General features: G+C 35.9%; 3 protein-coding genes and 2 pseudogenes across 4 annotated transcripts; 2 read left to right on the forward strand and 3 right to left on the reverse strand.

Moving 5' to 3' along the window:
* Positions 1–24,467: 24,467 nt before the first annotated feature.
* LOC120171138 lies at positions 24,468–25,780 on the reverse strand. The gene is made up of 2 exons (XM_039178919.1): positions 25,703–25,780; positions 24,468–25,181 (listed from the first exon to the last, which is right to left on the reverse strand). The coding sequence occupies exons 1-2, from the start codon at positions 25,778–25,780 to the stop codon at positions 24,468–24,470; spliced, it is 792 nt and encodes a 263-aa protein (XP_039034850.1).
* Positions 25,781–28,467: 2,687 nt separating this feature from the next.
* On the forward strand, positions 28,468–33,276 carry LOC120171139 (annotated as a pseudogene).
* A 15,266-nt stretch (positions 33,277–48,542) lies between these two features.
* LOC120171203 (chromatin modification-related protein EAF1 B-like) lies at positions 48,543–50,738 on the forward strand. Of its 2 annotated transcripts, XR_005520858.1 has the most exons (3): positions 48,543–49,048; positions 49,085–50,294; positions 50,677–50,738. XR_005520858.1 is itself a non-coding variant. In XM_039178953.1 (2 exons), exons 1-2 carry the CDS (start codon positions 48,545–48,547, stop codon positions 49,598–49,600), a joined length of 1,020 nt encoding a protein of 339 aa, XP_039034884.1. In that variant the 5' UTR covers positions 48,543–48,544; the 3' UTR covers positions 49,601–50,606. The 2 variants fall into 2 exon arrangements, 1 of the variants encoding a protein (XP_039034884.1); XM_039178953.1 differs by lacking the exon at positions 50,677–50,738 and having other exon boundaries at positions 49,085–50,606.
* Positions 50,739–57,405: 6,667 nt separating this feature from the next.
* Positions 57,406–61,897, reverse strand: LOC120171178 (probable LRR receptor-like serine/threonine-protein kinase At5g48740). The gene is made up of 15 exons (XM_039178944.1): positions 61,692–61,897; positions 61,003–61,549; positions 60,351–60,920; positions 60,195–60,263; positions 60,055–60,123; positions 59,902–59,970; positions 59,709–59,780; positions 59,567–59,635; positions 59,241–59,476; positions 58,955–59,166; positions 58,622–58,748; positions 58,441–58,509; positions 58,059–58,248; positions 57,831–57,963; positions 57,406–57,733 (listed from the first exon to the last, which is right to left on the reverse strand). Exons 1-15 carry the CDS (start codon positions 61,762–61,764, stop codon positions 57,515–57,517), a joined length of 2,724 nt encoding a protein of 907 aa, XP_039034875.1. The 5' UTR covers positions 61,765–61,897; the 3' UTR covers positions 57,406–57,514.
* Positions 61,898–74,158: 12,261 nt separating this feature from the next.
* On the reverse strand, positions 74,159–83,657 carry LOC120171140 (annotated as a pseudogene).
* Between the last annotated feature and the right edge of the window lie 60,522 nt (positions 83,658–144,179).

Consider the following 144,179-nt stretch of genomic DNA (forward strand, 5'->3'; position numbering starts at 1 on the left):
GGTCCCTTTTCCCAGTTGTTTTTTTGCTTGCTTTTCTTGTTCAAACTTTGTGAGGCAATTTCATTGAAACATTTAAATTATATTTAATTACATGAACTTCATAAAAATAACAAATCAATCTATATATTATATAAGGATTATATTTGCATATCAATAAATTGTCCATCTAACTCAGTTGATAGAGCGCAAAGCTCTTAACCTTTTGGTCGTGGGATTTAGTCCCACTGAGGGCAATTCATAAACGGATGTCTTCCACGGAAGCTGCTCTCAACCTGGCGTTGGGGGCAGTCTACTACCCTACCTCCCCTTACCCCCATTAAATATGAGAATATGGTCAGTTGTTTTATATTTGCATATCAACATTCAAGTTTGACTAACAAATCAATTTTCATTATAAAATTGATTAATTTTTTTAATATGATTAAGGGAAGCATAATGAAGAAACATACTCTTGCATATATAAAAACCACAACAAAGCAACATGAGGACCATTGAAAATTAAGAAAATTTCCCGAATTATAATAATGATCATACAAGGAAATATTAAATCTAACCAAGAAACTCGAATAAAGATATATACAATCAGATCTAATCACATCGACAAACGAGCCACAAAAGGGAATCAAACTATTGAAAGACCACCGTAAATCAGACTCAATCGACATGAAAAGTTATCCACGACCAAAGCAGGAAGATAAAAAAGATATCAGATAAGCGCCATATTGATCAGTCGTGGCGATATCAAATCATCCCTTAAAAAAAATAAGGGCCAAAAAACATGTCAAAAAATAAAAGAAAACGTGTCAAAAAGACAGATGAAAATGTGTAACACATGCAGACTTATTGAAAAATATTTAAAAAAACAGAAAATAAATATACAATATGGAAAAGAAAAAGACAATAAAAAATAGCGGCGATCGACAACCAACATTAAAATTAATGTCGTCGTCGATCAACAAAGATAAAAAAAGAGATGAATGATACACCGAAAGAAAACTAGATTTTTTTCACTTTTTGGTTCAATTTTTAGAAAAATTATTTTAATCATTGTAAAATTATTATTTTGATTCCTAAAATATAGAAAAATATAATCAGTTGTGGATGACTTTAGAGATTATTATAACATTCACCATATATAGCTAAATAATTTCTCAAAACACCATTTCTTTTTTTTCCTCCACATTTCCTTCCTAAAATTGCCTACATATAGTGTGATAATTTATCTAAAAACACAAACACACACACACACACACACACACATATATATATATATATATATATATATATATATATATATATAAAATTAACTGCTTATAAAGTAATATATATTTTAAATATTTTCAATTATTTAATAATAAATATTAAATAACTCTATTATAATTACTGATACTCAAATTTATAATATTTAAAAACAACAATAATTTATTTAACAGGTAAATTTATTCCTAACATGCAATATATTAAATGCTGCTCAACAGAAACCAATAATCAATGATCCATAAGTTCAAAATGGGGAAAAATCAATGATCCATAACTACAAGGCCCAAAGTGCGTTTGCTTCGTCGTCTTCCTTGGGCAAAACCCAAGCCTACTACTCACTGAGAGGGGCCGTATAGTAACCCGGAGATGCACCCGAGCCGAACAGAACCTACAAATCGCCATTTTTGAGAGCTAAAACTGAATTCCTTTTACAGAGAGGGACTCGATTCGACTACGTGCTTATGGCAAGCATTTGAAGGGCGGTGTCGTATTATATGGCTAATTCATGTCGTTTTGATTGAGGGCAATACGTTGTGGGAAGGTTCGAAGTTTCTAAACCCTAAGATATAGATCGAGAAAAGTATTCAAAAGAGTGGGAACGTTTCAGTTGCACCTCGGTGCTTTGCCCTAGCTCCCAATTATTCGACTGCATATCTCAATTCAGATTATTTTCGCGCTTAATTTTTGTTTCAAAAACCCTAGAATTTGAGTAACGTCTCAAATTAGGGATTAATTTCCTTGGTTCAATGCGTTTAGGGTTTCCATTTGTTTCTCTTTTCTATGCGCATTTCGATTGAATGCTTATGGATTTACGTGGGACGTTGTTTTATGTGTTTCTTTACACTAATGTGAAGTTACATGTTGGGGAAGCTAATTAGGTTATAATTTCCATTGCTTAGCTTCTGATTTTTGACTACTAGCGGTAGTTTACTTTGAAGAGAATTGCTGGTCCCAAGCATCTTAGATGCTATAATTTGCTTCTACGTGCATGCATATTTATAATTTGAAGTATGGTTATCTGGTTAAGTGATAGAATTGTTTATTTTCACCATAATTCGGCTTTGCTTTTTGCGTTTGGACTAGTGATGACCTATACATTTCCTTCATCAAGCTTTTAACTTTTTAGAGGATGGTGGCAACCTCTGTCAAAGCAAGTTTAATACTGCTTTGTGCGTTTTTCAATAGATATAAAGATGTGAGTGAACTTTAATTTATTTTTGAGATATTTTTGTTATCTTCAGTTGCTGTGAAACTACTGTGTAGAATTCGGAAATAAGTGGTGAAAGATATGCAATTAATGTGCTATTAATAATATGGAAAACATTGTTTCCCCTTTTGGAAACTCATTGCTGAAACGAACAGAAAAAGTATGAATCACCTTTATTTACCAGTATATCACTCAGTTGGAGTAATATTGCTGCTTCTTAATCTAGTTAAAGTATTTTATGAGTACTGTTTGTTCTTTTCTGGTTTGAAAGGTTGGAGCCTGTGATGGAGGAGAAGTGTGTTCCATTACCTTATTGTGTAGTATCCATGATCGGTGTTCCATTAAATTGTTGGTCAGTTTCATTCTTTTCCAGTTTGGCGTCGAGATGGGGCAAATTAGTTAAGATTCAGGAGCAAACGGCTCAAAGAGTAGATTGCAGGGTGGCTAAGATGTTGTTAAGGGTTGAGAGTCCGTTTGACATTCCTCCTCATGTCATCATTAATACTTATGGAAGGTCTTTTATTATTAAGATTAAGGTGGAAAGTAACGATGATTTCTTTCCTGAGCTTGAAGATGGGGTTGAGGAAGACGGTTCTGGAGGAGGAACAGTGGATCCTTGGGAGGAGACCATGTTGGAAGGGAGCAAAGGGGATGATCGAGGAGGTCTGCAAGGGCAGTTGAATACCCAGCCGATGTCAGAATCTCTTAATAGGGTTGAGGAGTGGGTTAGAGGTACTTCACAGGGGAGTGGTTCACTTAACGAGGGGAATTTGAAAAATAATGATAAAGCCAATAAGAGCTTTAGTGTTGACATTGGGAGTGAGGGGACAGAACTAGGGGAAGGTTACAATAATCAGAAAATGTCAGGGGCTTTTTTTGAAGGGAGAAAAAGAGTGTTCAACTTAGAAGGAGGCACCTCGGGGCAAGATAAAGTTGTCCAAGATGATGGGCTAATTTCCAGCAAGGGTGGGTTACAGGTGATTGGGCCTGAGTAGGAAAGTACAACATCAAATATAAATGGGAATAAGACTGCAGATTCTAAAAATGTTACATAGGAAGAATATGGTATGCAGACTGGCCATGTTCCTTCGACTCAGCGACGTTCTTCTGGGAGGAGTGCGTCGGTTAGTAAAGCTGATAGAGGTTTTTATAACAAGGTTTATGCTAGGAGGTGGGATGTTAAAAGTTGTGGTGGTAAGGATGCTGATTTTGATTCTGAAAATGAGAAACAGGGGGTGGCAGAAGCATTGGAATGTTGGAATGTCTCGAAATTGTTGGGGGTTAAATTTAAAGGAGGAGAAAAAGATTGTGTCCAAAGTTGCTTCTATGGTGAAGGATAGAGATGATTAAGAGGAGGTGGTAGGATCATGGGATTATGGTAATAAAATAAGTAAGATGGTAGAGTGGCTTGTTATGTGTTGGAACGTTAGGGGTTTAGGTAGGAATGTTAAAGCACGAGCTATTAGGATATTTGTTGAGGAGAAAAAACCTACATTTTTATTTCTTCAAGAATCCAAATTGGAAAAGGGCAGTCTTTTGTTAGTAAGGAAAATGGGAGGCAAAATTCTTACTGGTTCGGTGTTATACCTGCTGTAGGTTCTGTTGGTGGCTTAATAACTTTGTGGAACTAGAAGGTATTTGTGGTCAAGGAAGAGGTTATCCATAGTATATTTGTGGTAATAAAGGGATGGATGGATGGATGGGGGACCATACATTTGTTGTTTTGTAAATGTTTATGGTCAAGTGTAGAGGCTGATAAGGAGATATTTTTTAAGGAATTAACTTCCTTTCTGGATCAGGTAGAATGTCCAGTGTGCTTAGGTGGAGATTTCAATGCCATTTTGAATCAGGAAGAGAAACTAGGAGGTGTTGTGAATTCGGTATCAATGAGTCTTTTTCGAGATTTTGTTTCAAGGGTGAATTTAATTGATTTGCCTTTAGTCGGAGGATAGTTTACGTGGTGTGATAATAGGGAAATTCCCACTTTTGAGAGGTTGGATCAGTGTTTGGTTGATCAGAATCATTTTTCTTATTTTCCCAAGATTAGTCAAAATTTGCAACCAAGGTTCGTTTCTGACCATAATATTTTTGTGTTGGAGAATAAAGAATGTAATTGGGGGCCAAAGCCGTTTCATTTGTTTAATTATATGTTGGAGGAGGAAGGTTTTAGTGAGATGGTGAAGAAGGAGCTGCTCAAATTTGGTACAGAGGAGAATGCAATGTCCATTTTCAAAATTCTTAACCAGGTGAAGGACGAGGCAAAGAAATGGTCTAGTAAGGGTTATCTTCAGCTACCAGGACAAATCAGAATGTTGGAGAAAGCTATCCAAGAAATGGAAATGGATTTGCAACAAGGGATTTCCAGGGGGTCAATGAATGCTATTGTGGAAGCAAAGAGAGAATTATGGGAGCTACAAAAGAAGGAAGAATCAATTTGGCTGCAAAAGTCTAGGTTGAAATGGAGTTTGGAGGGTGATAAGAACACTAGATTTTTTTATTACAGTGCAGCAGTTAGAGGGAGGATAAATTGTATTAAATTCCTCAAAGTCGATAATGAAGTCATAGAAGATCCTAGTTCAATTAAAGCCGAAGTGGTGGAATTATTAAAGGGGTTGTTTAGTCAAAAAAACACATTGGGGGCAGAGGATTTAAATCTAGAATTTCTTAAAATTTCGGAAGGTCAGTGTTCAGCATTGGAGAAGCCATTTACTGAAGAGGAAGTTTGGGAAGTTATTGTTCATGCAGATAGTAATAAAACTCCGGGTTTGGATGGTCTGAATTTATGGTTTTTTAAGAAGTTCTGGAATCTCTTGAAGGAAGATGTGATGCTGTTTTTAAGGATTTTTTTGTGGGGAAGGAGTGGGAGTCGGAGGTGAATTATTCCTTCATTTCCCTTATTCCTAAGAAAGCAAATTCGGAGGGTTGGAAGATTTTAGGCCAATTAGCCTAGTGGGGGGATTATATAAAGTTCTAAGGTCTCAGCTAGAAGATTGAGTTTGTGTATTAATGATATTATTAGTCCGTCTCAATTCGCTTTTATTCCGGGGAGGAACATATTGGACTACTCGTTTATTGCAAATGAAAGTATTGACTTTTGGAGAAAGAAAGGGTTAAAGGGAGTAGTTTTCAAGGTGGATTTTAGGAGAGTATACGATTCGGTTGATTAGTCAATTTTGATGCAAGTAATGAGCAAAATGGGGTTTGGAGACAAGTGGAGGTCTTGGATGTTTCAATGTATGTCAACAACTTTGATTTCGGTTTTGGTAAATGGGTCACCTACGGAGAAATTTAAAACAGCTAGGGGACTAAGAAAGGGATGTTCGCTTTCGCCTTTTCTGTTCAATTTGGTTGCGGAGTTGTTGCATTTGTTGTTAACTAAAGTCGTGGAAATGGGACTATTTTCGGGTTTTGATTTAGGAGTTCATGACAGGGCATTTAAGTTATCACATCTACAATCTTCTGTCTCTAATCCAGGCTAAAATGTATCCAACAACAACATCAGTTCAATCCATTGATCAGTTTCACTACTCATCAGATTTCTCCTCAGATGAATGTCCCAAATCCACCTCCCATTACTAGCATTTCTAAATTCTACAATGAAACCATCCTTTTTAACCGACAAAGCAAATATTCTTGAAAATTTGGTCTTCAAAGGGATGTTGCTTAACCAACTATCATGCCAAAACCTAATTGAATCTCCCTGTCCCACCTGTAAAATTAGGTGATTATGAAAGCATAACCTGAAAGTGTCATTCGACCAATAGTTATTAATGATTCCTTTCCAAATCCAAGAAGCATTGGAAGGCAATTTCTTGTTCAAAACAATAGATTTCCTATCAACATTATATTTGCAGCATAAAACCTTTTTCCACCAAGAGTCTTTCTCAGTCCCAAACTTACAAACCCATTTTCCCAAGAAAGACTTATTCCTCGGTTTTAAATCTGAGATACTCAAACCCCCAAATTCTTTCTTTTTACAAACTAAAGACCAATTAACCCAGTGTATTCTTTTCTTCGGTGTTGTCCCTCACAAAAAATTGGCCATCATAGATTCCAGCTTTCTCCGAACACCCAGAGGCATTTTAAAAAAGGACATGTAATAATTTGGGAGCGTGTCCAGTACTGATTTTACAAGAACTGCTCTTCCCGCAAGGGATAATGACCCGATTTTCCACCCTGCAAGCTTCTGATAGAAATTATTCACTATCAGTTCCCACAGAGACAGAATTTCGCATTGCACCCAAAGGAAGCCCCAGATAATCCGTTGGAAATTCTCCACGAATACACCCAATTGAATTTGCCCAATCCTCAACTATTTGATCTTCTATATTAATCCCAAAAATTTTACTCTTTAACAGATTCAGCTGCAAACCTGTACACGATTCAAAGACCACCAAAACCCTCTTAATATTCTTCAATTGACCTTTTGAGGCTCTACAGAAAATTATAAGATCGTCAGCAAATTGCAAATGAGAAAGCGTAAAAGATGAAGTGTCGTGTCCTATCTGAAAACCATCAAACAACCCCAGCTCGTCTGCTTTAGATAGCAAAAGGTTTAGGAATTCTCCCACAAGATTAAAGAGAAGTGGAGATAAGGAACATCCTTGACGAAGCCCCCGAGAAATGTTGAAACTATCTGTTGGAGAACCATTCACAAGAATTGAAGTTGAAGTTGAAGTAAAACACTAAAAAATCCAAGACCGCCATCTTTCTCTGAACCCCATTAACTTCATGATTTTGATCAAGATATCCTAGTCCACAGTATCGTATGCTTTCCTAAAATCCACTTTGAACACAATTCCTTTCCTCCATTTCCTTCAATAATCAATACCTTCATTGGCTATGAATGAATAATCACATATATGTCTCCCTGGGATGAAAGGAAACTGTGAAGGGCCAATCAACACATCTATACGCATCCTTAACCTTCTTGATAGGACCTTGGATAAAATTTTGTACAAACCACCAACCAAACTAATGGGTCTATAATCGTCAATAAGAATCGGATTCGGCTTTTTCGGAATTAGTGTGATAAAAGAATGATTCACACCTCTCCCTAACTTTTTCCCATCATAGAAACCCTTGAAAAAAATCATAATGTCTTCCTTCAAAACTGACCAAAATTTCTTGAAAAACCCCATGTTCAATCCAACCGGTCCCGGTTGTCATAACCATTTTTTTATTAAGCATTTTTAAATTTGTTTAAAAACGATTATGATTTTAATTTTGAAAAAATTGATAATCCTGAATTAATTTAGGAATTAAATTAAAAAAGGGAGTCGCCATCGACCTTTGAATTAGGTAGGTCGAATACCAAAATACATGTTTTCTAAAAAAAACAATTTTAAGGAAAATCGTTTTTTATTATTTTTTTAAAAAAAGTACAAGTTTGCGTTATCAGAAAATATTTAGGGGTTCGGAAGTCGGTTACGCATGTGAAAAAAGATAAACATCCACAACGCCCAAAAATCGGTACTTAGTCGTTTATATATCGTCGTAATTGTAGAACTTAAAGTTTAAATTAAAAGTAAAATTACGATCTATTTATTGAATATTAATTAAGATAAAAGAAATCCTTCACTTGATAAGAAATCCCAAGATTTGTAATCCTCCATCGGGAAAGCTATCTCACCTATTTCTCATCTGTAAAGAATATTCTATCTTTTGAATTACTACCAAATAATATCGGAATGGATATAAAATAAAATATACTTTATTCATCTAAAACATATATATAATTAATATTAACATAAAAACGTTAACACATTAAACATTATAAAAAAAGAATAATAAATAAATATAAAAAATGAAATAAAATTTTAAGGTACATAATAAGTAAAGTGAATATCTAATGCATAACTAAGTCTAACCACAATATCACAAACATATATATAATCAATATATAGACATTTATATATATATATTCTAATATTAACTCATACTAGACAAATATTTAAAGAAAATAAAATAAATAAATAAATAATAATAAAAAACAGCAAAAGTAATAAAATATGACACATATATTTAATAAAGGATCTACACAAACCTAAACAAAAATAATAGTGACCAAGCAAGCAAATAACCCAAACAAGTCTTAAACAGTGACTACAAATTACACTAGGAAAAACTTAGGTATCAAATGCGTAAATTACCACTTTCTCTATACTATGAACAAAGGACTAAAATAAAAAAAAGAAAAACATACAGTGTAAATTCAATATTTAAACCAAACAGCAAAACTGTGATCAAAATGTAAACTTTATAAACACAGAGTACAATGTTAAAATTTACAAAATATTACTGCAAGGTGACCAATATATAAACATTACAAATATGTGGTATAAAATACAAAAATAAATAAAATACAATAAATGGCCATATCATAAACATACATAACACAGGAGCCTCGGTTACATAGTTTACCCATGTTGAAATTACAACCCGACCCTCGACCTAAACGGTGCCGTTTTGGACTCGGTTCATAAGGCCAAACCTAAGGCCCTTACTCGGTGAACCTCTCATTTCTCATTTGTCTCCCTCTCTCGAAATCCAAAGAACCACAGAAGCTCTCAACCCTCACCCCTCTGCCCGTCCTCAGCCGAGGATTAAGACCCCAAAACTCCCCGACCACCGTAAATCGGTGGCCATGGGGAGTAACATCATCATCCTCTCACCTTCTAAACAACCCCACCCCAGGCGAGTCGTGACCCAAAACCCCACTATGCTCCAAACCCTAACGACCCTAGAAGAGAAAAAAAATTACCTTTGGGATGGTTCTTCCCAGTTCCGATGAGATGAGTAAGGGCTAGGTTTAGCAGGTATTTTCTTTTCTCTCTTTTCCTTCTTTTCTACCTTCTCTCCTTTTTTTTTAAGACCCGAATCCCCTCTCTGACTCCAAATCTCCTCTTTTTACTTAGATAGGATAATGATATCCTATTTCCATTGATGGACTAGATAGGATTTTACTTAGATATTTTTTCTGATTTTTGTTTGTTCTTTATGCAATTTGATGGATGGCCATCACTGTTTGGCGCAGGACTGTCTACGGCGGCATCAGAGGCTACCGGGGTATGGCTCGGCTGGGTAGCTGCAACATCGGCGCGCGACAGTTAGAAGGTTGAAAGGTTGGTGGCTGGAGCTGGAAGGCCAAACGGTTTGAGCTGATGATATTTTAGGGTTTCAAACCTTAGGCTCTGTACGATCTGGACCGTTGGATGGGTCCAGATCTAACGGCCAGAAGTGAGGCGGCTGGAGCAGAGAAGAAGAAACCCTAGATTAGGGTTTTGTTGGGCTTGGTTTGTAACCGGGAATGGGTTGAGTGATCCAGCTTCAAGGTTGGGTTGCTGGTTTTGTTCTTTGGGCTCCAGAATAGGGCCTGCAAAAAATGTAATTTATAATAATAATAATAATAAATAAAAATAGATAGAAAAAAATCAGACAAAAACGGGTGTTTACAACTACCCCTCTTTGCACATTCTTGTGTTAACAAGGATAGGGCAAAGACGACAAGACAACACGTTTTTATCTGGTTCTCCTCTTTTTCCTTTGAAATTGAATTGTTTGTTGTTGGGGACGACACTGCTCATACGCGATGAAGAAGTCTGGCCATCTTTAGGAAGGGTGATAACTCTGTTCCTACGTGATGAGGACGGTTGGTTATCTAAGGGTGACACGGCTCCTACGTGATGAGGAGGTCTGGTCGTCTAAGGGTAGATGACACGATTCATACGTGATGAAGAATTCTGGCCATCTTTAGGAAGGGTGATAACTCGGTTCCTACGTGATGAGGATGGCTGGTTATCCTAATGTTGACACTCTCCTACGTGCTGAGGAGATATGGTCAGTTGATGTTGACTGATTCATTGCTTCAATAATGAAATAGGTCTTGAAGATCCTATAAAAAAATGGTCATATGCCATGATTTCATGTTAGCAATATGCCCTAAGGATGATCTAAATGCAAGTTTAAAGGGTTATGCTCAGTTCGATCCTGGCATTTGGAATCTCTCATGCTCTTTGATCGAAATATGTAAAATTTATGCGTTCACACATGTCTGGGTTTTGATTGCGGTTACTTTCTTAACCTCTTGTTGAATATTCCTTGACTTGGTTCCTCTGATCTACCCCTAGAAAGTTTATCTTGCCTTGTTTATTCTTTGGCCACTAGTAGATTTTCTGAGCAAATTCAATCGGAATGGCCTTTCCTTGTTGTGTGCCTTTAAATTAAGACTTCTTTGCCTGGGAAAGGTAAAGTTATGTTGAAACTGATTTCTTTGATTTATACCCTCATTTTTCAATGATTTGCTTAATGATTTATGGGAACGTATCTTTGTATGTGCTCTCTGGTGAACATATGTTTTGAAATCCCCATACTCTGACACTTTTCAAAATAAGGCATAATAATCGATATTGTCATTGATCAATAATTTGGTGAATATATGCAAGGACAATGAATCAAATTTGAAAAATTTCATTGAAAAGGGGCAATGAGAAAATACAATCCTTTGGGGACAAGAAACAAGTAAGTATAAAGGAAGAAAAAAGGATAAATACAGTGAATATCAAATGCTGAGTCCTTCTATTTCTTCACCCCAAATCTTTCTTGAAAGTTGACATGTGTTTCAAAGATTCAAATCGTACAAAAGATGTGTGAGTATGAGAGTCTTTCCCTGAACTGTTAGGCTTCCGAGGGAATCCGCCATTTCAAATTCTGACTGTTCGAGCCGTCCATTACGGATTTTCAACTCAAATTCTCCTTTGGTCTCAAGACGCCCATTTTGGGTTTTCATCTTGAACCCTCGTTTATTTATTTTTCTTTATTTTTCTCATTTTTTCTCATTTTTTCATTTTTCATTTTTTCATTTTTGTCTTTTCTTTTTTTCTTCTTCTTCAAGTGTAATATCATTTGACCGAATCAGAATTCATGGGATTAGGCAAATCTTCTCCATCCATTTCTGTTAACACCAAAGCTCCTCCTGAGAATGCCTTTTTTACAACATAGGGACCCTCCCAATTCGGCATCCACTTCCCTCGAAAGTCTTTTTGCATAGGTAGGATCTTTTTTAGCACCAAATCGCCTTCACGAAATTCTCGAGGTCTGACCTTCTTGTCATATGCTCGTATCATCATTTTCTGGTACATTTGGTCATGGCAAATAGCTCTAAGCCTTTTCTCCTCAATCAAATTTAATTGATCAACCCTACTTTGTACCCAATCAGCCTCGTCAAGTTTCAACTCCATCAATACTCTCAGAGAAGGTATTTCCACCTCAACAGGTAAAACTGCTTTCATCCCATATACCAAAGAGAATGGTGTTACCCCAGTAGATGTACGAACGGATGTGCGATAAGCAAGCAACACAAAAGGTAATTTCTCATGCCAGTCTCTATACATTTCAGTCGCTTTTGTGATGATCTTCTTGATGTTTTTATTCGCTGCCTCTACTGCCCCATTCATTTTTGGGCGATAAGGAGCCGAATGTGATGCTTGATCTTTAACTTTGTGTAAACTTCCTTCATTAAATCATTGTTCAGATTCAATGCATTATCTGTAATGATTCTTTCATGTGTTCCATATCTACAAATGATTCCTCTTTTTAGAAATCTTCACACTGCTCCTTTTGTGACATTAGCATAATAGACAGCTTCAACCCATTTGGTGAAGTAGTCTATAGCCACTAAGATGAAACGATGACCATTTGAGGCCTTCGGTGAAATTGCCCCAATGACATCGATGCCCCACAGTGAAAATGGCCAAGGATCGTTCATTACATGGAGTGGTGCAGGAGGAACATGTATTTGGTTATCATGAATCTGGCATTTATGACATCTTCGAGCAAATCTGATACAATCTCCTTCTATAGTGGACCAGTAGTACCCAAACCTCATGATTTTCCTAACCATTGTGAATCCATTAGCATGTGTTCCACAAACCCCTTCATGAACTTCCTCAAGTATTTTCTTGGCCTCAATTCTATTCACACATCTCAAAAGCACCTGATCTTTGCCTTTTTGTACAAAATATCTCCATCAAGGATGTACACCATTGCTAATCTTCTTAAGGTCCGTTTGTCATTTTCAGTTGCTTCAGCTGGGTAAGCCCGATACTTCACATATTGGAGAATATCATAATACCATGGGAGACCATCATCCTCTTCTTCCTCAATATTGCAACAATGAGCTGGAATTTCTCTTATACTCATCCGAATAGGCATCATTCGAGATTGATCATCGGCCTTAAACATAGCTGCCAGCGTAGCCAAGGCATCCTCCATTTGATTCTCTTCACGGGGAAGATAAGTAAAAGAAATTTCTTCAAACTCTTTGATCAAATCCATCACCAAGTTCTTGTATTCTATCAATTTGGAATCTTGAGTCATCTACTCCCCGCGAAGTTGATAAATAACCAAAGCAGAATCGCCGAATACTTCCAAGTTTTTAACTTTACGCTCAATTGCAGCTTGAATACCCAAGATACATGCTTCATATTCTGCCATATTGTTAGTGCATTCAAAGGTGAGCTTACTAGTAAAAGGATAATGATCTCCCTCAGGTGAAATTAGTATTGCCCCAATTCCATGTCCCACAACATTCGAAGCACCATCGAAGTTCATTTTCCATGCTTCATTTTTCAGAGTATCTTCTTCAGTAACAAATATACTCATTAAGTCCTCATTCGGAAAATCAAATTTCACTGGCTTATAATCTTCTAATGCTCTTTTTGCTAGGAAATCTGCAATAACACTTCCTTTAACTGATTTCTGATTCATATAGACTATGTCAAATTCGGACAACAACATTTGCCATCTCGCCATCCTTCCAGTTAGAGCCGTTGATTCCATCAGGTACTTTAACGGATCTAGTCTTGATATCAACCAGGTGGTATGATACAGCAAACACTGTCTCAACCTCTTAGTAGTCCAGACTAAAGCACAACATAACTTTTCGATAGAGGAGTATCGAGTCTCACAGTCAGTGAATTTCTTACTGAGATAGTAAATAGCTCGTTCTCTTCTTCCAGTTTCGTCATGCTGAGCCAACACACATCCCATTGACTTCTCACAGACAGTCAAATATAAAATTAACGGTTTGTTTGGGATTGGTGGCATCAAGACAAGAGCATTAATTAGGTAACTCTTAATTCTATCAAAGCATTCTTGGCAACTACCATCCCATTCTCCTGGGTTTTGCTTTCTCAGTAATCGGAATATTGGATCACATTTCTCGGTCAACTGATAGATGAATCTGGCAATATAATTTAACCTCCCCAGAAAACCTCATACTTCTTTTTGCGTTCCAGGGGGAGGTAATTCCAAAATTGCTTTGACTTTATCAGGATCTATTTCTATCCCATTCTCATTGACTACAAATCCCAATAACTTCCCTGAAGTAGCTCCAAATATGCATTTGGCTGGGTTAAGCTTGAGCTGGTATTTCCTTAATCTTAAAAACAGCTTCCTTAAGACTTTTACATGCTCTTCTTCGGTTTGTGATTTGGAAATCATATCATCCACGTACACTTCTATCTCCTTGTGCATCATATCATGGAACAAAGTAACCATGGCTATTTGATATGTTGCCCAGGCATTCTTAAGTCCAAACGGCATCACTTTGTAACAAAATGTACCCCACATCGTCACAAACTTTGTCTTTTCCATGTCTTCTGGGTTCATCTTGATTTGATTATAGCCTGAGAAACCATCCATGAAAGAGAAAAGAGCATGACCAGCCGTATTGTCAACCAAAGTATCGATATGTGGGAGTGGAAAATTATCTTTGGGGCTCGCTCGATTGAGATCCTGATAGTCAACACATATCCGCACTTTGCCATCCTTCTTTGGGACTGGCACTATGTTTGCTACCCATTCAGGGTACTTGGTTACCTGTAAGAACCCTGCATCAAACTGCTTCTTTACCTCTTCCTTTATTTTTAATAGCATATATGGTCTCATCCTTCGAAGTTTTTGCTGAACAGGCTTGCATTCTGGTTTTATTGGCAGCTTATGCACCACAATGTCAGTCTCCAACCCCGGCATATCTTGATAAGACCAAGCAAACACATCTCTATATTCTCGAAGAAGGCTTATAAGATCATCTCTTATTTCTGGTGAGAGTGAAGTGCCAATTTTAACCTCCTTTATATCCTCTTCTGTTCCCAAATTTATTGATTCAGTTCTCTCTTTATGGGTCAATATTTGTCTATCTTCTTGCTTCATCATTCTAACAAGCTCAGAGTTTAACTCACATTCCTCATCATCTTTATAACCCTTAGATTCTTTGAGACACATGTCATTTTTAAAATTAATTTGTGGTTCAGAAGTATCATTTCTCGAACAGTTGATATCTAAAGACCTACGAATCAAAAGGAATATATTTGGATGTGGACAAGAATTTTATATAATATTTACCAAGAGCATAATTATCAATAAAGAATAAAGAATACTAAAGAAATGAATGAAATACTTGCTAAGATTAGAATGAAAAGAGAATACCATTTCATTAAAGCAATGACAAATAACAACTCGTCTTTTACAAAAGCCCTATTATATTTGGGTCAAAAGGAGACAGATTTGTTATTATGCATTACTTTGAAGAGTGCTTATAGAACACAGGGAGTTCTTAAACAGTGTAATTGTTCAAAACATAGCCAGGAGGACACGGGCGTATTGATGCCAATGAACATTCTCCAGTAGAATCATCCGTGATAACGTTGATGCTCAGGCTTCCCAATAAATCTTCAACAAATTCTATATCTTCATTGTCCCATGACTGTTTCAGCGTGTCAATCATAAATCCTCCAGACACAAAAGATTTGGAGAGTGTTGGAATGACCAGGGGTCCCCAAACAAGGTCTTCTCTCTTTACTCTTGCCTTCCTCCTTTCCTTAAGCTTTTGTGCATCTCTGACTTTATCATAGTACGTTGCTCTGTATCCGAGATCAAAATAATTTCTTTTAGGAACTGGAGTCAACCCCTCAGTGATGCCTTGCAGTTTATTTCCCAACCCTTTCCCTACTTTTGCTCCTCTAGCTAATGTCTCCTTTAATTGCATCTTTGTATTCTTTGAAAGATGAGGAGTGGGAATTCTTTTGCCTTCACAGATAAAAGTAGCATTAACAAATTCCAAGGATTGGAATGAGGACTCTAGTGTATTTTCATCTACCCCTACATATGGTGCATCCGTAGTGATAGAGGCAATGATGTCTTCTTCTGCTTTGATGGTCACCAGAGTCCCATCAACAATGAATCGGAGCTTTTGATGAAGGGAAGAAGGAACTGCCCCAGCCATGTGAATCCAGGGTCTCCCTAGCAAGCAACTGTAACTCGGATGAATATCCATGACAACAAAATCTACTTCAAATATTGTAGGCCCAATTCTGAGAGGGATAATCATCTTCCCCATTATTTTGCGTTCTGTCCCATCAAATGCCCTTACAACATTGCCACAACCCCTCATTTGTGATACATCCACAAGAAGTCTATTTAGAGTGGCGAATGGCATAACATTCAAGGCCGATCCGTTATCAATTAAACCCCTGAAATGATGACTCCTTTGCAATGAGCCGTAATGTGTAATGCCTTGCCCCCTACCTTTTCATTCTTTAGGTATTTCATCATCATAAAAATAAATGAAATTATCTGCATTAATATGGTTTACCATCCTGTCCACACATTCCACTGGTATATCATTCCCTATAAAAGTTTCATTCAGCACTTTGATCAGAGTATTTCGATGTACTTCCGAATGCAACAGTAGAGATAACATTGAAATTCGTGTTGGGGTCTTATGAAGTTGTTCCACAATGTTATACTCACTGTGTTTTAGAAACTTTAAAAATTCCTGAGCCTCCTCAATCTTAACAGGTTCATTCAATTTATCATCAGGATCTTCAATAACCACAGCTCTTGCTTTATCAGCCTTTCCAGGAGCATAGCATCTTCCGCTCCTGGTGAAAAATCCAACTTCAGCAACCTCCTTACTCTCAGGAGTATTAATTTGGCATGTATATTCCCAGGGAACACTCTTGTTACTCTTGTAGGAAAAAGACGTCGGGGTTTTGATCACCACCCTAGATGTTATACTTCCACTGCTGGCCTCATAATTTGATTTTGATATGACCAGGACAGGCTTTTTTAACTTCTTTTCAGCTTCCCTTGAATTTTCTTCAGAAGCGCAGATATATCTTTCATTCTCAATCATTCATTCTTCATAGAACTGCAACTCCTTCTTGTTCATTAATTCTTGGACTATCTGCCTGAATTCTTGACAGTTTTTGAATTTGATGAACATTTTCACCATGGTTGACAGTTCTTCATCTTTTCCGTTGAACATTCATTTCTAGGGCTTAACAACCCTCTCTCCTTTATTTGAGCATATACCCACTTCAAGGGTGTTCTTACTTCTTCAATTCTCCTTTTAATTCTCTGATTTTTCTCAACAGCGTTCACTCCCTGATTCTGATGATTTGGAAGTGGGTTTGCAGCAACACAAGGTGCTTCAGAATCATTAAAGGACACCACCTTTCTCTTGATTAGATCTTCAACCACTCTTTTGAAAGCGAGACACTTTTCAATGTTATGTCCTCTGAGATTTGCATGATATTCACATGTCTCATTTTTCGTTGAACCATTTTGGATAAGGTGGTTTAATTGGATCAATGAATTTTGGTGACACTACGTGAGCTTGGACTAATCCATAGAAGAGCTCACTGTAAGTCATTGGTATGGGAGTGAATGTCATTCTTTCATTGTTATGCTCGCGCTTAGTCTCTCCTTGGGATGAAGAATTTCCCATCTTTGGCTTGTTCACAGAGAAATTTACATTATTCAACTCTCTTTCTTTCTTCTTCACATAGGGTTTCTTTGCAGGAGTTTGGCTACCGACAATCTGCCCCTTCTTTAATGCTCTCTCAATCATCTTGCCGCACATCACGATATCAGAGAAGCTCTTAGTTGCCACTCCTAACATATGATCAATATAGGGAGATTTTAATGTATCTATAAACATTGTTATAAACTCCCTTTCAATAAGTGGTGGGTGCACTTGAGCAGCAATATCCCTCCAGCGCTGAGCGTATTGTCGGAATGTCTCATTATGCTTCATTTCCATATTTTGTAGAGTAACACGATCCGGCATCATGTCAGTAATGTGTTGATATTGTTCATTAAACGCATTGGCCAAATCCTTCCAAGACCCTATTTTAACTCGAGTTAATTGGTTATACCATCTGGCAGCTAACCCCGTCAAGCTGGCCTGGAAACAGTGAATTAATAGCCCATAATCCTTCACAAATCCTGTCATTCTTCGACAAAACATGGTCAAGTGAGCAACATGACAAGTTTTTCCATCACACTTTTCAAATTCCGGCATTTTGAACTTTGGTGGTAATATTAGATCTGGCACAAGACTCAATTCCTCTGTATTCATTCCGTCTTGAGAACCCTGATTTCCTATCTCTTTAAAAAAAACCTTTACACCAGTCCTTTAAATGCTCTGGTACTTCCATTTTAGATTTCTCTGTTTCCTCAGGATCCACATCAATGTACTCATGAGGACTGTTTTGAGGGCTAGTTGTAGCCATTTGAACCTTTACTGCTGAAGACCCTGCAGGATGCTCAACTAGCTTTTCAGGTGAGATAACTAGTCTCGGGGTAGACTCCTGCCTAGAAACTTCAACAGGGGTAGTGCTTGGTTCCTTAACTGTTTCAGTACGTAACCCAGACATCTTGGTTATCATCTCACTCATCATATTAGCCTGGCTTTGCAGGATTTGATCCATAATTGACTTTTGTGATTGCTCCATCTTTGCCTGCCATTCTTGTTGTATTCTTAGTAAATCTTCTTGCATTTGTTTCTTTAATTGATCAAGCTTGGCATCCATGGCTTTACTTCGCGTGTGATAAGGATTAAAGTTTTTACTTGCCAGAATCATCTGTCACATAACCCTTTGGAAATTAATTTCATTGTTCTTTTAAATTCGAATGCATATTATGGGTAATGAGTTATAAATGGTGCATTTTAATGGCGATGCATTATAAATGATGAATTTACTTATGCATAATAAATGATGCAAGTGCGATATGCAAATAAAAGGCGTTGACCCAAGCAGTAACCATTCGGAAATACTTTCATTGGATAAAAAGTTTCACTCATTACAAAGGAGTTCTTTTACATATAATGCCTAGCCCTCAGACTCAGCTCTACAATTTCATTCATAATAGAAATGATCTCCCTTGTATACTCAGAAATCGGATTTGTGCGCAGTTGGATGATCTCTACTCTATTAGCTAATTCATTCATTTACTGAGCAACTCCACCCATCTGAGCTATAGCTTCACCCATCATGCGCTCACGCTCCTCTACCAAAGATCAGTAATACTCATATGTATTTTTCCATCCCTTATTGATGCGTTTGATTTCTTTTTCTAGATTGGTAATATGAATTCGACATTTCTGGAGTTCACCTTTCAATTATCTGATTTCTTTCTGGAAGGATTTATTTTCTTCAAGAGCAACTCTTAGGTCCATTGAAGCGGGCGGAACTTGCACTTGCAGAAGGGATTGCTCAAGGTTCGATACATGACTTTTGAGCTCATCATTCGTAGCTCGAGATTGGTTTATCTCTTGTTCAAATCTCATCTGCAATTCTCTCATTTCTCCCGTGAGCTCATCTACTTGCTGACTTTTTATAGAGAATCTCTACATCCATGATCTAATCTCTGCCTGCTTTCTATCGAGGATTCGATTCCATCCATGTCTTTCAGACCACATCTCTTTTTTCTTTCGCTCTCTTTCTTCTTCGAGCTCTGTAATTTTTCGATCTTTGTCCTCAAAGTCCTTAATTATATTGTTCATCTCAGTTTTTAACCCCTGGACTTGATTCTTTTCTTCTTCTAAATCTTTCAAGCTGGCTTCTTTCTCTTCCTCGAGTTTTTGATCTCTACGAGCCTCAGCTTTATACTGCTTGATCAATTCCTTTTTATCAGCCTCTAGCTCACCTACTTTTTTTTCCAGCTTCTATCTTCTTGACCTTACACTTATTCTCGATTTCCAAACTTTTAATTCGTCGCTTTGCATCTACTAATTCTCTGGCCCACTGCTGTGGCGCCTTACTTGACCCAAGTCTCTTTCTCGCTTGCTGCACCCTTTTATAATCCTTTTTTAGGTCTTCTAAATCAGCTTCCACCTCCTCTTTCCGTTCCCTCATCATTATAAACTGTCTGGCATGAAATTCAACCTCGATAGTTAACATGAAGTTTTCTCTCTCCATCTCTTCTATTTTCTTGGAATCTTTAGCCTTTTCTATCTCAAACTCCATTCTTTGGATTTCCAAATTCAAAGGAATATTTCTGATTTGTTCTTCCATTGACCTCGATCCCTCTCCAGATGTTAAAGGAATTTTATCATTTACCCTCTTGATTCTCTAAGCTTCATAATCGGGCGTCAAGATAACATCCGCTCCAACTACTTTAGTCCTGAAAGTCAACCTCCAAGAATCAACATCTTTGATTTTCTTTCTATAATTGACTTCTTTATAATCAAATTCAGCACCAGTCAACCCATGAGTCACGGGAACAAATTGTCGGGCACCGTACTATCTCAATACCAACAAAGGAGCATATCCCACTCATCCCCACAGTCCCAATAATATAATCCAGTCCAAATCTCCACACCTGAACAAGATTTGTGTATGCATCAGCCACGGAGTTCGCCATGCTATGTTTTGACTCTGTAGATTCCTGAAGAATTCAATCCATTGATCTTTCTGAGATACTTCAGGCCACTCCTTTGTGAGGTATTCAGCAACAGGAGAATAATCTTTCAAGAAACGATTATAGTTGACTTTCTCCTCCTTCCAGAAATGACTTCTGATCCATACAGTAAGTAATTGAGCACAACCCATAAAACGACCTCCACCCAGCCTTCTACATATATTCAAAGATCGAAAAGTTTCAGCAAGAATTGCGTGGACTGGATTTACCTCTCTTTCTAACTTCTCAACCAAATCAACTACTGCCAGCTCAATTAGCCCCAAACACTTTGGAAAAATTATCAAACCATATATACCCAAAGCAAATACATCTCTCCGTACATTTTCATCTACGTGTGCTTCAGCTATATTTTGTAAGTGGGACCACAGCACTCCTTCACTTTCTCCCTTTCGTTGCAAGCGATCATTTACCCATTTGTCACTCGTGCCCGAGATCTTTGCAAGCTTTGACTTAAACGAAGGTCCTTTTATTGATCGAGAGTAAATTTTGTCCACTTTAACATTTGGAAAATTCAACAGAAAGTGATATTCCTCAAGGGTTGGAGTCATGTCCTCTCGGTTGAAGGTGAAACAACTATAGGTCAGATTCCAAAACTGTATCATGCTTCGTATGAGAACCGGGTCTACCTTCACATATATTAGATGAAATATATCCCCATAAATATGTTGAAAAGCTTGTCTTTCAGTAGGATTCCAACTTTCCCAAATTATTTTCAACCCCTGAAGCTCATTCTGTTTTAAAGAAGCTGGTGCATAATCAGACAAATCTGACACGTAGTTCCCTGAGAGACTATCCCCTTGCTCTTTCTGCTTGGCTTCAGACCAATTCCTTACATCTGTCGGATTTACTTCTTTGTTTAGGAAACTCCTTTCCATCATGAAGGTCTTTCCACTTTATCGATACTCACAGATCAATCGCCTTTTCTAATGATATGTCCATGCAATATGAATAAAAAATAAAAAAAAACAAACAAAACAGTTAGTCAATACAATTGTATAATTTTAACATAAAAATATATGTATAACAGGAAATAAATCTACTCCATTTATGTATTATCTGCCCGAATAATATTCATCAAGAAAAGGTCCTACCCAAACATGCTCTCTACCCTCCTAAATTTATTTAATCAGACCCTAACTACACATAAGTTCCATTTCACATGCTTTAAAAAATATTCTACATAAAAAAATAAATAAAATAAAATAAAAAGGAGTAAAAGGTTAGAGTAGGTTTCTCCATCGTGTACACCTATTTTGGGTACCTACTGACGGACAGAGGTTCGGTAAGACTCTACCTAGTGTTATCGTTCTATGGTTCACTATATACATGGTTTTGGCTCTAACAAGAAAAGGGACTCGAATCGTCCTTAATGTCGGTGCCCCCTTGGGTTGCCGAACCCTCAATCCTTACCCATTACAGGTTTCAAACGGAACGAGTTCAATTCGAGGGGATTCACTTCCTTATACCCATACGAGGAATAAATTCCTACGAAGGTATAAGGTATGTATCCCATGGGTTATTTACTAAAACTCATACGAAGAATAAATTATTACGAGAGTAAAGCAATAACCCTAACTAATTTGGATCGAAGCTCGTGTCTAGAGCTCATGTTATGCCAATGAAAGTGATGTGTGTGAGGAGAAACGAACAAACCTTTGAATCAAAAACATGGAAAGAATAAAACTCAACGAGAACTAATAAATATCTGAAAAAAACGAAAACAATTAAAATGTTAGTATATAAAAATAAAGAGATAAAATAATAAATAAAAATTCAATACATAGATCATAATTTAACTAAAGATTCGAACTTATAATTTCCACCATAACGACCATATTTAAACGACCGACAGCCTGACTCTCTGGTCCCCAGCAGAGTCGCCAAGCTGTCATAACCATTTTTTATTAAGCATTTTTAAATTTGTTTAAAAGGATTATGATTTTAATTTTGAAAAAATTAATAATCCTGAATTAATTTAGGAATTAAATTGAAAAGGGAGTCGCCATCGACCTTTGAATTAGGTAGGTCGAATACCAAAATACATGTTTTCTAAAAAAACAATTTTAAGGAAAATCGTTTTTTATTATTATTATTTTAAAAAAAAGTACAAGTCTGTGTTATCAGAAAAAATTTAGGGGTTCGGAAGTCAGTTACGCATGTGAAAAAAGATAAACATCCATAACGCCCAAAAATCGGTACTTAGTCGTTTATATATCGTCGTAATGGTAGAACTTAAAGTTTAAATTAAAAGTAAAATTACGATCTATTTATTGAATATTAATTAAGATAAAAGAAATCCTTCACTTGATAAGAAATCCCGAGATTTGTAATCCTCCATCGGGAAAGCTATCTCACCTATTTCTCATCCCTAAAGAATATTCTATCTTTTGAATTACCACCAAATAATATCGAAATGGATATAAAATAAAATATACTTTATTCATCTAAAACATATATATAATTAATATTAACATAAAAACGTTAACACATTAAACATTATAAAAAATGAATAAAAAATAAATATAAAAAATGAAATAAAATTTTAAGGTACATAATAAGTAAAGTGAATATCTAATGCATAACTAAGTCTAACCACAATATCACAAACTAATTGAAATTTATTAAACAATAGTATGACTATTAATCAATATATAGACATTTATATATATATTCTAATATTAACTCATACTAGACAAATATTTAAAGAAAATAAAATAAATAAATAAATAATAATAAAAAACAGCAAAAGTAATAAAATATTACACATATATTTAATAAAGAATCTACACAAACCTAAACAAAAATAACAGTGACCAAGCAAGCAAATAACCCAAACAAGTCTTAAACAGTGACTACAAATTACACTAGGAAAACTTAGGTATCAAATGCGTAAATTACCACTTTCTCTATACTATGAACAAAGGACTAAAAAAAAGAAAACATACAGTGTAAATTCAGTATTTAAACCAAACAGCAAAACCGTGATCAAAATGTAAACTTTATAAACACAGAGTACAATGTTAAAATTTACAAAATATTACTGCAAGGTGACCAATATATAAACATTACAAATATGTGGTATAAAATAAAAAAATAAATAAAATACAATAAATGGCCATATCATAAACATACATAACACAGGAACCCCAGTTACATAGTTTACCCATGTTGAAATTACAACCCGACCCTCGACCTAAAAGGTGCCGTTTTGGACTCGGTTCATAAGGCCAAACCTAAGGCCCTTACTCGGTGAACCTCTCATTTCTCATTTGTCTCCCTCTCTCAAAATCCAAAGAACCACAAAAGCTCTCAACCCTCACCCCTCTGCCCGTCCTCAACCGAGGATTAAGACCCCAAAACTCCCCGGCCACCGTAAATCGGTGGCCACGAGGAGCAACATCATCATCCTCTCACCTTCTAAACAACCCCACCCCAGGCGAGTCGTGACCCAAAACCCCACTGTGCTTCAAACCCTAACGACTCTAGAAGAGAAAAAAATTTACCTTTGGGATGGTTCTTCCCAGTTCTGATGAGATGAGTAAGGGCTAGGTTTAGCATGTATTTTCTTTTCTCTCTTTTCCTTCTTTTCTACTTTCTCTCCTTCTTTTTTTTTAAGACCCGGATCCCCTCTCTGACTCCAAATCTCCTCTTTTTATCTGATTGCATGCCTCTGTTTGATGTTGTTGCCGAGGAAATAGGATAATGATATCCTATTTCCATTGATGGACTAGATAGGATTTTACTTAGATTTTTTTCTGATTTTTGTTTGTGCTTTATGCAATTTGATGGATGGCCATCACTGTTTGGCGCAGGACTATCTACGGCAGCATCAGAGGCTGCCGAGGTGTGGCTCGGCTGGGCAGCTGCAACATCGGCGCACGACAGTTAGAAGGTTGAAAGGTTGGTGGCTGGAGCTTGAAGGCCAAACGGCTGAGTTGATGATATTTTAGGGTTTCAAACCCTAGGCTCTGTACGATCTGGACCGTTGGATGGGTCCAGATCCAAAGGCCAGAAGTGAGGTGGCTGAGCAAAGAAGAAGAAATCCTAGAGTTAGGGTTTCGTTGGGCTTGGTTTGTAACCGGGAATGGGTTGAGTGATCCGACTTCAGGGTTGGGCTGCTGGTTTTATTCTTTGGGCTCCAGAATAGGGCCTGCAAAAAAATGTAATTTATAATAATAATAATAAATAAATAAATAAAAATAGATAGAAAAAATCAGACAAAAATGGGTGTTTACACCGGTGCCTTATTACTCTCCGAAGACGCAATTGAGTCCCAAATCTCTTCCTCCGAGAAGTTTCTTTCTAGAAGAACAGATTCATCCTCAGAAAGCCATTTAAAGTTCAAATCCAAATGCTCCACCTCCACAGTAGGTTGCAAGTTATAGATATCCCTGAAATATTCATGAATGAAAGACTTTATCTGTTTCGGATCCGATATCAAATTACCGCTGACATCCAAAGTTTTTAATGCATTGACCCTCCCTCTATTTGATGCACACTGGTGGAAATATCTAGTGTTCCGATCACCATTCTGGATCCAATTCGCCCTTGATTTTTGGTACCAAATTAATTCATCTTTTTTGTACAAAGACCATAGCTCATTCTTATCTTTTGCAATGTCCTCCATCGAAATCATTTGATTCCTTTGTTGTATTAATGCTTCCTTGTCTGAAATAGATTTTTCTAGGTCCTCTATCAATCTCAGTAATTGCAATCGGCTGTTTTTGGACCACGTTCTGATCACTTCCTTTGATTCTTTAATTAAGACTTCAATACCCTTTCTTTTCCCTTTCTTCAATTCTTCAATCTTTCTTTCAACTGTATGTTTAAAACCCACCTCATCCATTATGTAATTAAAGAGTCTGAAAGGCTTTGGACCCCAATTTATCCTACTTGTTTCCATCACCACTGCATTGTGGTCGGACAGAGATTTAGGTAACAATACCTGTACAATGTTTGGGAATAGACGTAAAAAATCGTTTGAAATAAGAAAAACGATTCAGCCTCACAAAGGAAGGAACTTCCCTATTGTTACACCATGTAAAACTCCCTCCAACCATCGGTAAATCTACTAAATTTGTTTGAAAAACAAAATCCCAGAATATCCTTAGTGATGTCGAATTATGTGATTTCCCAATCTTCTAATCCTGTGACAAATGCGCATTGAAATCACCTCCTACACAGACTGGACAATCCAGTTGTAGGACCATTCATATTTATAAAACAACAGTCCTCATTTAACTCCTTGATAGTACCTTTAATTGCCACAAACCTGAAATTAATCTTCTGCATCTGTGCTAAGAACCAATTTTCATCCCAAAAACTTAGTATTCCTCCGGATGCTCCTTCTGAAGGCGACACAACATATCCTCCAAGATACTTACCCCCTAACTTTCTTTTCAATGGTGGTTTAATCATCTCCAATTTAGTTTCTTGTAAAAAAAAAGAAAGTCTCCTATTGCTTACCACCTTCCTAACAGCCCTTGCCTTTTCTTTCCTTCCTAATCCCCTGATATTCCAAGTTACACATGAGACTCCAACCATTTACAGTACATTAAAATCCTTATCCAGAGTTGCAGGATTAATTCCCACCCTCTGCTCCCCTGCTCAGATTCAAATCCGAAAGCCTCTTGGCAAAGACTTCCTCCCCTCCTTTGAATGTTACCCCCAACATTTTGCTAATCTTCCAGGGTAGAGTCGAACTCCTCTTTCTCTATTGAACATTCAAATGATGATACAGCTCTGTCGGAGTCAAATTTATTATTTTTCTTACCAGACATGTTGTAAATTCTGTCACTATAAACAATAGCATAATTGTTCGTTCTTCTTCGATTTGTTGGAGGAGACGAAGAAGGCCTTCTGTTTAAACACATTCATGTCGAATCAACATTAGCTCCTGCATCAATTTGAACATGTTTTTTATTTTTTCCTTCCAAAACATTCTGCTGCAGACCAAATTGTTGCTCCTCCCGAATCAGGATATTTTTCCCATACCCCGTGTTTGTAAGTTTTACTGCTGGCCCAGAAGGAATGATTTTTAAACTGGAAGTGGGCTCTCATATTCCTTCGGATTGGCCTCCATCCGAATTATCAAATTCTCTCAACCCGAGACCTACAAATTCCCATCTGTAATTAACCTCATGATCTCCTATATTTGAATTCCCAGCTGTAATTAATTGACTTTGTCTACCATGTTCCATTAATTCCTGTCCCATACTTTTGTCAGTATTATTTTGACTTTCACTACCCTGCTTATATAATTGCTGTCCCACAGTCTGCAGACAACTCAGCAAAAACACCTCCTTCCAACCACGTGTCCACCCTACTCCTAAAGTCATTGGCTGACCTAGAAGGTCTGCCAACTGCCTCTGTAACATGACCTTCTTCTTCCTCCTCCTTTGACGCACCAACATTGTTGTTCACACCGTCGGCAGCCACCTCTGAAGACATTGCTGCAAAAGGATCCTGTTTTTTAAAAACCGATCCCAAACTTGTTTTTACCGTGAAAGATATCTGTATGACCTCAACGTTAATGTTTCCGGTATATCAAAAGGGCTCGCCACCCTCAACAACATCCTTGCTATAGACATATCCTCTCTCTTTACCTTCGATTCATGAATGCAAATTAATTTCTCCCACCTTGCAGCAAGTTTTTCCATAAATGAAACATTCCAGCATAACAATGGGACTCCAACCAAATCAACCGAACAAAAAGCCAAAGGACTACCTTTCTCATTCAGAATAGGTTCTAGCCATTCAAACTAGAAGGCTATCTCCTCCTTTTTCAGCCACTGCTCCTCTAAATCTTCAACCGAACTAAAGGTTAAAATGCATGAGTTCCAAGCATGTCCCCAGCTCGCTAACTTACCCGAAATCCCATCACTCGCCAGACCCTTTTGAACTAGATCTAAATCAAAAAGTGGTTTAATAATCCCCGTTAAGGATCTTTTAACCCAATCTGATTCATAAGAGGGTATGTGCATCTCCCACACGTTCTTCTTCCCAGAGTCCAATCTCAAACGCCCCTCTCTATTATGATTTATCCCCGGTTCAACCTCCAGCCTTCCACTGCAGACCAGTACATCCTTATATGTTCTTTCATCCCTAAGGCGACCAAAATATTCTGCTCATTCTCTTCTTTTCCTTTCCTCGCCCTTTATCGAACTACCTTCTTCCACTTTCGACTTGCTAGTGTCACCATTCCAATTCCGATAACTTTGGTATTATGCAACCCCTACAGATAATCTCTTCCCATCAATCAATGTTCCATTAACATTCACAATCGCCTTCTTCATGTCTTCCTCCTTTGCGAACTGAACAAACGCAAAAGTATGATTTCTATAGTTTGGTTTATTTAAAACACTTGGAATGTAGACCCTCAGAACTCTACCATGCTGTTGGAAGAACTCCCTTACTACTCTCCTAGAGACTCTCTTACTCAGATTATCCACGAACACCGTCCATTCCTTATCGGAGGACTTTTGACCTTTTTGACTCTCTCTCTCTCTCTCTCTTACACTCTCTCTCATGTTTTTTCAAAAAAAAGGGTTTAAGTTGAGGTACTGGTTATTTGTTTGACATTTATTGGTATTTGGTCGCGATCAATTTATACATGTCTTTCCATGTGGTAACAGTGATGGTAATTTTTATGTTTAATTTTCCTATTAAAGCCTGGTGCAGGTTACTTGGATGTTCTTCAATTTGAATTACAGTTTTTTTAAATGATGATTTTATGTTAATTATCTGCTTATACATTCTCTTCTCGAATACATGGTATCTTTTGCTTGGTCGGGGAAAAGTAGCTTATTTTAGAAATGTAGATAGAGGCTATTGAGAACTTGGCTACTTATATGGATTGTCATCTTTTTTAATCATAACATTTTTGGATCTTAATTCTAATTTCTAGTAATATGCTCTCCTGCTTTTTTCAGTGTCTGTTAGTTTGCTGGGCTTGGTTGGATTATTTGATGATTGAGTTCATAGGCTCTGCATGAGAAGTTAACGTTCAGTTGAAAAAGCATTATGGCCTTTGAATCCCAGAATCGATTCTAGAATATCCACATAAATATTTGGCATTGAGTCATAGTTCTAGACCTGTTTGGGCTTTTTCTCCCTGCTTTCAGTTCCATCTCTTGCGAAAACTGCCCAGTGCTCCCCTTATATTGATTTTCTAGATAGTATCAGACCTTCAAATATTTTTCTTACCGTCTTATATTTTTGTGAAACATGTTATGGATCAGGATGCAAAGGAGGACCAGCAACACAACGGAAAGAACAATGAATTTGCTATCCGGGCTTATGCTCTTAGATATTTTTATGCTAAAAGTTTGTTAGGTAATTTTTATGCTAAAATTTTGTTCAGTTCCATTTCTATGTGCTTTAATAGGAATGTGAACAATGTAATTTGGCTCTTGTGAATAAAAGTTTGTTAGGTAATTTCCTGGTACAAGTTTGTTAGGTAATTTTTATGCTAAAAGTTTGTTCAGTTCCATTTCTATGTGCAATTTACCTGAGTGCCGCTGTTGGAACTTTTCTGCTTGATCTTGTTTTTTATTGAAGGGTTTTTCCCTCCTCCAGAAAAATTGGAGTGCTGTGCAAGAGGAGGTTGAAACATCTGTTTATGATGCTGGAGCAGGTAATCAAGACTTTTTAATTTTTAATTTTTTTTGAGTTTATTAATAATCAAATAGTCTTCTTTTCCTAACGATTTCTTTGAATTCAGGGTTTGGATATGATGACTTTGTGTATGATGAAGATGAAGAACAATCATCAAAATTGAACCAGAAGAAGCGAAAGAATCCAATGAAATCATATCCTGCAAGGCACTATAAAATGGCTGCTGATTTGCCATATGGAAACTGTGCTCAATCGTCCATGGTGATGGGGAAAAGGCCTTCCAATAATCTAAATGGTGGTCCAATTCCAACAAAACGTGTGCGCACTGGATCCAGGAAGAGGGTTTTAAGTCCTTTTAGCAGTGCAGCTGCTGTTGGGGGTCTACAGGCTCCGACACAAACTGATGCTTCTAGTGGAGACGTCAATTCTTTCCAGGATGATCTGAGTACATTGCATGGAGGATTACAGGCCCAAAACAGCTTGGAAGTTGAATCTATTTGGGACTTTGAAAGGCGGCTATCATATGATTGTGCAGGAACACCAACAAAACCTAAAAAGAAGGAAAAGGTCAAGAATCTCGTATGTAGTAATTCTTCTGTTTTAACTGATACTGGGGTTTTTCTCCCAGGAATGGTATGGGTAGTCTATTTACCTACATTGTTTCTAAAGGTGCCTGAATTATGTTTCTCGTAGGGTTCTGCATATAATCAGGGTTGGCAGCTGGAATCTCCTGTTCACAATGAACAGGTAATTTTTTTAATCATTATTGTTCCAAGCTGTTTATCTTGATAGAAATAATTTCCCCCCTCTTTTGCCTCACACTTTTCTATCTATTTCAAAAAACTAGTATATTTCTTTAATCTTGAAGATTTTAATTTTTTATATTTCTTGAAACGTTAAGATTTTAATTTTTTTTTACCTGGATGAGTAATTACCATTTTTAGATTCTTGTGTGTTACTTTGAAACTGTACTTTTACGCAGCTTGAGATTCAATTTTTAAAGGTATTGCCTGTTTTTAATTTGGTTGCCAAATTCAGTCATATTTATACTGTTTTATTGATTAAGGAAAAGTTTTCCATTTCCAAAGCTTTAAGGTCATTTCATTATTTTCAACATTCCACCAGACCAAGTTTGATCCTGCTCTCCATGATAGATATGAAGGTGTTATAACTCATTAATCTTTTATGAAGCCTTGAACTTGATCTGCAAGTTCTTCTGTTATTCCCTTTTATTTGCCAAAATTCTGTTCTATGTGCTCTTTTCTAATTAATGATCACGTGTTTGATAGTGCTATTCTTTTACAGAGGGATTATTCCAAAAAGAGACCAGAAAGTCATCAGCTTGACTCTAATGGAACCAGTGGTAAAGCTCTGTTTTTCTTGTATTTGATTAAATGGTTGGTTAGTTGGTTGGATATATCTATCAGTTATGTTTTTGTCCTTAACATTTTCAGTTGTCTTTTTCTTAGGTTTACATGGACAATATATTACCAAGAAGTTGAAGATAATGAAGCAACAGCAGGATAGTTCTTATGATATCATACCTCCAAATGGATCCATCCCTTCACCAGTAGGATCCCAGATGAGTAATATGTCCAACCCGAGCAAAATCATTAGATTAATTCATGGTAGTGACAGGAGTAGAAAAGCCAAAACAGCCAAGGTAGTTTTCCATTTTCGTTTCTTGATAGCCTGGTTGATCATCTGCTTCATATTTATCTTAGCTCTGTTGTGACTGAAACTTATTCTAGATGTATACTGGTCAGCCTGCTCATGGTAGTCCATGGTTGCTATTTGAAGATCAGGTTAACTCTTGTTTTCTTTTCTTGAAATTATTCTTCAATTTCTGTTAGCATTACAACAAGGCCTTGAGATGTTTCTGGATTTATGTTCAGGCACTTGTTGTCCTTGTACTTGACATGGGTCGAAATTGGCAGCTTGTAAGTGATGCCATCAACAGTACCCTTCAATTTAACGTTAGTGCTTGAGCAAAAGGTCTATATAAACATATGCTGTTATCTAGTGCTTCCTTCTAATGTGTCTGAGATAATTTAAATTGCTACCAACGATTTGTCTATCACTCTAAAAGTGCTACTCGTTCTTTCATTTGTCTATAATTTCATTTTATATCTACAGCAGCCTTACTAGTTCTTTTTGTCCTTTGGCACTCACCTTGCTCCACCCTTCTACTTGTCACCGTTGGGAAATAATCTTGTGAACTTCTCAATGTGTTAAGTGCATATTTCGCAAGCCTAAAGAATGTAAGGAACGCCACAAGATCTTAATGGATAGGAGTGGAGATGGAGCTGACAGTGCGGATGATTCAGGGTCTTTGCAGCCATATCCATCAACATTGCCAGGCATTCCGAAGGTCCCTTCTCCCTCCCGAAAGCTTGTAAATTCTCATTTTATTCTTTGATGAATGACATATTCTATGGGTCTAATTTTATTCTGTATCATTGGTTTCTACTGCTGTATTTCATGCAGGGAAGTGCTAGACATTTATTTCAACGTTTGCTAGGGCCGAGGGAAGAGGATACTCTGAAATCTCATTTTGATAAAATTATACTTATTAGCAAGAAACATCTCTATTGGCAGAGTCAGGTACATATATGAAATTTATTGTACATATATTTTTTCTCTAGAGATTCTGGCATACCATTTGTTTCAATAACAAATTATGCCTATAGGCATTTTAAGGACTTCTGTGCACTGTTATTTTAATATATGAAAGTAACAGGACTTGTTAAAATCTACTAGATTCACCGTACTCTAGTTATATTGAAACATTGGGTCCATGCTTCAAGGAAATAGGCAAGCTGGCATACACTATTTTAGGATTCTATTTGTTTAACGATCAATATCGGTGTGCTGTCTTCTCTTTAAATAAAGAAATATATGGATGATGTTTCATATCTTGTTGTTGTGTATGCTGGTAGGCTGAAATGAAAATATTGAACTTCCAGTAAATTATTTGTAAAATAAAAGTAAAATGATAAGATCAAAGCAACAGCCAGTACTATCTAGCTGCAATTTCTTGAAAGGGTTTCATTAATGCTTTTTGGATAAGCTGGAAGCGCAATAAAAGAAGTGTTCTGTTTTGTTGAAGGTGGCCTTTCTCTGCTTCCACTTACAGAATAGAGGCTTGCTCTGAATCCATAGTATCCTTTGCATTTTGCTACTCTTCATCTGAGGTATTCACGTAGCACTTGAGTAGTAGTATAAAACATTAGTATACTCAATTAAAGAGTATCTTAGAGTTTTAGATTTACTTTGAAAACATTGAATTAGCTGGCTTATAACTTGAGATATTTCCCACTGTATGATGCACTTTATTTGAAATTTTACCCTGCTCTTGCAGAACTACTAAATTAAATTGATCCGAAATGTATATGTATTCCATTCTCAGGAATTTTTTACCTTTTGTTTCTCAATTTTGCTAGCATTCAGTGGTGTAACATAAACTCTGGAATTGAACAAAACCTACAGTCTTAATAGTTGAAAGCATCCTAAATTATATTTTGTTTACTTCACCTTGATTCTTCAAACTTCCTGACATGGTCCTTTCAATCTTCTTGACTCTAATTAAGAATGATAACTGGGATCCGAAGAAGATAGTTCCAGTTCATAATTCTCATGTTATCACTCTTTCACAAGGCTGCCCAAATAACTGAAATGGAGGGGTTTTAACGTAAGCTTCTCTGTTTATGTTACTTTGATTGCAATACACTGCATTTTCATTTTTTTGTTCATCATCGTGATAAAGGCCTCAGGATATATGTGATGCCACTGCGTCAAGCCAAGATGTTCTACCTTTTGGATGCCAGGCTTCTCATGCAATTGGTTTAGCTGTGTTGAATCAAGGAGATGTTGGATCAGTGCTTCCCGCCACTGGAGGAAATTCCTCACTGGAGGGACCTTCTGGCATGGTTGTTGGAAGTAATTTATCATCACCGGCTGCCTCACTCAATTCTATTGTGAGGTATAAAGCTTATGTGCAGCTTGCATTCTCTGTGTTTACGTACTTTCACATTCTCATAGCACAAGTTTTGGGTCATTTGCTCTCAGGAATGGTAGATATGGTGTTCCTAGAACGTCTTTGCCAGCTGATGAGCAGAACAGAATCCAACAATATAATAAAATGTTATCTGGAAGGAATATTCAGCAGTCCAACTTGTCTCTCACTGGGACTGTTTCTGGTTCAGATCGTGGTGTTCGTATGCTACCTGCTGCAAATGGTACGGGCATGATGTCTGGGATAAATATCAAGGTCAGGCCTACAAGGAATGGCATCATCGCCAATGCTGAATTCCGGCAGCATGCTCTCTTCCAATATGGCGGGAATGCCGGTCAATATGCACTCTGGGCCAAGTTCTGGTCAAGCCAACTCGAAGTTGAGACCTCATGACACCATGCACAGATGATGCGAGTAAGTTGTTTACTTTCCATATAAATGTGTTACAGTAGAAGGAGAAGAGCGTGGAAATGACGAAGGAATTGAGAGAAGAGGAGGTCAAGGGTTAGGGTTTGATGAGGGAGAATTGGGGATCGAAGGAAGAGAGGGATTTGAAATTGGGGATTTAGGGATTAAAGTAAAAGAAGAAGGAACGAGGTATTTACCTGATGTGGAGCAGATTAAACGCTGGAGTCAATAGGGAGTTGGATCGTCTGAGTTGCAGTCCAGCAAGAGAGGAATGAGCCCAAGTTTGATGGCTCAGGACCTGATGAGAGAAGAGAATATTAATTAGTTATAGTTGTTATATAGTACTGACAGCTGGCACATTTTACATTACAATTATAGCCCTGTAACTAAATAAAACAATGGCTGGAAAGAGGAATTTCTCAAGTAATGAAGGACGTATCTCTTTTCTGTAATCTCTCAATTCTAATTTCTTCTTCTTACATCCTTTCTAATTCTCTAAACTATAACAATTGGTAATCAGAGCTACGATTCTGGCAAAACAGTTTTGAGGGCATGCCAAAGAAGAACCAAGCCATGACAGAATCGGATTTAGCTGGGATTCAGAAACAGATTGCAGACCTTGCTGCTTTGGTGAAACAAGGTCAAGATGCGACCAATCCACCTAAGTGGTGGGAGACTCAAGAAAACAGGATTACAACATTAGAGGCAAGGATGGCCACGAATCATGGCTATGTGGAAGATATACTGAAGATATTAACGGGCAGAAATGGTGAACAAGAGCAAGCTGCAGGGGATCAGGTATACACTCCTAACAGCTCTAAAAATGGGGAGAAAAATCCTATTTTGGTGACTGTAGTTAAGGATAAATCCAGATTCTCTTATAAAACTGATGAACCTGGGATTTTGAAGGATAAACCTGATGTTTGTTTAGCCCCTAAGAACAGTTCTAGACTTGAGAACCAAATGGGTGAAAACAGTAATAATAGACCTGTCATGCTAGGATTGGAAACTGAAAACAAGGGAGCAGGGGGTTCATTTAACAGCTCAGGGACTATGTGGCATAGACCCAAAATAGAGTTGCCATTTTTTGAGGGGGTAAATCCTAGGGGGTGGCTGCAGAAGTGTCTCAAGTATTTTTCCTTATGCAATGTTTCTGTAGATCAAAGGGTAGAAGTGGCTACTATGTATCTCACTGGAAAAGCAGAAATTTGGTTTGATGGGTATATCATGCAAAAGCACCATGTTACTTGGCATGAATTTGAGGCAGATCTCTGTCACAGATTCAGTGACAGAAATTTTTCTGATATTGTTGAGGAATTCACTAAATTGACTCAGAAAGGGTCTGTGGAGGAATATCAAGAGAAATTTAAGAAGTTACAACCCCATATGTTGTTGCAGAATCCTACTTTAACTGAGGAGTTTTTTGTGTCACTTTTTATTAGTGGACTCAGGGATGATATTAAGCATAGGGTCAAAGCTTTGGATCCTAGGAATTTATTTTAAGCATGTAAGCAAGCTAAGCTCTATGAATTGTCTATGGAGTTTGAGAACAGAAGGTTGAGGCCTTCTTTTAAATCCCCACCCTACCCAAACCCCATTACTGTTTCTAAATCAGTTTCATTGCCAGTAAATACAAAACCTACAGCAGTGCCAAACTTTAAACAGAATCTTATTGAGTACAGAAGACAAAACAACCTTTGTTTTAAGTGTGGAGACAAATTTTAGCCAGGCCATCAATGTAAAACAAGAAATCTCAATATGATGATTGAAGAGGAAAATCCTATTCCTACAGAATCTGTTCCTATTGATTCAGACCAGCAGTTACTACAAGAAGAGGAAAACTTAGAGATATCTATGAATGCTATTACGGGGTGTATTAGTCATAATACTTTGAGGATTCAAGGAACAATACAAGGCAAACCTTTGAATATTTTGATTGACAGTGGAAGTACACATAGCTTTTTGACACCAGAATGGGCTGATGCCGGATTTCAGGTTCTAACTCCCTATCCTTTAGCTATAACAGTAGCTAATGGCCAACAACTCTATAGTTCAGCTAGATGCAACAACGTGGAGTGGCAGATGCAAGGGCACTCTTTTATACATGACTTTAGACTCCTTAAATTGGGAGGCAGTGATATGGTTTTAGGGGTTGATTGGATGAAGTTATTTAGTCCAATTCTGATGGACTTCAATCAAATGACAATGAGTTTTCAGCATCAAGGTGAAAATATTGTTATACAGGGACAACAACCTTCACTGCTGTTACAGCAGATTTCAGGTGTTACTTTATTAAAAATGACAGCATCTGAGGCAGCTATTTTGAGGCATGTGGTTTTGTTAAGTATGATTGAAATTCCTAAGTCAGTTCCTGCAGCTCTCAAACCTCTTTTAAAGAGGTATAGCTCTGTTTTTGATGAGCCTAACGGATTACCTCTACAAGGACTTATGATCATGCTATTTTACTCAAATCTGGTTCTAGTCCTGTTAATTTGAGGCCCTACAGATTTCCTCATAACTAGAAGACTGAAGTGGGAAGACAGATTGCTACAATGTTATCATCTTCCATTATTCAACCTAGCAAGAGTCCCTTTGCTTCTCCATGCCTATTGATAAAGAAAAAAGATGGGACTTGGAGGTTTTGTGTTGATTACAGACAATTAAACAATCTGACAGTCAAGGACAAGTTTCCTATTCCGGTGGTGGAGGACTTATTAGATGAATTATATGGAGCAGTTTATTTTTCTAAGATTGACTTAAGGTCAGGCTATTGGCAAATCAGAATTAAAGAGGAGGATATTTACAAAACAGCATTCAGAACTCATCAAGGGCATTATGAATTCAAGGTAATGCCATTTGGTCTTACTAATTCTCCTGCTACATTTCAAGCACTAATGAATGATTTGTTTAAATCATTTCTTAGAAAATTTGTTTTGGTGTTCTTTGATGATATATTGGTCTACAGTAATTCTATGGCAGAACATATTACTCATTTGCAATTAGTTTTGGAGATTTTGAAAGTCAATCAACTATTTGCAAAAATGTCCAAGTGTTTTTTTGGACAGACCCAAGTGGAATACTTGGGACATATTATTTCTGCAGCAAGAGTAGCAACAGATCCTAGTAAGATAGAAGCTATGAGGAATTGGCCTATTCCTAAATCCTTAAAGTCTTTGCGTGGATTTTTGGGTTTAACTGGTTATTACAGGAGGTTTATTAAAGACTATGGGTCCATTAGTAAGCCTTTGACTCAACTGCTTACTAAGGATAATTTTTAGTGGACTACTGCAGCTTTGAATGCTTTTGAATTGTTAAAACAAGCTATGTGTGTGGCTCCAGTTTTGGCTTTACCTGATTTCAGTAAAAGTTTCTGTTTGGAAACATATGCTAGCTCAGGAGGAATTGGGGCTGTGTTATCTCAAGAGGGCAGACCTATTGCTTATCTTAGTAAGGCCCTAAGTCCTAGACATGTTGCCCTCTCTATCTATGAAAGGGAGTATCTTGCTATTTTACTAGCAGTTTCTAAGTGGAGGCATTACTTAGAAAGTAAGCCCTTTATTATTAAAACTGATCATGAGCCACTGAAGTACTTATTGGAGCAGAAACTGACCACTACAATTCAAAAGAAAGGGTTGACTAAATTATTGGGGTTGGACTATACTATTCACTACAGAAGGGGTAAATCTAATACTGTTGCAGATGCTTTATCAAGGCAATGGGAAGATACTGGTAACTGTTTGGCCATGGGAATCACTTTGCTTATTCCTAGTTGGGTACATGAAGTTGAAACTAGCTATAAGGATGACAGTTTGGCTGCTGATTGGATCAGATTATTATCTATAACACCTACTACTGCTCCTAATTGGTCATTTTCAAAAGGGATCCTAAGATTTAGAGGCAGAGTTTACATTGGATCTAATGGGTCTCTTAGGCTCCAAATTCTTCAAGTTTTACATGATTCTCCTCATGGAGGTCACTCTGGGATTCAAGCTACATATCAAAGGATTAGATCCTATTTTTACTGGCCTAGGCTGAAGGCAATGGTGGTCAATTATATAAGATGTTGTACAGTTTGTCAGCAAACTAAAGTTGAGCATATATCTAAACCAGGACTGCTACAGCCCCTTCCTATTCCTCACCAAGCTTGGGAGGCGGTTACTATAAATTTTATTGATGGCTTACCTACTTCTTTGAGAAAGAATTGTATATTGGTTGTGGTGGATAAATTCACAAAATACAGTCATTTTATGGCATTGTCTCATCCCTATACTGTAGTGGAGGTGGCTAAACTCTATCTTGATAATGTTTACAAGTTACATGGTCAACCTAAATTAGCTATTTCAGATAGAGATAAGACATTCACTAGTCTCTTTTGGAGAGAACTAATGAAGCAGCTTGGAACTACTACATTGTTCAGCACAGCTTACCATCCTGAGACTGATGGTCAGACAGAAAGGGTCAATCAATGTTTGGAGCAATATTTAAGGGGTTTATGTTTTTTTCAACCTAAGCAATGGGCTAAGTGGTTGCCTCATGCAGAGTGGTGGTATAATACTACCTACCACACTGCCCTAAAAATAACACCTTTTCAGGCATTGTATGGTTACAAGCCTCCTACTATGGTGTGGCAGACAGATTCACATGTACAGTCAGTTCATGATTTAATGAGAAGCAGAGAAGACATTAGACAGTTAGTAAAGCTACAATTGGAGAATGCTAGAAACAAGATGAAACAAAAAGCAGATAAAAACATGACAGAAAGGGTTTTTACAGTCGGAGAGACAGTTTACCTGAAGTTGCAACCATATCGACAGACTTCCTTGGCCCTGCGAAAAAATTTAAAGTTGGCAGCGAAATTTTATGGCCCTTACAAAATTATTGAAAAAATTGGAGAAGTTGCGTATAGATTGGAATTACCTGAATCATCACGTCTACATCCAGTTTTTCATGTCAGTCTGTTAAAAAAACACATCGGGCCCTCAGCAGTCTCTTCAACGACTCCTCCTGCAATGGACGAAGAAGGACAGATTAGAATCGAACCTTATAAAGTGATGGGCAAAAGGATTATCAACAGACAAAACAAACCTGTTACACAGTTGTTGGTGCGATGGACGAACCTTGATGAGACCAATGATACATGGGAAGATTATACTGTTTTGCGAGGGCAATTTCTAGGCTTTGATCCTTGGGGTCAAGGATCGATTCCAGCGGCGGGTATTGTTACAGTTGGAGGAGAAGAGCGTGGAAATGACGAAGGAATTGAGAGAAGAGGAGGTCAAGGGTTAGGGTTTGATGAGAGAGAATTGGGGATCGAATGAAGAGAGGGATTTGAAATTGGGGATTTAGGGATTAAAGTAAAAGAAGGAACGAGGTATTTACCTGATGTGGAGCAGATTAAACGCTGGAGTCAAGAGGGAGTTGGATCGTCTGAGTTGCAGTCAAGCAAGAGAGGAATGAGCCCAAGTTTGATGGCCCAGGACCTGATGAGAGAAGAGAATATTAATTAGTTATAGCTGTTATATAGTACTGACAGCTGGCACATTTTAGATTACAATTATAGCCCTGTAACTAAATAAAACAATGGCTGGAAAGAGGAATTTCTCAAGTAATGAAGGACGTATCTCTTTTCTGTAATCTCTCAATTCTAATTTCTTCTTCTTACATCCTTTCTAATTCTCTAAACTATAACAAAATGGTTAATTGTTTATATACAAATAGTCAGCATTTGATTTTTATCCCAACAACTAGTTTATACATTATCATTGATTGCTGGGTTTGAGGATGCTACCAGTTAAAAAATCCCATCAAAATATATTTTTTGATATGCCTCTTGGTAAGACAATTTCCTTAATATCACAGCTTCACTAACTGCAAGAGAAAAATTGTTCTTTACCATCACAGTCAAACCTCAATTTATATTGTATAAAGGGAAAATAATTCTAAGGAACTCCTGATAACATAAATTTGAGGATCACATCTAGCCTAATTCATGAATCAGTATTTTATTAGATTTTAGATGAAAGAAATAATCAAATAATAATTAGGTTTGTGGATCCAGGGATTAGATGGCTGGAGGAGATCCATGGGTAGCTTTTGTGGACATCCTTAGTAGGAGAGTGACTAGAATAGCGTTATGGGAACATTTTAGTTTTCATACAGAAGTTATTAAGGTGTTCATTCCGTTAGCGAACAGGAGATCCAAGTACAAGGAGTGTATGTTTGCTTTTGTACACTTTGCAAGTAAGAAGGATCTATTTTATGCAATAGAAAGGATGAACAAGGTCATGATTGATGGGAGGAGGATAAAAGTGTCGACTGCGAAATATAAGAGGAACAGTTTTCCGTCGAGGACGAATCGGAATGGCGTGAGGGGCTCTAGTGACGCAGGGCAAAAGGGGACGAGAGGGAATACTTCTTTATCCATAGTTGACGATGGAGGGAAGAGGAAGCTGATAAGCATATTTTACGATGGTAGGTCATACAAAGATATGGTTATGGGCTCGAAAAAAATGGAGGATCAGAAAGGGAGTAAGTATGGAGAGAAGAGGGAGAAGAAGAAGCCTCTACAAGTATTCGTTCCTGTGAAGGAAAGAACATGGCTGAGATCACCACTAATAGGTATTTGTAAGGCAATCTTTGAAGTTGACTTGGTGCAGAGGGCTCTAAGAACCGAAGGAATCAATGTCAAGGTGGTTCGGTGGGCTTATACGAAAGGCTCCTGCTTAGTAGTTTTTCCAAACAGTCGAGGAGAAAATTGCAACGATGGAAGGAAAGTGGGAGACTATCATTCTGGTTTGAAAGGTTGGAGCCTGTTTTGGACGAGAATGGTGTGCCACTACCGTATTGTGAAGTTTCTTTGATGGGGGTTCCATTAAACTACTGGTCAGATTCATTTTTTACAAGTTTGGCTTCGAGATGGGGCAAGCTGGTGATGATTAAGGAGCACACAGCCCATCGAGTGGATTGTAGAGTGGCGCACATGCTGTTGAGGGTGGCAAGTCCATTTTATATTCCTCCACATGTCATTGTTAATACTTTAGGAAGAGCATTTTGTATTAAGATTAAGGTAGAAGGTAGTGAAGATTTCTTTCTGGTTTTTGATGATGCAGCTGATGGGGTTGGAACAGCAGATCTTGGGGAGGACTCCTCGTCGGACTGGAGCCAAGAGACGGAGGTCGATCGCCAATATGGGAATAAGGGCATACAGGTGGTGTCTGACTCTCAGAATACTGTAGAAACGTGGGGTCGGGAGGTTTCAATTGTGGGTGGCATGTGTGTCAATGGGAGTGTGAGAGGGAAAGTATTTTTAAATGGTCTCAGGGTTGCTGATGCATCTCCTGTGAGGACAATATCAGGTGGAATTCCATGTCAACAGGATGTGTCAGAGGCCAGTATGGGTGGGAGAGAAAGGAATTTAAACATGGGGGTTCTCGTATTGGGGCATGGGAATACTGACCAGGATAATGGGTTATTTATAAATATGGATTTGATAGAAGTTAATGGGATGCCAGTGGTCTGTGAGGAAAATTTAAAACAAAGTGAGGAACACGTGGGTAGGGAAGTAATGGATTCAAACTTCTCGGCCAATAATGCAGTTATGGACATTAATGGAGGTGCATACTCGAATGAAGAGAATGAAAATATACCAGATAATGACTTGAATCAGGGGCTGTATATTGGATAGAGTAGTAGGGATCGGAATCAGGGTTCCAATACATTAAATTAATCCTATAGAGGGGGGTTAAAACTGATGAACAGAAGGTTGATTCTATTAAGTTAAAATAGGTAGAGGAGGATAATCAATTGTTCCTTAATGCTAACAAATCCTTGAGCTCGAGGGTGAGAGATTCTGTTGTGAATCAAGGTGAGATAAGTTCAATGTTCCCTATGGTCGATAAATGTAAAACAGTTGGAAATATGGGGATTTGTTTTAAAAACTCGGTCCAATTTTTATCGCGCCCAAGATGTCTTGGTAATCATAGGAAGTTAAGGATTGCTTCAAGCAGGTCTGGCAGTGATTTCTCGGAGGGTGAAGTCTTTGTTAGTTTTCACGATAGAGTGTATACAAGGGTAGATAGGGGTTTGGTCAGGGATTCTTTGGATCAGGGCACTGTTAATTCAAAGTATTTACACCTTGAAGATATTGCTAGGAATGAAGTCGTGGCCACCAGGGAGGTTTGTGATATGTTGGGGATTTCTTTTAAAGGGGGACAACATGTTCTAGAAGAAGAGATTGTGAGGATGGAGTTGAAAGGGGGACAACATGTGGCCATTGCTTCCTCTACCAGCTTCGAAAAATGAGATGAAGAAACAGTAGAAATATTAACCATTTCCAAAGCTTCACTGATTAGAGCTCTTCTCTTCCTTCTTTTATTAAATCGTGACCCTGAAGCAGTGTAAGAAGCTGCTGCCAGACTCTCTGAACGATTACTGCCAATTAATGGGACGTTCGGTGTCCTCTGAACATCTATTGAACAATTGATATCCTCTTCCTGTCCATTTCCCCTATATTCTGAAAAACTCTGCTGAAAATATCTGCTTTCAGTTGCCTTCTATCCTTGATTCAGATTAACCTCTGAAAAAAATGAATTTGAGGTATTTTGAGAGATTGTAATTGTATAATTTTATTGACTTTTTCTGTTAGTATTGGTCCAGGACCTCCTCCGTTGGCTGAGATGAAAGCAATTAAGAAAGGTCTAGACATTTTTCTATCATCAGATTGGGCTACAAAGGGAAGACTGATTCTAGAAAGTGACTGCAAATCTGCAGTAGACTGGATATTACTGCCTAATTTTGTTCCTAGTTTTTTCAATTCCATTGTTTTGGATATTGTGTCCTTAGGTCAAGAGAGGGCGATTATTATTCGATGGATTCCTAGGTGTTGTAATTGGGAAGCAGACAAATTAGCTAAGGATGGGATCGGGTAATTGTAAGGGTTTTTCTATAGGGTGCTTTATGGATTTCAGTTTTATTAGGATACTGTTATAGAATAAGAGAAAATAGTAGATTCAAGAAAAAAATTTAGAGAAGATAGATAGTAGAAAAGGAATTCATCATTCATTGCATAATGAAAATTGTGATTACACAGCAGTTTTATTTAGTTACAGGCTGTACTGAGAATCTAACAATGCCAGCTGACATTCTCTGCTAACAAACTTCCTAACAGACTGATATTTTATTCCTTATCTATTACAGGATCTGGGCCGTCCTGGTTTGGCCACTCCACCTTGCTCTGGATCTCTTCAGCTGGCCTCAACCCATCAGGTAATCCTCGTGCTTCAATTCCTTCAATTCCTTCAATTCCCTCTTTTATTTCAATTCCCAAATTGCTCTCCATAATCCCTAACCCTCGTTCCTCTCTTCCCAATTCCTCTCCGCTCCTTTGATTGCTCTCTATAATCCCTAACCCTCTTTCCTCTCTCCCTAATTCCTCTTCACTCCTTCGTTCTTGCTCTTCTCCTCTGACTCTAACAATACCCACCCCACGAGATGAGCCTTGTCCCCAAGGATCAAAATCAGGAAACTGCCCCCTGAGAACCGAATAGTCCTCCCATGTATCATTCAAGGCATCCAGATTCGTCCATCGAACCAAAAGTTTAGTTACTGGTCAATTGTTTTGATTTATTATACGTCTTCCTATAATCTTCAAAGGTTTAATACTGAACTGTCCTTCCTCATCAACTGCAGGAGGGTCTGTGGCAACAGTGGAAGAGTCCCCGATGAACTTCTTCAAGAGACTCACATGGAACACTGGAGAAGCTTCGAAGAATTTGGTAAGTCCAAACGATAAGCCACATCTCCAATTCTTTCCAGAATTGTATATGGACCATAATACTTGGCTGCTAACTTGAGGTTTTTTCACAGAGCAATTGAGGTTTGCCTATAAGGCTGTAGCTTCAGGTAAACTCTATCTCCAACAAAAAAACCCTTTCTGACCTTCTCTTATCTGCCTATTGCTTCATACGATTACTGGCCAATTCTAACTACTGTTTCACCAATTGTCTAATCTGCTCTCTATTTGTGACAATATCTTGTACTGATTGCAATGTAGTATCAGTAGACCAAACCATAATAGGTGGTTTGTAGCCATATAAAGCTTGAAATGGAGTCAGCTTAATAGCAGTGTGATAAGTGGTATTGAACCACCACTCTGCCTGAGATAGCCATTTAGCCCATTTCTTAGGTTGATAGAAATAAAAACCCCTTAAATACTGCTCCAAACATTGATTAAATCGTTCTGTTTGACCATCTGTTTTCGGATGGTAAGCAGTGCTGAAAACTGTCTGAGTGCCCAACTGCTTCATCAGTTCCTTCCAAAAAGAACTGGTAAAAGTCTTATCTCTGTCTGAGATGGCCATCTTAGGTTGGCCATGTAACTTGTAAACATTATCTAGATATAATTTAGCAACATCAGCTGCTGAATAGGGATGAGATAGGGCCAAAAAATGACTATACTTTATAAATTTATCCACTATAACCAAGATGCAATTCTTCTTGAATGAGGGAGGTAGTCCTTCTATGAAATCCATAGTGATGACTTCCCAAGCCTGATTAGGAACAGGTAAAGGTTGTAATAGACCAGGTTTAGGAATATGCTCCACCTTTGTTTGTTGACAAACTGTGCAACCTCTCACATAAGTAGTAACCATAGCTTTAAGTTTAGGCCAATAAAAATTAAACCTAACTCTGTAATAAGTAGCCTGAATTCCTGAATGACCACCTTGTGGAGAGTCATGCAAGGTTTGAATAATCTTCAACCTAAGATTTCCATGAGCCCCAATATAGACCCTTCCATTATATCTAAGAACAACATAAGAAAATTTCCAGTTACTGTCTACAGTAGGATTTATAGCCAGAATTGAAATCCAACTCTGAGCTAAAGTATCACCTTGATAACTGTCCTCCACCTCCTGCACCCAAGTAGGAATTAAAACTGTCACTCCTAAAGTAAAACACTGAGCTTGGTCTTCCCATCTTCTAGATAAAGCATCAGCAACAACATTTAATTTTCCCTTTCTATACTGTATAGTATAGTCCAGCCCCAAGAGCTTTGTTAATCCCTTCTTCTGAATAGTGGTAGTCAATTTCTGTTCCAACAGAAACTTTAAAGGCTCATGATCAGTTTTAATAACAAAGGGTCCACTCTCCAAATAATGTATCCACTTTGAAACAGTCAAGAGAATAGCAAGATATTCTCTTTCATAAATAGACAGTGCTGAATGTCTAGGACTTAGAGCCTTACTCATATAAGCAATAGGCCTTCCTTCCTGTGATAGAACAACCCCAACACCCCCAGAACTTGCATCTATTTTCAAGTAAAAAATCTTAGAAAAATCAGGCAATGCTAAAACTGGAGCAGAACACATAGCTCTTTTAAGGTCTTCAAGAGTTGTGTTAAAGGTCTACTAATAATACCATAATGTCTGATAAACCTCCTATAATACCCTGTCAATCCAAGAAATCCTCTCAAAGATTTAATGGTCTTAGGTCTTGGCCAAGTCTGCATTGCTTCTACCTTGCTAGGGTCAGTAGATACCCCTGCAGCAGAAATTATGTGACCTAAATATTCCACCTACTGTTGTCCAAAAAAACACTTGGACAATTTTGCAAATAATTTATTAACTTGCAAAACTTCCAAAACCAGTTGCAAATGCCTCATATGATCCTGCATACTATTGCTGTAAACCAAAATGTCATCAAAGAAGACCAAACAAATTTCCTTAGGAAGGAATTAAATAAAACATTCATATGATCCAGGAGCATTAGTAAGGCCAAAAAGCATCACCTTAAATTCATAATGGCCTTGATGTGTTCTGAAGGTTGTCTTATAAATATCTTCTGGTCTGATTCTAATCTGCCAGTATCCATACCTCAAATCAATCTTAGAAAAATAGACTGCCCCATGCAACTCATCCAATAAATCCTCCACTATAGGAATAGGAAATTTATCCTTGATTGCCATGCTATTTAAATGTCTATAATCCACACAGAATCTCCAAGTGCCATCCTTCTTTTTAATAAGAAGGAAGGGTGATGCAAAAGGACTTTTGCTAGGCTGAATAATAGAAGAGGAAAGCATACTAGCAATCTGTTTTTCTACCTCAACTTTCTGATTATGAGGAAACCTGTAGGGTCTAAGAGTAACAGGTGTAGCAGTAGGATTTAGAGGAATAACATGATCATGAGTCCTCTGAGGTGGTAATCCTTCAGGTTCAGCAAAAACAGTTTTATACTTGTCCAATAATTGTTTTATTTCAGTAGGAATAGGATGAGAATTCCCTGACATAGTCAATAAAACAATGTGAACCATAATATCTGAATCCCAAGCAGTCATTTTAAGTAAGGTAGCCCCTGAAATCTGTTGTAATTCTGATGAAGGCTGTTGGCCTTGAATACATATTTTTTCTCCTTGATGATCAAAACTCAAGGTCATATTATTGAAATCCATCAATATAGGGCTAAACAATTTCATCCAATCAACTCCCAACACCATATCACTACCACCCAATTTAAGTAATCTGAAATCATGTACAAATGTGTGTCCCTACATTTGTCATTCTACTTTGTTGCATCTAGTAGAACTGAATAATTGCTGACCATTAGCTACAGTGATAGCCAAAGGATAAGGGGTTGTAATTTGTATACCAGCATCAGCCCATTTTGGAGTCAAAAAACTGTGTACTCCCATTGTCAATTAAGATATTCAATTATATGCCCTGAATAGATCCTTGAATTCTCAATGTAGTATGTCCAATAGAGCCTGTAATCGCATTCATAGAAATTTCTAAAGTTTCCTCTTCTTCTTGTAGAGAGTGTTTTGAATCAGTAGGAAAAATTTCTAATGAATTTTCAGACTCCTCAGTAATCATATTCAATTGTCTGTTCTTACATTGGTGACTTGGAATAAATTTATCACCACACTTAAAACAAAGATTATTCTGCCTCCTGTAATCAATAATATTCTGCCTTGGATTCTGCACTGCTATAGGTTTTGAATTAACTAGCAGTGAAGTAGGTTTAGAACTAATAATGGGGCTTGGGTAGGGTGGGAATTTAAAATTAGGCCTCAACCTTCTATTTTCAAACTCAACAGATAACTCATAAAGTTTTGCCTGTTTACATGCTTCAGACAAATTCTTAGGATCCAAAGCCTTGACCCTATGTTAGATATCATCTCTTAGCCCACTAATAAAAAGTGAAACAAAAATTCCTCCGTTAAAGTGGGGCTTTGTAACATCATATGAGGTTGTAATTCCTCAAATCTTTCTTGATAATCCTCAACAGACCCTTTTTGAGTCAATTTAGTAAACTCCACAATATCAGAAAAGGTTCTATCACTAAATCTGTGACACAAATCAGCTTCAAACTCATGTCATGTTACATGGTGTTTTTGCATAATATACCCATCAAACCAAATTTCAGCCTTGCCTGTTAAATACATTGTAGCTACTTCCACCCTCTGCTCAACAGGAACATTACAAATAGAAAAATATTTCAGGCATTTCTGAATCCATCCTCTAGGATTAACCCCTTCAAAGAAGGGCAGTTCTATTTTAGGTCTATGCCACATAGTTCCTGCACTGCTAAATGAACCCCCTGACCCCTTTTTTTCATCTTCTAATCCCAACATAATAGGCCTAGATTCACTGTTTTCACCCATTTGATTCATAGGCTTAGAACTGCTTTTAATGGCTAAACAAGCATCATGTTTACTCTTTAATATCCCAGGTTCATCCGTTTTATAAGTAAATCTAGATTTGTCATTCACCACAGTCACCAAAACAGGGCTTTTCTCCTTATCTTTAGAAGTATTAGGAGATTGTACCTGGTCTCCAGCAGACTGCTCTTGCTCCCCTGTTTTGCCTGTCAAAATTCTAAGCATTTCCTCAACATAGCCATGATTAGTAGCCATTCTGGACTCCAAAGCAGTGATTCTATTCTCCTAATTTTCCCACCATTTAGGTGGATCAGTTTCATCTTGGCCTTTCTTCACCAACGCAACTAGATCCTCAATTTGTTTTTGAATCCGAGACAAATCAGTTTCTGCCATAGCTTGATTCTTCTTTGGCATACCCACTAAACTTTGCCAGAATCGAGGCTCTAATTACCAATTATTATAGAATAAGAGAAAAGAGTAGATTCAAGAAAAGAATTTAGAGAAGATAGATAGTAGAAAAGGAATTCATCATTCATTGCATAATGAAAATTGTGATTACACAGCAGTTTTATTTAGTTACAGGCTGTACAGAGAATCTAACAATGCCAGTTGGCATTCTCTACTAACAAACTTCCTAACAGACTGATATTTCATTCCTTATCTATTGCAGGAACTGGGCCGTCCTGGTTGGGCCACTCCACCTTGCTCTGGATCTCTTCAGCCGGCTTCAACCCATTAGGTAATCCTCGTGCTTCAATTCCTTCAATTCCCTCTTTTATTTCAATTCCCTCTTTTATTTCAATTCCCAAATTGCTCTCCATAATCCCTAACCCTCGTTCCTCTCTTCCCAATTCCTCTTCGCTCCTTCGATTGCTCTCCATAATCCCTAACCCTCTTTCCTCTCTCCCCAATTCCTCTTCACTCCTTCGTTCTTCCTCTTCTCCTCCGACTTCTCCTCCGACTCTAACAGATACCCTCTTTGTATTGGTGTACCGTTTTGTAATAGTTCTATATTCAATAAATCAAGGCACTCTTTTCCTCCTTCCGCTAGTTACTCTTTTCTAGAGTTAACTAAGAGGGAGGTTTTAATGAGGCCTATTATTCCTATAAAAAAATATATATATTTTTGATGACTGTAAACCTAAAATTTATTTTATCATGGTTCTCTTGTTAACAATCCGAAAGAGAATGAATTTTGGGTATCTAATAAACACTTCCTTTAGATTTAACATGTTGAAATTCAGGAATTAGTATAGGCTTGATTGCAGGCTTCAATGGCTTCTGGTTGGATGTAACAACTTGCTGAAATTCAAGAACTTAACAGACTGGATTATGTGTTTGTGGAACTCAATGCTATCAAATTGGATGGTATTCTGGCTTGATTGATAAACAATACCCATTCTGCAATTAATTGTCAAATGTTGATATGAATAGGCCGTTCACTTGTATGATTTTGTTTTATATTATTCTTGTCTCTTAAGCTTTAAACTATTCCTCTGGGTATAGAAATGCACTTGATTTGGCATTTATCCGCTTGCATTTAAATTAAGATGACTTTCTTTTTTTCCTTTTTTAATAGCCTGGCCACAATCCAGATCATCAAAGGCAATTAATGGTACCTGAGCTCCAAACACAGGCCCAAGGAAACAGTCAGGCAATTCCGTCTTTCAATGGGTTGACTCCTGCTTACCATTGTCATCCTCAGCAGCAGCAGCAAAGGCCTCCACAGCAGCCCCATGCACCGAGTAAACCTCATCATGCTACTGGGTCACAGCAGCAAGCGTATGCCATGCTCTTAGCTAAAGAAAGGCATATGCAGCCGGAGCAGTTTCATATGCATCAGCAACAGCAACAGTTTACTGCCTCTAGCAATTTCATGCCACATGTTCAACCTCAGACCCAATTTCCTATCTTTTCTCTTAAGAATAGTTCCCAGATTCAATCCCAAGCTTCAAATCAACCAGTATCACTCTCCATGACGACATCTTCACCAAGTACTCCTATCTCAATGCAAAACCAACAGAAACACAACTTGTCCTCTCATGGGATTGGTAGGAAGCCCCAACTTGGTGCTAGTGTGTTGAACAATCAGATAGGAAAGCAACGGCAGCAGCAGCCTGTACAGCAGCAGCCTGTACAGCAGCAGCAACAACAGTTTCAACAGTCTAGCAGGCACCACCCTCAGCAAAGTCAACAAATGCAGTCTCAACAGCAAGCTAAACCTTTGAAGGGAGTGGGAAGAGGGCTGATGCATCAGAACCTTTCTGCTGATCTTGCTCATCTGGATGGTGTTGGCATGACCCCTAGCAACCAATGTGCCAAGAAAGGAGAGCATATAATGCAATTAATGCAAGGTCACAGCTTGTCTTCTGTGCCAGGTGTGAGCCCTGTCCAACCATCTAAACCTCTTGCTTCTTCTCAACCTTTGAAGAATTCCCAACCGCAGCAAAAGCTAATGTCTGGGGCAGCAGCACCTTCTACAAAGCAACTCCAGCAGATGGCTTCCCAGTCCGATAATAGTTCTAAAGGCCAGGTGTCGCCAGTGCCTTCTGGTCATGCACTATCAGCTGTGCATCAATCCGTGCCACCAGCAGCTATGGGTTCACACCAACAGCATTTACAGCTACAATCACAGATGAACCAAAATCAGGCTAATCAAAACCAATAAAGTGTTCAAAAGACGCTTCAACAGATACGACAAGTGAATTCTGATTCTTCAAGAAAATCTCAAGCTGAGCCAATTCAAGCTGGGCAACGGCCCAGAAATAATGCTTCACAGATGGTTGCAACCACAACCATGGCAATGGATCAGGCTGGCACTGATTTAGTTAATAACATGGTACCTGTTGTTTCTCCTTCTGTTCGTTCTCAGTGGAAATCACTGGAATCAGTGTATGATCCTGGTACACCAAATGTAGCCACTGAAGTGGGATCTATAGGCGGCAGTCCTCTTACAACTTCACCTTGTAGCGATCCAGGACCTTCTGTCAGCCAAGGGCTAGGACAGAGACAATTATCAGGCGGCTTACCCCCTCGTGGAAGTAAGGCTGGAGTACAGTGGTCGCAAAAGCCACAGATACAACAATCTCCCATACAGCCAACAATTCAACAACACCACCAGCCACAAGAACAATTACAACAAGATCAGCATAATTCTCCCACACAACGGTTGCCTTTGAAGCAGCAGTCACAAGCACAATGCACAACATCAAACTCTGAATCTGCAATCAGTACAGGGCAACTTGTATCACAGGCCTTCTAATTCTAAGCTGGAGTGAAGTAATATAGTTGATGGAGCAGTGATGACAGTTATTGGTCCTGCTAGGGTTGGGTTTGCATGCTCTTGTAACAACAGTGTACAGGTAATGACAATATACAAATTTAGGCAGGTCTGATAGTGTTACTATATTTTAGGTTTCCATGATAGGCAAAACTAAAACATGCAGAATTATCATACTGTTGTGATATATCAATGATGATAAATGATCCTCTCATTGTTGTTAAGAGAGTTGTAAAGCTTTTCTCAATCTCCCTCCCAATGCACCCTTCACTTGATTTGAGGCCTCAAAATTTTGTGGATGGCTACTTTCTACAGCTAACTAGCTGTGGGTGCTTGGCCATGTAACTATTTGAATCTTGTAAATCTGCCACTTTTCCACTTTCTTTTTGTTTATTTCTTTGCATCTAAATTTTCTTGAACTTGAATGGAGAGTGAACACTAATTGAGTTGTGCGTTCTGTGCAGATGAAGCAGGATAATCCATTAGGGCATAACATTTGTGGAAATAGGTCATTGCTATTTCAGGTTACAAATTCACTAAAATGGACTTTTATTTTTGTTTCTACTTCCTTTGCGGGTTTTGGGGGAATAATGTATATGGCTGTGTTAGAGTATAGAGAAGACGGAGACAGATATAGAGACATTTGTAAATAGGTCACATCTTCATTTTAATGGTTCTTTCTTCCTCTTTTTCCATGGTCTCTGTGGAAGGGGCCTTATTTCCTCTTGCCCCACTAATTTTAGTTGATGTATTATTATCCTTTCAGATCAAAGTTGGTAGCAACCATTTTTATGGGCAAAACCTTTGGAAATTTGTGGATATATAAGGTTTCTGGTATACACATTGGCCGGTGGCATTAGAATGACTGGCATTTGAATCCCGGAGTTTGCAGTTGGTTCATGCAGGGTAAAATTCAGCGGGTCTGGGATTCGAATCCCACTATCTGCGTTTTCCCTATCCCTAGGTAGCAGCCTCTTGTAAATCATCGATGCCATTCCTTTTCCATTTCCTTGTGTGAGTAATTAATACACTAATTACGAGCCCTGGGCCGGTGTATCTTAAATGGATTATTAAATTTGGAGTTAAAACACTGGTCCTGTCTTGTCTGAAGGTTTAAAACCCACAATTTTGGTGCCATCTGAAGAGCACTCTGGATCTGATGATTTGATTTGTTTTAAATTTGGTGCAGATCAATGGCCTATGGGCACTCCACAAAAACTGCGTTGCATCTCATCCGGCGCATCCTTTTATCTAATTTGGTTTCCCCCTGTAACTGATGTGAACAATTAAGTGCAGAGCACTTTGGGGTAGTGAGATTATTTCATGTTTTAGTTGAGTATTTTCTAGGGATGTAAAATCGGGTAATCGTTCAGGTTTTAGTCGGATCCTGTCAGGTCGGGTAAAATCGGATACAGGTCAAGTCAGGTAAATTTGACACAAGATCCAGATCGGGTTCAGGTCAGGCCATTTTCAGTTCGGATCGATGTCAGTTCAGGTTAAAACAGTTCAGGTCCGAAGCAGATAAAGACCAGGTTAATTCAGGTTCGGGTGGACTTCAGTCGAATCTCGTTCAGATCGGGTCACATCATTGACAGATAAAATTCAGGTCGAATATTTACCGGATATGGATTGAGTTCATGTCGGGTCGTTTTTATTTTTGGATTAATTATTTTATCATCTTTCGTGATTGTTGAATTGCAAGTTGTAATTGTATATGATTTTGAGTAAATTAAGAGAAAAAATAAATATCTATGGATCAATTTTGTAAAAAATATAAATTTAAGGATAAAATTGAAGAAATGTAAAATTACAAATAAAATTTTAAAATATAAATTAAACGACACACATAGGTAAGGGATTAAATCGAAATAAATTTAAAATATGAGGTTTAAATTAATATAAAAAGGAGTAAATTAAACACATTTAAAAAGTTATGGACCAGTTGCAAAAATATAAAAAACTACTAATAATGAACTAAATGAAGATGCAAATATAAATTTAAGGACTAAATTGAATACATATAAAAGTGAAAGACTTAAAATTAAAATAAATTAAAAAAATATTAAATCGAAATAAATACAAAATGTGAAGAAATAATGAAAAATATAGTAAATTATAATCATTTAAAAAATTAAAAAATATAATATATATATATATATAATATAAGTTTGTATATAAACTATATATATATATATATATATATAAACTATATTTATATTATAAACTATATAATTATTATAAGTTATATATATAAATTATGTTTATATGAACTATATATATAAACTATAAAAAATATATAATTTATAAACTATAATTTATATTAATATAGTATATATATATTATTCAAAGTGAGTGATGGAAGAAAACTATTTAAAATAAATATTTTTTTTGTGTGAAATTTTTTGATTTTATTTGGGAATTTAGAGGGAATTTGAGAATTTAGAGAGAATTTGAGAATTTAGAGGGAAATTGAAAAACTTAGAGGGAATAGAAAATTTTGGAGGGAAATTGAGAATTGAGATTTTATTTGGAAATATATTTTGGGTTAATTAGGCTCATGCTCCTCCAACAATCATCATTTTCCACTTGTATTTGATTTTTTTATTTCTTTCATTTTAGTCATGGTTTAATTGTAAATATCTTCTTGAATTTTCAATTCGATGCAATTTAATTTTGTATACATTCTAATTACTTTTAGTTTTCTATATATATATATATATATATATATATATATATATATATATATATATATATATATATATAATATATATATATGTATGTATGTATGTATATATAATATATATATGTATTATATAATTATAATTTATATTAATATAGTATATATATGTATGTATAACTAATATAAGTAATCTATAAATTATATATGTATATATTATAAAAACACTATGCATAAACTATATAAAAAGTAATAAATTATATAGTTTATAAAAACCTTAAACCCTAAACTATATATGTAACTTATAGTACATGTATGTATAAACCATGTATAGTATATATATATATATAAACTATATAAAGTAAATTACTTATATAGTTTATAGAAATACTATGTATAAACTATATAAAGTAATAAAATATATAATTTTATAAAAACCCTAAACCTTAAATCATAAACCCTAATATAAATAGACTAGCACTAATGCATATATATTTGTAATAAAAGAGTGGGCTTATGTATTGGGCCTATGTAAACTAATGTAAATGGACTTATTTTTTATTTTTATTATTACTTATTCATAACAACAAAATAAATGAGCTATTAATGTGAATTAACCTAACATGTAACTAAAATACTAATTATGCAGATGAAATTAATATGACATGTACTACTATTTATGAACCATATAATATGCAATGTGACATACTAATTATTTAACACCTAATTAATCATGTTTTATATAATTTACATTTAAATAGTTTTATTAATTTTATTAAATAATTTTATATAATATGTATGTATAAACCAGGTATAGTATATATAAACTATATATATATATATATATATATATATATATATATATATATATATATATATATAAAGTAAATTACTTATATAGTTTATATAAACACTATGCATAAACTATATAAAGTAATAAAGTATATAGTTTATAGAAACCCGAAATCATAAACCTTAAACCCTAAACTTTAAACCATAAACCATAAACCCTAAACCCTAATATAAATGGACTAGCACTAATGCATATATATTTGTAATAAAAGAGTGGCTTATGTATTGGGCTTATGTAAACTAATGTAAATGGACTAACTATTGCAAATGGACTTATTTTTTGGTTTTATTATTACTTATTCATAATAACAAAATAAATGGGCTATTAATGTGAATTACCTAACATGCAACTAAAATATTAATTATGCAAATGAAATTAATATAACTTGTGCTACTATTTATGAACCATATAATATGCAATGTGACATACTAGTTATTTAACACCTAATTAATCATGTTTTATATAATTTACATTTAAATAATTTTATTAATTTTATTAAATAATTTTATATAATATGTATGTATAAACCAGGTATAGTATATATAAACTATATATATATAAACTATATAAAGTAAATTACTTATATAGTTTATATAAACACTATGCATAAACTATATAAAGTAATAAAGTATATAGTTTATAAAAACCCTAAATCATAAACCCTAAACTTTAAACCATACACCCTAAACCCTAATATAAATGGACTAGCACTAATGCATATATATTTGTAATAAAAGAGTGGACTTATGTATTGGGCTTATGTAAACTAATGTAAATGGACTAACTATTGTAAATGGACTTATTTTTTGGTTTTATTATTACTTATTCATAACAACAAAATAAATGGGCTATTAATGTGAATTAACCTAACATGCAACTAAAATATTAATTATGCAAAGGAAATAAATATAACATGTACTACTATTTATGAAACATATAATATGTAATGTGACATACTAATTATTTAACACATAATTAGTCATGTTTTATATAATTTACATTTAAATAATTTTATTAATTTTATTAAATAATTTTATATAATATGTATGTATAAACCATGTATAGTATATATATATAAAAAACTATATAAAGTAATAAAGTATATAGTTTTATAGAAATCCTAAACCTTAAATCCTAAACCCTAAACCTTAAATCATAAACCCTAAACTTTAAACCATAAACACTAAATACTAAACCATAAACCATAAACTTTAAACCATAAACACTAAACACTAAACCATAAACCCTAATGTAAATAGACTAGCATTAATGCATATATATTTGTAATAAAAGAGTGGGTTTATGTATTGGGCCTATGTAAACTAATGTAAATGGACTAGCACTATTGCAAATGAACTTATTTTTTTGTTTTATTATTACTTATTCATAACAACAAAATAAATGGGCTATTAATGTGAATTAACCTAACATGCAATTAAAATACTAATTATGCAAATGAAATTAATATGACATGTACTACTATTTACGAACCATATAATATGCAATGTGACATACTAATTATTTAACACCCAATTAATCATGTTTTATATAATTTATATTTTAATAATTTTATTAAATAATTTTATATAATATGTATGTATAAACCATGTATAGTATAGTATATATATAAAAACTATATAAAGTAAATTACTTATATTGTTTATAGAAATACTATGCATAAACTATATAAAGTAATAAAATATATAGTTTATAGAAACCCTAAACCTTAAACCATAAACACTAAACAATAAACCATAAACCCTAATGTAAATGGACTAACACTAATGCATATATATTTGTAATAAAAGAGTGGGCTTATGTATTGGGCCTATGTAAACTAATGTATTGCCAAAATTATTTATATTAATAATGTAAAACGTTAATATATATTACATAATAAATACTTTCATTATTAATATTAATTTTTTCTTTATATAAATTAAACTATATAATTTATATAAATTAAACTATATTAATTTTCATTGTCATTATTAATCATGTTTTATCTAATTTACATTTAAATAATTTTATTATTTTATTAAATAATTTTATATAATATGTCTATTTATTAATTTAATTATCATAATAAATATTTTATTATAACATTTAAAAAGTAATCATATTGATTTTTTAATTACATCATAAATTAAAAAACTCATAATTTTATTAAAATCTTATAATTTCGTCCATGGTAATATATAAGTCAGGTAAATATCAGATCAGATCATTAACAAGTCGGATCATTTACAGGTCAGGTTAAAAACAGGTCAGGTTGAAAACAGGTCAGGTTGAAAATAGGTCGGGTAATACCAGTTATTTACCAGGTCAATCTCGGGTTCGGGTTTATATCAGTCGGATGCAGTTCGGGTTCAGATCCACAATTTTCAGGTCCAACTCGGGTTCAGGTCAACACCAGTTCCGACTCAAGTCGGTTTTGGATCATCACAGCGCAGGTCAAAAACAGTTTTAACTCAAGTCGGTTTCAGTCAATTTTACTGGTCGGGTCAGTTTTTTACACCCTTAGTATTTTCCATTATGATTCGAAGTTATAACTAGTGTCACTTGTAAACAAACCCCACCCCCTTACATTTAATGTAAAACTTGGTTATGCATGTTTTCATATTTGTCTATTTTACTGTCATGTAAACTATGTACATAAAATTTTCAATAAATTAGAAATGGTTATTGTTTGATGCAAAAATGATTTCTATTGTCAAATGTATGCATATATAGTATAGAAGATTCTTAGATGGGATTGTATCAAGGACAAAGGGACAGGTTACTACAACTTGTGGAATTTAACAAGCAGCAATTAGCTCAAACTCGAAGAATACCGAGTATGGATTCCCTCGAATTTAGTCCCACCTTGCATAGTGTTAAAGCTGCTTTAGCTCTATCCACAGGTTTGCAATGTCAAATTTCAAGTGTTCAGTGTCGGTATTTAGATGGTTTTTCATTAACAGTGTTTATCAGTTTTACTATTTTGCATCAGATATCGAATCAAAAGTACAATGGTTAAATTGCCTAATTCTGTAGCACGTGAATCAAATTGCTCTTTCTTTTAGAACACATGATATGAGGGTGCCTTTGGTTGGGATTCTCATCGGTAATGTAAGATTCTAAAATGATATTTTCTTGTTCGATTTCAAAATATTATTTGACGAATACGATATAAGATTATTAGTTGTAAACACTATTTCAGAGTACGTGTGTAATGTAATTATCTTTACATTTCAGTAATATAATATTTACATGGAATTTTGGACGATTTTCCCTTCGAATTTATTGTCCATAGATTAGGTGATTCGTTCTTCTCGATTTGAATATAATTAAAAATATATTTAAATTTAAATTTAAATTTAATTATATATATATATATATTAATATAAAGTTGCATGTTAATTATTTTATTATTTTTTAAATTATACAAAACATACTACAAATCGAGTCACAGCACAAATATTTAAAAAAAAAAAAACAATTTAAGCACAAATCGGCATGAAAAATATGAACACGACACAAATCTAAAAATATAAGAATTTTGCATAAATAAACTATGAACATATAAAAAATTATATAAATTTATAGCACTTTAAACGTTTACAAGAAACAACGGCATGAACTCAAACCTTGTGTGATCAATAACTTATCTTCATTTTACCTTTATACAAGGCCTCCTCTTGAAACAGTATACCTCACCTCCGCAAAAACCAACTCTCCCTTGACATCCTTTATATGAAAAATTCTTTTTGATTTCATATATGTACTAGCTTTAACCTGAGTGTCCCATAGATGCAAGATATGAGAGTTGAATACTGTATGCGTCTTTCAGCTCTGCAAATACCTCTGCGATGGTTGGTCTCAACGACGCATCTCTCTCGACGGATTTTACTGCAACTAAGGCTGCCTTTCTCATGCTCTCCGCGTCGAATGTTCCCTTTAAGCTATCATCCACTATCTCAAACGCACTTGCCTGCAAGTAAGGCTTTGCCTGCAATGAAACCAAGTATATGAACCAGTTCTTTTAGAGAGCTACGTGTTGAACTCTAAGTTTAATGTTATCAAACTCAGACGAAGAACTTGATTACCCATAGAACTAGATTGAAGGAATCCGGACTTCCGGAATGACTCAGTGGTTCTCTTCCACATATGAGCTCTAAAAGTACAACACCAAAACTGTAGACATCGCTTTTCTCAGTCAGCTGTTTGGTGGAATAATAGCTGCAGATGAAATGAGTCGACGGTACGGTGACAGGAATGTCAATTGAGTTTGGTGAAGTTAAGGCTTTGATTTAATGAACTTAACTAAGACTTACTCGGGATCTAGATAGCCTGCGGTGCCTTTGACAACAGTCGTCACATGAGTTGCATCGGCTTGAGTTACTTGCTTAGAGAGGCCGAAATCACAGACCTTGGCATTCATCTGAGCGTCCAAAAGGATGTTACTGCACTTGACATCACGGTGTATGATTCTCGGGTCGCTCCCATTATGCAAGTAGTCCAGCCCTTGAAAAGATACAGAAATAAATGTGAAGGTTATGCTAGAAGTATTGCATCATTAATATTAAAAAAAGGCCCACAAATTCTCTGAAACGGCTACTTCTGTTTTAGATGTTATATCTACCCAAGTTCATCTGGTCTGAAATGTTCAAACTGTAAAACATGAATCCTTCACATTGCTAGACAGAACAGACATACCTTTTGCAGCATCAACAGCTATTTTCAGTCTCCGAATCCAGCTTAAGGAAACCTTTTGACTATTTGAACCTGGAAACAGAACATCAAGATCAAACCGGGGCATACTTTTAGCAGATGAGAGGAACATATTTAAAGGATAATCATGAACATGTTAAGTATTTTATTAAAGAAAAAGGCACACCATGGAGGTGACCAGCCAGTGATCCACCGGGTAGATACTCATAGACTAGTATCTGCTGCTTTGATTCATAACAAAATCCTTCCAAGCACACAAGATTTTGATGTCGAATTTTCGACAAGAGATGAACCTGCAGGCATGAGAATAGCAACTCTTACTGGATCAAGGAAAAATGAATCAAACTGAAATAATACTTAAAGATGATCTTTTATCAATGGTCTAGATGATTGCATAGAGTCTTCAGTTAAGTTCATCAAATGAATACCTAGAAAATTACTGAGCTCACACTGATTTATGGGTTAGACAAGGAAATCAGAGAGAGGTTTAATGATAAACCTCATTAATAAAAGAGTCTGCACCCAATTGAGTTCGATCGAACCGCACTTTTACAGCCACCAGTTTGCCATCTGATAGCTTTCCAAGGTAAACAGATCCAAAGCCACCACGGCCTATGACTTCCTTAAAATTGTTTGTTGCTGTTTTTATTTCTTTGTAGGTAAATATTTTCGCAGCATTCCAGTTTCGCATATCAATTTCTGCACCTGAATCTGAGAAAAATGTGCATATATGAATCATGTTGTCGATTCTCATGGTAACAATGATGTAAATAACAGTTACATACTTGTAGTATATGCGGCTTCAGTTTTCCTTTTCTTTATGTAGAACAATACTAAAAGAGAAATGAGAAGCAGAGCAAATACAGCTCCCCCAGCTGCACCAAGTATAATGGCTAAATGCGTATGTCGAGTGTGCTTCCTATTTCTAATAATAGTAAATTGTGGTGTCTCATTTGAAGGATTCGATGAGGCATCGTTGCATGCCATTGTTGAGAAGGAAAGGCACAAATTCCCTGATGTTCTGCACAAATATTGATCCATTCGGATGCATGAATACGGATTTCATATATATATGTCAGAGAATAAAAGAAAAAGAATAACAGAGCCATACCTAACTTGCAAGCTTCCTCTGTTCAAAGATAGGGGGAGGGTACCTTGCAATTTATTATTCTCCAGGTTCCTGAAGAATGAACTAACACAGTTTTTCATTCAATTCTTCTGATATTACAACGGTATTTATGGAAGTTGCTTACAGCAAGTGCAGATTCTCTAACTCTCCCAAGCTGTCGGGAACCATTCCCTGTAAACTGTTATTATGCAAGTCCCTGCATGTAGAAAAATAACAATGATGCAGTACAAGTACAGTCAAGAAAAAAATTTGTGAGAAAATATAACAACCTTTGACTGTAAAATCTCAATCAATAATAAGAAATGATAGCAACTTACAGAATTTTAAGGTTAACCATGCTGTTTAAATCGGAACCAAAGGATGTTAGCTGATTAAAACTCATATTCCTGAGAATTTAGTGAAGATATATTATTATTCTTTGCTATTGAATGAAGATACTAATAAAAGATGAATGCGTTGACCAAAATTACAATTTCTCAAGATGCTGCATATTGCCCAGATTTTCTATTGCTCCTGAAAGTGATGTGTTATGCAAATCCCTGAAAGAAAATGAAGTATTTATTTAACGGATGCCATATTATTAAGAGTTAAAGAAAGTTCAAGACATTACAGTATTCTAAGATCCAGCAAGTCACCAAATGTTGGACTAATTGATCTCAAGTTGATGTCTGAAAGGTCCCTAAGAGAAAAATGATAAGTTCATATGAGTATTTAGCCGAGGTAAAACTTGAAAATCATAAGCATACAGTTCAGTTTTTGCACATACAATGATGTTATTGTACTTCCTTCACAGTCAATATGATCCCATGGAGTTGGGAAGCATGGATCATCTTGCCACCCAAGATCAAGACCGGTAGACTGCTCAATAACTTGAAGTGCTGAAATTGTAGTTGAAGAAGACTCTGGTGGAATATCAACAATTTCATAGACTTCAACCGCATTGATTTGAGGGTAGAATTTGATTCTCTTAAGTGCAATATCCAGGCTGGTGATTCCCTTTTGTGTAAAATATGAAGTTCTGGTTTCTGAGGTTGTTATAGTGAATTCTGATTGCTGAACAACCCCATTGATTAATATATCGAAAGAAGCAGAAACTGGAAGAATATCAGCAAAATGGAGGACAACATAGTATTCCCCTAACATATCTAGAGGTAAGTTATAATGTAAGACATCTTCTCGTGCGAGAACTCTAGCAGTCTGCAGCACTTCCATAGGAGGGCTCTCCTTTAGACTTGTTAAATTCAAGCCAAGAGGAATGTGGAAGCCTGGTGAGACATGAAAGGGGGAGTAACCTTGATCTGCATCCCAAATGCGGTCAAACGGATCTTCAGGGTACCTGCTTTTACCGAATTTAATTGTGAAACATTGTAACAGAAGACAGAAGTCATAGATGGAGATGGGCTACTAAACATTCTTACCTCAGTGATCCACTGGTGTAACCACTATTAATCCGATAGCGCTTACGAAGTGACTTATTCAGGAAATCTTCTATGCCACTTCGGTAAGCGCCTTGAGGAAGTGGCCGAACTTCAAGAGAAGAAATAACCGGCAATCCACCCTCCGGAATACCATGCAAGCAAAATGAGAGTGTTACCTTACTCACTGGCCATATGAACTCTTCAATCCAGGGATCCTTATTAGTTAGGTTCACGGTACTAATTATAGCCGTCCCAAGAGACACTAAGAAAGCCGGAGGCTTCCAACGTCCATCATAGTTCTTATACATAAATTGAGCTCTAACAAGAACCACAGATGATGCATTTTCCACTGGTAGTCTATAGCAATTGCGACGTTTCGATTCGGGGAAAAATCGAAGTGGGACACTGGATGAGGAGGTACCTGAATCCTCAACATAGTCAATGGTAGTCACGTTGCCTGTATTTATGAATGCATCATCTGAGACCCATGTTAACTTAGATGAATCCACGTAAGTCCTTGATCCACCACAAGTTAAGCTCAAGAAACCTGTCTCATAGCAAATCAAATGTAGATCAAACCTTTAAAAACAAAAGGAAGCAAGTAAATATAGCTAAACATAAAAAGTGAGAAACATGGATAAATTCAGCTAAACATTTACACAAACATGATAAGAGCAAATTACACATACCATCTTGATCACAGAAAACAACCCAAATTCCAAAGAACAAAATCAAGGTGACCCAGAAGCAGTTCATGGCCATAGAATCTACTAAGAACGTGAAATGAAAGTATTTTGAGTAAAAACATAGTGGGTGCTTTAAATCCTTAAAAGAAGCTTTAATAGGAATAGAATTAATAAGAGTAATTATCAAGTTTGCATCATTGGTAGTTAGGGGTGGATGCACTAAGCCCTGTATGGGTAAGTGCATCTCATTAAATTGGAAAAACGATTAAATTTAGTTTAATGAGTAAGAAGAAAATATAAAAATTTTACATAAATTAAAATTCTTAAATTCTTAAATTTCTGAATTAAATTTTTGAGCATAAGTGATTGAGTAAATAGGAGTGCAAGTAATGATGATTAAGGAGTCTGAATGGCTAAGGTTCTGGGTCAATGATGATTATGCTAACTAACGCCACTACTGCCACATTGATGCTACCGTTAGCAGTTGTTGAAAAGCAGATAAAAAAATGGCCAACTCCTTGTGGACCAAACTCAAAATGGAAAACAATGAAAACCAGTTAACAAACAACACTTGTACTTTCTATAGCTTTCACTATATTTCTTCTCCATTCATCTTTGTAGGGGAGGTTATTGAGTGACTGAATTATGAGTTGACTAGTGTTCAGCTCGTGCTGATCTTGACTCCTGATCGTTCAAAAATTTATAACTTAACTCGTTAAGTTTATTAGAATTTTGGTTTCGTTATTTTTAGAATATATATAAAATCTATTATATTAATCAAAAAATATATAAAAAATCTATTAATACTATATAAGACTTAATATAACATAAATTAATAAATTTAACAAAATAATGATTAAAATAACGTGAGAAGCAATTTCAATGTCTAAAGTATCAATCTACAAATATACAAAACTAACATATTACAATCAAAGTAACAATTCACAAATACATTAAAGTAACATATACAATCATTCTTTAAAAATGTTTAACAATACGTAATCAATCTTAAAAATAAGACAATCAGCGTATTAAAAAATCATTTAAAAAATTAACGAGATAAATTTATTGAGTCGAGTTAAACCTTATTTGATTCTACTCGTTAAAGTCTCGAATCGAATTTAAATTTAAATCGAATGAACTAAAATCCAAACATTAGATTTTGATTGAATTTAGATTCGAATTTCCCACTACCTACTTAACTAAATTAGCACTCCCATATCTTTGTACTTTAATCAAAATTATATTAAAAATATAAATGAATAAATATTGGGACTATACGAGTCTTGAGTAGAGATGCAATCATAAGGGTATTAAAGCAAAAAACGACGGTCCAATTATTTTAAACTGGTGGGCCCTGTAATGCAGAAAAGAAAGCTTGACGGATCAACATCAATACAAATGATGTCTTTTGGTTCAACCTTTGCTTGCAGATTGATTCTCAACCCAGAATGTATCTTACCAATAAAGAAAAGCTGCTATATTAAAAGTTCTGAATATATATATATATATATATATGTATGGATAAAACCCCGCTCAATTTGAAAATTCTAAATTTCTCGATTTGATTCGATTTGAAAAAATTAAAATATTCAACTCTACTCGACATTAGAAAAATCAACTTAAATGACTCAGCTCGTAAATTATAAACTCGAATCACTAAAAATTTCAAATAAACTTAAAGTTATTATAAAATAAAACTCGAATAACTCAAAATTTTTATTAATTAATAGATTGATTTCACGTTTGAATCAAGTCTCTCAACTCTGCATGATATATGTATATCGCATGTAAAAAACATGAAAAAAATATGTATATCGTGTATGGTTATAAAAAACCGTTTAAAATGAAACAAATTAGTATCGTAATGTTATAAACATTTACAATTAAATCTAAATGTAAATTCAAACAAATCAACTCGACTCGATTGAGAATTGAGCTAGATTGACACTAATGTTTGGACTGTTAAACCGAACAAAACTCTCCTTCTATGTGTTAGAATCAACAAGCACGGACGCCATTTCATTCAACGTGAAGAGCTCTCAATTAGCTGTTATGACAGCAACAAACGATCTATATCTTACTGGTGAGGCATTCAAGAAAGTGGCAATTCATTCAAAGTGTGATATTGGCGCCGTCAAAGCATCACAAATTTCTTCCATCTGTGAAATATATAACCGCATGCTGGTTGTTTTTTTTCTCCTGCTGGATTTGTATAATCTAAACTAATGTTCAAATCATCGCAGTTCCTGGTGCCCCCTTTTCAATGTAAGATTTAAGATTGTTTCATTTTTTTCCCACTTAGGGTATTTCTGCCGTACGAACGACTTTAATATACGGTTAAGGAAAGACGCTACCGGAAATGTTATTATTTTTTTTAACATTTTGGTAAAATTCCTAATATTAACATTTCCAGTAAAAAAAATAATGTTTTAGATAGCGTTTTACCGGATATGTTAAACATTTCCAATAAAGCGTTTAATAATAACATTTCCGGTAAAAATAATAATGTTTTAGGTGATTTTTACCGGAAATGTTAAAAAATAATATTTATGGTAACATTTTTCCTTAGCTACCGCACAAGAGACTTTCCCACCTACTTTTCCTTCTCATTTGGTAACCTTAAACTTATCTTTTTGAAATCAACCATGTCCTGCACTTCAGTCCTATGATTTATAAACAACGTTCATGTCAAATGCTAGCTGTGGCATGACTCCCATTTTGTACTCATCATGGAGATCTCAAATAAAACTAGTTCCCGACAAAAATGTCGGAATTTAAACAGTTGCTTATAAATTTATATATTAACATTTGTTTTCACTTTTAGTCCTTACTAGGACTACTGTGCTTAGTTATTTGGACTTTACAATGATGGATTTCAAGTTTTTTTAATAGTTTAACGTGATTACAATGTAATATTTATGTAGAATTTTTTTAATATATCAGTAATACACATAACACGTTCATATTCTCTTAGAAATACTAACATTATAAAACAAACATAGAAAGAGAAAATAACCCATTTTAAGAATCTAATGGGTGCTGCTCATGTTGTTTCAATCACCTTACAATAAGTTCTTGTTATATTTTGATCTAAATTATAATTGGTGATTAAGTTGAATTTTATTTTAATTCTAGTGGTTAAAGGTTACTTGATAATTAGGTTTATTTAATACAGTAAATATTTGTTTTAGGTAAGAATTCTTATTCCATAAGAATTTTTGGTCACCAAGAATTTTATTTTATAAATAGAGATTATGTCTTTGCCTTTATAGTAATGTGAGGGAGAATTAATTTGGAGAGATGTAATTATTTTTTGGATCTCTACAACTTTTGGAGCTTATGTTGCAAAAATAGTTTTGTAAAGGTGTTGGAAGAGTGTTTTGGGATATACCGAGTTTTGGGATACATACGATATTGTGTATTTGTACTCTTCGTGTTCTTTACGTTTATAGTGGATTATTATTTATATCACCGGTGGGGGGTAGACATGGTTGAACCACGTTAAATCTCGTCTCTTGGGCATGTCTTATTTTATGTTGATATCGCTTGGATTATTTTTCACTCTCAAATTCCTAACAAGTGATATTAGAGCTATGATTTAGGCAGTGAGTTTTGAAGGAATTTTTTGTTGCAGATTTTGTTAGCGATTTTAAAGACATGAAAGATGAATTTACTGCAATGAGTTTTTAGTTGCAGAGGAGTAATTCTTGATTGATCGAGTGATACTTTAATGGATTTTGCTTAAGAATTAAAGTTGTTGAAGACTTGACAACGATACTTCAATGGATATGCAGCTTACATAAAGATTGAAGTTTTGAAGACATAAAGACTATTTTTTGATGAAATTTAGGTCAAAGGGGAAATTTGTTATATTTTGATCTAAATTATAATTGGTGATTAAGTTGAATTTTATTATAATTCTAATGGATAAAGATTACTTGGTGTTGACGAAAATGGGTAAAGAAAACAAAAGAACACGAGAATTTTACGAGGTTCGGCAATGTGCTTACGTCCTCGGTGCCTAGGCGGCGCTAGAAGTTTTATTCAATGATATTTTAGGTCTAGGTTACATCTCTATTTATAATAGAAAATGCTGGTACATAATTACAAAATCAACCTTGTACCGTACCGCGGGGCTGCGCCCCCGCACCCCCAACCCACATAATTAGTAACCCCACAACGAGACTTTCTTTGTAAGGACAGTTGATGTTCGCTTCGCTCACTCCGCTCCATCTCCTGTCCTCTTTACTGGTATATTTATGAGCCATACCTAACAAATCTCCACCTTGGCGAATATCCTGCCCCTTGGAAACTTCAATGTGGGTTGGGTTACCTTGCTTCTTTAACAACTCGAAACATTCAACAAGTCCAAGCAATGCTTGAACTTGTCTGTCGTAACTGGCTTGGTGAACATATCAGCGACATTCTCATCAGTATGTACCTTCTGAAACAAAACCTCTCCAGATGCAACCAACTCTCTGATCTTGTGGAACCTTACATCAATATGTTTAGTTCTAGCACGATACACCTGATTCTTAGCCAAGTGAATAGCACTTTGATTATCACAAAGCAACTGAACTCCACCTTGTTGAACACCCAACTCCTTCACTAAACCAGTAAGCCATAAAGCTTCTTTTGTAGCTTCAGCCGCTGCCATGTACTCAGCTTCAGTTGTAGATAGAGCCACAATAGATTGAACAGTAGACTTCCAACAAATAGGCCCTCCACCAAGAGTAAACACATACCCTGTCGTAGATCTTCTATTATCCAAGTCACCTGCATAGTCTGAATCCACATATCCTACAACCAAAGGATTATCCCGTTGACTCCCAAAAACAATTCCATGTCCCACAGTACCCTTTAAGTACCGAAAGATCCACTTGCCTGCTTCCCAATGTTGCTTACCAGGTTTAGACATATACTTACAAACTTGACTAACAGCATGAGCTAAATCAGGACGAGTACATATCATCGCATACATCAAGCAGCCAACAGCATTAGAATACGGAACCTTTACCATATCTTCAGCTTCCTTATCTGTCTTAGGGCACTGTTCTGATGAGAGCTTAAAGTGATTCGCCAATGGAGCGCTAACTGGTTTCGCGCTGCTCATCGCAAACCTTTCTAGCATTTTCTCAACATAACCCCGTTGAGATAGCTGCAGTTTCATTGAGTCTCTGTCCCTGCAAATTTCCATTCCAAGAATTTTCTTTGCAGCACCTAAATCTTTCATATCAAATTCCTGACTCAATAAAGTTTTCAAACCGATAACATCATCCATGTTCTTCGCAGCAATCAACATATCATCAACATACAATAATAGAAAAATAAAAGAACCATCATTAAGGCTCTTAACATAGACACAACAATCATACTCACATTGGTTGTAGCCAATCTTGATCATATAGGAGTCAAACCGTTTATACCACTGTCTCGGAGACTGTTTCAACCCGTACAAAGATTTCTTCAATCTGCAAACTAAATGCTCGTTTCCAGGTTGAGTGAAACCTTTAGGTTGTCGCATGTAGATCTGCTCCTCTAAATCACCATGCAAAAAAGCAGTTTTAACATCCATCTGCTCTAAATACAAATCCCAACTAGCCACCAATGCAAGTACTGCTCGGATTGAAGTGTGTCTGACCACAGGAGAAAAGATTTCATCATAATCAACTCCTTTCTGCTGTGAAAAACCCTTCGCTACCAAACGAGCCTTGAACTTCTCCCCCTCTTTTTCTGTTACTGCTGGTTTCTTCTTATAGACCCATTTGCAACCAATCGGCTTCTTACCCTCAAGAAGGGGAACTAACTCCCATGTGCGATTGTGATTCAAAGACTCCATCTCCTCAACCATGGATGCCATCCACTTGTCGTTTTCCTGACTAGTAACGGCATCATGAAAAGTAACCGGATCATCACTGCTAATAATAAGTGAAAAAGATACCAAGTCTTCAAAACCCAATCTGTTCGGAGGCTTTATATTCGTCCGTCTCACCCTGTCTATGGCGAGACTATAATCCTACAAATCATCCGTAGTGGAACCACCAGAAGTCGGTTGAGAAGTTTCTGGTTTCTCAACTGGAAACTGCTCGAAATCCACCACTGTTGTGTCTTACTCCTGCTGCAACATGGACTGTTCATCAAAAATGACATCTCTACTAATCACAACTTTCTTCGTAACTGGATCCCAGAACTTGAATCCTTTGACACCTTTCTTGTAACCCAGAAAAATGCACTCCTTCGATTTTGCATCAAGTTTGGATCTCTCATCAGCAGGTACATGCACATAAGCAGGACAACCAAAAATCCGTAAGTTATCAAAACTAACATCATGACCAGTCCATACCTCTTCTGCAACTTTCCCAGCCAGCGATGCCCTTGGCGATATGTTGATAAGGTAACACGCCATGTTAACAGCCTCATCCCAGAAGTGTTTGGGAAGCCCCGCATTCAACTATAAACATCTGGCTCTTTCATTCAACGGCCTGTTCATTCGTTCCGCAACACCATTCTGTTGTGGTGTCTTGCGCACTGTAAAATACCTCTGAATCCCATGCTCCTTATAGAATTGTAGGAACTGTGAATATGTGTACTCCGTACCATTGTCAGACCGCAAACACTTGATTTTTCGTCCTGTTTGGTTTTCTACCTCAGCTTTCCACAGCTTAAACTTCTCAAAAACTTCAGATTTCTGTTTCAAAAAATACACCCAAACTTTCCGTGAAAAATCATCAATAAAAGTAACATAGTACCTAGATCCACCCAAAGACGATGTCGTGGAAGGCCCCCATACATCAGAATGCACATAATCAAGAATCCCTTGAGTTGTGTGTTTCGCAGTCTTAAAACGGACTTTAGTATGTTTACCAAGAACACAATACTTGCAAAAATCGAGCTTACAGCTTTTGACACCATGCAACAAGTTTCTCTTGTGTAATTCTGCCATACCACGTTCACTAAGATGAGCAAGGCGCATATGCCACAATTTTGTCATATCATCACAGGACTCAACAGAGTGAACTCCACCTGCAACGGCACTCCCTAACAATCTGTAGATATTCCCTGCAGTCATCTTGCCTTTCATCACAGTCAATGCTCCTTTAACAATCCGAATGGTTTCCCTATCCTCGTCAGCCTTAGGGATAAAACCATTCTTTTGCAAAGTGCCCAAGAAAATCAAATTCTTCTTCAAGTCTGGGATATGTCGAACACCACTCAACGTCCGAACGGAGCCATCGTGCATCTTAATTCTGACATCACCAATACCAACAATATTGCAACATCGATCATCACCCAAATAAACCGAACCAGAATTAATCGGCCTGTATGTCGAAAACCATTCCCTATTTGGCGTGATGTGATAAGAACATCCAGAATCAAGAATCCAAGCATCCGTCAATTGTGTCGTTGAAATAGAAAGCATATCACCCTCACTGCAATCAGAATTATCATCCTCGACCACGTTCACAGAATTGGATGAGCCATCACGCTTCTCATCAGTCTGCTTTTTCAACTTCGGACAGTCTCGCTTCATATGTCCCGCCTTCTTGCACTTATAACAGTGAATCATCTTCTTATCCCTGGATTTGGATCTGGAATTCCGCTTCCCGGACCCTGCCTTCTCTAGCTTCCGTCCACGATCTCGATTACCCTTGATATATAAACTATCGGCTTGAGAGCTTTCCCCTGCATTCTGCTTCCGCTGGTTGTGAGCCAACAAGGCTGCAGTAATCTACTCAACATTGATAGTCTCTTTCCCATATGTAAGAGTAGTCACCATGTGTTCGTAAGAGGGAGGCAACGAACACAACAGAATCATCGCTCTGTCTTCATCCTCAATTTTCACATCAAGCCGAGCCAGATCAGAAACGATTTGATTGAAGACATTCACGTGTTGCGCCAAATCGTGATCGTCCTGCATCTTCAGCCCATACAGCCGCTACTTCAGATACAGTTTTGTTGTTAAGGATTTGGACATAAACTGACTTTCCAACTTCCTCTAAATTTCGTCTGGAGACGATAGATGCATGATGTGATACATGACCTCGTCCGCCAAGCATAATCGTATGGTTCCTGCCGTTCGCTGCTGCAATTCTTCCCAATCTTCCTCATCCATCGACGCCGGCTTTGTAGGTCGCAAAGCCTTCAAGATCCCTTGCTGCGCCAATAGATCCTTCACCCTCGTTTGCCATAATCCGAAGTTACCCTGACCATCGAATTTTGCGACTTCGAATTTAGCTCCTGACATCTGATACCAATTGTTGACGAAAACGGGTAAAGAAAACAAAAGAACACGAGAATTTTACGAGGTTCGGCAATGTGCTTACGTCCTCGGTGCCTAGGCGGCGCTAGAAGTTTTATTCAATGATATTTTAGGTCTAGGTTACATCTCTATTTATAATAGAAAATACTGGTACATAATTACAAAATCAACCTTGTACCGTACCGCGGGGGCTACGCCCCCGCACCCCCAACCCACATAATTCGTAACCCCACAACGAGACTTTCTTTGTAAAGATAGTTGATGTTCACTCCGCTCCATCTCTTGTCCTCTTTACTGGTATATTTATGAGCCATACCTAACACTTGGTAATTACGTTTATTTAATAAAGTAAATATTTATTTTAGGTAAAAATTCTTATTCCATAGGAATTTTTTGTGATCAAGTATTTGACTCTATAAATAGATATTATTTCATTGCCTTTATAGCAATGTGAGAGATAATTATTTTGGAGAGATGTTATTCTCTTTTAGGATCTCTCCAATTTTTGTGGCTTATGTTTCAAAGATAGTTTTGTAGGGATGTTGAAAGATTATTTTGGGAGTGTTTTGGTACTTATACCGGATTTTGAGATACAAGTGATATAATGTATTTGTACTCTTCATGTTCTCCATGTTTATAATGAATTATTGTTTATCTCACTCGTGGAGTTATGTAAGGTCGAACCATGTTAAATCTCACCTCATGCTCATGTCTTATTAGGTTGATATCGCTATGATTTATTTTCCCTCTCTCGAATTCAAAGTGGAAAAAAATTATTAATATTTACATTTGGGAAAGTAAGAATCCTAGTTTGATTAAAATTAAATAACTTTATTAAAGCAGATTTCTACTCTGTTTAGTTTTCTTTTGTAATCAACTATCTATCCGTATAAATAGATACTAAGGGTAAGGGTTAGATATCAAGTTTTTTTCACCAAAATCATTTTTTATTTTCTTCCTTCATATTAGTGAAATTTTTCTCCTATGCCCATGATTTTTCTCTTTTGGGTTTTCCACGTAAAGCTTGGCTTCTTTTTTTTTTATCGTGTTTATTTGTTTGCCAATAATCGTCTGATATTATAACAAATTGATATCAAATCTTCGAGTTCAAGATTATAGAAACAATGAAGTATGATATTCTGTTGTTGGATCAAAATACCAGGTTCTCAATATGGCAGGTGAAGATTCAAGATGTTATTGTACTGTTAGATCTCGACAATGCAATAGAAGAATTTAATGAGAAGAATATAACATAATAGATGATTGAGAAAATGTGTATGGATTGTAAAACCTTTTTCTTAGATTTGTTTACACTTATCAAACCAAATTTTGCAAGATATGTTGAAAGAAAAAAGTTGCTTATTTGTGGGCGAAATTGGAGCAACTATGTATGCAAAAATCGTTGACCAACAAGTTTCTCTTAAAGCAATATCTTTATTCCCTGAAATTGATAGAATGTTTGTCTCTTGAAGTGCACCTAATTTTATTCAAAGAAAATATCTCTGATCTAGAGATTAACCTCTTGTGTTCACTACCTCTTTCCTACTCATCTTTTAGAGACACAATTCTATATAGTCATGAAACACTCACTCTTGAAGAGGTGTAGAATGGTATGCGCTCATTTGACAAGATGAAACATCTTGTATTTGGTTCTGAGCCCCAGGTAGAGGGTATCATGGTGCATGGATGGACTAGTTAAAACTGTGGAAGAAAAGACGAGCGTTCTTATGGTAATAAAGGAAAGAGTAGATCAAAATTTTCCAATCGAGGAAAAACTTATCACTTTTTTAAAAAATAAATATCATGTTAAAACAAAGTGTTACAAGTTACAAAATAAAATCAAAAGAGAAGACGAAGAGCAAAACTCTGGAAAATCTGGTAAGCCCGGTGTAGTAGAAGAGTGCGATGACGGGGAACTCCTAGTTGCGGCTAATGATAACTCTATAACAAGTGATGAGTTAACACTTGACTCTAGAAGCAGTTTTCATATGTGTCCCAATCGTGACTGGTTTGCAACTTATAAAGTTGTATCTACATGTGATATATTTGTGGGAAATAATATCCCTTGTAAAGTCGCATGTATTGGCGCAATCAAGATTAAGATGTTTGATGGGATTGCTCAAACAGTTGATAATATGATACATGTTCCATATTTGAGCAGAAATCTAATTTCGTTAGGTATCCTAGATTCAAAAGGATACAAATTCTCCAATGAAGGCGGAGCTATGAAAATTTGTAAAAGTTCTCTTGTTGTGATGAAATGGCAGATAAAGACTGCCAAGTTATATGTTATACATGATTCATCAATTGTGGATAATATAGCTTATGTTTCCTTCTTCATGTCAAATAACGTTGCCGCTGGTAAAAATGTATTGACTAAATTAAGCAAAAGATTTTTTTTGAACAAGATAATCGTGGGAAGAACAATTACATGAAGCAAAAAAAAGTTTATTTTGTGGACATAATGAATTCGAAGATAGAATTATCATTAATGATCACGATCATGTTGTGCATGATATTGCTCGTGATGATATACTTGTGAGCAAATTTGACCCTTATGATAACCATGTCGATGTGAATACTTAATTCAAGCTTAAAAAAAGCTTGGATTCTATCGGTGTCCATTACTAAAGATTACCCCTTTGAGGGGGTGTTGTGGAAGAGGTGGAGAACTTGTTTGTTGAAGTAAAGAATTATTTTTGTTGAGTTTGAGTGTCTGGTAAAAACGTCTTGACTAAATTAAGCAAAAGAATTTTTTTGAACAAGATAATCATGGAAAGAACGATTACATTAAGTAGAAAAGAGTTTAATTTCGTGGACATAATGAATTCGAAGATAGAATTATCATTAATGATCATGATCATGTTGTGCATGATATTTCTCGTGATGATATATTTGTGAGCAAAGTTGATCCTTATGATAACCATGTCGATGTAAAGACTTAATTCAAGCTTAGAAAAAGCTTGGATTCTATCGGTGTCCATTACTAAAGATTACCCCTTTGAGGGGGTGTTGTGGAAGAGGTGGAGAACTTGTTTGTTGAAATGAAGAATTGTTTTTTGTTGAGTTTGAGTCTCATCGAATTTGGGTGTTTTGTCTTGAATCTTTCGTACTTTCAAAATTCACATCAAGGTGGATATTTAATAGATTTTGACTTGAATTCAAAGTGATACAAAATAATTAATATTTAAATTTTAGAAAGTAAGAATGCTAATTTGATTAAAGTAGAGAACTTTATTAAAGTATATTTCTACTCTATTTAGTTTTCCTTTGTAATCGAGTATCTATCCCTATAAATAGATATTAAGGGGCATTTGGTTTGTGGAAAAGAACATTACCAAGGGAAATAATCTTTTACGGAATTGCATTATCACGTTTGGTTCACGAAAAATATTATTACCAGGGAGTAATCTTTTTCCAATAGTAGTATTTTTTGGTTAAAATGGTGAAAATGTCATTACCTCCAAATTCTTTAAGTATTAGACAATTCCCACCATTTTGGACAAGAATACTCCTAGATTAATGAATTCTTTTTATAATGATCATTTTCAATTCTTTTTTTTACTTTACTTAAAATAATAAATATAATAATAATATACAAAGAGTTTAATTTGGTAAAATATTAATAAATTTGAGTATTTAAAATTATTTTATATTTTTAATATTCAATATATTAATTATTTATAATTCAAGAGGTAAAAATAATATGATTGTAAAAATATAATTATTTAAAATCATTTCTAACTTTAAGTTATTAAAAAATAAATTTTATATATTGGAAAATAACATCTTTGTCCACTCGAGATCATAATATTATTTTTTCATATTATATTATATAAATAAATATGATGCTTATGAAAATTATTTAAAAACATAAATTTACTGTACTAATTATATATTATATATATATTTTTTAAAAGTTAGATAGTATAACAATTAAAATATTTCTATGAACTTTCATTGAAGTATTTATAATTTAATAAGGTAATATAACATTCTCATAGTAATATTATATTGGATAATGTTATTCTCAAAGGTAATCTTACATTCCGTTAACTAAACACCCCCTAAGAGTAATGTTAAATATCAAGTTTTTCTTTCACCAAAATCCTCTTGTATTTTCTTACTTCGTATTAGTAAAATTCCTCTCCTCTGCCCGTAGTTTTTTCACGTAAATTTTGATACTCTTTGTTTTTTTTTATCTTGTTTATTTATTTGTCGATAATCGTTCCAATATTATAACAGTTCTATATGACTGCCATGAAGGAGAAGTCGATCCTCTCGAAGAAATATGCCCAAACAAGTTTAGTTTATCGATTTTCTTTGAGAAAGATGTCATAAATTGATGAGAATGGGACTTCACCATATCCCTCCTCATGCAAACATGATCTTTCTCTAGATCATTGAATCTCATCCACATCATAGTCAGCTTGAGTTTAAGCTCCCCGTTTTCTCGCCTCAAAGATGCATAGTTGTCTCTTGGGGACATTGTTGCACTGACAGCATCGCTGATTATTCTCTAAGAATGGTGATTCACTGTCAGGATACGAATAGCACAAGGCAGTTGGTAGCATTAATTACTCGAAATAAAGAACTTGAACTATTGATTGAACAGAAAATTGTTTGTTTTGTGCTGCATGTGCGTCGACTTCTTCTAACAGCTTTTGGAAATCGATTAGTTTATATAGCTTATTCTTGTCTCCATCCGATAAATCCTGATGAGTCTGAAAATGGATTCATTACATAGGCAGTAGCATGTAATGGTTATTGAAATCATCATACATTGTTGGTAAAATAGACTGCAAAACCACACCGTTAGCACTGACAGGAAAGATAAACAGTAATTGAAAAAGAACAGATTGGTAAACCGTGCCGTGGTATAACCACTGCCTTAGAAACGAATTCGCCACGATGTGTGTAATCGCTGCAGTAGGCAGACCGTCCCCCGAGGTTAACACGGTCGCTCTGAATTTCGTACGCCCGAAACTGGAGTGGATTGCTGATGGTATTGCACTTCTCATCGGAAAACACACAGAGAGAACTTTAGAAAATACTTGGAGAGCGAATTATGAAATGTTGAGAAGCTGAATATAGCTCTCTATTTATAGGCTAGAAATAGGGTTAAAATCATCCATAAAATTTCAGGATTAAATCTCCTCTTTGTAACAGCTAAAACGTCTAGATGAACTTGACTCAGAAATAGTCCAGGTTCATCTAAACGTTTTAGCTATTACAAAGAAGAGATTTAATCTTGAAATTTTATGAACGATTTTAACCCTATTTCTAGCCTATAAGTAGAGAGCTATATTCAGCTTCTCAACTCACTCTCAACATTTCAGAATTCACTCTCCAAGTGTTTTCTAAATTTCTCTCTGTGTTCTTTCCGATCAGAAGTGCAATACCATCAGCAGTCCACTCCAGTTTTGGGTGTATGAAATTTGGAGCGACTGTGTTAACCTCGGGGGACGGTCCGCCTACTGCAGCGATTACACACATCGGGGCGAATTCATTTCTAAGGTAGTGGTTATACCACGGCACGATTTACCAAACTATTCTTTTTCAATTACTGTTTATCTTTCCTGGTAGTGCTAAAGGTGTGGTTTTGTAGTCTATTTTACCAACAATTTAGAAACGAATTCAAATATACTACAATTATGTCAACACCTTTGAGCAAACTGATACCCGATCTTTCCAAGCTCGATGCACTTGATGGAAAGAATTATAAAAGGTGGTCCCAAAGAATCTTGATATTCTTCGAGCAACTTGATCTTGACTACGTGTTGCTCAAGCCACCACCTACCATGCCGCCAACCCTAGCTACTAGTAATGATGCTGATGCGATCCTCAATGATGATGCCCTAGCAATTACCGCTGTTGCACTCGCTACCTACGAGAAGTACGAGAAAGACAACAAAACAATGCGAAGAAATCTGCTCTGTCACATGTCAAATAAATTATTTGATATGTTCCTTAGAGAAAGGAGTGCCAAGGCAATATGGAATACTCTCGATAAAAAGTATGGTGCGGACGATGCTGGCATCAAGAAGTACGTTGTCGGCGAATGGCTCAAATTTCAGATGACTGATAACAAGCTGATAATGGATCAAGTCCATGACTATGAGAACCTAGTCGCTGACAACATCGCCGAAGGGATGCAAATGTGTGAGGTGCTGCAAGCCAATGTTCTCATTGAGAAGCTGCCCAAGTCCTGGTTTGACTACCGTAACTCTCTTAAGCATAAGAAGAGATAAATTTCTCTTGAAGAGCTCGTGGGCCATATGAAGATTGAAGAAGTCAACCGTTTAAAAGATAAGCTTACTAATTATATGAGTAATTTATCTTTTAGAGCTAACTTGGTTGAGTCTAAATTTAATAAGATCATGAAACGTGGGAATCAAGACAAGAAGGCGAAACCTCAGAAGGCTACCAACTTCAAGAATTCAGGAAAGGCCAAACCTGAATGAAAGACGCTTAAGTGCTATGTCTACGGTTTACCCGGCCACAAAGCTTACCAATGCCAACACCGCTAAGACCACTAGAATGAAAACAAGCCACAGATACACGTTGTAGAAGAAGATGATGAGATCATTGCTGCGGTGGTCTCAGAAGTCCATCTAGTGGAAAACAATTCAGAATGGGTTGTTGACACTGGCGCTTCAAAGCATTTCTGTGCAAGGAAGGAGTTTTTCACCGAATTCGAGGATGGGAACGTAGGTGAACGTGTGTACATGGGGAACTCTAGCAGCTCTGAAGTGCTAGGCGAAGGCAAGGTTTTACTCAATCTGACCTCTGGTAAAACTCTGGCTTTAAATAATGTTCTGTATGTACCTTTCTTGCGTAGAAATTTGATAAGTGGTGGGCTTCTGAATAAGGCATGAATTAAGTTTGTTTTTTAGGTAGATAAACTTGTACTTTCCCGAAATGGTGATTATGTTGGGAAAGGGTTTTTAAGCAATGGTTTATTTGTCATAGAAACTCAATTTAATGAAAATAAAGCTACCACTTCTGCTTATATTGTTGAATCCATTGATATGTGGCATGCTAGATTAGGAAACGTGAATATTCATTCTTTAAAGAAATTAATAAATATGAATGTTCTGCCTAAACTAGACACAACTAGCTTTAACAAATGTGAGATTTGTGTAGAAACTAAGCATACTAGACCTCACTTTAAAACTGTTTCTAATAGAAAGACTTAGTTGTTAGAACTTATTCATACTGATCTAGCAGATTTTAGAAACACTGAAAGTAAAGGAGGAAAACATTACTACATAACTTTTGTAGATGATTATTCAAGATATATAAAAGTTTATCTCATAAGGACTAAAGATGAAGCTGAAAGCTTCTTTCTTATTTATAAGGCAGAAGTTGAAAATCAGTTAGATAGGAGAATTAAACGGGTTAGATATGATAGAGGTGATGAATATGGATCTAATTTCTTAAAAGATATTTGTGAAAAGAATGACATAATTCATGAAACTTCAGCCCCTATTTTCCTCAACAGAATGGTATAGCCGAAAAGAAAAATAGAAATTTAAAAGAGATGATGAATTCTTTACTAATAAGTTCAGGGTTATCTGATAACATGTGGAGGGAAGCCATTCTATCGTCAACTCATATCTTGAACCGAGTTCCTCATAAGAAATTAGATTATACCCCATATGAATTGTGGAAAGGATACGCTCCTAATTTACAATACCTGAAAGTGTGGGGGTGTCTGGCTAAAGTGGGTTTGCCAGACTTTAAAAGTCCACCATCAGACCTAAAACTGTTGATGCAGTGTTTATAGGGTATGCTACGAATAGTGTTGCATACAGATTCATGCTTTTACAAGATTATTCTATTTGTGAGTCAAGGGATGCTATTTTTTTTTAAAATACTTTTCCTTTAAAGGAACCAAGAATAAATATTGAAACACAAATAGAATATATTCCATCGACTTCGTCTAGTAATCCTACTAGGTTTTCTGAACAAATTGATTTTGAGCCTAGAAGAAGTAAAAGGCAAAGAGTTAAAACCTCTTTTGGACCAGACTTCATTACTTCCTTTATTTCTGAGATAAATGATTTAGACTCCATTTCAGATCCTATAGCTCAAATTTTTCTGTTAGATGAGGATCCTAAAACTTTTGAAGAAGATATAAGATCTATCGATGCTAGTTTTTGGAAAAAAGTTGTTAATGATGAACTAGAATCGATAATGTCTAATCATACTTGGGAATTAGTTGACTTGCCTAAGGGATTCAAATAAATCTCCAACAAATGGGTCTTCCGGAAGAAACTAAGGCCAGATGGTTCGATTCAGCGGTACAAGGCAAGGTTAGTCGTCAAAGGGTTCACTCAAAGGTTTGGTTTAGACTACTTCAATACATACTCTCCCGTTACAAAAATCTCAACGATTCGTGCATTATTTGCACTAGCCTATATTCATAAGTTATAGATACATCAAATGGATGTTAAGACTGCTTTCTTGAATGGAGATCTAGATGAGGAGATTTACATAGAGCAACCACTAGGTTTTGAAGCACCTAGTATGGAAGAAAAAGTCTGTAGACTAAAAAAGTCACTCTATGGACTTAAGCGGGCTCCTAAACAGTGGTATGAGAAATTTCATAAAACTATTCTTATTTTTGGTTTTGTTATGAATGGTTTGGATGCTTGTGAGTATTCGAAGATGTTTGACACTGAATGTGTTATCATAAGTCTTTATGTTGATGACATGTTGTTTTTTAGTTCTAACATTGAGTCCATTAACAAAGTTAAAAATTTCTTGTCCACTAAGTTTGAGATGAAAGATTTGGGAGAAGTAGATGTAATCTTAGGAGTCAAAGTTACCAAAACTGAGAAGAGATTTTCTTTATGTCAAGCACATTATATAGAGAAAGTGCTAAAGAAATTTGACAGTTTTAATGTCGTCCATGCTTGAACTCCTTATGACCCTAGCATACATCTAATTAAGAATAAAGGAAGTAGTGTTTCCCAAATTGAATATGCTAAATTAATTGGGAGCTTAATATTCTTAATGAACTATACTCGGCCTGATATTGCTTATGTTGTGAGTAGACTGAGTATATATACTCATAATCCGAGTAGTGAGCACTGGATTGCTCTTAAACGCTTACTAAAGTATCTTAAGGGTACTTTGGATTGGAAACTTAAGTTTGTTGGCTTTCCTGCGGTACTAGAAGGATATTGTGATGCCAACTGGATTTCTGATAATGATGAGGTAAGCTCTACGAGCGGGTATGTTTTTACTTTGGGTGGAGCAACAATCTCGTGGAAATCATCAAAGCAGACTTGTATTGCTCATTCTACCATGGAGTCAGAGTTTATAGCTATTGAACTAGCTGGGCAAGAAGTCGAGTGGCTCAGAAGCTTGTTAGCAGATATTCCTTTGTGGGGAAGACCGACTCCTCCAGTTTCATTATTGTGTGATTCACATGCTGCGATATGTGTGACTAAGAACCAAGCTTACAATGGTAAGAAAAGACACATTTGCATAAGGCATGAATCAGTTAGACACTTAATAAAGAATGAAGTGCTCTCTTTAGAGTATGTGAAGTCGGAAAGGAACCTAGCAGATCCGCTTACCAATGGGTTAAGTCAGAAGCTGGTTCTAGATTCGTCGAGGGGGATGGGTCTCAAGCCCATTGGTTGAGGAATTCATGGTGGATACCCAACTTAGTTATCTAAGTTCCATGTGGTCAAACGAAACCATGGAAAGACTCATAGTGCACATTCCTACTTCCTATCCCTATGACGAATAATGTGCATGCCCATGATGAGCTTAAGTGCTCTTAATAAATTCGTAGCCCAGGCTTTGGGTAGTCTTAGTGAGAAAACTTGATGAATTTACCGATTTTGGCTGAATATCTATTCTTAATAAGTTCATAACCCAATTTGAGTGGGTATTCCTAAGTGAGAAGGAAATAATGAACTTACCAACAGAAAGGTTGAGTTTGTTAAACTCTTAATAAATTCAAATACAAGTATTTGGTTGGTTCTAGTGAGAAGGACTTAATGAGGTTGAATATTTATTCTTAATGACTTCTTAGCCCAGAGTTTGGGTGGTTCATTTATAATGAACTTGAAGAAACTCACCATACTCTTTGTGAGGTTAAGCTTTTATAAAAGCTCTTAATTATTTCATATTCCTGTTAAGGGTGGTTTATATCGAGATAAACTTGATGAAATAACCTATGTAAGTGAGAAGGGTTAGCCGCCTTCTATGAAAAATGTTGGGCCATTTTTCTAGCACAGTTACTAGAATCCTGAGGTAAGATGGCCAAATATATACTTTTATATATATATATATATCTAACATCGAGGACTCAGGTGGATGAAGGGGTTAGTTGTGTGTTATGAGTTTACCCCCAAGTTAGAAAGTTCCAGACTAGTTTCACTTATCTAAGAGAATGATTGCTCATTATCACTATGTACTAGTTCCATATACGTTCACCAGTGCTTAAGTAATCTCGCTATTGCTCTTCTGGAAAGTTTGTTTTCGAGTTTTAGAAGAATTATTTCGTATTAGTGGGGGAATGTTGGTAATGCTCAATCCCACATAGTATTGGAAATATTATTGGGAATGGGTATTTATGGTTTGGATTTCCCACTTCCTTGTTGAGTGAAAGAGAACAAGGGGGACTCTCGCGCACCACCGCTGCCGCCGTCCGTCTCATCTCGGCTCGTGGTCGTGGTCATGGTCGTGGTCATGGTCATGGTAATACGTGTCTTTGACACGTCCGCACGAATACTATTTTTTTAGAGAAAATTCTTGAGGAATTTCTCTTTGAAAGAAACAAATGAAAAAATGTGAAAGATTTCAACTGATATTTATAGGCTACTGAGGACTGTTTAAATTTAAATGATAACAGCTAGTTTATGAGAGTTATCAGAAATTAAACAAATTTTCCTAAATTAAATAAAAAACGTTAAGATGTATCTGGACTGATTTCCAGTTTTGTACAAAGGGGACAAGCTGTTAATATTAGGAGTTACAGGAGTTATTTGATTTAATTCCAGGGGTTACATGATATAATTTCGGGAGTTATAACAGCTGAATAATGATGCAATGAACCTGGACCATTTCTGAGTCAGGTTCATCTAGACGTTTCAGCTGTTACAAAGAAGAGATTTAATCCTGAAATTTTATGGACAATTTTAACCCTATTTCTATCCTATAAATAGAGAGCTATATTCAGCTTCTCAACTCATTCTCAACATTTCAGAATTCACTCTCCAAGTGTTTTCTAAAGTTCTCTCTGTGTGCTTTCCGATCAGAAGTGCAATACCATCAGCAGTCCACTCTAATTTCATGTGTACGAAATTCGAAGCGACTGTGTTAACCTCGGGGGACGGTCCGCCTGCTGCAGCGATTACACACATCGGGGCGAATTCGTTTCTAAGGCAGTGGTTATACCACGACACGATTTACCAATCTATTTTTTTTCAATTACTGTTTATCTTTCATGTCAATGCTAACGGTGTGGTTTTGCAGTCTATTTTGCCAACATACATACTTTCAGGTAAATATCGATAACTCAATATCGACCTTGTCGATAGTCCATGCATGTTCCGGTAACGTCTCCACAATTCCCATGAATTTCGTAGGCTTGAGGTTTGCATCCGGAGCGATTTCGACCAAGTTATTATCTACTAATATTGCAACTTTAAACAATACAATTTGGGATGGTGATCGAGAACTATTGGATTTGAAAACCCATGCATCATCCTCTATATCTTCTTTACTATCATCTTACTGTGAAAGGTTTACCAATATACTTTGAACTGTATTGACATTGAATAAGATATTGTCTCCTTCATGTTGAAAATACGGGATTAAAACGTCGTCAAGGGTTGCAATATCCAACTACGATCCGATCCTCCGCTCTAAATCAAGCCAACATGAAACAGAGAAATCGAGCATGATTGCACTTCTGAGAAGTCTGAATAGGAAACTGATAGGCACTGTAAGTTTCTCAACAGGTAAAAGGCCGATAAACTGCATTTCTTTGTTAATTCTTTTTGTGCAAAATTATCGAGGGATGCACCGATGCTTCCGGGATGAATGTCGTGATATTTCATAACAGTAACGAGTCTTTCGTACAAATCAATCCGAATAACAGAAAGACCTTCTATCCACCGGTCTCCTTCACATTTTGCTCGCCTGCTCCTATTAAGTATGTCTGAACTGCTATACTTTAATCAGGAGAAGCTCAACGCGATCTGCTCCACTCAAGCCTTCAAGGTGATCGCGTCGATGCAACAGCTAGTGATTTTCAACTCACCTGCAAGGGGAAGCAGGCTCTTACATTGCTGTAAAACTTCAACACATATCTCCGGGTACTTGCAGATGATGCTTTCAAGATGCTCTTTGGTATGATAGCCGAGATTATCTTCCTCGGTCATTTTGAGGTAATTGGAAACATAATAGAGATGAGCCACATTGAAAGATGTAACCTCAAAGTTAATTCCATGACAGAAATTCACAGCCAATTCGAATGACTCAACACCTCCAGGTATGTGACAAGCTCCACTCTTAACGTGTCGGAATCCCTCTGGATCCGTCCACATCAAGAAATAAGAGGAAATTGCACCCGCACACATATCATAACAGTATGGAAATTGAAATCAAAACTCCATTGCAAACTTAAATACTAAATCATTTGACAACTTATCAATCGTTTGTAAATCAGAACTCCATTGCAAAGTTAAATACTAAATCCTTTGGCAATTTAATATCCATGGTCATGGAAATTGAAATTGAAATTGAGAATTAGGGTTTTAAGGATTAAGGATTTGGATATTGGGGATTTTAGAGATTTAGGAGATTGGGTGACGGTAAGGGTGTCGATTGATCACTGGATGGACAGCGACTGGTGGGTGACTGTTCGATGGTGACGCTGGTGGCCGGAGATGATCGACCAGGGTTGGTAATGGGTGTTGTAATGAGAGATTTTAATTTTTTAGAATTTCTTTTTTGTAATTTCAATAAAATATTTGGGTTTTTAAAATAAATTAAGTTTTTTCAATTTTTTCTTTTTTAAAATAATATTTTTATTATTAAAAAAATTTAAAAATGAAAAAATATAATGGTAGGTCTAAAAGTGTAACGGAGAAAACGTAAGGCATCTCTTGTTAGCAAAACAATTCTTTAGGAACCAAACCGTATTTTGAGATATAGTTTACGCACTAAAAAAGTGTATTAAGCCTAGAAATATTAACCAACTATATATAAAGAAAGGGGTAAATTACTCTTTTAGTACCTAAACTATCAATTTTGATCCGTTTTAGTACCTAAACTTCTAATTTTTTAAAATCATACCTAAAATTTAGTTTTTGTTTCATTTTAGTACCCTCTTCAAAATTTAACGGAAAGTTTTGAATTTTTTTTGGAAGTTTAGGTACTAAAACAAATCAAAATTGATAGTTTAGGTACTAAACACTTTAAGTTTTTAATAGTGGATACTAAAATGAAATAAAAACTAAACATTAGGTATCATTTAAAAAAAATAAAAGTTTAGATATAAAACATAACAAAACGGATAGTTTAGATACTAAATGCATAGTTTACCCTAAAGAAAATTAAGTGAAGAAATTAATGCAACAAATTACCTTGTGTAGAGCAAATGTGACTGCATTTACTTCTATTGTGATATCACTTAGGACATCTCGAAAAATCCAACAATTAAGATAAGTAATACTTAGAAAACATAAATAGATTTAATAAAAAAAAGAGAAAACATAAATAGACTGAAGATAGAAGCGTTAGATAATCTTGCCATAGCAAAGATCTTGACATAAAAAAAACGACCATGCTGCAATCGGTCAAACCACTGGGAAGAAAGAACAACAAAAAGCGGGAACAGAAAGGAGTTGTAATATTTGGACATATTTGTGCATGCTTTTCCTGTTTCTCAAAAAGAAAATAGTTACAAACATTTTCAAAAGTATTCAAACTTTAGGTATAAATTATGATTTGGGTATTGATTTACAATGCCATGAGAGCAATCAAGTTAGGAGAATTCCATGATAGCCGCACAGTTTGTTGTTTTGGGATCAGGCATATATATTAGTGTTAATATGTTTGGTTTTACAAATATTGAGTTATGCATACTTTTTTTTAACAACCAGAACAGATTTAGAGTATCTGCAGCACTAAGCTGCTTATCAACATGAATCAATGAAACCACCTGGATCGGTGGATCAGCAAAGAGGACTTCACGCAAGGGCTAGCCTTGAACTAAAGAAGCAACACGATCAACAACTGCATTGTGGGAATGCCGAATGTGCCTTATGCAAACCTCCCAATCTCTTTGAAGCAAAGCTTTTTGTTATAGAATCGGGTAAAGAAAAATGAAAGAACACAAGAATTTTAACGAGGTTTAGCAATATGCTTATGTCCTCGGTGCCTAGGCGGCGCTAGAAGTTTTATTTAATGTCTCATAGGTTTAGGTTACATCTCTATTTATAATAAATAAACCCTATTACATAATTACAAAATTAACCTTGTACTGGTCACTTCGCTTCATTCAATGTGGGTTGGGTTACCTTACTTCTTTAACAACTCGAAACATTCAACAAGTCCAAGCAATGCTTGTACTTGTCTGTCGTAACTGGCTTGGTGAACATATCATCGGCATTCTCATCAGTATGTACCTTCTGAAAAAAAATCTCTCCAGATGCAACCAACTCTCTGATCTTGTGAAAACGTACATCAATATGCTTAGTTCTAGCATGATATACTTGATTCTTAGCCAAGTGAATAGTACTGTGATTGTTGCAAAGCAACTGAACTCCACCTTGATGAACACCCAACTCCTTCACTAAACCAGTAAGCCATAAAACTTCTTTTGTAGCTTCAGTCGCTGCCATGTATTCAGTTTCAGTTGTAGATAGTGCCACAACAGATTGAAGAGTAGACTTCCAACAAATAAGCCCTCCACCAAGAGTAAAGACATACCCTGTTGAAGATCTTCTATTATCCAAGTCACCTGTATAGTCTGAATCCACATATCCTACAGCCAAAGGATTATCCCGCTGACTACCAAAAACAATTTCATGTCCCACAGTACCCTTTAAGTACCGAAAGATCCACTTGACTGCTTCCCAATGTTTCTTACCAGGTTTAGACATGTACTTACAAACTTGACTAACATCGTGAGCTAAATCAGGACGAGAGCTTAAAGTGATTCGCCAATGGAGTGCTAATTGGTTTTGCGCTACTCATCGCAAACCTTTCTAGCATTTTCTCAACATAACCCCGTTGAGATAACCAAAGTTTCCTTGAGTCTCTGTCTCTGCAAATTTCCATTCCAAGAATTTTCTTTGCAGCACCTAAATCTTTCATATCAAATTCCCGACTCAATAAAGTTTTCAAACCGATAACATCATCCATGTTCTTCGCAGCAATTAACATATAATAACAGAAAAAAAGAACCATCATCAAGGCTATTAACATAGACACAACATTCATACTCACGTCGTTTGTAGCCAATCTTGATCATATATGAGTCAAACCATTTGTACCATTGTCTCGGAGACTGCTTCAACCCGTACAATGATTTATTCAATCTGCAAACTAAATACTCGTTTCCAGGTTGAGTGAAACCTTCAGGCTGTCGCATGTAGATCTGCTCCTCTAAATCACCATGTAGAAAAGCAATTTTAACATCCATCTGCTCTAAATGCAAATCCCAACTAGCCACCAATGCAAGTACTACTCGGATTGAAGTGTACCTGACCACATGAGAGAAAACTTCATCATAATCAACTCCTTTCTACTGTGAAAAACCCTTTGCTACCAAATGAGCCTTGAACTTCTCCCCCTTTTTTCTGTTACTGCTAGTTTCTTCTTGTACACCCATTTGCAACCAATCGGCTTCTTACCCTGAGGAAGGTGAACTAACTCCCATGTACGATTATAATTCAAAGACTCCATCTTCTCAACCATGGCAGCCATCCACTTGTCGTTTTCCTGACTACTAACTGCATCGTGAAAAGTAACCAGATCATCACTACTAACAGTAAGTGCAAAAGAAACCAAGTCTTCAAAACCCAATCTGTTCGGAGGCTTTATATTCGTTCGTCTCACCCTGTCTCTCGCGAGACTATAATCTTGCAAATCATCCGTAGCGGAACCACCAGAAGTCGGTTGAGAAGTTTCTGTTTTCTCAACTGGGAACTGCTCGAAATCCACCACTCTCGTGTATTTCTTCTGCTGCAACATGGGTTGTTCATAAAAAACTACTTCTCTACTGATCACAATTTTCTTCGCAATTGGATCCCAGAACTTGAATCCTTTGACACCTTTCTTGTAACCCAGAAAAATGCACTCCTTCGATTTTTCATCAAGTTTGGATCTCTCATCAGCAGGTACATGCACATAAGCAGGACAACCAAAAATCCGTAAGTGATCAAAAGTAACATCATGACCAGTTCATACCTCTTTTGCAACTTTCCCATCCAATGATACCTTTGGCGATCTATTGATAAGATAAACATTCCATGTTAACAGCCTCAGCCCAGAAGTGTTTGGGATGCCACACATTCAATCGCAAACATTTGGATCTTTCATTCAACGACCTGTTCATCCGTTCCACAACACTATTCTGTTGTGGTGTCTTGCATACTGTAAAATGCCTCTTAATCCCATGCTTTTTACATAAGTGTAGAAACTATAAATCTGTGTACTATGTACCATTTTCAGACCTCAAACACTTGATTTTTCGTCCTGTTTGGTTTTCTACCTCAGTTTTCCACAACTTGAACTTCCCAAAAACATCCGACTTTTGTTTCAAAAAATACACCCAAACTTTCCGTGAAAAATCATCAATAAAGGTAACATAATACCTAGATCCACCCAAAGACTATGTCGTGGAAGGCCCCCATACATCAGAATGCACATAATCAAGAATCCCTTCGGTTGTGTGCTTCACAATCTTGAAACGAACTTTAGTCTGTTTACCAATAACACAATACTTGCAAAAGTTGAGCTTACAACTTTTAACACCATGCAACAGATTTCTTTTATGTAATTCAGCCATACCATGTTCACTAAGATGAGCAAGACGCATATGCCACAGTTTGGTTGTATCATCACAGGACTCAACAGAATGAACTCCACCTACAACGGTACTCCCTAACAAACTGTAAATATTCCCTGCAGTCATCTTTCCTTTCGTCATAGTCAAAGCTCCTTTAACAATTCGAATGGTTTCCCTGTACTCATCAGCCTTAGGGATAAAACCATTCTTGTGCAAAATGCCTAAAGAAATCAAATTCTTCTTCAAATCTGATATATGCCTAACACTACTCAACGTCCGAATAGAGCCATCATACATGTTAATTCTGACCTCATCAATACCAACAATATTGCAACATCGATCATCACCCAAATAAACAGAACCAGAATTAACCGACACGTATGTCAAAAACCATTCCCTATTTGGCGTGATATGATAAGAACATCCAGAATCAAGAATCCAAACATCCGTCAATTGAGTCATTGAAATAGAGAGCATATCACCCTCACTGCAATCAGAATTTTCATCATCGACCACATTCACAGACTTGGATGAGTCATCACGCTTTTCATCAGCCTGCTTTTTTAACTTCGGACAGTCTCGCTTCATATGTCCTGCCTCCTTGCACTTGTAATAGTGAATTGTCTTATTGTCCCTAGATTTGGATTAGAAATTCCGCTTCCCATGCCCTGCCTTCTCTGGCTTTCATCCACGATCTCGATTACCCTTGACATATAAGCTATTAGCTTGAGAGCTTTCCCCTGCATTCTGCTTCCGCTGGTTGTGAGCCAATAAGGCTGCAGTAATCTCCTCAACTTTGATAGTCAATTTCCCATATGTAAGAGTAGTCACCATGTGTTCGTAAGAGGGAGGCAACAAACACAACAAAATCATCGCTTTGTCTTCATCCTCAATTTTCACATCAAACCGAGCCAAATCAGAAACAATTTGATTGAAGACATTTACGTGTTGCTCCAAATCATGATCGTCCTGCATCTTCAGCCCATACAGTCGCTGCTTTAGATACAGTTTAGTCGTTAAAGATTTTGAAATAAACTGACTTTCCAACTTCTTCCAAATTTCATCTGGAGACGACAGATGCATGACGTGATACATGACCTCGTCCGGCAAACATAACAGTATGGTTCCTGCCGCTCACTGTTGCAATTCTTCCCAATCTTCTTCCTCCATCGACGCCAGTTTTGTAGGTTACAAAGCCTTCAGGATCCCTTGTTGCGCCAACAGATCCTTCACCCTTGTTTGCCATAATCCGAAGTTACCCTGACCATCAAATTTTGCAACTTCGAATTTTTCTCCTGACATCTGATACCAATTGTTGTAGAACTGGGTAAAGAAAAATGAAAGAACACAATAATTTTAACGAGGTTCAGTGATGTGCTTACGTCCTCGGTGCCTAGGCGGCACTACAAATTTTATTTCATGTCTCATAGGTTCGTTTCGCTCACTCCGCTCCATCCTCTGTCCTCTTTATCAGTATATTTATGAGCCATACCTAACACTTTTATCACGATGAAGAGCTCATTTCCCTGCTGAATTATGCATATTATTTATTAGATATTACAAATGTTATCCTTATTCACTTTCATTTTGATAATTATCAAATACATTCTTGTTATGTGTATAATTCTAACTTTTGTAATTTAGAATACAAAAATAACTTTATTGAAGTTAAACAAAGAAAAAAAAAGGAATAAACGATAAGACAACCCAAAACTTGGAGAGAGAGAAAGGTGGGGAAGCGGTTCTGCCTCTATTTGATAATGTTTTATGATAAGCCGCCGCTAGCGGCCACCACCACCTTGTTTAGTGGAGAATTCTTTTTTCTTTTCTTTTTTGGGGTAAATTACACCATTCCTCGTTGAGCTTTACTCTCTATCCTATTTTGCTCACCTAGTTTTCAATTTTTCTATTTTGCTCACTGAACTTTGACATTGCACCTGTTTTGGTCACACCACCGTTAAATAATTAACAACTTTATGACATGGAATACGACATCAAAGCGAATTCATTTTTTAAAAAAAGTAAATATATACCAAAATGGTGTCGTTTTGCATCTATATAAAAATCCAAATTTTCTTTCATTTCCTTCATTTTCCTTCTTTTCTTCTTCTTTTTATCTCTTGTATTTTCTCTTAAGATGGAAGAACTTTGACCACTGTTCGTCGCAACCGACCATTGCATTGGCCACCATTGACAATGACCAATAAGCTTCAAAATTTTCAACCAAACTCATTTTTTTCTCTCTTGAACGCAAATCTAATGTCAATTTAATCTAAAAACCCCTTAAATTCCATGGATCTAACGTTGAATCTTTTGATTTTTTGTTTTTATAACTCACCACCCACCCAATTCATTCTCATTTTGAAACTCATCTCTAACCTCTAGTCCCCACAAACCTCATCAGAGTTGCAGTACCCCACAAATTCCCCCACCCCATGTTCTTTTGAGAGAACCCAATAATTATAGCTACTAATTTTCCCCTTTTATTTTAATTTTTTCCTTTTATTTTAATTTTTCAATAATAATTTCACACCGTTCTTTTTATCATATTTAAGATTGTTGAAGCTCAAGCTTTAGGAAGAAGATGGTGGTTGAGGACACTGTGAACGCACCACCATTACTCCACTTTCACTACCATTTGTTGAAGCTTGTGAAAAGTTTGCAGGGGAAAGGTAATACTTTCTATTTCATATTGGTATCTTCACCATTAACATGTTATCCAAATAAAAAAACTGGTGTTGCTCATAAAATTGACTTGAAGGAGGAGCTTGCAATGCGTGTTCTTGATGAATTGATTTGGGGGTTTAAAAGAAGGAGAAAAAAGGAGTAAGCTTGTATCCTTGTATGATTAGAGTTGGCACCGTTGACTGGAGCACGACAGATACACGGGAAGAAATACCACTCTATTTCCAATTTAAGAATTTTTATTTTAAATATTACTTGTCATAATTAAATATTAATAAAAATATATATATCATCATTATATATTAATAAAAAACCATGTCATCCAACTGTTACAGTCTTAACTGTCGAGAGAGTAAAATAATTCAATCTGCAAAGTTTAGAGAGTAAAATATAAAAATTAAAAGTTGGGTGAGCAAAATAGGAGAGAGAGTAAAATTCATTAAGGAACGGTGTAATTTACCCATTCTTTTTTCAGAAAATGAAACAGTAAATGGAACAATAAATCATTAGACTATAAACACTAGTCTTTCAATGTTGAGTAATGTTCCAGAGTTAACCGAGTTGAACCATGCTTGCTGTTGGGTTCAGGAGCATGTTGTAAACAACTGTTCTACTTCCACAGGCCACTAAGCATGGCTTCCATGCTTATGATGTTTTCACCAAGCCAACATTAATTGGCCAGTGCCTGGTGCTCTGTAATCAATCATACATATAATACGTGTGTTAGAGTACGTTAGAGCTCTGGCTATAAAGCTGTTTACGATAAAGGTAGTTTAGTATGTTATAAGGTTGGTTAACAGTTTCTGTTATATGGTTGCAAAGTTGGTTATTGTGTTGAAAAGTGTATAGAAACCAATAAGGTCTATGTTAATAAGATGGATTGATTTTGAGATATTTTTCATAAGATCGTTCTATAACTTTCATGGTGCCAGAGGTCTTCTTCAAAAATGGCGAAAAATGTTGCTTCTAAACCTTTCACAAACAAGATGATTTCCATTCGTCTTGATGATTCTAATAGTCTTCTTTGGAGACAACAAATGTTGTTTGCGCTTGAGAACTTCGCTCTTGTCAACCATGTTGATGGAAATCTTCTGAGTCCTCCACAGTATATCGTTGAAGGAGGCGTCAATATTGTCAATGGCGAATGTTTCATATAAACAGCAAGATAGTACGCTTTGTTCTTAAATTCTTTCTTCTGTTGGTTCTTCGATCCTACCATCGCTGGTGAGTTGTAAAACGACTCTGGAGATTTGAGAGAAGATCCAACATTTTTTTTCTGTTTCTTTGACCATGAAAATCATGCATCTTCACTGTTCTTTAAAGAATATTCGCAAATGAGAACCGAGCATGAAGGTGTATCTTGCTCAAATACAAGCCATATGAGATAGTCTTACTGCCTGTGGTAATTTATTGATGGAAACTGTGCATATTTCTGCTATTTTTTCAGGCTTACCGCCAGAATATGAGCCGGTGGTGAACTTTATAGCCTCGAGTCAACAGCCATATAAGCTTGATGGTGTTTGCAGTGTTCTTGATACCAAGACGCGAAAATTGAATTTTTTGAGTCAAAATTCTATTAATAGGGCTTAGGGTCCAGTTGTTAATGGGTCTGTAGTTATGCGTATGGGGTTCCTAGTTTTCATGATAGTGTTTATGATATGTATAGAGTATCGACCGGTGGTTCAAATGCTTATGGAGTCTCGACTTGTAATGCAAAACCTCTTCTAGATCATGATTTTTCTCAGAAAATAGATGGTCAAGGGTTTCGTCTTTAATGAATTTTTTTGGTGTATCTAACCAATCGAGTAGGTTTTAGAGGCCGTGGAGGACGCAGTTTTGGTCAGTTCCGTGTGTAGTGCCAAATATATGGTAAATTGGGTCATTTAGGTATTAGGTGCTATTTTCGATTTGATCAGTCCCATGAGGGTGTTACTGGTTCCAATATGTCTGCAAATTGTTGTTTTGTTCCTGATGAACTTGTCGATGAGTTAATGATTCAGAATTTCATGACGTTAATGTGGTCACAGTTGCTGATGGTTTTGGTGCTTCTAGGTATGAAGATACGGCTTGGTATCTCGATTTCTATGCTACGACTCATCTGACTCCTGATGTTGGTATGGTTATTCACTCTACTCCTTACCTTGGTATAGTTAAGGTTTCGATTGCGAATGACATTACTGTTTCAATTTCAAAGGTTGGACAAGCAATGTCCTGTGCATAATCTAGGTCGTTAGTTTTAAATAATCTATTGCATATTCCTTCAATTAAGAAGAATTTACTTGCTGTTTCTAGATTTACTAAGGATAATAATGTTTCTATAGAATTTTATTCGAATTGTTGTGTTGTGAAGGACTTAGAGACTCGTTAAGTGATCCTTCTCGGTTTGGAAAATGAGGGCTTGTATGAGTTGCCTCCTGTTGATGGTGTGAAAATGGCGAATTCAGAGAGTGTTGAGTTGCACATGATTGTATGTTAGTTATGCATTCTTATCATGATAATACGCTTGTTAAAAGTTCTATAGGGTCAATACATTCTGCTAGTAATGATGTTGTTGAAGGTTCTAAGGTTCATATACATCCTGCCAATAATGATGTTGCATCTAATGCTAAATGTGCTGTGGATTCGCATGATTGTAGTTCAAATAATCATAATGTTTGTAATGTTGCAATTACTGATTCTGAGCTTTGACATAGAAGACTAGGACATCAGTCCACTATTGTTCAAGCTCAGTTGGTAGAGCGCAAGGCTCTTAACCTTGTGGTCGTTGGATCGAGTCCCACTGAGGGCAGTTCATAACGGAGGTCATCTACGGAAGCTGCTCCTAACCTGGCGTTGGGGGCAGCCTACTACCATACCTCCTCCTTACCTTATTACATATGAGAATAGGGTCAGCTAATCTTTATAAACTCCCCATTCAAAAATTTGTTTCTGTTTATCGTAAGCCTTTGTATTTAGTTCAAATGGATTTACTTGCACGAGATTTACTTGGATTTATTTCTTGGCTAGGAAGTAAAATGCTCGTAGTGTAATAACTTCTTTTTATATGTTGGCTGGGCGTTCGTTTAATTGTAAATTGAATATTGTACAATATGACTAAGGTACTGAGTTTTAATCCTTAGGTACTTATTTTAGTCAACATGGTATTAATTTTCAACATCTGAGTCCTCATACGTCCGAGCAAAATGGTATGGTAGAGAGAAAAAATCGACATATAGTTGAGCTTGATCTTATTCTCGTGGCTTAAGTTTCCATTCCTTTTAAGTATTGGTCTGATACATTTTATACAACAGTTTTTCTTATAAACATGTTACCCATGAGAGTTCTGAACAATTCAACACTGTATGAGAAATTATTTGGGAAATAGCCTGATTATAATATCTTATGAGTCTTTTGCTGTCAATGTTTTCCTCTTTTTCAAACTTATAATCAACATAAGCTTTAGTTTCAGTACAAGGCTTGTGTGTTCTTGGAACGCCTTGAATCCTGGGTTAGGAGTTTCGGGTATATATGCTTTGGACCTTGGAATAAATCCTCTTAGCTCATGGAGAGTTGACCCAAGTACCACTTGATTTGGGCTTGGGATGAGCCCATAAAGTATTAAAAAGGTTTTTTTAATTTATTTTGGAACTAAATGAGGAGGGACTAGGAGAGTAAATTGACCAAATTTTGAAACTAAAGCTGAATTCCCAATTAATGGGATGATATCACGTCTGTTTTTTCATATCTCTTTTTCTTCACCAAGCTTGTCTTCTTACTCTCTTCTTCTTCATTCTTCCCTCTTCCAAGTTAAGCTAAAGGTTGAATCTTTGAAAATTCTAATCCTTCATTAAGTCTTCCATGGTAAGAACTTCAATCTTCATCTCCCAAGCTTCAATTTAAGCCCTCTTTTGTAAGGTTTGGGTAAGTTAACCAAAAAGGGGTTTTAGAGGGGTTTATGAAATCTTAAAGTTTAATCCGTTTTTGGGTGAGTTTTGAGTTTTAGGATCATTTTAACGCATTCCTAAGTTCTAAAATGAGTTAATAACTCATTTTCCATGGTTTTGATTAGTGCAAGAGAAGGGTGAGAGCTTTAAGGCAAGAGGAAAGGAAAAACTCACTTTTGGGTGATTCAAGAATGTTTTTCAATAGCTTGGACTTGAGGTAACACGATTCTAACTTGACCATATTGCATATAGATCATTATATGTGCATCTTGGTATGTTTTTTTCATGCAAGCATGCTAGAGTAGTTTCATGGAAAGATCCGTTTTTGTTGTTTATAAGCTTGAAAGATGATAAATTTTAACCTATAAAACCTCAAACAAGGCTTTAATAAGCTTTTCTAGTCTTAAGGGTGTGTATGGGTGAGATTTAGAGGCATTATTATACCCAAAACAGGGCATTATTGTCTGTTGGTATCAGTAATGGAAGAACATACCAATGTTGTTCTTCGTGAAAGGAAAAAACCAAGCATGTTATAAGGGCAGTATCGATACCCCTTCAAGGAGTATCGATACTAGGGGTCTAGTATCGATAATCAGAAGGTTGGTATTGGTAATGATGTATTTTTGAAAACATCGAAGCCAAATTTGGTATTGATAATCACGGGAGTATCGCTACCCAGGGTAGAGTATCGATGCTCCCCATAGGAGTATCGATACCAAGGCATTTTCCAAAACATCGAAGCTATTTTTGGTACCTATACTCAAGGTGAGTATTGATACCCAAGGGGTCGGTATCGATATTGTTGGCATTGTACATGGTGAGTTTTGGCCAATTTAATTCGTTTGGTTTGGGCTTGGGTGTTTTGAATTCGTGTAAACTACAAGTATCCAATGCAAGTGAAAATAAACAAATTGACTCAATTCTCACCTAGAAATCAAGCAAGATACGTTGACATAAGATTGACCTTTGTATGATGCTCGGGAAATGGCTAGGACACCTGAGCTACTCTACATTATGACGATCATCCTTTATTGTGAATATATGGATATTTTCTATTTGCTACTCATCCTATGTACGTAAATTTGGGATCATATTGGTATGAATTTTGATGCACGTAAATTCTATAATCGTAACCTATGCTCAATTAGGTTTAAGATGTGAGTTTCCGATGCACCTAAATTATGGACCTCAATCTAACATCTCAAGGACCCGAAATAGATTGAGGGCTATAAGTTCCAATACAGTAAATTCCGTTTCTAACCTTGAAGCAATTCCGTTCTAGAGAGGCTAGTGTGTTGTTCGAGATGCACGTAAATTCCTTCGACCGCACCACTCGGCCTATCTCATGTTTGTTATGTTCTTTTGCATGTTTAAGACCTTGCACACCGGCATGTTTATGTAATGAAAGCATGTAGTATTGCATAGTTATTCTCTTGGCACTGAGCTTGTAAGCTCAGCATATGTAATGTGTTTCCGTTCGCAGGTTAGTAGAGGTATCGTCGAGGAGCCTATCGAAATAGTATATTCCAAATCGATCGTTGCAGAGTATGTCTTGATCTATTTAGGGGGCATGTATCCTCTGTGGACCTTATACTTATTCGAGTCATAACTCTATTTTGATTTTAAACTTATGGGTTGTATTTATACGTATTTGGGAGACTCCCATGTTTTGTAAACTTTATTTCGATTCTGCTTATGGTATGATGAATGATTTTGATAATTATAAACTGTTTTAAAAAGAAATTTTTGGGTTGACCATTTTAGTGGTCCCGTGTGATATCGTAATCTATTTATCTTCGGGTCGGACTGGATTAGGGTGTTACATTTAGTGGTATTTGTTGGAAATTCTTAAATTAAGGAGATTCTCTACCTTAGTTCTAGGAATTTCCTTGTAAATATTAGCCATAATCTAATTACTGATTTTTAGGGATATGCTTATTATTAGAGATTATTTCCTTGTAACTATTAGAGATTATTTCCTTTTTGTTTTTTTCTGCTATGTTAAAAAAGGTGTACTCCTATTCGAAGAAATAAGAGAGACTTTTATTCTTCCTAAATCTGTTCATGGTATCAGAGCCATAGGATTCATTCGATCCTACTCATGTCTCTCATCTCTCTTCCTGAACATTTTTTTCTTCTCTCATGGGTGATATCAATGAAACCCTCTCTAATTCTGGTTCAAATAGGCCATAGTGTAGCCACTTTAACAGGGTTGGACATACCAAGGAGAAATACTTTAAACTCCATGGTTATCCTAGAAAAAATCAGAAAGAAAACAAGGCAGCAATGATATCTACTACTGAAGAAGATGACCAGGATGTTTGGCTAACCAAAACTCAACTTGAGGCTCTTCATAAACTCCTCAAGACTCCTACAACCATTGGATCACTAGTTATTCAAGGTACTGCTTTAAATACTACACATGAACCAATCTGGATACTAGATTCAGGTGCATCCAACCACATGATAGATAATCTAAGTTTGTTTCAGACATATTTACCTTGTCATGATCACTCTCAGATTCGCATAGTTGATGGATCTTACTCCCCGGTGGCTGGATTTGGAACGACCAGACTTACTGAACATTTTTCCATTGATAAAGTTCTATATGTTCTAAATCTTTCTTGTAATTTACTCTCAATTAGCAAGCTTACCAAGGATGAGAAAGTACTTGTTGAATTTTCTGCTTTCGGTTGAGTGGTTCAGGAACAGGAATCGGGGAAGATGATTGGCACTGCTAAAGTTGATGATGACTTATATATTTGGAATAAAAATAGTTCAGAAGAAGGGATAGCCTTATTTACATCGAAAGAAGAATTTATCATGCTATGACACCGTAGACTAGAACACCCTAATTTTACGTACTTGAAGAAATTGTTTCCTCTATTATTTCTAAATAAGAAAATAAGTTTCTTGAATTGTGAAGTTTGCCAACCATCTAAACATACTCATGTCCCTTATCCTTTGAAACCTTATGTCCAATCTCAACCTTTCTCTTTAATCCACAATGATCTATGGGGAGCCAATCGAGTAAAAAATGTCACAGGGGCTGGGTGGTTCATAACATTCATTGATGACCACACTAGAGTTTGTTGGATCTATCTTCTCAAAGAAAAAATTGAAGTCTCTAGAGTCTTCCAAAGTTTTCATTCAATGATTCGAACTCAGTTCAATTCCAAAATTCATACCCTTAGAACTGATAATGGGAGAGAGTACTTCAATTCTATCCTAAGCCCTTATCTTTCTGAGCAAGAAATCATACATCAAAGTTCTTATCCCTATATCCTTCAAGAAAACAGGGTTTTTGAGAGGAAAAACTGACACCTTGTAGCCGTGGCTCGTTCTCTTATGTTTACTATGGGTGTACCGAAGTATTTATGGGGAGAAGTTGTTCTCTCTGCTTGTTATCTTATAAACCGACTCTCATCAAAGGTATTAAACTTTCAAACACCTTTACATACTCTTCAAAAAAAATTCCCTTGTTTCGTGTTCCTAATCTCCCAACCAAAACTTTCGGTTGTAAAGCATTTGTCCACAATCATCAACATAACCGATTTAAACTTGATCATAGAGCCCACACTTGTGTCTTTCTTGGATACTCACCTACACAAAAGGGGTACAAGTGCTATTCTCCAACCCTACACTGGATGTTTGTGTCCCTTGATGTTACTTTCTTCAAAAACGAGCCATATTTTTCAGCCTGAAGATGAGACCTTGAACAACCTTCTCATTATACCTAAAGACTCTATCAATCCTACCACCACTACAAAACCTGCTAAAAATCCTATAGCCACTGCTGAAAATCCTACAACCACTGCTGAAATTCCTACAACCATTGTAATTCTTGATTTGGACCTTATTTTACTCGACTCCACTATGCAGTAACAAGAAACAAAGGCGATTAATCATACAAATGAAGAAAAATAACCATTTCCTTCTGAAAAACAACAAGAAAAAACTCAGCAACTTCGTGTATATTCTTGAAAACATCAGCTGCCAGAAACTGAAACAACAATGCCAATGCCATCTTTACCCGAGGACTGTCCTGAGGATGAAGTTTCACCTCCTTCGCCTTCCATATATTTTCCAATTACAATCACAAAGGGCACGAGAAGCTGCACTCAACATCCCATTTCTCGGTTTGTATCCTATGGGAACTTGTCTAAATCCTACAATGCCTTTATTTCTAATAATGACTCTATAGAAACTCCAAAGAACATACAAGAGGCTCTTAAGTTAACCAAATGGAAGCAAGCCGTGTTGGAAGAAATAAAGGCTCTTGAAGACAATAGAATGTGGGAAATATCTAAAATACCTACTGGAAAGAAGACCGTGGGTTGTAAGTGGATTTTCACTACGAAAGTTAAACCAGATGGGAGCATTGATCGATACAAGGCTAGACTTGTGGCCAGGGGTTTCACTCAAACATATGAGTTCGACTACGAGGAAACATTTGCACCAGTGGCCAAACTAAATACTATTTGAGTGCTCTTCTCAATTCCTGTCAATTTAGATTGGCCTTTGATCTAATTGGATGTAAAGAATGCTTTTCTCAATGGAGAATTAAACAAAGAAGTCTACATGGATTTTTTGCCTAGATTCGAAGGAAACAAGGGCCAAACATACAAGTTGAAGAAGTCTTTGTATGGACTAAAGTAATACCCCAGGGTTTGGTTTAATCGTTTTGCCAAAGCCATGGCGAGTAGACAATATATTCAAGGTCAAGCTGATCACACCTTATTCTACAAACACTCGGCTAATGGGAAGTTTTGTATTCTCATTGTATACATTGATGACATAATATTGATAGGAGATGACTCTATTGAAATTGAAAGACTAAAAGAATTCTTAAGTCTTGAGTTTCAACTTAAAGACTTGGGGAATCTTAGATATTTTCTTGGAATGGAGATAGCAATGTCAAAGGCAGGTATTTCAATCTCTCAAAGAAAGTATGTTCTTAAACAACTTTCGAAAGTCAGACTGTTGGGTTGCAAACTAGCCGAGACTCCCATGAAACCCAACCTTAAATTAGGAACTGATAAGGATGGAGAAGAGATAGACAGGGGGAGATATCAAAGGTTAGTGGGAAAACTTATCTATCTTTCTCATACTCGTCTAGACATAGTGTTTGGAGTAAGTGTTATTAGTCAATTTATGCATGCTTCTAGGGAGAAACATTTGGAAGCTGCCTACAGGATATTGAGATATTTAAAAGGGACTATGGGTAAAGGTTGCATTTCAAGAAAAATATAAATCGAAGCATAGAAATCTACACTGATGAAGACTGGGCAGGTGCTATTAATGACAGGCGCTCCACAAGTGGTTACTCCAGCTATGTTTGGGGTAACCTCGTGATATGGAGGAGTAAAAAGCAGTTGGTTATAGCACGCAGCAGTGCTGAAGTTGAGTATCGAGCTCTGTCCCAAGTTATATGTGAAGGAATGTGGCTACAACAGCTAATGGGAGAACTAAAATTATCCTATACAACACCTATAATACTGAATTGTGACAACCAGACAACAGTTAATATAGCTCACAACCCTGTACACCATGACCACACCAAGCATGTGGAAATCGATCGCCACTTTATTACAGAGAAAATTAACAAAGGGGAAGTTTGTGTTTCATATCTACCTACTCGACAGCAAGTAGCAGATGTGTTAACCAAGACCTTGAGCAGAAAAAGGTTCGAAGAAATTATGGGCAAGCTAGGTTCGATTGACATCTATACTCCAGCTTGAGGGGGAGTGTTAGAAATTCTTAAATTAAGGAGATTCTCTACCTTAATTCTAGGAATTTCCTTGTAAATATTAGGTATAATCAAATTACAGATTTTTAGGGATATGCTTATTATTAGAGATTATTTCCTTGTAAATGTTAGAGATTATTTCATTTTTATTTTTTATGCTATGTTAAAAAGGGTGTACTCTTATTCGAAGAAATAAGAGAGACTTTTCTTATTCCTAAATCTGTTCAGTATTAGAGTGTCTAGGTTTAGTTGTTTCTAGGACTAATGGGTGCCCCTAGAGTGTCAAAAATACTAATGTTTCAAGAATGACAATAGTGACCTCACATTTCTTTCTAATTTTAGGATTTGATTATGGCCGACGATATGATCTCTAGTCATGAGGGCCAGGAGGAGAGCTACACCTTCTAGGTCATAGATTTCGGTGATGAGTAGGCCCCAAAATTTTGAGCATGGGTGCCTACGGATGTAGGAGTCGATGAGTCGACCTTCTTCTGTGATCTGACCTCGACGCTTCAATTAATAGTCCGCATCATACTGAATCTGTCCATTATGCCACCTCCCCCTCTTGTGACACTTGTTCAGCCCGCTGTACTGCCTTAGGTATCACTGATTGAGAGGCTCTATAGGTACAAGATTACTGATTTTTATGGATCTTGGGACGAAGATCCCATCTCTTTAGACCAATAGCTCCGAGAAACTCTCTTCACCCTTCGTCAGTTGCACCTCACTCTCGAGGGAAAGTTGGAGTGCGTCACCACCCTTCTGTAGAGTGACACAATTGACTGGTGGGAGACCGTAGAGCTGGCGATGGAGCCAAAGAGACCCACCTGGGAGTACTTCCTTTCAGAGTTCCGTGAAAAGTACACCGGAGAGGCCCTCACTAAAGATTTGCTTGACAAGTTCCTGTATCTGAATGAGGGTGATAGGATCGTACTTGATTATGAGAAAGAATTTCTTAGGCTGAGCAGGTATGTGCCTGAGCTTATTGTGACAGAGGCTCACCGTTGCCAGAGATTCAGGGAAAGCCTCCACTTGGATATTCAGACTCAGTCGGTAGCCGATCCCCCTCGTGTTTTATAGAGCTGACTCGCCATGCAAAGGTAGTTGAGAGAATCATGCTTAGGAAAGCTCATATGGCAAGTGATTTAGTAGGTCAGAGCTGGAGGGATCCCAAGACATCTAGGCCATCACAGTCATCTTTGAAGCGGGCTAAGGCCCTCCAAAGCTCATGGAGACTGCCAATATATCAGTATAGAGGAGTGGCTCAGAGTTCAGACCATAGAGCTAGGTTTGACTCCCGTAGAAGACCCTTATTATCAGCTTCTAGTTCGAGCGCCAGTAGATTTGAGCGGGCACCATCTCATCTAGTGTGCTCAACTTGTAGGTGTAGACACCCTGGAGAGTGCTACCGAGCAATGAGAGGTTGCTTCAACTGTATGTACTTGGACCATTTTGTTAGAGATTATCTCAAAGCTCATAGTTCAACCCCTACATCATCGTAGAGATCTGCTCTATCTATTCAACGAGACCGAGGGTCCTCGAGGGGTAGTAGAGCTAGTTCACGGTAATATAGTAGTGGGGATGCAATATATGAGACTGTTCAGGAGCCCAAGGTAACCTCGCTTCAGTGTGCTGTGTGAGCTATGATGAGTGCAATGCTACCGATGTGATTTCATGTATCTCTACAGTTTTCTCCATTCATGTTATTACATTTATGGATTCGAGTTCCACCCACTCCTATGTATATTATGACCTTTTCTGAGAAAGGAATATCCCAGTTTAGGATTTAGATATAGGGGTCAGAGTGTCTAGTACCATAGGATTAGAATTTTTGGTTGACAAGGTTCACCGTCGTTTCCCTTAGAGCTTTATGAAGAGGTATTCTTAGCCGATTTGATAGAGTTTTTGTTTCACGAGTTCGATGTGATTTTAGGAAATGATTAGCTTATCGAGCACGATGGAAGTTTGAGATGCAAGATGAGATAACTTAAACTTTACAAGGATGATGAGACTAAGATTATGATGACTAGTGGGAGTTCGGGTTGCTCTATCAAAGTTGTTTCGGCGATTAAGGCTTAGAGGTTGTTGTGTCTGGGGTGTGAGGCCTTCTTGGCTCATGTTATGGATACACGAGTTCATGTCTCGATGATTGAGGATATTCGTACTATTTGATAATTCTCTGACGTAGTCCTAGAAGATTTGCCAAGGTTACTGCCTGACTGTGAGGTCGAATTCAACATAGAAGTCTTACCAGGTTCGGCTCCAGTATCCATTACACTCTATTGCATGACACCAACGGAGTTGAAAGAGTTAAACATCCATATTTAAAATTTACTTGAAAGAGGTTTCATTCTACCGAGTGCACCGGTTCTGTTTGTCAAGAAAATGGATGGGTCAATAAGGTTGTGCATCTACTATCGGCACTGAACAAGTTGACTATCAAGAATCACTATCCTCTCCCTAGGATTAACGATCTATTCGACCAGCTTAAGGATACATGTGTGTTCTCTAAAATAGACTTGAGATCAGGGTACTATTAGTTGAAGGTTTAGGATGCCGATATAGCCAAAAAAGCCTTCAGGACAAGGTACGACCATTACGAGTTTCTTGTTATGCCGTTCAGACTTACCAATACCCTCACGACATTCATGGATTTAATGAAGTGAGTTTTCCATCCCTACTTGGATCAGTTTGTGGTGGTTTTCATCGAAGACATTTTGGTGTACTCACGGTCTGAGAAAGAGCATGATCAGCATCTCCGTATCATTTTGTAGACACTTAAAAAGTGTTAGTTATATGCCAAGTTTGAGAAGTGCAAATTTTGGCTGACCGAAGTGGAACTTCTAGTTCATGTGGTAGTAGCTGATGGCATTTGAGTGGATCCTCAGAAGATTAAGGTAGTGTTAGAGTGGGAATCATATAAGAATATCACTAATGTGCACAATTTCTTAAGCATTGCAGGGTACTACTATCGTTTCATCAAGGGTTTCTCCATGATTGTGGCATCGTTGACCAAGTTACTTTAGAAAGGAGTCTCTTTTGTGTGGAATGAGAAGCGCCAAGAGATTTTTGATTAGTTGAAAGAAATCCTTATGTAAGCCCCATTTTGACATAACCAGAGTCGAATAAGGACTTCACCGCGTTTAGTGATGCGTCACTAAACGGTTTGGGATACATCTTGATACAAGAAGGGAAAGTTGTGGCCTATATACCTTGACAGCTCAAGCCTCACGAGCGAAACTATCCTACCCATGATTTGGAGCTTACCACAATGGTTTATGCATTAAAAATTTGGAGGAACTACTTATTTGGGGAGAAGTATCACATCTTTATAAATCACAAGATTCTTAAGTATCTACACACTTAGAAAGAGTTGAACTTGAGACATCGAAGATGTGTATAATTTTTGAAGGACTATGATTGTGTGATCGACTATCATCTGGGTACAATGAACGTTGTGGCGGATGCTTTGAGCAAGATAATGGTAGTGGAGTTGCGAGCTTTGCTAGTGCGTCTGAGCTTAACATATTTGGGTTGTCTTTTGGCCAAGTTGAGGGTCGAACCTGTGTTAGTGAGCGAAGCTAAGAGATTACAGAGTTTATATACTCGATTGAAAACTCGAGTAGAACAAGTTCTTTGAGGTGAAACCCTAGGTTTTGAGTCACGCGATTGTAGCGTACTATACTTTTAAGGACGTTTATATGTGTCGACCGACAAACAGCATCATAGCAAGAGCATTATTGTCCCCTCTTCGTTCATCCGGGTAGCAACAATAGGTACCAAGAGCTCCTACCATTGTATCGGTGGCCCGGCATGAAGAAAGAAGTGTTTGAGCTTATTGCTAAGTGCTTGATATGCCAACAAGTCAAGGCGTAACATCAGGTTCCCTCTAGATTACTGCAACCAATTTAGATTCCATAGTGGAAATGTGAGATAGTGATGATGGACTTTATAACCATTCTACCGATAATGAGATTTCGACACGATGTCGTATGGATTGTAGTGGACCAACTGACCAAATATGCTCACTTTCTTTCGAATGGACTATAAGTTAGAGAGATTGGCTCAACTTTATATTCACAAGATTGAAAGGTTGCATGGAGTCCCCAACTCGATCATATTTGACAGAGATACACGATTCACTTCTTTGTTCTTGAAAGCTCTGCATGGAGCCTTGGGTACCAAATTACATTATAGCACCGCCTTTCATCCTCGAACATACGGGTATTCCAAGTGAGTTATTCAGATTTTAGAGGATATGCTTAGAGGAACTGTTTTGGACCTTGAGGGTAGTTGGAAGGACCACTTGACCTTGGTAGAGTTCATTTAAAACAATAGCTTCTAGGCAAGAATTCAGATGGCCCGTATAAAGCCTTGTATAGGCACAAATGTAGAACTACATTGTGTTAGACAGAGCTTAGTGAGGGCAAGATAGTAGGCCCGACTTAATTTGAGAAATCGAATAAAAAGTTCAGTTGATTCAAAGTCGTCTGAAAGAGGCTTGTAACAAACATATATCATATGTCAATTTAAAACGTAAATAGATTGAGTTCGTAGTTGGAGACAAGGTATTTCTCAAGGTTTCCTTGTGGAAAAAGGTATATCGGTTTGGACACAATGGTAAGTTAACCCTGTAATTCATCGGACCATACGAGGTTTCAGAGAGAGTTAGGCTAGTGGCATATCGTTTAGCATTACCTCCAGAGCTTGAACGTATCCACAATGTGTTTCATGTCTCCATGTTTCGAAGATACCGATCAAACTCGTCCCATGTTATCCCCTTTGAACAAGTCAAAGTGAGGCAATACTTGACTAATGAGGAAGAACTGATTTGAATTCTTTTCAGATTCGTAAAGGATCTAAGAAACAATAGGGTACTGTTGGTGAAAGTTTTATGGAGGAAACATGGGAACCCGAAGAAGACATCCAACTTTAGTAACTGCAACTCTTATATTCATGTAAATTTCGAGGACGAAATTTCATCATAGGAGAGGAGAGTTGTAACACCCTAAATCTCGAGTTAGGAGTTTCGAGTATGTATGCTTTGGACCATGGAATAAATCATTTTAGCCCATGAAGAGTTGACCCAAATAGGATTTGATTTGGGCTTGAGATGAGCCCATCAAGTATTAAAAAGGTTGTTTTTATTTTGGAACCAAATGAGGAGGGGCTGGGAGAGTAAATTGACCAATTTTTGAAACTAATGTTGAATTCCCAATTAATGGGATGATATCACATCTATTTTGTTCATATCTCTTTTTCTTCACCAAGCTTGTCATCTCATCTCTTCTTATTCATTCTCTCCTCTCCCAAGTTAAGCTGAAGGTTGAAACTTTGAGAATTCTAATTCTCCATTAAATTTTCCAAGGTAAGAACTTCAATCTTCATATCCCAAACTTCCATTTAAGCCCTCTTTTGTAAGGTTTATGTAAGTTAACCAAAAATGAGTTTTAGAGAGGTTTATGGAATCTTGAAGTTTAATCCATTTTTGGGAGATTTTGAGTTGTATGATCATTTTAACACCTTCCTAATTTCTAATTAACTCATTTTCCATGGTTTTATTAGTGCAAGAGAAGGGTGACAGCTTTAAGGCAAAGGAAAAGGAAAATCTCACTCTTGGGTGATTCAAGAACGTTGTTCAGTAGCTTGGACTCAAGGTAACACTATCCTAACTTGACCATACTACAGGTAGATCATTGTATGTTCATATTGGTATGTAGTGTTCATGCAAGATCCGTTTTTATTATTTGTAATCTTGAAAGATGATAAATTTTAATCTATAAGACCTCAAATAAGACTTTAATATGCTTTTCTAGTCTTAGGGGAGTGTATGGGTGAGATTTAGAGGCATTTTCATGCCCAAAATAGGATATTCTAGTCTTTCGATATTCGTACTGGCATAACAGTACCGATACTATTCTTCGTGAAAGGAAAAAACCAAGCATGTTATAAGGGTAGTATCGATACCCCTTCAAGGAGTATCGATACTTAGAGGGTTGGTATCGATACTGAGGCATTTTTGAAAACTTCGAAGTCAAATTTGGTATCGATACTCCCGTGGTAGAGTATCGATACTCCCCATAGGAGTATCGATAAGAAGGCATTTTCTAAAACATTGAAGGTATTTTTGATTCTGATACTCAGGGTAAGTATCGATACCTAAGGGGTCAATATCGATACTGTTGGCATAGTATCGATAGCCACGATGATTTTGGTCAATTCAATTATTTGGTTAGGAGGTTCGGGTTTAGGTGTTTTGAGTTTGTATAAACTACAAGTATCCAATTCAAGTGAAAACAAACAAATTAACTTAATTCTCACCGAGAAATCAAGCAAGATAGGTTGCCATAAGATTGGCCTTTGTATGATAGTCGGGAAACGGCTAGGACACCCGAGTTACTCTAGCATTATGACGATCGTCCTTTGTTATGAATATACGGATATTGTCTATTTGGTACGCTTCCGATGCACATAAATTTCGGGTCGTACCGGTACAAATTCTGATGCACTTAAATTCTAGAATCGTACCACACCATTTTTTTCTTTATCCACCACTAATGTTTTCCCCTTGCTTTACAGTGTGTTATACACCCAATACTTAGTGGAATGATGAATGTCGTTCGATTGGCACGGGTATGATCATAAGAGACATCTACTAGTGGAAGGTAGTGGGTTAGGTAGATTTTAGTGGTGGATTTGTGTTTATTTTAATGGATTTGGTGTTTGACTGGAATTTGGATGATATTTGGCAGGTGGATGATGACGAGGACCGTCAGTGGTGGCTCGGGATGAGGGTATTTTTAGGCACAGACAAAAATGAGCATCTACACTTCCGATGTACGTAAAATCTAGACGTCACTCCAACCTCTCGAGGATCCGAAATAGACTGAGGGATATAAGTTCCGATGCAAGTAAATTTCGATTCTCACCCCAAAGCAATTCCATTCTAGTTAGTTTAGTGTGTTGTCCGAGATGCACGTAAATTCCTCAGGCCACACCACTTGGCCTGTCTCATGTTTGTTTTGTACTTTTGCATGTTTATGACCTTACACACCGACATGTTCATCTAATGAATGCATGTAGTATTGCATAGTTATTCTCGTGGCACTGAGTCTATTTAGGGAGGCATGTATCCCATGTGGATCTTGTACTTATTCGATTCATAACTCTGTTTTGATTTTATACTTATGGGTTGTATTTATACGTATTTGGGAGACTCTCGTATTTTGTAAACTTTATTTCGATTACGCTTATGATATGATTGATTATTTTGATAATTATAAATTGTTTTGAAAAGAAATTTATGGGATGGTCCCGTGTGACATCGTAATCCATGGATCTTCGGGTCGGATTGGATTAGAGCGTTACAGTTCATGGGTTACTGCTCCAATCAACATGGTTACAAGTGCCTCAAAAAAGAAGGTAAGGTATATATTTCAAAACATGTGTAGTTTAATGAATCTAAATTTCCTTTTGCAGATAAAATGATGGTGTCCATAGTACATTCTGATGATGTGAGAATTGCTGCAAAGTTTGTTTGTCCTAAAGGGCATCCTAAATCGTTTTCATCCTGTCGAGTTGATGGATAAAATGGTCAAGCTCTTTTTGAGGTCCATGATGTTGTTGGTTCAGCTCATGAAGATGGTGATTTGAGCGCTACCAATTCAATTAGTCAAGTTGCGAATTCAACTAGTAAAGCTGAATCTGTTGGTCCAACTATTGTTGGTCAATTTGTTGTTCCTTAGATTGATGAGTCTCAAGGATGTTCTGCTTCTGTTGGTGAGTGTGCAAATAATTTTTATGGGGAGGCTTAAGACACTACTGGTAGTCTGCTCGAGTCAAATATACGTACATCTCCTGCTCAAGGGATGTCTTTTGATTATCACTCTGCTTGTTTGAGTGACACTGATGAAAGAGTTGCTAGTCAATCTGCTTGCTCTGCTGACAGTGTTGGTCTTTTTAATGAAGGGTCTGTTGCTTGTTCTGATAGCAGTGCTGGTAATTTGAATTCCAATAACAGTGCTGGGGATGTGTGCTCTAGAAGCTCAAAGTCATTGAATTCTCATCGTATAGCCACCCGGTCCAAGGCTGGGGTTTTCATACCCAAAGTATTTTTAGCAGAGATTTTGCCTTTGGAGCCTACAAACGTTCACCAAGCCATGAAGTATGACGTTTGGAGAGAGGCAGTGGAAAAAGAAGCTGTTTCTCTTATTCAGAAAGATACAAGGGAGCTTGTTACTTTACCTTCTGATCGAATTTTGATTGACTGCAAATGGTTATTTAAAACTAAAGGAATTCTGATGGAAGCATTACTCGCTATAAAGCTCAGCTTGTTGTAAAAGGTTACTCGCAATAAGTAGGCTTGGACTATAAGGAAACATACAACCTTGTTGTGAAACCTATAACTGTCTGAATACTACTAAGTTTATCTCTTAGCAAAGGTTGAGTCCTTAGGCAAACTGATGTATATAATGCATTCTTAAATGGAGATTTAAGTGAAGAGGTATATATGGAGCAACCTTAAAGGTTCGAACAAGTGGCTGCAAATGGAAATCAACTTCTTTGTTGATTAAAGAAATCTTTGTATAGCCTGAAACAGACCCCTCGTGTATGGTTCAAAAAATTCAGAGAGCATCTTGTTGGGCATCTTAGGTTTACAACTTCTTTGGCTGATAGCTCTCGATTATCGAAAAACTGATGGGTGTAATATATATATCATGGTATATATCGATGATATCATAGTAACTAGTGATGATGCTAAGGAAATTGATTCAGTGATCAAGAAAATCAATTCTAAGTTTTATTTGAAAGACATAGGAAAACTAAATTTTTTTCTTGGGATGACTGTGCAACGTGTGGAACAAGGTATAATTCTTAGTCAAAAGAAGCATGTTATGGAGCTTTTGGAAAAAAACGAAGATGTTAGAAACGAATCCAAAACCTATACTTATGGTTATTACGCCCCATCTTTCTGCTGAGGATAGAGATTTTTTCTGGATGCAACTTCGTATAGACAGGTTGTGGGTACTCTTCAACTTGTTTGTACTACTAGACCGAATATTCAGTTTACAGTTAATAGGGTGAGTCAATTTATGCAATCACCGCGTGATAAGCATTGAAAAACTATTGTTAAATACCTTAAAAGAACCATGGATCACGACTTATTTTTTAAGAAAAAACCCAACTCTCACAACACTAGTTGGGTATTCTAAATCTAATTGGGCAACAAATTCTGAAGACAGGAGCCCGACAACAGGACGTTGCATGTTCTTAGGTGGAACGTTGTAGCCTGGAGTTCAAAAAAGCAATGAGTGGTGTCTCGTTCTTCTACTGAAGTTGAGTTTCGAAGTTTGGCTAATGCCTCGTGTGAAGCAATATGGATTGACAAAGCTTAATATTCATCTTACATCTACGCCTATTATTTGGTCTGATAACACCAGTGCAATTGCACATTCGACCAACCCTGTTCATCATGCTAAATTTCAACATGTAGAGCTTGACTTGTGTTCGTAAGGGAAAAGGTCATGGACAGTTCATTTCAATTCAACTATCTGCCAACAGTCAATCAAATTGTCGGTGTTCTAACCAAACCCTTGTCTGCACCGTTTTTTCTTCGAGTCAGGGAACAACTTTGCGTTGTGTCTGTAGAAGAATTAAGACTACAAATTGTTAAAAATGTTTTTCTTCACTAACAATCACAAGAAGTGTAGAATAAAAGGTTTAGAATAGCAAGGAAAGTAGAAAGTATGTTAGAGCTCTGACTATGCTGTTTATGATAAAGGTAGTTTAGTTTGTTATAAGGTTGGTTAACAATTTCTGTTATATGGTTATAAAGTTGGTTATTGTGTTGAGAAGTGTATATAAACTAATAAGGTCTATGTTGATAAGATGGATTGATTTTGAGGTATTTTTCATAAGATCGTTTTATATCTTTCAATCTGTATATGCCACTTTCTGTCGGTCAAGAAAAAGTGAGCTTTTTTACTTTTTGGATTTCAAGTCATCCCATAGACCCTCAAACCTCAACCAATAAATGCAAATCTGGCATTGTTGTCATTCATATACTTGCTTCAGGCTTACGTCAATGTTAAATACTAGTAGTATACTACTTCTCAAGAAAAATGATTCGAATTTAGTTGTCATTCTTGATTCAAGGTTTTTATTTTAAAGACATAATATCAAAAAAGTCCTAAAAGTTTAATTAAATAGTTACTTTGACTCTGATTTTTTTAGAGTATTTTTGCCCCCAATGTTTCATTTTTAAAGTAAAAATGTCTCTATGTGGATGGAAATCGTTAGTTAACAAACAATTAATGCTTTAAAATAGGAATCTTTTATCCCAAAATAAAACGTTGGTAATAAAAATACATTAAAAATAAATAATAAAGATCAAAATAACTATTTTAATAAATATTAAGACTTAATTTTGATATTATGAATATTTTAAACCACAGTTTTACAAGGCGGTATTAAAAAAACACCATTTATTATTTTATTGGAAAAACAACCCCAAACATAATTAATTAAAAAAATACCCCCAAACTGCACATGTATAACTATATCATATCTTACAAAACGTGTGTCCAGGCCTCGCGTTCTATAGGGCACGAGATCTATCTAACGTGGAAACACTTTTCGAAGAGCAAAATTTAATATTTCAGAAAAAGTACTACATTTCTGAGCACCGCGAGGTCCACGGAATATTGAAACGACTCAGTAATTTCTCGCGTTTTAAATTTTTTTTGAAATTAGATTCTAGGACCTCGCTTCCTACGAACTCTTAATTTACGTCTTTTCAATGGATCTCGCGCCCTGTTCAACCCAAGGTTCCTTTAATCTAGTTTTGGAAGGGGTACGAGGACTCCTATAAATAGAGCCCCCTCACCCAAACTCATTGCACCTTACTCTACAAATATCTCTATCATTTTGTTTTTGTTACTTTCTTCTAACTATTCCATTGTTAAGTTATTATGGCAGGATTAATGAGGTTTGATCGAAACTATGTGTTCGAATATTGGCGGACAAATCCATATTTATTTATTTATTTATTTTCTTTATTCAATTATTTTCTTTCTTTATTTTATTTTTTATTTTATTTATTCGATTATTTATTTATTTATTTTATTTGGTTTTAATTATTTATTTGAAGGGATATGAATGTTCTTTGACGTGTTATATCAACTTTTCACGAGTCCTCATGACGATGTTCTTTCGTATTTACACGAAGCCGCTTTTGGTTACGTTATCACTATAGTTGGTGGCACGAAGTTGCATCTTCTACTGATAAACGCATTGCTAGAACGGTGGAGGTCAGAGACGCACACATTTCATTTTCCTTGAGGGTAGGCAATTATTACCATTGAAGATGTTGCATACCATCTTAGGTTGCCTGTTGATGGAACAACTATTACCAGTATTACCAATGGGTAATGGGCCAACTTGTGTGAGGAACTGCTCAGAATTCCTTCGAACCAGGAAGATTTGGATGGAGGAAAGGTCAAAATTAAATTTTGGATGACAATTTTACGTAGCTACCCCTAAAGCTCTTCAATAAATTAAGGATGTAAATTTTATTTTTATAATATTGAAATTTAATTTAATTTAATTTTATGTTATTATAATTTTTTTCTGAAATTGTTTAATATATGATTATTTTTTATTTTGCTCGTGCTCTTATTTTACGAGTTATTGGAGGGATCTTGATGCCAGATAAATCCGAGAGCTTTGTAAATTTGTCGATCCAGACAAATAAGTTATTAGAGGTTGTCTGATGTTGGTACAATTGTGGGCTTGGCTGTGAATGTCATTTTACATCAAATTCCCACAGAATCGACCTCATTTCAATTTCCACTACTTCGAAGGTAATTAAAAATAAAATATGTTTACATATTTAGATTAGTATACTTTTTTAGGGTTTTACAAACAAATATATTTGTTATATGAATTAATGATAAGTGGACTATCACTTTAACTCACAACCACCTACCAAAAACTCTACGGGATTTAGATTGGTGATCGATAAGATGACAAACGATGTAATAATAGTAATCGATTTTATTTTTTATATTTAAAAATCATTTTTGATTCGAGTTTATCTAACTTAGTTTAAAAAAAATTGTAGTTCCTCTGGACACCGTACAATGATGATGCAATTAGATAAGGTATGCTAATGGATATAAGCCTCAATTTGGGCATTTTGATGTGCATGGTCCCGTTGATAGTCCATAAAATAGTTGAATGACATCCTATCAATTGTGTGCTGCGGTAATTTAACTGATTCCAAACGGTTCCGTTACCACCACTTGACTTGGATGAGTTGTCTCACCTAAAGCGACAGGAGAAGACGGATGTTAATTGGGAGATTTATCATGCAGATTGGGCATCATAGTGGGTGACGAGATTAGATAGGCGACTCGTTTGTTATCCCATCATTTAGGACAATGTTTCAAGTGATTACATGCTGTGGTTCGAACAATATGGGATGCCACATATATTGACCGATGAGGATCGAGCTTGAGAAATTTATGTGCCTCCTCGAAACCGACCATTGACGTAACATTCACCGATGCAACGTGGTGCTAAAGGTAGAGAGGAATCAAGACAGAGAGGAAATCATGCTCAAGCCTAATCATCGAGAACAAAGACACCTGCATAGTCTACAGTAGAGCCTCAGATACTAGTGCCACCACATTCCTTCACCCACTTGACTCAGTCAGCATCTTTTCAACTTATGAAACTTTTGACGGAAGGTTTTTTCATTAACACGTTTCATTACTGTCCGACGGTGGTTGCCTAATTGTATTGTCTTCCTATACCAGTTCAACTACATTATTCGTCACTTCTGTCATCATCTATTGCACCAGTGGCATTTCAGTTTCCACCTACGAAAACAAACTTTGAATCGAACAGTATTGAACAGACACCGCTGCAGAGCATATTCTACATTGATCTCGGTCCTAGTGCCAGTGGTTCTACAGAACATGTTGATGGAAATAACGATGGTGATGATGGTGGTGATGGTGACAGTGATGAAGATAGACTAATTCGTAAGAATCTGCGTCGATTTCGTCATCCACCACGGTGAGGTACGGGTGGACATAGGCATCATTAGTTCTTTTTCTTGAAATGAAAAAATATGTATTGCTTGAAAAACTTTATTGTAATTTTTTTAGTTAATCGAACTCGAGTTCCATATTTAGTTAATCAAACTTGCAAAAATATATTTAGTTAATGTCCAATTAGAATACACAAATTTGCACCTAATTTATGGTTTTGAAATCCTTTATTTGAAATTTTTAAACAAAATATTTTTGGACAAATAAACGAACATTGCGTTTGGTAGAAATAGAGATCCAACCACATCAGTGGATCTGACATTTTGTGTAAGGTGAGATCTGAGTTATATAAGGACCAATACGTCTTTGTTCTCACATTCTCTTTGAGTTATTAAAAATAATCATGTATATATTAGATATAAATTTTGTGGTTTTGAACTTTATTATTGGGTCTTTCGACTCTGACTCCGACGGGATTCAATCTTATCTTCAAATGAGGAAGAGTGGGTAAATAAGGCAATAAAGGCAATAATTGAGGATCATAAGAGTAGACTTGAAGAAGATAATAATAATATGAAAATAGAGAAAAAGAAGAAGAAGAATGAAGACTTACCAATCTGATGCAGCGAACAAATTCGAGAGAGAAATGAAAAAAATATGAAACTTAAAAATGAAAAATGCGGCAGCTGTGTAGTTTTCGATTGTAGTAAAAAAATAAATTAGTATTTGAAAAATAAAGCTTTTTATGTTTTAAATATATCATTGAATTAAATATAATGTTTAAATTTGTTTAAATTATTAATTTATTTAAGTTATCATTCAACAATATGATAATTAGTTGTTTGGTTCGATGCAAAAATAATTTGGGAGTCATCGTATTTATTAAAATTTATTTTAATACTAATTTATAAACAAAATAAAAAAAATAACTACACAAGTTGTTTAAAGCTCTTTCTCCCAATGTTCACGGGCATAACGTAGCATAACTACCTCTTCGTCCTCATGGCCTTGTGACAACCGAATTGCATCTACGTTACTTGGTGAAGATGGTTCTTCCGCAAATTTTACAGTCAACTCGATGTTCATACCACCAACACGTGTGTAAGCCTTAAACATCTTTCGAAAGTCGCTTGCATTTGATAAGGTCAACATGTAATGTGCTTCAGGGCCAGACTCATAAACGAGAACTTTAGCTTGCAACAAAGACATTTGTTGTGTTATAGATTTTTTAAGCTCCATTGAAATCAAATCATATAACTCATCTTTCTTAATCTTGGCATTAAAGGACGTATAGAAATAAGCTCTGGAATGGAACACAGTTGCAGAAAATCTTTCCATTAAAAATTGTTTTACGAAATTATCCATCCAACATGGTTATCGTTTGTTTTATAGATATATATATTTTTAAATCTTGCGCCTTCTAGAACACGAGTCTCTTGCCATGTCAAATCAAATGGTGTTGCCACGTTAGGAATCTCTGCGGAACTCAGTTTTTACATAACACGAGGTTCTTGCCATGTCAGGAACCTATGCCACATCAGGAATCTCCACCGAACTTGCATTTTGCACAACGTGAGGGCGTTGCCTATAAATAACCTCCCCTTTCTGCTGGTATTCTAAATTTTAATGCATGGTCTCTACTTATAAGAGGTTTCTTTTCTGGTGGCACGACTTGGCACGAACTTAGAGTTCCTTAATCCAATATTGGTGTTATAAGTATGCCACCCGAAGATGATGTCTTTTTATAAAAGACATGGCCTTCTCGAGAAAATTCTTGTTACATCAAACCCACAATGTTTATAAAAGACATTCTCTTCTTGTGGTATCCTCTGCAACTTGTACTTCAAACTTTCTTTCGTTTAATTATTTGTAAAATCAATTAAACAATTCATAGAATCGATTGTCTTTGTCAAAAACATTCAACACGAGTAACCTGACCTTCTCGAGAAACTTATCATTTCTAAGAAGACATCCTCCTCTGGTGGCATGCTCCACTTATCGCTTGTGATGCTGGTCTCACAGATTGCACACCTCCACTTGAGAACACAAGGCTTCCCTCATATATAGAATTCTGGAAACTTCTTGGGAGGTTTCTAAAAAGACTGTCAATCCAAATAAAGAAGTTGTTGGAGGGTTACTATTTTGAGAAACTTATTGTTCCATCAAACCCACAATGTTTATAAAAGGCATCATCTTCTGGTGGCATCCTCTACTTATCACTTATGGCGTGGATCTAACAAATGGCACACCTCCACTTGAGAACCTAGGGCTTCCCACGTACATAGAATTCAGGAAACTTATCGGAAGATTTATGTAATTTTAATTGTGCTTTTTCATTGTATTACTTTTGTAATTAACAAAATATATTCCTTTGTTTTTATTTTCTTTTGGTTTCAAAACATTTTCAATGTGATTGGTACATTGTTTAGAATGTCTCGTATGTTCCGATACTAGCCTCAATTGAAACAATAAGTACCAATACTACACCTGTAATCTTATAAATTTATAACTTTTTCATATTAACTTCCCGAAAATACGCTCCGAACATGTCTTTCAAGACATTTTAGCTTGTTCTTCATGCACAAAACCAAGATTTGGAACCATTTTGAACACTATTTTTACCCCGCTTACAATGTCTCGTATGTGTCGATATTACCCTCAACTGAAAGATAAGTATCAATATTAAACCTATAATCTTATAAATTACGAAAAAAAATTAGGTTAACTACCCAAAATACCCCCGAACATGTCTATCAAACATTTTTTTATCTTCTTATTCTTGCACAAAACAAGATTTGGAACCAATTTGAACGCGATTTTTAACCTGCTTATAATATCTAGTATGTGTTGATATCAACCTCAATTGAAAGATAATTTTCAATACTACGCCTTTAATCTTATAAATTACGAAAAAAATTTAGTTTAATTGCACGAAAATACACCTCGAACGTGCCTCTAATCACTTGTGTTTTGGGCTAGAAATCCATAGAACTTGTGTTATATAGAACACGATGACTATTAAATTCCAGACACGAGGAATTACTGAGACATTTCAATATCTCGTGGACCTCGCGTTGCTCAGAATGTGGGGTCCTTTTTCTAAAATATTAAGTTATGTTCTCTAAAAAGTGTTTTCATGTTGGAAAGGCCTCGCGTCTTGTATTACGCGAAACCTTGACACACATTTTGTAAGGCATGAGGTAATCTTAGGTGTGAAATTTGAAGGGTATTTTTCTAATTAACTTTGTTTGGTTTACTGTTTTAATAAATGATTTAATGGTAGGTTTTTAATTTAATAATGCCGTTTTACTACGTAAAACTGTCAAAGTTAATTAAAGACAAATTTCTGCAGATCAGGACTGGTATTTGCTTAAATCTATTGTCTTGTATCATTTATCACTTGATTGCCAACAGAAAAGGGAAATGAAAATTCAGAGCAGACAAACCAAAAACATGAAATTTGGTTCACCAGGTAGCCTAACAAAGTTTTGCAACCTCCAGTCTACCTCAGGGTATTGAACGGATACATTTCATTACACAACCACCCAAAAGTAATAAACAAACATCACCAAATCTAAGGTTAAAGATGTTAGAGAAACCTGTTACACTGAAAATTCAGTAAAGAAAAGAAAACCGTACAGTGTCCCATGTGAATATGGGCACACGCACTCGCTCACACAACAAAGGTCTTCTTTCCGTCTGCCCATTGATGTACCACTCAATTAATGCCACATTCAGTTGAAAAAACCAAGCAGCTTTAGACTTTAGTGCTTCACCCAAAAAGTTTCAGAGGGAACTAAAATGGGGTTGAAAGAGAATTTAAGTACATTTCTGGGACATGATGTTTGTAAACAATTTGGAAACATGTCTTGTTCTTTGTATTAGAAATTTTAAACCTTGCCTTTTCAATTGTCCTTGAAAGAGCAGATTCAGCAATGACAAATTTGATTTCTTTTGTGTTTTGAAATAATTTTTTTTTGGATGCATGAACAGCAGCCAATCTTGAATCCAAGTTGCAAGTGAGTTACTCATTGATATTGTTAAAAGGTTCAAAACAAAAACCTGGGAAAAAATCGGGCGAGTCTAGAACACAATTGAATAATATAAAATTAGAAAACGATAAAATTCGGTTGTAATCGAAAAATTCACCAAGAGTATAACTCTTTTGAATAAGTTGGGTAACATTTTAGATTGAAATTAAAAATGTTACATTTTTTATAACAAATATGTAAATTGCATAACTATTCCGGTGGTAACCTAAAAAATTACAGTCAATACATTTTTAGTTTGAAATTATTATCAATTTTATAATTTTCTAGAATAGATAAATAACATTTAAGTTATAACCAAGATTATTATAAATTGTATGTTTTTTTTATAGATTTGGCAGCATAATACTTTAAGTTAAAACCTACCTACCGTAAATTAACTTCAGATTAGGACATTACACAACTGAAGTATCCTAAAAAGCAAGTTATAGAAATGACGTGCATTTATTTTCAGAGGTCATCCAGGCCAGGCCCATTCCTACAAGAATTATAGACAGGAGTGAAGGGAAAACTACATGGGATGAAGAAAAACACAGGAAAACGAAAACCCAGAAACACTGATCATTAATGTACTCCTAAACCACCTACAATAATGAGAAAAGAAACAGAAAAATTCTTAGCTGACTAATCTTTCTCTCTCTCTGAACATTTAATTTGAGCTTTATAATTGGGGTTAGTGTAACTCATCAGCTAAATTACACATCTTAGTCAAGGCTTAATCAATCTTTGCACATCAATGGAGGTCTCGGCTTACTGGATTATATTCACCCATTCGCCCGGGATCCGGAACATGTATTCATAAGGCTCAGCCGATAACATTCGATGATTAAAACAAACTCCGAAACGAACTTACTCCTCGATGAATCGCCGCTGCTGCTTTTTTTCTGCACAGGTGAAAAACTCCTCCATCTCTTGCACCGTTGGGACGAAGCGCCGCGCGTCATTCCCTGGCCCTCTTCAGTGAGTTGAAAGGGAGCTTCTCGGCTTTGCGGCCAAACCCGGAGCTGCAATGGTCTCGAAGTCCTTTATCAAACTACATGATGAGCTTTTCCAGAGCTCCTGCATGAAAAAAATGGTACAATTTATCTGAGCAAAAACAAATAAACACTCGATTATACACAAAAGAAAGACAATTTTACCCAAAAATCACACTAATAGTTAAATATTACCTGTCATATACCCTTTCTCCAAATATTACCGATCTAGCACCATTTCTGACAAAGCGCGGATCATGAGACGCTCCTTCATAGGGTTTTGTCCAACCTGACGCCACGGTGAAAAAACGCATATCATAATCAGTGCCTTCGCGAAGTTCTATTCGAGCTGGCGCCATGGTAGTAAAGCGCGGATCATGAAGCGCGCCTTTGCTGGGAATCAGACACGTGCCAAAAGGCGCAAATCATAATCCGCGCCTTTCATTTAAATCTCAATCATCCCTCCTTAAATACCACTCAACCCCTTGTCCCCTTCCCCTATAAATACCCCCTTATCCAACACTCGAACCACACAAAAAATTACTCTATTTTTTTATTCTATATATTATTCTATCAAGTTTTAAGTAAGTATAATTATTATTTTTAGAAGCTAATTTTTTACTATATTATAATCATTTAATATTTTATTATTTTATTGTACTAATTTTTATTATTTTTTGCAGTTATAAAATGGCAAGCATGTTGTTGCGTTTAGATGAGAATCATATATCGAGTCATTTCGCATAAATGTAAATAATTTTAAATTTTGTTAACTTATTTATTGTGAATGTTTTATTCATTTATTTTTTAGTATTAGTTTATATTTTATTTTGTATATTATTTATTTAATTAGGTGAATGACCATATTAGATCCATTTATTCATAACACTAAATTAGAGATATCGGGTCGCGTCTAACCGTATTTAACTGAGACTGAATTCAGTTACATAGCGAAATATGATGGGCACTGTAACCTTATTTCTGCACTGATTGAGAGGTGGAGACGAGAGACAAACACATTACGTCTTCTGTGTGGGGAGTGCACAATTATACTGGATGATGTTTTCTCACATTTGGAGCTTCCGGTAGATGGGGATGTTATTTTTAGTGTGGCAGATGGTGATTGGCATTCCTTGTGCGAGGAGTTTCTTGGAGGTATCCAGCCTAATTTCAACGGTGGTTGAATACCGTTATCATGGTTGAATAGAAATTTTCAACGGTTGAGCGATGACTATTCTAAGGAACAAGCTCAAATATTTGTCAGGGCTTACATATTGCAACTCAGAGGAGGGATCTTGATCCTAGCTCTGCGATCTGAAATGACACAGATTTTTTCCCTCGTGGCAACATGTAAGCATAAGTTTTTTAGGAAAAAAGCCCAAGAATATGTATCTTCTCCTTCAATAAGGGCAAAAGCAATTGAAAGAATGTTGCTATTACCATATTGGACAACTGCCAATAAAAAAACTTGGTTTTATTTTCCATAGAAGAATGTCCCATCAATTTGAACCACGGGCTTGTAGTATTTCACAACATTAATGCACTGTGTATAAGTCCAAAAACGACGGTGGGATTGACATCGATTGCGAAGCACTCGATCATTGTGGTATGCATGACAAGTTTCAAAGTCCACTATTGTCCCAGGATTCAGTCTATGCACTACCTTAAACCAACTTGGTAGTTCGTTGTAAGATGAATCCCAATTATTGTGAAATTTTTTAATTGGATTATACTTTTCCTTCCCTGCTTTCCTGTCGAAGACGGTGTACCCATATTAAGACTGTATAGTTGAAACCATCACCATAATAGTTATATAGGAGCTTCTTTAACCATGGGCAAGATGGCATGACAGATAATGTCGGAGTCCAAGTTGAGATGGTCCTGGTTGATTCCTTTAGCACAACATGTATGAGGACATTTGTATACTATTAGTTCCCATATGTTGTTTTTCCTATTCCTCTTCGATACATGAACCATCTAGCTGCATCCGTATCACATTGAACATAGTAGCAGACATACTTTTCGGTGGTTGATTGATCGACTCTGGAGTGAACAAAATTACGAATGTTGTAATTCTTAATTGTAATCATCGCTTCTTCTTTGGATGAAAACTCCATTCCGATATATAACTTACCATCATTGACTGATAAGTTAAATTTGTAGCCATCAATATTAAGCATATCTGCAAATTATGACCCTTACATTACACCATATTCAATTTCATACATGTGTCCTAGAGGTTCCGTATGTACCGTATTTGTGAGAACTTCATCTACATCATCATCATCAGAGTCCATGTTGAACCGTGCAGATGGTGCTGAGACTGTACTATTCGTTGAGCTAGAATCACCATAGTTCAACATGGACTCTGATGATGATGATGTATATGAATTTCCCACAAATATGGTACACACGAAACCTCTAGAACACATGTATAAAGATGATTATGGTGTAATGTGCGGGCTAGAATTTACAGATATGCCTAATATTGGTGACTATGAATTTAACTCATCAGTCAATGATGGTGAGTTATATATCAAAATGGAGTTTCCATACAAAGAAGAAGCGATGATTGCAATTAAGAATTACAACAGTCGTAATTCTATTCACTTTAGGATCGATCGATCCACCACCAAAAAGTATGTTTGCTACTGTGTCCAACGTGATAACAGATTCAACCGGATGGTTCGTGCATCGAAGAGGAAGAGGAAAAACAACATATGAGAACTAACAGTATACTAAGGTCTTCATACATGTTGTGCTAGAGGGATCAACCAAGACCATCCCAACTTGGACTTCGACATTATCTCCCAAACCATCATGCCCATGGTCAAATCAAGCTCACATATAGCTATTGTGGTGCTGATTTCAGCTATACATTCTCAATATGGGTACACCGTCTCCTACAGGAAAGCATGGAAGGCAAAACAGGATGCCATTAAAAAACTTCACGGCCAGTGGGATTCATCTTACAATGAACTACAAGTTGGTTTAGGGCAGTGCACAAACTGAATCCTGGGACAATAGTGGACTTTGAAACTTTCCATACATACCAAAATGATCGAGTGCTTCACGATCGATGTCAATTCTACCGGCTTTTTTGGACTTACCCACAGTGCATTAATGTTGTGAAATAAGGTTGTATTCAAGGTTACAATGCCCTTCATATTTTTCTATATAACCGAATCCAGTCTCAGTTAAATACAGTCATACACGACTCAACATCTCTAATTTAGCGTTATGAATAAATGGATCAAATATACAGTCATTCACCTAATTAAATAAATAGTATACAAAATAAAATATAAACTAATACTAAAAAATAAATGAATAAAAACATTCACAATAAATAAAATAATAAAATATAAAAATTATTATTGTATCGGCAAAATGACTCGATATATGATTCTTATCTAAAAGAAGAACTCGTCTGCCATTTTGTAACTACAAAAAATAATAAAAAAATTAGTATAATAAAATATAATAAAATAATAAACTATTAAATAATTATAATATAATAAAAAATTTAGCTTCTAAAAATGATAACTATACTTACTTAAAACTTGATAGAACAATATATAGAAGGAAGAAATAGAGTGTTTTTTGTGTGATATGAGTGTTGGATGAGGGATATTTATAGGGGAGGGAGACATGGGGTTGGGCAGTATTTAAGGCGGGACGATTAGGATTTAAATGCATAATAATGCATAATCCTCGCCTTCCGCTACGTGTCTGATTCTCAGCAAATGCGCGCTTCATGATCCGCGCTTTACCACCATGGCCCCAGCTTGGATAGAACCATACGAAGGCGCTTCATGATATGTGTTTTTTCATAAAAGGTGCTAGATCGGTAATATTTAAAGAAATTGTGTCTGACAGGTAACTCTTAGGGTGATTTTTGGGGAAAATGCCAAAAGAAAAGTAATATTCTCCTTAAAATGGTAGAAAATCCCTTAGATAATAAAGATACAAGCTTAAGTTTGGCAAGGAACAGACCAGAACCACAAGTTAAGAAGCGACAAGTTTAGCACCTTTTGTCACTTATTATCTACATAGAGAATCCCACATTCATATATGGTTCCTAACAGCTAAGCTCTTTATAGAGTCCTTAGATACCATTTTTAAAACTAAATATTTATTAGGGTAGATGAAGGGGATGCTAGAGGTTGATTTAGTATCATTGGTTCATATTTTCATGCTTAAAATTGTAAGTACTTGATTAGGGTGGATGAAGGGGATGTTAGAGATTGATGTTCTAAAACTTGATTATGATGTAATTGATGTTGTTGAATTATTTCCATGCTTGAAAGATGGTAAAAACCCATTAGAAATGGTATATACATGATTCGACCATTAGGGTCTTTGGATGGAATTGGAAGTTTGAATTGGTTTTAATATTTGATTGATTGATGATGCTTAGGTATGATGTTTGGAAGTAGAATTCATGCTTGAATCAATTTGGAGATCATGCCAAACTTACCATGTTAGGTTTGACCATGTCAAGAAAAATAGGGAAAATTCTTGAAATTTTATTTTAATATTAGAAACGATGAATAAATGATTGTACAAGTTTAAGAATGTTGTTTGGATCAATTTGGAAGTATGGAAAGATTAAAGGACCATTTTGACATGTGTAGGAATGCTGAGTTTGATGAGCAAATTGACTAAGGATTGATGCAGAATGCTTAAATGAATTGTTGGAAGCTTGGATTCAAGGCCAAATGACAAGGGACCATTTTGAATATTATGAAAATACTGGGATGAATTCCAAAAGAATTCATTTTGGTAATTAGATTATGAAATTTTGAATGGTTATGAGAATTATTCTTTGAATTTGATATTGAGAGATTTAAAGTTAAAATATGAAGTGTTAATGGAGCTTTTAAGTGCTAAAGTTGATATGGATCATATGAAATAAATTTAGTATCGAATAAGCATTGAAAGAATTTTTAGAAAACTCTTTACTAATATGCGTCTATTATGGGAAGGTACTAATACGTACTTTGAAATGTATGTGTTTTGTAAATGATGTATGTGTAGACCATGATCAAAATCGAGATCAAAGCAAGTTTAAAGCTAAGCAAAAAGTTCAAGAGTGAAGCTTGAGTCACAAAGAAAGGTTTGCTAGTGAAGTATACCAGGTGAGTGCATTCTTATCTTTAGTTTTATATATGATATAAGGAAGACTTGCGATGAGCCAACCTTGAATGTTATGAAAATGAAAATGATTTGAATTTTATTATGATATTTTCATAATATTTTGTCAAATGGAAATTGAATGATTATCGATATGAACTGTCCACTACACTACTATATGATAATTTTGATATATCTATATCTATTGATTTCTTTTGAAAAGTGAATGATATGTAATTTTGATGAAAATGCCCATTGTATGTATATTAAGTCTTTGGTATAGTTGACATGCCATAGAGGTCGAGTATTAACAGCTACATTATGTATATAGTAATATGATTTTGGTACAATTGTGCGTAGCTGCATTGAGTACACAGTCATGTGATTTTAGTAATATGTTACTTTTAGGAATAAAATACATAGTAATGTGAATTTAATAATCTGTTTATCTACGTGGCACTAAAAGTGCAAATTGTACATTCTCATTTGACTCACATACCTTACATTCCCATTTATTATACATTGGGCTATGATTTGAATGAAATTGAAAAGTATAGATTGGATCGATTTGACGGAAAGTAAATCTTCATCAAATATTTTGGTTTGACATTAAATGCTTTATATCCGAATTGTTGATTTTAGGTTATTTTTACAAGAAGATGACTTTGATATAAGATAGTTTTATATTATCATATATTCTTATATGATATTTTATGAACGATGATATATGCAATATTTTTACATATTGATATGCTTTACTTTAATTATGAAAAATATCACTAAGTTTATTCTTAGCGTGTGATGATTTCATGCGTAGGTAAAGGATATCGAATGGAGTAAGGAGATATTTTGGCATCTACTATTGAGGATTACTCTCCAATATCAGTAATAACATCGTATCAATGTTTTTGATTTTCTAGTTGACATGTATGTGTTAATAGTGTTTGATAAGACTATGTTTTGAAATTAGGTTTGTAATAGTTTATATGTGTTAGTTTTTAAAGAATGGTACTTAGTTATACTAGTTTAAAATAATGAGTTTTTAGTTAATATTTTGGAAACTAGTTTTAAATCACTATCGTGATGAATTTCGTTTAAGTAGATTTTAGGCAGTTTTATGTATTATATGATATTAAATTGAACTGTCATATTACTACTTGAAAATGTGTTTTATTTGAATATTAAAATATTTTATTTTGATTTTACGCAATTAAACTATTTAAAGGTTATTGATGTTAAAAATTAATGAATTTAAAGGAACAACATTTCACTGATTTGGGTAATAAATGTTCTATAATGTTCATGTGACATCTCTGACTCATATTCCGTGACAAATACAAGAAATGGGTGATACATTTATTGGTATCAAAGATATAGGTTTAGTCAATTCTAGGCTTAACCGAGTCCGTTTTGAGTTGAAAAATGTATACATGCCACTTAATTTACATGAGATTCTAATGAGGGTCCAGTTACTGCTGATCTCTGGCTCAATGATGTAACACCCTAATCCAGTTTGACCTGAAGATCCATGGATTACAATGTTACACGGGACTACTAGAATAGTGACCCAAAAATTTTCTTTAAAAACTGGTTATAATTCACTGAAAATAGATCATCCATAATAATAAAAATAAAACCTGATAATAATCTGAGTTTAAAAAATAATATGGAGCTCCCAAAATATATCCAAAATAATATAGAAACGAGTACAAATCAAAGTTACGACTGAATATACATAACATAAATGGTACATGCCCTCTAAAGATGACTCAAGATGTACTCTAATAGTCTCTGCTGGTCTGAACTAATGCACTAGAATGTCTAGTTACGATAACTCCCCATGAACTTATTCCGTCGAGTCTTGAGGCAACTGCGCCCAGTCGACTATTGAAGTGCCTTGGCATTGACTTGATATCCACTGACTATCGTATTCTGCTAAAGAGGAACTTGGATGTCTTGACTGTTTCCCGATCGTTAAACAAGGCCAATTTTATGTGATCATAGTTGTTATTGTTTCAACTGTTCTAATTTTTAATTATTGTTCTCACTTGAAGTCTTATTTACTGTTATTCTGAGTCTATGTGGTACCTCAAATATGATCCCTTAATCCTTAGATTATTTATCCAAATTTATTCATGGGTACCGATACTTACCCATTAGTATCGATACAAAACCTTTGGTATCAAAACCCACATGTTGGTATCAATACCCCCTGAATGATTTGGAGTATTTGGTTAAGGAAGTATCGATACCCTAGGATGAGTATCAACACTTGACTGGATATTGATACCAAATTTTAGTTCGATGTTTTGAAAAATACCCCAGTATCGATACACCTGCCCTGGTATGGATATTTTATGAATGAGTATCGATACTACCCTTTTAAAATTGTCTATTTTTTTTGAATAAAGAGAAGTATCGATACTATTATTAAAATATCGATACCATCGTTATGAGATGCTCTATTGTGGCACAAAAATCCTATCTTTGTTTTCCTAATTGCCCCATTGAGGTCCCCAACTGATATTTAAGTGCTTTATTTGATATTAGTGGTCATAAAGAGTCTGTAAACATGCTAAAAAAACCCAAACAATGCAAATTATCATGAACATGCTTCAAATTATGCAACCTGCCAAAACTCACCCTAATGAGGTATATGTGGTATAATTGAGTTAGAAGCGAGTTGTATGAGTATCTAGGCTGATAGAAGTGTTAAAGGCTCAACCCAATGTAAGATTTTCCTTCCCCTAGCTTTGAAGTTCTCTCAAACTTCTCACACTAGACAAGAACCAATGAACGAATTACTAACTGAATTTAGAGGTTAAGAGGGGTTTAAAAACACTTTCTAAAGCTAAAAATCTCTAAAAAAAGGATTAAAACCCTTATGTTTCACAAACCCCCACAAAATCCCTTTTTGGATCTCACAGAGAAATGGTGAAGTTGAGGGCTCCATTTAAATATCTGAAGATGTTGAGTTCATTTCTTACATTGGATTGCTAGGAAATGCTGGAAATAAGCTAAAGTTTTCACCTGTGCTTCAACTTTCTAAGGGAGAAGAAGAAGATGAATATGAAGAGAATAAGATAAGGAAGAGTTTAGAAAAACATGGACAAGACAACGTGAGATCACCCACAATTAAAAACTCTTTAGCTTTTGAAATCCTTAATGGTATAATTACTTACTTATTCCCTCAAGTTTCATCATAAGATTAAAAATGTCTCATTTGAAAACTATTGGGCTCAACTCAAGCCTAAATCCATTTCAATTTGGGTCAAAGCTTCTTATAAAATAGGAAATTAATCTAAGGCCCAACTCGGGTTGCCCCAAAATCCTAGCCCATAATCTGGGGCGTTACAAATGATGTTAAAACTATCTTGGATGGATTCCACTGTATCAATGCTAAAAGATTAGATGGAGCTATGTCATTACTCCATGGACAAGCTCGAGTCCGGTGGACTAATGCCACTATGCATGTTCCTCCCGAGAATGTAAACTGATAGTTCTTTTAGGATGAATTCAACAACAAGTATATCGGGGATCAGTTCATCCGAGAAATGAAACAAGAGTTTCTCAATCTGATGTAAGGTACTTGGACAGTGTATAAGTACGAATGCGAGTTCAATAATATGAACCAAGTAGAATTCATTCTAAATGAGAAGACATGTTGTGAATGGTTTATAGAGGGTATGTTACCAAGGTTGAAGGAAGTGCTATTGGTTTTGAATATTTCTGCTTTCAAGAAGTTGTGAATAGATCCAAAGAAAATTGAGTGAGTGCATACTGAATAATAGCATAGCAAAGGATGCAAGCATCCAAGAGTTCTGAGACATCTGCAACCTCATCCTAGTCTAAAGAGATAAAGATTCTCGTTATCAGAATATATCAGAAACTATTTCATCTGCTCGTAAAAAAGTAAGTGATGAAAGATCTAAACAATCACAGACAATTGTTGTTGGCACAGGTAAATCGTCTTAAGGTAAGTAACAACCTTGTCAGGTGTGCAACAAAAATCACTCCGGGGTGTGCTGAGTTATCATGGGAGTTTATCTCCAATGTGGAGACACTAGCCATTTTATTCGAGATTGTCCCAAGATACAAGAAGAAAGACCAGTACAGATTGAGAGGTCCACTAGGTGTCCAAGAGAGGCAGAGAAAAAACCAGATCAAAAGGGGCATCAAAATCTACTTCTCAACACGAGTTTCGCACTCCAACAAATATGTATAATAACTGGACTGATGAGAATCATGATGATCCAAAGATTATTACAAGTACGTTTGATCTTTTGGATAAACCTATATTTGTATTGATTGATCATGGTTTAACTCAATCATACATAAGCATTAAATTAATTCCAGAGAGGGGAATTTCATTAGAACCAATCTCAAATGACATAGTAGTGACTAATCCTTTAGGCCAAAGTGCGAGGGTTAGTCGAATATGTAAAAATTGTTCGTTAAAGGTTCAAGGAGTTGAGTTTTTATCAAACTTGATGGAATTAACTTTTGAAGAATTTAAAATGATTTTGGGTATGGATTGATTATCTATCAATCATGTCATCATGGATTGTCTCTTAAAGCGATTGATTTTGAACGATTTGAAAAGTTTTGAGATTATTGTGGTCAGTGAAAGGGTAAATCCATTCTCTAATTTGATTTTATTAGTGATTGCTAAGAAGTTATTACTGCAAGGTTGTCGAGCCGAATTAGCTAATGTAGTGGATACTCAAGCTTCAAAGATTTAGTTGAAAGATATCCTGACTATATATTAGTATCCAAATGTGTTTCTAGATGAATTACTATGATTGCCTCTAGATCGAGAGGTAGAATTTAAATTGAGGTGTTACCGGGTACAACGCCTATATCTATGGCCCCTTATAGAATGGCTCCTACTGAACTCTGGGAGTTAAAGGCATAGTTACAAGAATGGTTAGATTGGGGTTTTATAAGACCCGGTGTATCACCTTGGGGAGCTCCAATATTATTTGTGAAAAAGAAAGACATGTTTATACGATTATGTATAAACTATAGTAATTGAATAAGGTGACAATGAAGAATAAGTATCATCTACAAATGATTGATGACCTTTTGGATCAGCTAAAAGTCACAACTGTGTTTTTAAAGATTGATCTTCGATCTGGATGTCATCAGTTGAAGATTCAAGAAAAAGGTACTCCTAAGACAACTTTCAGAACCAGATATATACATTATGAGTTTGTGGTGATGCCATTTGGATTGAATAATGCTCCTGCAATATTTATGGATTTCATGAACCGAGTGTTTCAACCATATTTGGACCAATTCATAATGGTATTCATTGATGATATTTTGGTCTATTCTAAGACCAGGGAAGAGCATGATGCACATCTTCGCATTGTTCTTCAAAGTCTTTGAGATATAATGTTATATGTTAAGCTATCAAAGTGTGAGTTCTGGTTATCTGAAGTTATTTTTCTTGATCATGTGGTTTCAACAGAGGGGATTAGAGTGGATCCTAAGAAAGTGTAAGTTATTGTTGAATGGAAAACTCTTAAAATTATTTTTGAGATATGAAGTTTCTTGGGACTATATGTTTATTATCGAAGATTCATAAAGAATTTTTCGATCCTTTAAGAAAAGATGTGTCATTGTTTGGATGGATAAGTATTGTAGAGACCAAATTCAGTTCCAAATCTATTTTCATAAATTTTCTACATTATTATTTTACTTGGAGGTTTTATTTATAATTATAAGTATCAATTATTAATAAGTGTTTAGGGTCTTTTTAGTATTTATATATGTGTGTGTTAAATATTATCTACATGTTTATATTTAAAATAGGTTAAATATTAATTACGTGTAAGTGGCAAATATTAAAATATTAGTTATATGTTTTATTTAAAATATGTTAGATATTAATTATATGTATGTGTTAGAAGTCATTATTTGTTATTTTAAATCTCGGTTTAGTTATGAAATGCATATTAAATATATATAAAATAAATAAATAATAAAAAGTAAAATATACTAATATATAATGTTTTCATATATCTTACAGCCCAAGACACATGTACCATTACAAGAATTACCTAGCAGGCCCAAGGATGAAAGCCCAAACAGTTTAGAGTTTCATCATGTTCTAACATAGTCACCTAATCTCCACCGTCGGATCAAGAGGGAGATCAACGGCCTAGATGCATCAAATAATTATGGTTTAACCTAAGATATGAAATAGCCGTCGCCGCCGACAAAAGATGGACCGCCGCCGACACGTGCAGTACATGCGATTGACTTTTCGGCTCCCCAGTCGTGTGAGCTACCGTTGATTACCCTTAAGCCACCGTCGTCAGTAAATCCAGCCGAGCAGTGGAAAAATACACTAACTAAGTAAAAAATCCTATCAAATCCAACAACCCCATTAAAAATTATGAATCCTGTTAAATCCGGGATAATAATAGGGAAATCATTCCCCTATCAAAAGATCTCAAGATTTCACTAAAAAATCACCATTAAAGGGACATGCAAGCAACGTTTCGAGAAGGAGGAACCATTCGAACCAAAAAAGAGGAAGAAGGAGTGGTTTTTCGAACCAAAAAATTACCATCAAGCAATACATCTTGAACCGAAACAAAGAGATTTTCGAACAAAAAACCCACCATTCAATCAAAAGGAAAAATCACCTTTTAAGGAGATTCGACCGTTGATTGCTTCCCCGTAACAACATAGCTCCATTGTCGAAGGTAAAGCTTTTACCTTTAGAGATTAGTTGTTGATTTTTCTAGTTTGGGTGCTTTTGGGGTTGAGTTTTAAGGGTCAGCTATGAAAGGTTTGGATTTGGGAGACCATTTTCAAGCAGTTAATACCCTGTGGCCACCGATTTGCGATGGCCAGTGTCTTGGTTTATTCTCATTGGCGACGTAAGGAAAATAGAGGATAAAAATGAGAGAGTTTTAGGGTTATTATCTTTGGAGGTTTGAAAAAATGCAACCCAAGAGTTTTCTTTGGCCATTTTCGGCTGTGCATTTTGGACATATATCAGATGCCAAACAGCGTTGTTTGGAAAAGGGGGAGCAGTAATGCTTTGGAACATGGGCTAATAGCACTTTGAGTCCTTGGTCATTTGTAATATTTTGTTTTAGTCATTAAATTAAATTTCGTTGTTCTTATTCTGAGCTTTAATTGTTGATATGGTTATAATTTAGTCCTTGGTTTGTTCTATTTCATTGCTTTGTTAATATTTTCGATTTGGTCATCTTATTTAAGGAATGTTCATTTTAATCATTGTTTAGGTTTTTTGTTTATTTACATGATCAATTCTTCTACATTTGTTAAGTCACGATTCAGTCCTTATTTTAAAATTTTGTTAATTTCTTAATTCTGTCAATTTATTTATAGTGCACTTCATTTTAGTCCTTTTGGCTCATTTTGTCATGTTTTTGTTGTTTCCTACATTTAACGTCTTATTTTATTTTATTTTCGTTTAGGTCATGTATGTTGTTGATTTATTGCTATTTCAGTGCTCCTTTTGTATAGTATTTGCATACTAATCATATTCTTGATGTGTTCATTATTATATCTCTAAAGTTGTTTTTATTTTAGCCTTTTTATTAAGCATAATTTTCTTTATTTTTCACCTAGGATTGCCATGTTTCTAGCGTTTGAATTTTTTCCCTTTATGACCCAAGTACCCAATTTTGCATGTATATGTATTTTTTAAGTATTTGATATGAATTTTTATTTTATCTTGTTTATTTCTGTATGCATGTGCATACTATATGTATATATTTATTATATATTTTTAACTCTTATATTTATGTATATGTATTATGAATGTATATCTAGGAACATATATATTTTTGCATATATATTTTATGTATTATATTTGTACGTTTATATTTTAACTCTTAAAATATTTTTTCATCTATTAATATTTGACAAGGTTTTCTTACTCGCAATCATTTTCAAGAACACTCGTCGTAGAATGGATGTGAAGAGCACCACCTTATAGAGCAGTGTGATTCAATACAACATTGGAACGGAAGGGGAACTTGAAATAAATCGAGCGTTTTTTTATTTATCTATTAAAACAATAGTAATATTTAATTTGCCTTTAATTTTAATTTTTAGTATTGATAATTTATGTTTTTTTTATAAAAAGTAATAAATTACTTCATGCAAATTCCAAAATTAATTTCTTAGGTAGTTTAATATTTTTAAACCATTCGAGGAGAGAACATTCTTTTACAGATAAGAAATAGATGGGATAGCTTTCTAGATGAAGGATTGAGAATCTCGAGATTTCTTTTTCAAATAAAAGAATGTTCCCTAATAATTAATTCGAAACAAATTATTCGATGTTCAATAAAAGGATCATACTTTAAATATTGATTTAAATTTATGATGTCCATCATTTACGCCAATGTATAAGCAACTAAATACCAATTTTGGACGCTGTGGGGTGTTTATCATTTCCCACGCGTAATTGATTCCCGAATCCTTAAAAATAAATTTTTGGTAACACAGTCCAATTTTTTGTCTTTAAAATGGTTTTTTAAATTATTTTAAAGGAAAATTTTAGGTATTCGATCTACCTAACCCAAAGATTGATGACGACTCCAATTCATAATAATTAATTTAAAAATCCCAATTCTTTAAAATAAAGTCATAATTGTTTTTTAAAATATAAATTTTTTTCAAAAATGGTTATGACAGCTTGACTACTCCGCTGTGGACACTTTAGAGAGTCAGGATATAAGTCGCTTATACATTGTCGTAGTGGTGGAAATTATGAGTTTGAGTCTATAGTTAGCTTATGATCCTTTTATTGAAATTTTGCATTACTATACATTTTTTATGTAAATAGTTGTATTAATGTTGAAATTCATGTTTTCAGCTCCACCAAAATTTCTCTCGAAAGCTCCTTTTATTTTTTTGTTTTGTTTATCTGAAGGTTTGTATGCTTCTCCTCACACACATCACGTGCATTCACATGACATAAGCTTTATATTCGAGCTTCATCCCAAGTAAGTAGGTGTGAATACTTTTCTCTCGTAAGAATTTATTCTTCGTAAGAGCCTAAGCAAATAACCCCTGGGTTACACATACCTTATATCTTCGTAGGGATTTATTCCTCGTATGGATATAAGGAAGTGTATCCCTTTTAATTGAACTCAATAACGGGTTAGGATTGAGGATTTGGAGCCCAAGGGGTCTCCACCAACAAGGACAATTTGAGTACATTTTCCTGTTAGAGCCGTAACCATGCATGTAGTAAACAATAGAATGGTCACCTTAGGTAGAGTCATGCCAAATCTATGTCCGTCAGTAAGTGCCAAAATAGGTGTACACAAGGAGGAATTTACTCTAATTTATTTATTGGTAGAATAGATTTATTTCTTTTAAATAAAATAATGTGAACTAGAAATTATATGCGGTTAGGTTTTAATTGCCAAATAAATATACGAGGGTAGAAAGCATGTTTGGGTAGGACCCGTTTGTGATAAATCCTGTTTGGGTAGAAAACATGGAGATAGGTCTAGTTTGTTTACTATCCTATACTTTTGTTAATTTGATGCATTTGTTTCGACTATCTGTTTTGTTTGTTTTGTTTTATTGTTCTACTTTCTTCATACTGCATGTACATGACATTAGAAAAAGGCGATTGATCTGTGAGTGTCGGTAAAGTTGAAAGACTTTCATGATGGAGAAAAGTTTCCTAAATAAAGAAGATAATCCTGCAGACGTGCGAAATTGGTCCAAAGAAAAGTAAAAAGAGCAAGGAGATAGTCTACCAAGGCACTATGTGTAAGAACCGTCTAATTACACAACGACCTCCATAAAGTAAAATGAGCTTCAGGGGTTGAAAATGATCTGGGATAGTTGGAATTTTACTGAGAAGCAAGTGTTTCAACAAGTTTATGGAGACATATTCCATCTGATGTATGTCATTTTAGACCCGATCTTGGTTCGAAGCATGATATAATTCTGGAATCCAACTTATGGTTGCTTCACATTAAATCGGGAGGACATGACTCTAACACTGGAAGAATACCACTTTTTGTTGAATTTATCGAACATTAAAGTGGATAATATCTATTCCTAATAAATAAAAATACCATTATTTAAGTCAAAACTCACAAACATCCCGCACACAAGTGAAAAGTGGGTGACTGATCGCCTACAGCAAAAAGGAGAAAGTGAATGAGTGTCATGGTTCCACCTGCAAAAGATAGTTGAAGTACTTGTGGATGGAAATATAAGTAGAGATGTGTTTGCCCTAGGCATCTATGGCTTGGTAATTTTTCCTAAATGTTTGGGGTCTTATAGAGTTAGTTGTGTTTGACTTTTTTGAAAAACTGAAGAGTGAATTAAATTCATTTCCAACAATCCTGGCTGAGACATTCAGATCTTTGAACATCTGTAGGAGACTGGGAGGAGGGAACTTTATGTGTTGTGCTCAGCTACTTACTGTTTGGATCAGAAGTCATTTCTAGAGAGAAGAAAAAGTTAACTACAATAATTTTTTGAAGGATTATTCTTCTATTGGAGTATCTTATAAAAGAATGGCATGAAACATCACATAAAGACCAATGGATCAACTTATTCAGAAATCTACAGGGTCAAAATATAGTATGGCGAGTCCCATGGATGATGCAACTCAAATTTTGTTCAAGTGTGGGGGCTCTGATTGAATTATGCTTCTGGGACTATGGGGAGGAGTTAGGTATGTTCCTTTGTTAGTTCTAAGATAATATGGTGCTTGACAGTTCATCCCGATGACCTATGGGCTGGATAATACTGAGTTTGACTACAAAGAAGTCAATTATAAGAAGAAGGTCAAAGATGTGGTTGATTCATGGAGGTTGACTTTTAGGACCATGGTAGTTGGAGTTGATATCATATTAACACTTGATTATTATGCATGGAAAATTAGAAGGATAAATGACAAAATTCCATTAGATTCTAGAGAATGATCAATGTCAATGGAAGAATAATTCAGGAAAGTTCCTTCAAGCTTGGAAATCCAGAGGAAAGAATTCGAGGTGAAAAAAGCCAAAGATGCTAAGAGAATTGAAGAAATGGAAAAGAAAAACTTTATTTTAATCGTTGATGCTAAATTTCAAGCCAAACAGTTCAAAAATGATGAGAAAAAGAAAATAAGTGGTGGAAGCCGACTTAGATGACTTAAAAATGGATTATCAAAGGTTGCAACGAGCTAGAAAGGGATTTGGGTCAAGTAAGGTACCACAACATTGGGCTAGAGAGTTAGCACCTGCAAAGCGTCGAATTAAAAGTCTTGAGGTCGAGAACAAGTATTAGTTCAAGAAGTTATAAGTTGGGAAGGAAAAAATAAGGGACTTAGAAGCTGACAAGAAAGAATTGATAAATAAATATAAAGCCGAGAGTTGTAAAGTTCAGAAATTCAAGAAAGATAAAGAGGACGGTCTGAAAGAATCAAAATATGAGAAGAATCGAGTCCAAGGGTTGGAAACTGAGATGAATAGCATACTTGAATATTTCGAAGCTAGAGATCGAAGAATTCAAGAGCTCGAAGAGGAAGGAGAGCAAAAGAATGATGAAATATGGTCTGAAAGGCAGGGTTGGAATCGTATCCTCGATAGAAAGTAGGCAGAGATTGGGTCATGGATGCAAAGGTTCTCCACAAAGAGTAAAAGAGTAGAAAAGCTTACTGGGGAAATGGGAGAATTACATATAAGTTTTGAAGAAGAGCTGAACCAATCTAAATCTATGAATGATGAGCTTAAAAGCCACATATCACATCTTCAGCAATCTCTTCTTCAAGTATAAGTTTCGCCTGTGTCAATGGACTTAAGAGTTTCTCTTGAAGAGAATAAGGCTTTATGAAAAGAAATCAGAGGGTTGAAAGGTGAGCTTCAACGGTGTCAGAATCAAATCACTAACCTGAAATGGAGATCAACCGTATCAATGTTGGGTTACAAGATACATATGAATATTACCACTCTCGGGTAGGAGAACGAGAACGTATGATGGGTGAGGCCATATCACAAATGGGTGAAGTAGCTCAATATATGAATGAATTGGCTAACAGGGCTAAGATCATCCAACTCTAAACTAGTCCAGTCTCTGAATATATGAGGGAGATTACTGCAATCATGAATGAAATTGTAGAACTGAGCTTGAGGGCTAGACCTTATCTGTAATCAAACTCCTTTTAACGAGCAAAACGTTTCATCCAATGAATGTTATTCTAGAATGATTACTGCTAGGATCAATACCTTTTATTTTACATTTACATTTGCATCATTTATTCCGTATAAGCAATCATTTCATCATTTCATCATTCATAATACATTACCAATAACCTGCATTCATATTTAAGAGAACAAAAAAATTAATTCATGGAGGATTATGTGGCAGAAGATACTACAAGTAAAAATACAAATCCTCATCGCATATGAAGTAAAACCATGAATGCTATGCTTGAACAACTAAAAAAGGAAATGCATGAAGATTTGTTGAAGATACGTCAAGAATGAGAAGTAAATATGGAACAATCACATAAATCAATCATAGACCATATCTTGCAAAACCAAACTAGCACGGTAAATGATATCGTGGCCAAAATGTCTGGGTTGCATGTTGAAATAACAAAAGAGACAAATATTACATTGGTGGAAACTTCTGAACATGCCGTAGTGAAATCTACCAAAGATTGGTTATCTCGCATGAAAAGCTCACTGAGCCTCCCGCTGGATCTTCTACCGTCAAAACTAAAATGGTTACCATAAATCTCTAAAATACCCCACATGAATACACTACTATAGATCACGAGGAAACTGAGAAATCCAAGACCGAGGTACCAGAACATCTAGAAGACTAGTGCAAAGACTTTTTCAAAGAAATGGGAATGCAAGGTTGGAGGAATATTACTGCCCTAGTACATCCATCATTGGTTGAAAGGGAGTTTATAACGATGTTCATCGATACACTAAAGTCTCGTTACATAGATCACATGTTAGGGGTGGCAACCAAGAGTTTCTCTGACATTGTGATGTGTGGGGAAATGATTGAGAGAGCTTTAAAGAAAGGGCAAATAGCTGGTGGTCAAAACTTTACGAAAAAGCCCTTTGTGAAAAAGAAAGAATGAGAAGTAAACAACATGAATTTCTCTGTAAGCAAAATAATGGCTGGAAATTCCTCATCTCAATGATAAGCAAAGTGTGAGAATAATACTGAAAGGGTTTACTCCAATTCCGATGACCTACAGTGAACTATTCCAAGGATTATTCAAAGTACACTTAATATCACCAAAGTTCATGGATCCGATCAAACCACCCTTTCTAAAATGGTACAATGAAAACTAGACCTGTGAATATCATGAAAATATCTGAGGGCACACCATTGAAAAATGTCTTACTTTCAAAATAGTTGTAAAGGATCTGATCAAGAGAAAAGTTGTGTCATTCAATGACTCAAAGGCACCATGTGTTGTTGTAAACCCACTTCCAAACCACCAAAACTAAGGAGTTAATGTTGTAGAGGAAAACTGAAGAATTAAGAGAAGGATTGGGGAAGTAAGAACACCATTGAAATGGGTATTTGAATAAATGAAGAAGAGAGGGTTGTTGAGTTCTATAAAGAAGTATGTAGCTGAGAAATCATATAGCTTTTGTACGAAGATGGTCATCAAATCCAATATTTTCAAGATTTTACGTAGATGGTCCAAGGGTTGATGGACAAACAAGAAATGCAATTTTTTGAAAGATGGACAATAAAGAATGAAGGAGATATTTGTGCTTATGAAGAAAGCACAAAAGAGATCGAAGGGAAATTAAGGAAACCAATTTTGGTTATATCAAAACCAAATTATGAGGCGAGCATGGGAAGTACAACATCCAAAGTGGTGATAAAGAAACCGACTCCTTTTACCGACAAAAGTAATAAGAGTGTCCCTTGGAATTATACGTGCCAAATCAATGCTCCCGAGAACCAGGAAGAATAGATTGATAAATTTGGAGGTTTCACTAGGAGCGAGAGGTGCTATGGCCCAAATAAAGGTGAAAAGGCAAGAGCTGTTGTAATTGATGAGCTCGAGGATAGGATGAATGAACCTGTCAATATGAAAGAAGCTCAATAATTTATGGTGTTTCTGAAACACAACGATTACAATATCATAGAGCAACTACATAAAACTCTGACACGAATTATAATTTTATCTCTTCTGTTACATTCTGAGGTGCATCAAAATACACTTATAAAGGTTCTGAATGAGACCTTTGTGGGAAAAGACATACCAATGGAACGAGTGGACAGAATAATGAATCACATCAATACAGATAACTTCATTTATTTTTATGATGATGAGATACCTGATGAAGACAAAGGTAGATGCAAGTCATTACACATTATTCTTCACTATAAATGAGTTATCATCTCTGAGGTGTTAATTAATAATGGGTCAGCCCTAAATGTCTTTCCATTTTCCACACTAAATAGGCTACCAGTTGATACCTCCCAAATAAGGGTTTGTGGCAACGCCATGCAAGCATTCAATGGGATTGAGCGAAAAATCATAGGGAAAATGATGATCCCTCTCAAAGTTGGCCCTGTAACATTCGAGGTGATTTTGTTATCATGGACATCCATCTGAATTACAATTGCTTCTTGGGATGGCCATGGATTAACATGGCTGGGGCAGTTCCTTCTTCCCTCCACCAAAAGCTTCGATTCATCGTTGATTGAACTCTAGTAACCATCAATGCAGAAGAATATATTATTTCCTCTATCACTACTGATGCACCATATATAGGGGCAGATGAGAATCCACTAGAGTCATCATTTCAGTCTTTGGAATTCGTTAATGCCACTTTCATTCCTGAAGGCAAAATAATTCCCACCCCTCAGCTTTCAAAGAATATGAAAATGCAGCTAAAAGAGACATTAGCTCGAGGAGCAAAAGTTGGAAAAGGCTTGGGCAAGAATCTGTAAGGCATCACAGAAGGGTTGGCCCCAGTTCCTAAAAGGAATTATTTTGGTATGGGACATAGGCCAACCTACCATGAAAGAGTCGGGGATAAACAAAAGCTTAGGGAAAGGATAAAGGAAAGAGCACAAGGAGAAGATATTTTTTGGGGGCCTATGGTCATGCCACCACTCTCTAAGATTTTTGTATCTTGATGGGTTGATACTGACACACTGAAGCTACCATGGGGTAGTGAAGACGCTGAAGTGATTGAAACTTTGATCGAAAGCCTGTGTATCAATGCTATCACAGATGATTATACTGAAGAATGCTCATTGGCATCGAATCACTCATATTCTCCTGGTTACATTTGGAACAACTACACTGTTTAAGAACTCTCTTCATTCTATAATCACTTTTCAAAGTAATGCATAATAATAAACCTGTCTCTTTTTGACCTGAATATAATAGAGTTTCTTTTTGTAAAAGACAAATTGTTATTTATCGTTACTTTAATGAAATTATGCATTCTCTTCTTTCTCTCCATAGAAACTATCTTATTTAATTATTTATTATAATTATTCTTCTGGTAAATATCAAATAAAAATTCTTGTCCACAGCCGAATATATTCTTTTTCATTCGTAGGTCTTCAGATATCAATTGCTCGAATAATGATATTTTTGAATCCCAAATTGATTTTGAAAATGACATTGTCTAGAAGAATCTGAGGGTTATAAGGACAATGAGGAATGAAAGTCAAACCTTGAACTTATTTTAATGATGGAATATGAAGACGAGCAAATTTTGCCCCATAAAGAGAAAACTGAGACAATAAATTTGAGGATATATGAGGACCGAAAGGAGGAAAAATAGACATGTCGCTCTTATAAAAATTAAGACAGGATCTCATAAATCTTCTCTAAGAATGCAAAGATATGTTTGCCTCGTCTTATCAGGACATGACAGATTTGGACACTGACATTGTGGTACACAAGTTGCCAATAAAGCAAGAATGCAAGCCTGTGTAGCAAAAGCTTCGAGGGATGCGGCCAGATATGCTGTTAAAAATAAAAGAACAGGTGAAGAAACAGTTTGATTTCGGTTTCCTACAAGTAGCAAAATACTTGAATGGGTAGCAAAGATAATTTCCCGCTCATATACATTGATACCCTAGTCGACATTACAGCTGGACATGCTCTTTTCTCTTCCATGGATGGTTTCTCAGGGTACAACCAAATCGAGATAGACCATGACGACATGGAAAAGACAATGTTTGTGACAATTTGGGGGACATTTTGTTATAACGTGATGCCTTTCGGACTAAAGAATACCAAGGCAACGTATCAACCAACCATGGTTACATATTTCCACGATATGATACATAAAAAGATAGAAGTATACATGTATGATATGATTGTTAAATCACAAACTGAAGAAGAACATGTGGTGGTCTTAAGGAAGCTGTTTCTAAGATTAAGAAAATATCAACTAAAACGTAACCCAGTCAAATGAACTTTTGGAGCTACTTCAAGGAAGCTATTAGAGTTCGTAGTCAATTAAAAAGGGATAGAAATAGATCCCGATAAATTCAAAGCAATCATGGAACTACCACCACCTAGAACACAAAAAGAAGTACGAGAATTTCTAGGAAGGTTGAACTATATTACCAGATTTATCTCTTAGTTAAACGAGAAATGTGATCCAATCTTCCAATTACAGAGAAAACAAAATCCTGGAGTATGGGATTATAGTTGCCAAGATTGTTTTGATAAAATCAAACGTTACTTGACAAACACTCCAGTCCTAATGCTACCAATCCCAGATAAGCCATTGATATTATATTTGACTATCTTTGAGAAGTCAATGGGATGTGTGTTGGTACAACATGATGAAACTGAGAGAATAGAACGAACCATTTACTACCTCAGTAAGAAATTCACTGACTATGAGACTCGACATTCTTCGATCGAGAAATTGTGTTGTGCTTTGGTATGGACTACTAAGAGGTTGAGACAATATTTGATGTATCACACTAATTGGTTAATATCAAGAATGGGTCCATTGAAATATATGATGGAGTCATCAGCTCTAACTGGAAGGATGGCTAGATGGAAAATGTTGTTGTCCGAGTTTTACATAATCTACATTAATCAAAAAGTGGTGAAAGGAAGTTACATTGTGGATTTTCTAGCAAACAGATCATTGGAAGACTATGAACCAGTAAAATTTGAATTTCCAAATGATGGATTAATGAGCATTTTTTGCTTTGGAAGAAGAAGAGGCTCCAAAGGATGAAGTTTGGAAAATGAATTTCGATGATGCTTCAAATGTTGTGGGACATAGAATTGGGGAAAAACTAGTTTCACTTGAAGGATATCATTATCTTTTCACTAGTCGACTTGCTTTTGAATGTACAAACAATATGGCTGAGAATGAAGCATGTATCCTGGGTATTCAAGATGCAATTGAGCGCAAGATTAAAATCCTAGAAGTATTTGGTGATTCTATTATGGTTGTTTACCAACTCTGCAGTGATGAATGACTCGAGACTCCAAGCTGATAGAATACAAGAAATTAATGGTGGAGTTGATAAAAGAATTTGAAGAAATTACTTTCACATACCTCCTACGCGAAGCAAATCTAATGGAAGATGCCTTGGCAATATTGGCTTCCATGTTTAAAGCCAATGATCACGTTCAAATGATTTTCATTCGAATGAGTATAAGAGAAAAGCTGGATCATTGTTGTAATATTGATGAGGAGGAAGATGATGGTCTCCCGTGGTATTATGACATCCTCCATTATGTGAAATATTGAGCTTACCCTGCCGAAGCAACCGAAAATAAAAAAAGAACGTTAAAGTGATTAGCTATAGAGTATGTCCTTGATGGAGATATCTTGTATAAAAAGGGCAGAGATCAGGTGCTCTTGAGATGTGAGGATAAGGTTGAGGCCAGGAAAATACTTAAAGAAGTCTATTAAGGGATTTGCGAAACGCTTGCTAATTTCTTCATAATGACCAAATACATCATGAGGTTTGGCTACTACTGGTCAACCAATGAAGGAGATTGCATTAGCTTTTCTCGAAAATGTCATAAATGTCAGATCCATGGTAACCAGATACATGTTCCTCCCTTACCGCTCTATGTAATGACAATACCTTGGCTATTTTCAATGTGGGGGCATCGATGTCATTGGGGCAATTTTACCGAAAGCTTCAAATGAACATCGTTTCATCCTAATGACCATTGATTACTTCAACCAATAGGTCGAAACTGCCTCATACTAGGGATGGCAAACAAGTACATTTCATGGATTCCGCACTGTACCCGCTCTAATTGGGGCGGGGATGGGTATAAATTTAGTGGGTAGTGGGCGGGTATGGATTTAGAAAGTGGTATTCGTCGCGGGTAGTGAGGGGGTGATGGGTTTGAGACCTTACCTGCCCCGTATCTGCCCGCCCCACATCCTTCCTCCCGCTAAATACCCATTAAATTTTGGACCATTATGAATTTAGGTATAATTTTATAGACTAATTTATAAATCTTAATATTGAATAAGATATAACTTATAATTTAACCAAATATTAGGGATAATTTAACCAAATGAACAATGTTGAATGAGTTTGCTGAATTTTTAGAGCAAAATAATGATTTAATTTCAGAAAAATCTAATTTGGATAGGTACTTAGAAACTACCAACATACCACTTGTTGATGATTTTGATATTCTTAACTGGTGGAAAACAAATGCAAATAATTATCCAACTCTCTAACAAATAGCAAAGGATATTTTGAGCATTCATATCTCCACTGTCCCATCAGAATCTACATTCAATACAGGTGGAAGAGTAATTGGTCCTTATCTTAGTAGACTACTTCCGGAGACGATTAAAGCATTAATGTGTGCTCAGAATTGGCTTTGGGCCGATATTAAAGGTAATATTATTATTTAGTCTATGTTAGTTGTCAAATTGTGTTTAATTATCTTATTAAAGTTTAGTTACTAACTTATATTAGTTTTTCCTTATATTATATATGTAGGTAGTAGTGAATTTAATTTGGAGTGTTCTCAATTGGAGGAAATAGATAATGATGATTGTAATACTGGAGTAACAGATGTTACAAGTATTGTATGAAATTTGAGAATGTTATGTCAAAGAACAAAAATATTATGTGTTTGTCATTTATGTTTCCAGGCTTTAATTATGTCTTTTATTATGGTGTTTTTTGTACTTTAAGATCTATGTTAACACTTAACTCAGATAATCCTTGGTTTATTTTATTATGCTTCTTAATGGACGTATTTATTTTATGTTTGTTGCTTATGTATAAATTAAGGTTGTTGTTAGAAAGGTCTAGCCGAGTACGTCTCCAGTTGGGTAGTGGGTGTGGGGATGGATATGAGAATGTAACCGCGTGGGCGGGTGTGAATTTGAAAATTTTTACCCATCATGGGTGGTGGGCAGGTGGTGGATTTGAAAATATTATGTGGGTATGGGGATAGGGGAGGGGGTATCTACACCCGACCTACCCATTTTCCATCCTTACCTCATATGCTAATATCACAAAAGGAGTAGTTTACAGATTCCTAAAAAGGGAAATCATTTATAGATATGGAACATCATAAAGGATCATTTCAGATAATGCATTGAATCTGAACAATGACTTAATGAAGGAACTATGCACGAAATTCAAGATCAAACATCACAACTCGGCTCCTTATCGCCCCAAAAATGAATAGGGTAATGGAAGCAGCAAATAAATGTCTAGAAGGTCATCACAAAAACAACTAAAACATATAGAGACTGGCATGAGAAATTACATTTTGCACTGCTTGCTTATCGTACATCCATTCGCACATCGACTGGGGTAACTATGTTCTCACTGGTATATGGGATGGAAGCAGTTTTGCCTATTGAAATAGAAATCCATTCTTTGAGAGTATTGATGGAGATTAAACTAAATGAGGCCGATTGGATTCAAAAAAAAGGTTTGATCAGTTGAATTTGATTGAAGAGAAAATATTGAGAGTCATCTGTCATGGCCGGATGTATAAAAAAAGAATGATACAAGCTTATGACAAGAAGGGCAGACCTCAAGAATCTCACTAAGGGGATCTAGTGCTAAAAATATCATGACCATGCAAAAAGACTTTCAAGGGAAATGTATGCCAAATTAGTAATGTCCCTATGTTGTGAAAAAGGCATTCTCAGGAGGAGCTTTGATTTTGACTAAAATGGATGGAGAAGAACTTTCTAAACCTGTGAATTATGATTCAGTCAAGCGATATTATGCTTGAAGAAGAAAAAGGAAAAGAAAATGAAAAAAATGAAAAATGAATAAAATAAAAAGAGGGTTCAAGATGAAAAATCAAAATGAGCATCTTGAATCCAAATGAGGATTCGTGTTGAAAATCCATAATGGACGATTCGAATATTGAGGATTGGAAATGGAGGATACCCTCGAAAGTCTAATAGTTAAGGGAAAGGTTCTCATACTCGGACATCCATAGTACATGTTAACTTTCAGAAAAGACTTAGGGTGAGGAAATAAAAGGACTTAACACTTGATATCAAGTGTACTTAGCCATTATTCTTTCTGTAATGACCGCCCGTTTCTTGTCCTAAAAGATTGTATTTTCTCTTTACCTCATTTAATGAAACCGGTTAAATATATTTCATTGTTCCTTTACATAAGCATATTAATAATAGTATAAATTATTATGCCTTACTCTGAAAAGTTTAGAGTATGGAGATTTCAAAAATTAATTTACCAGGAAGCACACGTAAAAGAAACACATCCCTAAATCAGTAAGCATATCATTGAAAAAGATAATGTATAAATCAAAGAAATCAGTCTTAACCTAACTCTATCTTTCCCAAGAAAATGGATCAAAGAAATCCCAATTCGAAGATGCACTAAATGAGATGCCATTTTTTTCGAAGAGAAAGTCAACCAATGGTTGAAAAGCCAACCAGGCAAGATAAAATTTCTCTAGGGGGATCAAAGGAGCTATATTGAAGCAATGTTTGACAAGAGGTAAAAAAAAGTAGCCACAATCAGAGCCAAGGCAGTGACAACACAAAAATCTTGCATGTTAAGATCGAGATTTACTCACCATGAGTAGAGGAGGTCTCAGATGCCAGGATCGAGTTGTCCATAATCGTGCGCACATGTCATGTTAATTTGCTTATGGATCATCTTTAGGGCATATTACAGACATGGAATCATAGTATATGACCATTTTAAACAAGATCTTATAGAACTATCTCATTATTGAGATAATAAATCAATCATTGACAACTATGACTAGATCTCCTCAACACGAAGGAGCAATGTCATCAGTAGATTCGACACCGAGCCATGATTAATTCTCCTCAACACGAAGGAGCAATGTCGCTATCAATAGCCAAATACTTCGAGGTAGTTAGATTTCCTCGACGCGAAGGAACAATATTGTCTCAGATATTCCATCATTCAAACGCAACTAAACGTCCTCATCACAAAGGAACCATGTTGAATTGATCCGTCAAAATATGACCAGATGTCTTCAACGTGACGGAATGGTGTCATTTTCAGATTTCCTGAGAAAAGGAATTATTAGGATATAACTAAAATGTCCTCATCACGAAAGAACAATGTCATTCTCAGAGAATGAATTCAATTTCCAAATACAAACTGAATTTCA

The sequence above is a fragment of the Hibiscus syriacus genome, unplaced genomic scaffold (genome assembly GCF_006381635.1).
Source record: "Hibiscus syriacus cultivar Baekdansim isolate YM2019G1 unplaced genomic scaffold, ASM638163v2 tig00111812_pilon, whole genome shotgun sequence".
Lineage (NCBI taxonomy): Eukaryota > Viridiplantae > Streptophyta > Magnoliopsida > Malvales > Malvaceae > Hibiscus > Hibiscus syriacus.

Bases quoted from the DNA above. Each gene is read 5' to 3' on its own strand.
- LOC120171138 (XM_039178919.1), bottom strand. From the start codon at position 25,780: ATGGTTGGAGTCTCATGTGTAACTTGGAATATCAGGGGATTAGGAAGG. The intron at 25,182-25,702 runs GTAAGCAATAGG...AACATTGTACAG, and splicing joins CAAGGGCTGTTAGGAAGGTG to GTATTGTTACCTAAATCTCT.
- LOC120171203 (XM_039178953.1), top strand. From the start codon at position 48,545: ATGGTACCTGAGCTCCAAACACAGGCCCAAGGAAACAGTCAGGCAATT. The intron at 49,049-49,084 runs CCTGTACAGCAG...CAGCAGCAACAA, and splicing joins GAAAGCAACGGCAGCAGCAG to CAGTTTCAACAGTCTAGCAG.
- LOC120171178 (XM_039178944.1), bottom strand. From the start codon at position 61,764: ATGGCCATGAACTGCTTCTGGGTCACCTTGATTTTGTTCTTTGGAATT. The intron at 61,550-61,691 runs GTATGTGTAATT...GCTATGAGACAG, and splicing joins TGTTTTCTGTGATCAAGATG to GTTTCTTGAGCTTAACTTGT. The intron at 57,964-58,058 runs GTAAGTCTTAGT...TTTCATCTGCAG, and splicing joins GCAGGCTATCTAGATCCCGA to CTATTATTCCACCAAACAGC.